General features: G+C 45.6%; 2 protein-coding genes across 4 annotated transcripts; both read right to left on the bottom strand.

Moving 5' to 3' along the window:
• Window positions 1-15,550: 15,550 nt before the first annotated feature.
• On the bottom strand, window positions 15,551-67,109 carry LOC146019646 (putative methyltransferase DDB_G0268948). Of its 3 annotated transcripts, XM_083152145.1 has the most exons (12): window positions 66,929-67,109; window positions 66,608-66,669; window positions 65,999-66,066; window positions 62,834-62,895; window positions 62,231-62,298; window positions 58,475-58,540; window positions 29,093-29,213; window positions 28,310-28,470; window positions 26,351-26,564; window positions 21,645-21,745; window positions 21,067-21,204; window positions 15,551-15,674 (listed from the first exon to the last, which is right to left on the bottom strand). In XM_083152145.1, the coding sequence occupies exons 6-12, from the start codon at window positions 58,504-58,506 to the stop codon at window positions 15,587-15,589; spliced, it is 855 nt and encodes a 284-aa protein (XP_083008271.1). In that variant the 5' UTR covers window positions 58,507-58,540; window positions 62,231-62,298; window positions 62,834-62,895; window positions 65,999-66,066; window positions 66,608-66,669; window positions 66,929-67,109; the 3' UTR covers window positions 15,551-15,586. The 3 variants fall into 3 exon arrangements, with proteins under 3 accessions (XP_083008271.1, XP_083008273.1, XP_083008274.1); XM_083152147.1 differs by lacking the exons at window positions 65,999-66,066; window positions 66,608-66,669; window positions 66,929-67,109 and adding an exon at window positions 63,155-63,314; XM_083152148.1 differs by lacking the exons at window positions 62,231-62,298; window positions 62,834-62,895; window positions 65,999-66,066; window positions 66,608-66,669; window positions 66,929-67,109 and adding an exon at window positions 58,917-58,969.
• A 33,336-nt stretch (window positions 67,110-100,445) lies between these two features.
• Window positions 100,446-111,265, bottom strand: LOC146021306 (putative methyltransferase DDB_G0268948). The gene is made up of 6 exons (XM_083155100.1): window positions 111,155-111,265; window positions 110,370-110,530; window positions 108,339-108,552; window positions 104,181-104,281; window positions 103,164-103,301; window positions 100,446-100,533 (listed from the first exon to the last, which is right to left on the bottom strand). The coding sequence occupies exons 1-6, from the start codon at window positions 111,263-111,265 to the stop codon at window positions 100,446-100,448; spliced, it is 813 nt and encodes a 270-aa protein (XP_083011226.1).
• Window positions 111,266-121,896: the final 10,631 nt, after the last annotated feature.

The raw sequence follows: 121,896 nt of genomic DNA, 5'->3' as shown, positions 1-121,896 counted from the left end.
TGCAAATACACGTTTCAATATGTCCAGTTAGTTATTTTTTAACCATCTACACCCTTAGTGAAAGTGTGTTTTACAACTTTACAAAGCAGGATACACAATTCATAGGAGTCGACATGTGTCAATTTTTTCACTGCAACACAAACATACAAGTCTAATGTATTTTTTAAACACATCTATCACGTCTAACACCAACAATGTGTTTTTGGGTCACCATTTCTACTTGCAATGTTTGTTAAATGTCGTATGCTCATGGACACTATTTTGCCCACAATCTCACTAATATTTACCTTGGACATAAATGTCACGATCGGGGAGACACGCTGAGTCTCCGAGCGAAAAAGGCTGAGATCCATCCCATGCACGTTAGCGTACGCTCATATGTACGCAAGGTGTCGGTGGGAGAGGGCTGAGATCCGTCCGTGCACGGTGGCGTACGTTTAAATGTACGCCACTCCCCTTTGTCGGTGTCTGTGACCGTCCGTGTGCGGCTGTTCTGTGGGCGGACTCACGATCACCGTGAGAGTTAGGAAAAATTCTCGGTATGCTTGTCCGTACGCACGTTTCACGGATCCGATCAGAATAAGGCCCTCAGTCACCAGGCAACTTAACACGATTGCCTGTGACTGCCAATGTGAGCTTAAGCTGCTACTTTACTCCTAATGCCTCGCTATACAGCAATTCACTGCCATAGCTCTGCATATGATCAATGTTCTTCATTTTATAGTGTCAGATTTACATTCTATTAGACCACTATTAGATCTGGGTCTGGATCATACTTGCCTACTTTTGAAAACTAGTTTCAGGGAGATTATAGTTGGTAGCAGAATTTTGCACAGCACCCCATTGAGGGGGCGTGTCATGCTCCACTTAAAGGGCGTGTCTAGTTCCATATATGGAGAGATTGTGAAAAGAGATTGTGAACGTGGCACCTAGAAGCGTGGGTGTGTACTGCTACATCTGAGAGGAATCTTTTATAATGACTTATATCCAAATGTAGATGATCCCCAAAGCAGTTAGTAAGAGATACTATACTTGGTAAAGTGCTGGAAAATGGCGCTGATGATTCAATGTAAATGTATCTGTCTCTCATTCCTTTATTCCACAAAAAATGTAACAATGTAATGTGGTTTAGGTGAAATGAGGGAGATTGCTAGACTAATGAGGGAGAGAGGGAGATTGCTGCTATTTCAGGGAGTCTCCTGCAGAATGCAGGAGTGTAGGTAACTATGATGTAACAGTGCAATGTGGACTAGGTGACATGAGGGAGATTGCTAGACTAATGAGGGAGAGAGGGAGATTGCTGATATGTCAGGGAGTCTCCTGCAGAATGCAGGAGGGGAGGTAACTATGATGTAACAGTGTAATGTGGGCTAGGTGACATGGGGAGATTGCTGCTATGTCAGGGAGTCTACTGCATAATGCAGGAGGGGAGGTAAATATGATACAACAGTGTAATGTGGGCTAGGTGACATGAGGGAGATTGCTAGACTAATGAGGAAGAGAGGGAGATTGCTGCTATGTCAGGGAGTCTCCTGCAGAATGCAGGAGGAGAGGTAACTATAATGTAACAGTGTAATGTGGGCTAGGTGACATGAGGGAGATTGCTAGACTAACGAGGGAGAGAGGGAGATTGCGGCTATTTCAGGAAGTCTCCTGCAGAATGCAGGAGGGTAGGCAACTATGGTCTGGATCTGTGTTATGGTGCATACACATGATGAGATTTACTTTCTATTCGACTTCTATTCAATCTGTGTCTGGATCTGGATTTGTGTCTGGATCTGCATAGTCTATCCTGCCAAGACTATTTTTCTATTAGATTTCTATTAAATTTTGCTTCTATAAGCAAAATCGAATAGAAAAATAGTGCATATTTCACCGTGTGTACCCTCAGATCCAGACCCAGATCTAATAGTGGTCTAATAGAAAGTAAATCTCACCGTACACCTTTACACCTTGTGTTTCCATTTACAGCGCTAACTGTACATGCACAAATGACATATACCCTCAGTCATATTGAGTGCAGATTACCCTGTATTATTTGTTGTTTTTAACTGTGCAAATCTGTACATACCTGACCTTCCCCAACTGTGAATGCATGACCTAATTCTAACTCTCTACCTGTACATGCCTGACCTTTCCCTAACTCCCCAACTGTACATACCTAACCTTTCCCTAACTCCCCAACTGTGCATGCATGACCTACTTCTAACTCTCCAACTGTACATGCCTGACATTTCCATAACTCCCCAACTGTACATGCCTGACCTTTCCCTAACTCCCCAACCGTGCATGCATGACCTACTTCTAACTCTTCAACTGTACATGCATGACATTTCCATAACTCCCCAAATGTACATGCCTGACCTTTCCCTAACTCCCCAACTGTACATGGCTGACCTTTCCAAAACTCCCCAACTGTACAGGCCTGACCTTTCCCTAACTCCCCAACTGTACATGGCTGACCTTTCCCTAACTCCCCAACTGTACATGGCTGACCTTTCCCTAACTCCCCAACTGTACATGGCTGACCTTTCCCTAACTCCCCAACTGTACATGCCTGACCCCTTTCCCTAACTCCCCAACTGTACATGCCTGACCTGTCCTTAACTCCCCAACTGAACATATCTGACCTTTCCCCAACTGTGCATGCATTACCTAATTCTAACTCTCCAACTGTACATGCCTGACCTTTCCCTAACTCCCCAACTGTACATGCCTGACCTTTCCGTAACTCCCCAACTGTACATACCTGACCTTTCCCTAACTTCCCAACTGTGCATGCATTACCTAATTCTAACTCCCCAATTGTACATGCCTGACCTTTCCCTAACTCCCCAACTGCACATACCTGACCTTTCCCTAACTCCCCAACTGTGCATGCATGACCTAATTCTAACTCTCCAACTGTACATGCCTGACATTTCCATAATGCCCCAACTGTACATGCCTGACCTTTCCCTAACTCCCCAACTGTACATGCCTGACCTTTGCCTAACTCCCCAACTGTACATGCCTGACCCCTTTCCCTAACTCCCTAACTGTACATGCCTGACCTTTCCTTAACTCCCCAACTGAACATATCTGACGTTTCCCTAACTCCCCAACTGTGCATGCATTACCTAATTCTAACTCTCCAATTGTACATGCCTGACCTTTCCCTAACTCCCCAACTGTGCATGCATTACCTAATTCTAACTCCCCAACTGTACATGCCTGACCTTTCCCTAACTCCCCAACTGTGCATGCATTACCTAATTCTAACTCCCCAACTGTACATGCCTGACCTTTCCCTAACTCCACAACTGTACATGCCTGACCTTTCCCTAACTCCCCAACTGTACATACCTGACCTTTCCCTAACTCCCCAACTGTGCATGCATTACCTAATTCTAACTCTCCAGCTGTACATGCCTGACCTTTCCCTAACTCCCCAACTGTGCATGCATGACCTAATTCTAACTCTCCAATTGTACATGCCTGACCTTTCCCTAACTCCCCAACTGTGCATGCATTACCTAATTCTAACTATCCAATTGTACATGCCTGACCTTTCCCTAACTCCCCAACTGTACATACCTGACCTTTCCCTAACTCCCCAACTGTGCATGCATTACCTAATTCTAACTCTCCAACTGTACATGCCTGACCTTTCCCTAACTCCCAAACTGTGCATGCATTACCTAATTCTAACTCTCCAACTGTACATGCCTGAGCTTTCCCTAACTCCCCAACTGTACATACCTGACCTTTCCCGAACTCCCCAACTGTGCATGCATGACCTAATTCTAACTCTCCAACTGTACATGCCTGACATTTCCATAACTCCCCAACTGTACATGCCTGACTTTTCCCTAACTCCCAAACTATACATGCCTGACCTTTGCCTAACTCCCCAACTGTATATGCCTGACCTTTCCCTAACTCCCCAACTGTACATGCCTGACCCCTTTCCCTAACTCCCTAATTGTACATGCCTGACCTTTCCTTAACTCCCCAACTGAACATATCTGACCTTTCCCTAACTCCCCAACTGTGCATGCATTACCGAATTCTAACTCTCCAATTGTACATGCCTGACCTTTCCCTAACTCCACAACTGTACATACCTGACCTTTCCCTAACTCCCCAACTGTGCATGCATGACCTAATTCTAACTCTCCAATTGTATATGACTGACCTTTCCCTAACTCCACAACTGTACATGCCTGACCTGTCCCTAACTCCCCAACTGTACATACCTGACCTTTCCCTAACTCCCCAACTGTGCATGCATTACATAATTCTAACTCTCCAGCTGTACATGCCTGACCTTTCCCTAACTCCCCAACTGTGCATGCATGACCTAATTCTAACTCTCCAATTGTACATGCCTGACCTTTCCCTAACTCCCCAACTGTGCATGCATTACCTAATTCTAACTCTCCAATTGTACATGCCTGACCTTTCCCTAACTCCCCAACTGTACATACCTGACCTTTCCCTAACTCCCCAACTGTGCATGCTTTACCTAATTCTAACTCTCCAACTGTACATGCCTGACCTTTCCCTAACTCCCAAACTGTGCATGCATTACCTAATTCTAACTCTCCAACTGTACATGCCTGACCTTTCCCTAACTCTCCAACTGTACATGCCTGAGCTTTCCCTAACTCCCCAACTGTACATACCTGACCTTTCCCGAACTCCCCAACTGTGCATGCATGACCTAATTCTAACTCTCCAACTGTACATGCCTGACATTTCCATAACTCCCCAACTGTACATGCCTGACTTTTCCCTAACTCCCCAACTATACATGCCTGACCTTTGCCTAACTCCCCAACTGTATATGCCTGACCTTTCCCTAACTCCCAAACTGTGCATGCATTACCTAATTCTAACTCTCCAACTTTACATGCCTGACCTTTCCCTAACTCTCCAACTGTACATGCCTGAGCTTTCCCTAACTCCCCAACTGTACATACCTGACCTTTCCCGAACTCCCCAACTGTGCATGCATGACCTAATTCTAACTCTCCAACTGTACATGCCTGACATTTCCATAACTCCCCAACTGTACATGCCTGACTTTTCCCTAACTCCCCAACTATACATGCCTGACCTTTGCCTAACTCCCCAACTGTATATGCCTGACCTTTCCCTAACTCCCCAACTGTACATGCCTGACCCCTTTCCCTAACTCCCTAATTGTACATGCCTGACCTTTCCTTAACTCCCCAACTGAACATATCTGACCTTTCCCTAACTCCCCAACTGTGCATGCATTACCTAATTCTAACTCTCCAATTGTACATGCCTGACCTTTCCCTAACTCCACAAATGTACATACCTGACCTTTCCCTAACTCCCCAACTGTGCATGCATGACCTAATTCTAACTCTCCAATTGTACATGACTGACCTTTCCCTAACTCCAGAACTGTACATGCCTGACCTTTCCCTAACTCCCCAACTGTACATACCTGACCTTTCCCTAACTCCCCAACTGTGCATGCATTACATAATTCTAACTCTCCAGCTGTACATGCCTGACCTTTCCCTAACTCCCCATCTGTGCATGCATGACCTAATTTTAACTCTCCAATTGTACATGCCTGACCTTTCCCTAACTCCCCAACTGTGCATGCATTACCTAATTCTAACTCTCCAATTGTACATGCCTGACCTTTCCCTAACTCCCCAACTGTACATACCTGACCTTTCCCTAACTCCCCAACTGTGCATGCATTACCTAATTCTAACTCTCCAACTGTACATGCCTGACCTTTCCCTAACTCCCAAACTGTGCATGCATTACCTAATTCTAACTCTCCAACTGTACATGCCTGACCTTTCCCTAACTCTCCAACTGTACATGCCTGAGCTTTCCCTAACTCCCCAACTGTACATACCTGACCTTTCCCGAACTCCCCAACTGTGCATGCATGACCTAATTCTAACTCTCCAACTGTACATGCCTGACATTTCCATAACTCCCCAACTGTACATGCCTGACTTTTCCCTAACTCCCCAACTATACATGCCTGACCTTTGCCTAACTCCCCAACTGTATATGCCTGACCTTTCCCTAACTCCCCAACTGTACATGCCTGACCCCTTTCCCTAACTCCCTAATTGTACATGCCTGACCTTTCCTTAACTCCCCAACTGAACATATCTGACCTTTCCCTAACTCCCCAACTGTGCATGCATTACCTAATTCTAACTCTCCAATTGTACATGCCTGACCTTTCCCTAACTCCCCAACTGTGCATGTATTACCTAATTCTAACTCCCCAACTGTACATGCCTGACCTTTCCCTAACTCCCCAATTGTACATGGAAAAAAGACTGACCTAGGTCAATCTATTAGAGCGCTTATGTATGAGTCTATTCCTTTAAAGAGCAGCCGATTCAGGGGATGGTCAGTTCCCCAAGTGAGAATATAGAACAACAAAAAACAGAGAGGAGAATCGGCGCTCAGAAAAATATTGTTTCAAGTGCCAGCATCAATTCAATAAAAATTATTTAATCAATAAATAAATTCATACACATATATACAATTGACATAAAGAGAATAATAAATATATAAATGTAAAAACAATAAATGGCAATGGACCTATTGGGAGAGCTGAGGTATTTTTATAGTCACCCGTGTGGTGTTGATAGGACCTGCACTGATCCAAGAACTTGTGTCCATAAAAGTCCAGAAAGCGTCCGTGTGATTTAAGGCCGTATGATGTTATGTCCTGGTAGCTGCCTAGGAGGTGTGCTTGTTGGCAAAAGATGGTATCTGATAGCCAGCCCGGGATGTCCTTCCAGTTGAATTTGGCAATCAGGATTTATTAGGCTCTGCACGGTAGTAAAGAAACGGTCTTTAGGACACTATCAGATGTAAATAGAGCAGGTGGTCAGCACTTCATTAGGGGACTTGGTGATAGTCTCTCTCCAGTAGAGTCCAGCAAAACACCAACGCGTTTCGCTGTGTTGGCTCACAGCTTTATCAAGGTGTCTTGATAAAGCTGTGAGCCAACACAGCGAAACGCGTTGGTAGTTCCTTTACTACCATGCAGAGCCTAATAAATCCTGATTGCCAAATTCAACTGGAAGGACATCCCGGGCTGGCTATCATATACCATCTTTTGCCAACGGGCACACCTCCAAGGCAGCTACCAGGACATAACATCATATGGCCTTAAATCACACGGACGCTTTCTGGACTTTTATGGACACAAGTTCTTGGATCAGTGCAGGTCCTATCAACACCACACGGGTGACTATAAAAATACCTCAGCTCTCCCAATAGGTGCATTGCCATTTAGTGTTTTTACATTTATATATTTATTATTTTCTTTATGTCTATTGTATATATGTGTATGAATTTATTTATTTATTGATTAAATAATTTTTATTGAATTGATGCTGGCACTTGAAACAATATTTTTCTGAGCGCCGATTCTCCCCTCTGTTTTTTGTTGTTCCCCAATTGTACATGCCTGACCTTTCCCTAACTCCCCAATTGTACATGCCTGACCTTTCCCTAACTCCCCAACAGTACATGCCTGACCTTTCCCTAACTCCCCAACTGTACATGCCTGACGTTTTCCTAACTCCCCAACTGTACATGCCTGAGCTTTCCCTAACTCCCCAACTGTAAATACCTGACCTTTCCCTAACTCCCCAACTGTGCATGCATGACCTAATTCTAACTCTCCAACTGCACATGCCTGACATTTCCATAACTCCCCAACTGTACATGCCTGACCTTTCCCTAACTCCCCAACTGTACATGCCTGACCTTTGCCTAACTCCCCAACTGTATATGCCTGACCTTTCCCTAACTCCCCAACTGTACATGCCTGACCCCTTTCCCTAACTGTACATGCCTGACCTTTCCTTAACTCCCCAACTGAACATATCTGACCTTTCCCTAACTCCCCAACTGTGCATGCATTACCTAATTCTAACTCTCCAATTGCACATGCCTGACCTTTCCCTAACTCCCCAACTGTGCATGCATTACCTAATTCTAACTCTCCAATTGTACATGCCTGAGCTTTCCCTAACTCCCCAACTGTAAATACCTGACCTTTCCCTAACTCCCCAACTGTGCATGCATGACCTAATTCTAACTCTCCAACTGTACATGCATGACCTTTCCATAACTCCCCAACTGTACATGCCTGACCTTTCCCTAACTCCCCAACTGTACATGCCTGACCTTTGCCTAACTCCCCAACTGTATATGCCTGACCTTTCCCTAACTCCCCAACTGTACATGCCTGACCTTTCCCTAACTTCCCAACTGTACATGCCTGACCTTTTCCTAACTCCCCAACTGTACATATCTGACCTTTCCCTAACTCCCCAACTGTGCATGCCTGACCCCTTTCCCTAACTCCCTAATTGTACATGCCTGACCTTTCCTTAACTCCCCAACTGAACATATCTGACCTTTCCCTTACTCCCCAACTGTGCATGCATTACCTAATTCTAACTCTCCAATTGTACATGCCTGACCTTTCCCTAACTCCCCAACTGTGCATGCATTACCTAATTCTAACTCTCCAATTGTACATGCCTGACCTTTCCCTAACTCCCCAACTGTACATGCATTACCTAATTCTAACTCCCCAACTGTACATGCCTGACCTTTCCCTAACTTCCCAACTGTACATGCCTGACCTTTCCCTAACTCCCCAATTGTACATGCCTGACCTTTCCCTAACTCCCCAACTGTACATGCCTGACCTTTCCCTAACTCCCCAACTGTACATGCCTGACCTTTCCCTAACTCCCCAATTGTACATGCCTGACCTTTCCCTAACTCCCCAACTGTACATGCCTGACCTTTCCCTAACTCCCCAACTGTACATGCCTGACCTTTCCCTAACTCCCCAACTGTGCATGCCTGACCTAATTCTTATGACTTTTTCTATAGACCCATTTAGTGTTGTTTGTTGTACAGTATCATAGTTTTTTTTCAAGATACATAAAAGTTTTATTCTAGATATGTACAGGAACACAGGTGTGCCCCACAAAGGAGTCGTTTTGTTGCGTATTTCAAGAGTAATTAAACAGCACATAAAGAGTTTCTACTGTACAGTGTTGAACTATACAGTTGGGGATGTTGCAGTAGAACAATGCAGATGTTACATACCTGATACTAATCTTCCTTCTGCTCCTGTTACTGATCTGTGAGCTTGTGTAGGATCAGGGTGTGCTTACAACTTGATGACGGTTACCCCGTGATCATCAGGTGAGTGTATGTACACAGCTTTAAGGCAAAGGGCCAGATATAATAGAGTGTGAGAATCATAATGAGCCAGATGCACTAAGCTTGAAAAGTGATAAAATGGAGAGTGATAAACCGCCAGTCAATAAGTGTCCTGCCACAGGCTGTGTTTGAAAAATGACAGGTAGGAGCTGATTGGTTGGTGGTTTATCCCTCTCTATTTTATCACTTACAGTGACGTGCGGTGAGGTTAGTGTCAGGTGAGGCATGTGCTATTTGGGACAGTGGCAGTGAGAAAGCGAGGACAGTGACAATGAGGAGAGTAACAGTGGGGGATGGGGGAGAGTGACAGTGGGGGGTGGGGTATGGGGGAGAGTGACAGTGGGGGATGTGGGGAGTGACAGTGGGGGATGAGGGAGAGTGACAGTGGGGGATGGGGAAGAGTGATAGCGGGGAGGGTGACAGCGGGGGAAGGGGAGAGTGATATCGCGCAACCCCCCCCTGAAAAGAGCTGACACTGACAGCTCATCTGACCACGGGCAGCTGGAGAGGGGGAGTTCGGCGCCGGGCTGCGGGCGGCCAAGTCCGCGGCATGGTGAGCACTACCCGCCGCTACCACCCCCAGAATGATTACAGCTGCAGCCCCGGCGGTGGCTGGCAGTGGCAACGGCAGTAGCGGTACTCACTGCCTTTGCCCGCTACTCCTGCCAGCGCCGCTGCTGCGGCTGCCCCTACTCCCACTGCTATTCCAGTCCGCCCCCTGCTTAAATTTAATTTGACATCAGTGTGAGTGTGTGGGGATAGGGGAGCCCACACTGACACTACGCAGCGGGTACAGGCTGTCAGTGAATGACAGCCTGCTCCGCTGTCCTATCACATCTGTCTCAGTGACAGGGGCGTGCGTCCCTGTCACTGAGGCAGAGGAGTAGATGCCGCTTCCCCCTTCAATCTCAATGGGCTTCTCAGTCTATTTCCCCCATGCGGGTTATCCCCGCCCCCCGCTGCCCGACAGTCTTCAATTGTCAGCCTAGCCTCCCACAGTGTCCCACCTCATAACTATAAAAAAATAAATAAATGAAATAAGATATTTATAACACAGCATATGTGTTATAAGTATCATCTTTGTATATATTTTTTAAATCAGTTATGACAGGGGAGGCTCTGCCTCTGATAATGTTGCCCATAGCAATCAAGCAGATTATGTATATCACTTTCTAGAATGACAGACAGTCTCATTGGTTGCTATGAGCGACATGACATATTTTTATTTTAAGAAGCTTTAGTAAATGTACCCCTTCCTTTCAGTGGCGGACATTGTTACACTCTGCCCACACCCCACTACATTTCCCATAAGGAGTTTAAATATTATATACATTGCATTGTAGAATTTTGTTGCATATTTATGGACCATACTTTTATTTTATACACTCATACAGAGACGTAACTCTGGGAGACAATGGAGTCATCTGTTGCCGGGCTCCTGCTCCCAAGGGGCACCTCCACTGTCCTGCAAGTTTGAATCACTCAATTGAAAGTTATTGATAACGGTTCTGTGGCTGACTCTCCCTCCGAGTCCTAGCAGGCCATAGATGTCACACTATCTTTATTTAAAACATAATCTGATTAGCATGGTGTGTGTGTGTGTGTGTGTGTGTGTGTGTGTGTGTGTGTGTGTGGAGGGGACACTAATATTTATCTTGCCTCTGGGCAACTGGGATGAACTTACACCACTGCACTCATACCATATATGGTCCATGCCTCCCAAATGTCCTGATTTTTGCAAGACAGTCCAATTATTTTAGGACTTTCCCGTGTCCCACTCATTGTGGGCAGTGTCCCGCGGTGGGGGCAGGGGGGGGGGGCAGTTGGGATTACCCAGTGCCTGTGATTTGCTCATGGGCACAGCATCTATTTAAGAGGTCATAAATTACAGGTTTAGACTCTACCGCACATGCGCAGAACTCCAAAAAAAGGGTTCCGCTGCTATTTTCTCTATGATTCCGGCAACGCTGCTGCCATAATCGCGGGTCTCCAGCGGGGTGTGAGTATTAACCAGTTGAGTGTCAACGCTGCTGTGCAAGATGTGCAAAATATCCCCTAAAAATGCCAGCCTTCGCTCACAGAGGCTGTTTTTTTGGAAGGCGCAATATTTAACTATACTTCAATTTCCTTCAGATTATTTGCCGATAATAACTAAGTAACATTATTCATATTCCTCGAATACGGCGCTGGCATTTTCAGCAGATATTTTGCACATCTCTCACAGCAACGTTGGCACTCAAATGGGTGCAGTGTGTGCGGTGTGGGCCCAACTGGGACTCAGGGACCCATGTGCACCCATTATAAATATGCCTCGGAACACTGCTCTGTCAGATAACTACCCTAACTTACAGTGACATGACCGCTTGGAGCCCGAAGATGATGTTGGAGCTGCTGCAGCCATTGGTAGCAGATAAATCACCGCTACAGTAGCTCACCAAAGATGATATGTTGACATTCTTTTGTGTTGACATTTTATCAGTGTCACAATTATGAACGTTGACCTGCTGCATATCGACTTTATGACCATGATTATGAATGTTGACATACGTTAACACCGTAATTTACTTCTAATACACAAGACAGCCTCTCAGACAGTCCCTTAATGCTGCTTTCCCACTGCAGAAACGGCTAAAGACCCGGTATTGTTAAATGGGACTTTAAAACGTGTCTAGCCTGAAACCCCTTTCCCACTGCATGTTGTAAACGGTATATTACTGGTTAATTACCGTTTTTGTACCATTCACATTGAACCTGTTTTGAAAAGTACAAAAACGGTAATTCACCAGTAATATACCACGTGTCCCCTGGTAATATACCACGTCCCCCCCCCTGGTACCTGGCAGCTGGTACCCCCGCTCCCCACCTCCCCTGGTACCTGCCAGCTGGTACCCCCGCTCCCCCCCTCCCCTGATACCTGCCAGCTGGTACCCCCGCTCCCCCCCCCTGCCCTAGTACCTGCCCTAGTACCTGGTACCCCCCTCCACCCCTGCCCTGGTACCCTGCTCCCCCCCCTCCCTTGGTACCTGGCAGCAATCCATCTGGGCAGTGGGGCAGTGCAGTAGGCAGCGGCATGCCAGGGCTCCTAGTCGGCAGGTCCCCCACTGATGCATGAAAGCATCATGCAGGAGCATGATTCAGAAGGAGGCTGCAGCTGGTGCAAAGACAGCGGGGGCACTGGGGATCCGGGCAGGAAGCGGGTCCTTTAGGAGATTGTCATTTCATCGCAGGGGGTCCCTGCCGCGAATGGGAAATAGCGGTTCTGAAAATGATATATGTGCATATCTAATGAACCGCTAATTAAATATGCACATATTTAATGGACGGTATTTAATGGACGGCTCTGCTATTTCCCATTCGCGGCAGGGACCCCCATAGATGAAATGACAATCGAATGACAATCTCCTAATGGACCCGCTTCCTCCGCTTCCTCTTCCTGAGCACGGACTTGCCCGCTTCCCCAGTGCCCCCGCTGTCTGTGCACCAGCTGCAGCCTCCTCCTGCATCAAACTCCTGCATTTTGCTTTCATGCATCAGTCTGGGACCTGCGGAGTCGGACTAGGAGCCCTGGAATGCCCGCTGCCTACTCTGCCTACCATGCTGCCCCGCTGCCTGGATGGATCGCTGCCAGGTACCAGGGGGGGGGGGGGAGGGTTTGCAGGGGTACCTGGGGAGGGGGGGGTACCATATGCAAGGTACGGCGGAGGGTGGTACCAGCTGCCGGGTACCAGGGGGGCCAGGACAGGTACCAGGGGAGGGGGAAGACTAGTGTTGGATCTTAAATACCGTTTCAGAGCCATTCCCACTGCATAAAAAACGGCTCGGAAACGTGTAGGACTCTTTAACTGTAGGTTATCTTTAACCGGTAAATCAACTCTGGCACTTTCCCACTGCAGCCTTAAACATTTTAAAATGGGGGAAAAAAACGGCAATGTACCGTTTAACAAGTGCGGTGTGAAAGGGTATTACATTCTACAGTCCAACAAGCAGCAACCAAAATACAGTTGTGCTCAGTGGCGTAAGTTTGTCCCAGTTGCCCGGAGGCAAGATGAATATTGGTGCCAACCCCCCCCCCCACCACCACAAACACACAGAAAACTTTATTAAAAATATATATAGTCTGTTATGAAATATAGATTATATACTGTATGTATATACAGAAAGTGAAGGAGAACACATATATATTTCAGAAGCGATTTTGATGGCTTTTAATTAATGGATTTAAACTGGCAGTGGTGGAGAGGTGCCCCCTTGAGTGCAGGAGCCCGGCGGCAGATGACTCCATTGCCTCCCAGAGTTCTACCTCTGGTTGTGCTCATAAGTTTACAAACCCTAGTAGAATTTGTGATTTTCTGGCCATTTGTCAGAGAATATGAATGATGACTCACAAACTTTTCTGTCACTCATGGTTAGTGGTTGAGTGAAGCCATTTATTGTCAAACAACTGTGTTTACTCTTTTTAAATTAAAATGACAACATAAACTACTCACATGACCCTGATCAAAAGTTTACATACCCCAGTTATTGCCCCCTTTAACATCAATGACAGCTTGATGTCTTTTGTGGTAGTTGTGGATGAGGCTCTTTATTTTCTCAGATGGTAAAGCTGCCCATTCTTCTTGGCAAAAAGCCTCCAGTTCCTGTAAATTCTTGGGCTGTCTTGCATGAACTGCATGTTTGAGATCTCCCCAGAGTGGCTCAATGATATTGAGGTCAGGAGACTGAGATGGCCACTCCAGAACCTTCACTTTATTCTGCTGTAGTCGACTTGGTCTTGTGTTTTGGATCATTGTCATGTTAGATTGTCCAAGTACGTCCCATGCATAGCTTCCGGGCTGATGAGTGCAAATTTTTCTCCAGTATTTTTTGATAACATGCTACATTCATCTTGCAATCAAGATGGGGATGTGTGCCTTTGTAGCTCACACATCCCCAAAACATCACTGATCCACCTCCGTGTTTCACAGTAGGAATGGTGTACCTTTCATCATAGGCCTTGTTGACTCCTCTCCAAATGTAACGTTCATGGTCGTGGCCAATAATTTACATTTTGGTCTCATCACTCCAAATGACTTGGTTCCAGAAGTTTTGAGGCTTGTCTCTGTGCTGTTTGGAGTATTATAAGCGGGATGCTTTGTGGCATTTGCGTAGTAATGGCTTTCTTCTGGCAACTCGACCATGCAGCCCATTTTCTTCAAATGCCTCCTTATTGTGGATCTTGAAACAACCACACCACTTTTTTTCAGAGAGTCCTGTATTTCAGCTGAAGTTATTTGTGGATTTTTCATTGCATCCCGAACAATTTTCCTGACAGTTGTGGCTGAAATTTTTGTTGGACTACCTGACCGTTATTTGGTTTCCACAGAATCCCTAATTTTCCACTTCTTAATTAGAGTTTGTACACTGCTGATTGGCATTCTCAATTGCTTGGATATCTTATTATATCCCTTTCCTGTTTTATATTGTTCAATTACCTTTTCCCGCAGATCCTTTCACAACTGTTTTGCTTTCCCCATGACTCAGAATCCTGACACGTCAGTGCAGCACTGGATGAAAGATGCAAGGGTCTGTCAGGAGACCAGAAACTCACTGACCTTTTATACACACTGATTACAAGAAAACAGATCACAGGTGAGGATTTTACCTTTAGTAGCCATTCAAACCCGTTTGTGTCAACTTGTGTGCATGTTATCAGGCCAAAATCTCCAGGGTATGTAAACTTTTGATCAGGGTCATTTGGGTAGTTTCTGTTGTCATTATGATTTCAAAAGAGTAAACACAGTTGTTTGACAATAAATGGCTTCACCCAACCACTGACCATGAGTGAAAGAAAAGTTTGTGAGTTATCATTCATATTCTCTGACAAATGGCCAGAAAATCACAAATTTTGCTAGCGTATGTAAACTTAGGAGCACAACTGTATTTTATTTTATGGGGCCCCCGTCATAGCAAGGACTTCAGCCACCAATGTGACTGTCCCCATACGTAGATAGAAACTGAGATTTCCATTAAATGTTAGATTTATGTAATGTAATGTTCAATGTGGTCTGTATTTCAGCACTGATATGCAGACGAGATCTGTGCTAGATGCACCACAGCAGATAGTAACACCCAAGACAGGAAAGAGGAATTGAATGGGTTTTGAAAGATGAAGTGTTCTAGAATGAACACTATAATGGGCATCTGGGTAGTCATGTGGCCTCCAATGTAAGGCGACTACCACTTGTTATACAAATGATCTATATAAACCATTAATAACAGAAGACACTCAATAAGCATCTGTATTTATTCTCCCTCCTAGTGATACAATGAGAATGCCAGATATCGGAGCAGGTTATGATTTGCACGCCAGGATACAGAAGTAATTCATGTGGAACTCCAGGATCTCATCACCAGACCGTTCCCCCATGGCCTCAGTCATCCTGTGCGAGAGAAATATCTATGTTCAAATACCAACTTTTTTGCAATTGCCAGACAATTCTGTACAGTATATTGCAGAATAAAAGTGACACATTGCTGATCAAGCAGTGAGACATGTCAGAATCTTATAATTAAAATGATACTACTTATTGAAACAACTAAAATAAAGAATAAAAGGTACTTATGTAATATCTGGGCTCCTGTTTTTCTTATGAGACCGCGTCCCCTCGCGGGGCTCGCTGCGCTCGCCACGCTTCGGGCACGGTGGCTCGCTGCGCTCGCCACACTATATTAAATCAACTCCATGCGTAGTTGGATAGTAGGGGTATGAAAAATGGGGTGCATTTAACATGGGAGCCCAGATAATACATAAGTACCGAATAAAATAAAAAAGAATAAATGCACCACATATAGTCAGTGGCGCTAAGATGTGTGTGTGAGCGTGTGTGGTGGGGGGATACGACTCTTTACTCAGGACCAGGTCTGATGGAGAGTCCTGTGGCCTGGTTAACCCAGTGGTGTGCGGTAGGGTGAGGCAGGTGAGGCACAGCCTTTCCGGTCATAGTAACATATATGTCAAAAATACAAAATAATATATATATATATAAAAAATAGTATTTTTATTATTCTAATAATTTTTAAAGTCAAAACTCTGGACAGAAAAGTCTATGGCAGGTGAGGCAGTGCCTCACCTGGCTACCTTTTCTGCACATCTCTTATCAAAACTCAGCAAATCTCCAGCATTATATACAGCTGCACCTGTGTATAATGCCGGCATGTACCTCAAGGCTCATATTTTGTATGCAAATCTGACTCTGGTACTTGCCAGGGACTCCTCAGTCATTTACCTCACCGTACGTCCCTGGGTTAACCCCTCCACTGTTGCAGAGAGTCAGGCACATAGAGAGAGAGAGAGAGAGAGAGAGGTGGCTCCCCAACCCAGCACATGCTGCTTATTGCTTTGTGCTGAGCATGGGAGAGAGGCAGCTGCAGACGCAGAATATCCTCTCTCTCTGCCTAAGCGGATCTCGGATCCCAACCGCACCCTGCTGCCTGCTGGTTTAGGCGCCTCTAAAATCTATTTTTTTAACAGGGTTTGACCAAGCCCCTCCCGTTGACCTCTCCCCCTCATTTTGCCAGGGTCCAGAAGATCTGTCGGTGCCCCCTATGTGAGCAATGAGAACTACGTTCCCTAATGAATATATACCATATATCGTAATAGCACAGGATATGCAGGAGGATGTCAGTTTAGGACAGCGATGGCTAACCTTGACACTCCAGATGTTGTTGAACTACACATCCCAGCATGCCCTGCTACAGTTTTGCTATTTGGCCATGCTAAAACTGATGCAGGGCATGGTGGGATGTGTAGTTCAACAACATCTGGAGTGTCAAGGTTAGCGATCACTGGTTTAGGAGGAAATTCAACTAGCCCATGCAGCTAATTACACATTTTGGGTTTAAAAAGTGGACAAACCCATTTATTATTATTTTTACCTGGATTCAATGAATTAGCATGTATTAACCCAATGTTTATGTGTGAGAAAATGGCTGTTTTATTGAATAGCTCTGGGAGTTAAACCTAGCGCTATTATCCGGTGGCTAATTGGCTTCCCCTCTTTGGGTAGGATTCTGATCGGCTCGCGGCTGCTGGATCTCTGCCCTCCCCATCACTGTATCCCCTCACAACCATGCGAGAGCATGGGTTATGAAAACACATCCCCTTCACATGTGCCTGGAGCCAGGAGAAATCATTCGATTGGTCGGACTCACAAATATATCAGTGGAGACTGATGTTTGCGGACTCCGGGACGAAGACAGGGCGAGCGTCCCACTCACATTTGCATGGGGACGCCCATAAAATGCTGGGCTTTCCAATGCCTTGTCACCACCGCCATCCCCGCCCATCTCACCCCTGTCTGTCCTATCCCCTGTGTGAGCGCCATGCTAACTGTGCAGGTCGGCGAAGGTGCCCACACAGAAGCCCTGCACATGTGCATATGAGAAACTGTGCATGCACAGAGGCTTATCATCGGTCTGCCGTGCAAACACGCAGGGGAACGACAGAACTAGAATGAGCCTTTTAGTGTAATAATTAGTGTCATAAGTACTGCATGTACAACAAACACTTTGCTCGTGATACGAAAACTCTTTGAGTCCTTGATAAAAATTACACTGGTACCATTGATTCAAACACAAGTGATAAGCCAAGAGAATAAAGTTTGGTCATACAGAGAATTTATCAAAATCCCCAAATCTTCCTAATTACTGTGAGCTGTCAGAAATGGGGCGGTACCTGTGCTTGGATTGGAGGTTGTGGTTCTAGCTGGTCTGGAGAAGCTGGGAAGCTTATTTAGGTTTCTATGGGTAAAGACCATGGAGTGACAGTAGATACTGGACTTGGCTGATACTGGTTACATGTACCAATGGATCAGCCTGAAACTTGTACTGGTGTAGGGAACTGGGTTGGAACCGATATGGTTTGCCAGGAACAGCTGAGCACAGGGAATGTTCTTATTAAAAGGAAAAGCAGTCCGATGACCTTTTCCAAAATGCTAGTGCCCATGTACCTGAGACTGTTGGGCATGATGGAAAAAGCATCAGGATCATTGATTCAGGAGGACCTCTGGGATAGCTAGAAGTAACAGTGCAGAGCCTTGGACCATGACAGTACCCTTCCTTTTATTGGTGACCCTTAGACATTTTGGGGGGTTTTGAGGAAACTTGGCACAGTACGAGTGGATCAATTGTAGAGCAAGTACTTCTGGTCCATAGCCCTTCCAGTCAATTTAATACGGAAGGTATCCATGATGAAATTGGGAGTCCATAAATTCTTTAAGTTTGTATTCAACTCCCCATTTTTGGACATTGGGAGCCATAGAAAGATGACTGGAAGAGGTTCAAAATTAACAGTATTAATAGAGACATGTCGAAACCACAAAAAGTTGTAATTTTAACTTTTAACAAGTCTTGTTCCACTGGAAATGCACCACTGTAGTAGGGAACACATTTTATTTAAGGAGCCCTAAATCCAATGGAGTAACTACACATTTTGCACCGCGGACATAATCTTTGAATAAATTAAAGAGTCTTTTGGATCATAGAGTGATCAGCAAGATGCCCACTCTGGAGTCTTTTGAATAGAGCAATGGACACAATGATTTTTGCGTGGAGGTGGAGTAGGAGCCAAATTAACCATTGAAAATGAAGGATGATAAATGATGGGAACAAGAGAGGGCACCTAAAAACAGCCTGTTTGAGATGTTGAAAGGCTAATTCTAGCTTCCCCTGACCCCTTACAGGTACGAGCAGTAATATGTGTGGCTAGAGTTGTAAAGTATTTATAATAGTCATTTTTCTTTAATTCCAAAAAATCATTAAACTGATTTAAAGGAAATAATTAAGGATTACCAGACATTCTCCGAGTCCATCTGTAGACCTGAGGCAGAAATTATATTTCCCAGAAAGAGAATTGGGGCTATTGTAAAAGTAAATTTTATAATTTGCAGAATAGGTAATTGGAGTGAAGATGGTAGAGGACCCCTTTGATGAATAGATGATGAGACTTTAAATTGTTAGAAAAGATTAGAATATCGATCTTATATACAACCAGAAACTTGTAGAGAAGATCACAAAAATTTGACAAAATGTTGAAATACTGCAACTGCATTACATAGCTCAAAAAGCATAACCAGGTAAATTGGGTGGTGCGGCCACTGCCCAGGGTAAGAACCTTGACTGCCGTTGCAGCGGTTTGCAACCTGCAGCCATTTTCACTACTGCAGTGCTGGCCAGTGTGTACTTTGGACATCCTTGCCAAGCACCCTAAACTGCAAAGCTGCTCCAGAGATGGTGTAACTGCCCAACCCCCATGACAGTCACATATTTCCTCTATGATGAGTGGGGGGTGAGTGCATGGGGCAAAATGGCACCCAGATATGGGGTTGAGCATAACAAGATATTTTTAGTGCATAACATGTGTTGAATACCATCTTCCACTCATCTCCTGTCTGTATTCAGATCAGATTATATGCGTCTCTCAAATCAAATTTAGGAAAAATTGCTGTCCCTCAGTATTTAGTGGTATTGGGTTGTTCCCTCATTTAACAGTTGATACAGGGAGGTTCATCAAAAATCCTTTGGGAGATTAAAATAAAAGTGTATACTTTTGTATATTCAGGCGCTTATAGATTATAATTATAGTTAATATAGTCAGTGGCGTAACTATAGCCCCGCATCCCCCGTTATGGCGGGGAGGAGCTGAGTAACTATGGGCGCCGGTCTGCGGGGCTATGTTATTATGCTTCTGTGTGTGGCCGGGACATGTGGGCAGCGCCGCCCCCCTCCCACTAGCCCTCCCATCCGCCTGCCCGCGTAAAGTTAAACACCCCCCTTACCCCTCCTCATGCCGCCGCTGCCGCATTCCCGCAGCGCAGATCTCCTCCTGGCTCTGGACCGTCTCCACCTGACCTGCAGTGCTAATGAAAGCCGCTCCTCACAAAATGGCTGCCCCCATACAGCAGACAGTTTTTTAGGGATGCTAGAGGAGGCGGTGGCCTCTCCTCTCCGCTCCTCACAAAATGGCTGCCCCCATACAGCAGACAGTTTTTTAGGGATGCTAGAGGAGGCGGTGGCCTCTCCTCTCCGCTCCTCACAAAATGGCTGCCCCCATACAGCAGACAGTTTTTTAGGGATGCTAGAGGAGGCGGTGGCCCCCTCTAGCATCCTTAAAAACTGTCTGCTATAATATAATAGTAATAATGGATACTGCTATAATATAATATATTATATGCTATATGGATATATGCTATATGGATACTGCTATAATATATATATGCTATATGGATACTGCTATAATATATATGCTATATGGATACTGCTATAATATAATAATGGATACTGTAATATATTTCATCTAAACGCAGCACACCAACCGCTCGCAGATTTCACCCACACGCATGCGAATGGACGTTTTGCATAAACACCCATTCACAGCTTGCGTGGGGGGCAAAAATCATTAGAGGGTGCGCGCCCATCAAATGATTTCTCCAGCCCTCGCAGATCTAAGTCAGTCTCTGTTGACTTACTGTAGATCTGCGGTGCCCCTGTACGTGAAGAGGGCGGGCAGCTGACATCCGGACGCGTAGTGTCGAGAAACAGCCGTCAACTCGACAATCCTCTGGCGTTTTCGACAAAACAGATCCATCTTGATTTAACGTCAGATCTGTTTTGACGAAATCCGCCTTCGATGCTGTTGGAAACGGCAGCATTGAATAGGCGGCAGGCGCTAATTCCCCTGTTGGAAATAGCGACCGACATTGAATGGCCCCCTGTATCTCTGAAATGTGCTTCCTTGGATGTTCAGCATGATGTACACCAGCCCTGATTACTCACCTTTTCTTCACAGTGTGTAAGAAAGCAATGGCTCCGGCCCGGTCCTCATTTAGAAACCGGTGGTACATACACATGGCCTTAATAAATCCAAATACTTCTTCCAGGGATATGTGATACACTTCTGTAATGTCAGTAAACCTATAAAAATGAAATACACAATACAGAAACCACCAATATAAATCTGTGAGGTCACAAAAGGTATCATGAGTTTGTTTATACCACTGTATATTTATACATGAAATCTAATGACAGTTGCCATATACTGTGAATTACTGCCCCGTGGGGGTATTTCAGATGCGGTCTGGGGCATCAACAGATTGACGGGCCCCGGTAAATTAAAGAGGGGCGTGGCTACTGGACAGGGTGTGTCCTCTGGAGGGGGCGTGGCCACATTCCTGTTGGGAAAACAGTAAACAAGAGAGAGATGACAGGCTGCTGCTGCAGTTGTCTCTATCCCCGGCTCAAAGTTGTCCTGCTATTAATATATATAAATAATTAATTAAGACTAAGCAACTTACATGAAGTCTGTGAGGCATGCTAATTGCAAATATTGTTGATATTTAAGATTTCACTTGTACCTTTGCTTATCAGCAAATGGCAGGGCCTCAAACATTTCCTGATACATGGATTTCACAATGTCAGCGTTCTTTCCTACTAATGTCATAAGGTGATCGAAAGCCTGTGGAAACAAAATGTCAATAACGTGATTAGCAAGCTTTTACAGAAGACTCGATAATATAATATAATAAAGGTACAGTGCTTATGTCAAGGATGAACTAGACTATAATGTGTGCATATCATTTCAGATGAAGATACTGTGTCTGACAGTGTGCATCACATACCAATGGAGGTCGAGTCTGTTTTGTTGAAAAATGGATGCGTTTTCACCAATCTACATCCTTTCCAATATTTTAGATGTTGTGTTATTGTCGGAAGAAACAAAAACCGGCCCAGGATTCCAACTGTCGGGACATTTTGAAATTCGAAATCCCGTACTGAATACCCCCATAGTGTTAAATGTAAAACAATGAATTGGGTGCATTCAAATATGGGTGTGGTATGACTGCTCGACGATCGGAATCCTGACAGTTAGTATACCGACATCGGATTTATGACTGCCAGTGCTCCAACAGGGGGACGAGCGCAAAGAAGCCCCTTGCCATGCTGCGGGCTCGGTGGCTCGCTTCACTCACCATAGGTTCTATTCTCCCCTGTCAGTCTGGATCCCACCGTCAAAGCACTGTCAGTCGGGATTCTGATGTCGGTATACTGAGTGTTGGGATCCCGATTGTTGGGCAGTCATCTGGCACCCTTCAAATTTTAAATATCTTCTACCTCTGAGGAAGTTGGTGTTGTCAATGAAACATGTCAGACCACTAACACTTGCCAAAAGGGCCCTCTCCATCATTGTCCTTTTGTCACCAACCACCTACCCCCCTAACGTGGGTCATACCACAACTCATGCAAGTTTGAGCAGGTGCACCTTGTAGACCTGCACTCTTCGGAACTAATTCAGGATTGCTTGTAGTGATCCGAATAAGGCCCCAGCCAGGGGTTAAAGTGAGTTCCACCACCTCTCATGGTGAGATGGAACATTTTAACCTCCACATTGGCCCAGCACAATAATTCGCATAGAAAAGCATTTGGTACTTGTTTCCTAGCACGGTGCCCCCGATGTCCATCGTAGGGCATCTGATCGCATCGCATGCCATATAGCTGCATACGATGCATGCGATGCAATACATTTTTTAATTGTACAATCACCCTGATGGGTGCTTACAATGTTAAATGCACCCCCACGCCACCCCCACTATCAAAGCAAACCCGAAGCGCAAACCCGAAGCATGACGAGCGCAGCGAGCCCGCGAGGGGCGGTGGTACGCGTCCTCCGACCTTTTCCTACCCCCACTATCCACGTCGGCGTGGAGTTGATTTTAGATAGTGTGTCGAATGCAGCGAGCCACCGATCCCGAAGCGTGGCGAGCGGACGCATATTACTTTACATGTATTCCGCGTCCCCTCATCGGGCACGCTGTGCTCGCCACTCTTCGGGCTCGGTGGCTCGCTGCGCTCGCCACACTATCTAAAATCAACTCCACGCCGACGTGGATAGTGGGGGTATGAAAAGGACGGAGGATGCGTACCACCGCTCCTCGCGGGCTCGCTACGCTTCAGGTTGGCGTTGATCCTGGGGGTGGTGTTAACAATGGGGGGCCATTTAAAATTGTAAGGACCCATCAGGGTGCTTGTACAATCAAAAATCGTACACCATCCGATCGTATGCCATTGTATAGCATAGGATGCGATGCAATATTTTATTGTACAATATCGCGTCGCATCGCATACCATCATATACCATATTAAGTGTTATGGTATACGATCCGATGGGCGCCGTGCTAGGAAACAAGTACCAAGCATTCTAGTTTGCAGGGGGGTGCCAAAAACCCTACCACTGCCTCTGTCTCTGCCTAATGGTGGATGGGGGGGAGCATTGCGGGAGCCAATGATCACTGAACAGATGCTGCACCCATGTGCACAGTATCTAACAGTGTGGGGAGTTGAGTCAGGGGGGTTGGCAAGCTACTCAAACAATGCTTGGAACACACCCTAAATAACATTCTATTTTTCCTTCTTCTGCATATTGCTCCCCAAAAATCGTCACAAAGTGAAGTAGTCAGATATACACAGCGATGTGTCAGCAATGTGTGCTAAATGATCTGTCAGGGCCAGTGTTCTCTGACCGGCGATTAACCCCTTGAGTGGTGGGTTTTGCTGGGGCAGGACAAACCTACCAGGGCAGGTATGTCCTGCCCCAGCAAAGTCCACCACAGGAATTCGGAAGTCCCCTTCCCTCTGCTCTGGCGTTAGTACGCCGGAGCTTCCCTGCTGCCGCTGTCCCCGCTGCCTTAGCCGCCTGTCACATTCAGCAGTGACGTCGGCTGCAGGCTGGGTGATTTTCGCGGTGGCTCGGGAGGACTCGGGTGCCTGAGAGCTCCTGAATCACTCCGAGCCGGGCCGACCATACCCAAGCCTGCCGCCGACGTCACTGTAAAATGAGTGATGGCTGGCTGGCGGGTCAAGGGAGCTCCGGCATACCGATCGCCGGAGCAAAGGTGATGGGGGGGGGACTGCAAGGTTGTGACGGGGGGGTGGGATCTAGAGGTGCTGTGCCAGTGGTGCACACCTGGACAACACTGGCACACAGGGGCGGATCCAGGATAAAATTACAGGGGGGGGCACCATGATAAAAAAGGTTTAGGTGGGGGAGGGGCGGTGTTAGTGGTTCCAGTGTACATGCTAAGAGACCAGCAGAGAGAGGGTGGGAATGGGATTAAAAATAGGCCCTGTCATTTAAAGTATGCAGGCCCACCATGGCGACAAAAGTGAAGGATGTAGTTGTGCGCGCCGAAGGCGCGCTCTGGAAAAGGGTGTGTGGCCACTCAACAGGGGGCATGTCCTTGAGTGTAGTGTACAACACCATATACAACTTATACACATTATGCAACAAAATACTAGACCCTTACACATGATGCCAAATGGAATGAGCCAAAATTGACATAATGCCACATGGATTGTGTCAAAATTCACATAATGCCACACGGATTGAGCCAAAATTGACATAATAACACATGGATTGAGCCAAAATTCACATAATGCCAAATGGATTGAGCCAAAATTCACATAATGCCACATGGATTGTGTCAAAATTCACATAATGCCACACGGATTGAGCCAAAATTGACATAATAACACATGGATTGAGCCAAAATTCACATAATGCCAAATGGATTGAGCCAAAATTCACATAATGCCACATGGATTGAGCCAAAATTCACATAATGCCACACGGATTGAGCCAAAATTCACATAATGCCACATGGATTGAGACAAAATTCACATAATGCCACATGAATTGAGCCAAAATTCACATAATGCCACACGGATTGAGCCAGAATTCACATAATGCCACACAGATTAAGCCAAAATTCACAATACACTTCATAAACAGGGACATTGTCCACCAAAGGCGCGCATTAAACATTTACACCATAATGTCCATTACACGTTAAGTCACACGCCAATATGTCCATTATGTATTATGCCAAACACCATAATGCCTATTAAAAATTATGCTACATAAGTGCTTCTTATCTACATGCTCATTGCCAAGGTTTCCATGCTCATTGCCAGAGGTTACATGCTCGTTGCCATGTGGGATTACATGCTCATTGCCAAGGGGGAATACATGCTCGCGGTACATGGGGGACAGCCGCCGCCAGGCAGAAGTGATAGCCACTGACAGTGGCAGAGCCTGGCTGTATTCAGAGCACTGCAGGTCCCGGCTATTTGAAATAATACCCCTTTTACACCAGAAAATGCATTCCCAGGTTGGCCCCTTTTACACAAGCCTACTCCCTGCATTTTCTGGTGTGAGGGAGAGAGAAAACCACCCCTCCCCCCTTTAACCAGTTATCTCATTTAACCGGTTATATCTTCGGAACCAACTAACCCATTTACATGAGACAAGTATCATATTGAAGAACTTTTGAGTGGGCTTTGAATGATTTTGGTCCAGTGAAACTGGAACGTTTGGGTCCAGAGTAATCTGCCCTCAAAGAACATGACCAGCCATTACATTACATTTCAAAAATAAAAAAATCAGTTTACACACAATATCTCTGGAACCGATTGACCGATATGGACCAGCCTGGTATCATTTTGAAGGCCCAGCGATTTGGAATTGAATAAGATCAACCACAAGCTTCTGTGATGCCAGGGGGGGAACTGGCAGCCGTCGGAACCGGGTGGGGGTCGGAATTGATGGGTCCCATATGATGGGTCGGAATTGATTTCCCCTATGGGGAAAAAACGTTACAGCTTTACCAGGCGATATCTCCGGTTCCCGGGGGGGCTAGAGACACGGGGCTGGGCTCGTTGGAAAGCCCTGGTCCTCAGCTACAAAATTAAATGACAGGGGGGGGCAGGTTCCCGGGTGCACCCCCCTAAATCCGCCACTGCTGTCACGCACCTATTGTATATTAGTGGTATGCCCGGAAATTTTCCGGTACAGCCCGCTGCGGCAGCACAGCTGAGCCCGGAAAATTTTCGGGCATACCACTCAAGGGGTTAACAAGATTTATTCAGCACCGCTAACGCTATGGTCCCTACACACAGAGTGATGTAGGGGCACTTTTTAAGCAATGTAGAGAGATCGCTTAGAAAATTCCCGGAAATTGCCCCATGTGTAGACCTCTATATTCATGCTTACAAAATCTATTCTTACCTCATTATATATGTTTGTCAATATCTCTGAACAATTCTTATATTTGATGGCAAACTTTGGATACAGACAATGCAAGGACAGGCAGCCTCTGTTCTTTAGCACACGAGTTACTTCTAGAACAAATTCATCCATGGGGAACCAATGAGTAGCAGCATCTGCATTAATCAGATCCACAGATTCATCTTCCAATGGCATCTTATCAACTGAGGAGACCCTGCAAATAGAACCGTTTATGGACAATCTGAGAGCATTGGGCCTAATTCCTATGTGGTTGGACAGCGCTGTATGGTAAAATAGCAGGAGGTGTCTATTAGAAGAAGATGTCGCGTTCCGCAGTAGTGATCTGACCTGCATCCCACCATCGGGAAGCTTAAGGCACCCAGCTGCTCAAGAGGCCAGGAAATCCTTATTCTATGATGGAGATCTCTGACCTCTTCCCTCCCCCAAAATAGCAGTTACATGCTTCCATTCTCACAAACAGAGGCCGTTGCCACCCCATCGCTGCCCCACTTGAATTGCAGCAGACTGCCAATCCCTGACAGTCTGCTGCCGTCATGCTTCTGATGTCATAGGACCCATTTTTGCATATGCTGAATTGTGCAACAACTACCGTGCATGGATTGCCGCCATTACCAAAGATATTTTCTGGTTTGAGGTTATGCACATTGTATCATAGTAGAGTACAATTATCTAAAAATATAGAATTACTTGCATAGATGTTCATGACCAAGGCATCATCATCACATGTAAAGGTCCAAACACTAGCATAAGCAAGGGGGGTCATAAGAGGGGAGGGGGGTGTTGAGCAATGTCTCAACATTGGCTAGAGCTTATTTCCATCTAAGCCTTGAATTTTTGGTAATGGGAGGAAAGTCGGCTCTCAACTAAGACTTCAGTCTTAGGTGATGGGCTGTCGGTGAGCCCTATCAAAGTCTTGAGTTGTTGGTGATGGGATCGCATTTGACCCATATCTAAGCCTTGAGTTGTTGTTGATGGGCTGCTAGATGGCAAGCCTTGAGTTCTAGGTGATGGGCTGCTAGTTAGCCCTATCTAAGCCTTGAGTTGTTGTTGATGGGCTGCTAGATGGCAAGCCTTGAGTTCTTGGTGATGGGCTGCCAGTTAGCCCTATCTAAGCCTGGAGTTGTTGATGATGGGCTGCTAGATGGCAAGCCTTGAGTTCTAGGTTATGGTCTGCCAGTTAGCCCTATCTAAGCCTCGAGTTGTTGATGGGCTGCTAGACTGCAAGCCTTGAGTTCTAGATGATGGGCTGCCAGTTAGCCCTATCTAAGCCTTGAGTTGTTGTTGATGGGCTGCTAGATGGCAAGCCTTGAGTTCTAGGTTATGTTCTGCCAGTTAGACCTATCTAAGCCTTGAGTTGTTGATGGGCTGCTAGACTGCAATCCTTGAGTTCTAGGTGATGGGCTGCCAGTTAGCCCTATCTAAGCCTTGAGTTGTTGATGGACTGCTAGACTGCAAGCCTTGAGTTCTAGGTGATGGGCTGCCAGTTAACCCTATCTAAGCCTTGAGTTGATGATGGGCTGCTAGACTGCAAGCCTTGAGTTCTAGGTGATGGGCTGCTAGTTAGCCCTATTTAAGCCTTGAGTTGTTCATGGGCTGCTAGACTGCAAGCTTTGAGTTGTTGATGATGGGCTTGTAGTTTGCTTCTATCTAGAGTAGGAATTAAATTATTGGTGATACCCAGGGAGTAGGCCCCTTTTACACTTTGAGTGGTTTATGATGGGCTTGCACTTGACCCCTATCGACATTTTTTACTGTTTGGGGAAAATGGCAATTTTTTTCATAACCATACAGTGCTGTTTTATTCCTTTAATAAATAATTAAAGCTGAACATTTTCCTGCTTATATGTGTCCATGTCTTTGTTGTAGATAACGTCTTGCCTTTATTCCCGTGGTGTAGAAATGTAGGCTGGTACTAGCAGACAGAAAGTATATACTCACTGATAAGTGACGTTCTTATGCGGTGTGAATCTTCTTGCTTCATTAATCTGACTCTCACTTATGTCTATTCCGATCACTTTGCAGAAATGTTCAGCCAAAGGCCGTGTTGATCTTCCCGTACCACAGCCGGCGTCTACCACCAGATCAAAGGGTCGTTCCTTCTGCAAAGAAAATGAACTATCCTTGCATTTATCTATTTAAAAATGTATCTATTCAACCATTTATCTAGTTACTTAGCCCTATCATCGAGTTTCATACTCACCGGGCTGGTCAATCGAGGAGGGGAATGAACGGGGTTTGTGCAAGTGCAGACCCCGAACTTTGGGGAAAGGGCTGAATCGGACCGATACACTTATGACTTCTCCATTAACCCCTTCGATGGTGGGGTTTTTTTAGTGCTCCCCCCATGGCGAGTTTTTTAGGGGGGGGGGGGGCGCTCCGTAAAAAAACCCCACCACTATCTCTTCCAAGACCAGGCAGCCCAGCTGAGCACTATATCAGCTGCTGCCCAGCCCTGCCCCCCGGCAACCTGGCTGTGTGTGGCGTGACGTTACAAGGTCACGTCACACACAGCCTGGGGAGGAGGTGGGGCCAGACAGCCAGATCCGGCCAGCGTCTGAAGCTGAGTTCAGCAATCAGCTCAGCGGCGTTTCCCGGTGCTAAGCATTGGACGGCAATCCCGAGAATTTTTCCGGGTTTGCCAGTCTGGGCACTAAAGCATAGCCCGGAAAAGTCTCGGGAGTGCCAGGGAAGGGGTTAAACATATATGACATTAGAACTTACCTTCTTTTCCAAGAAGCTTATACTAAGGTCTGTAACTTTTTTGGATATCGGAAACATCATTTCCTGATAGACTTTCGAGAATTCTTTATCTCGGAATATTTCAAGTTCCATCTGTAAAGAACTAAACATTGATAGTTGTCAACCAATTGTAATCCCCAAATGATGATATTTCCATTTTTTTAAAAAAACATGGTACTGTTTACCTAGAACGGCGCCCACGATCTATATCGCGGGTATCTTGCCGCAAATCGCAGGCATCGCATGCATCTTATGTGTTTGTAATGTTAAATTACCTTCCAATCAACCAGATCAACCCAATGGACCCGATCTCTACATTCCATCTCTACATTCTTCTGCACTGAAGCACCGTAGCGGTGGCCGACTGCTGCCGCTGGCAGCTGCCACCACACACATTGTGAGTGACAGCTGACCTGGGCCGCTCTCCTACTCATCCATTGTACCCAGTGCCCATCTGCTCTCCCACCCGTGCCCTCCACTACACATGGGCAAATGCTGGCAAAAAAATAAAAAGCGTGTGTGTTTGTGTTAGAGATGGGTCATTCACGTACGTAGCGGATCTTTTGGATGGATCCCATAAAAGAGTGAGCGAGCCGCCGAGCCCAAAAAGGTGATCCTTCGGTCCCAAAAAGGTGATCCGTCATTTCTTTACTTTCAGTTTCGTTTTTCATTCCAATGCATTTGCCTGAGCTTAGCACTGCCACCTGTGGCAGCTGAGATGTACTCCAGAGACTGAGTACAGTGCTGCGACTGCAAGTGAAAGAAAGAATAACAAGGCTGCTGCGGCTAGGGATGGCCATCGATGCAGACGCCATCGTTGGTTGCCATTGATGGTGATTATGCACCCAGCCATCGATCAGTATTTTTACTCTGCCTTTAGTGACAGTTCTTATTTGTTCAGCTCACTGTTTTAAAAAAAAAAAAAAGTTTAAAAAAATGGCAATAAATGATTGTAAAACAAGTTATGTTTTGTTATTATCAAATTACCCCTTTTTTGAAAGTGAGCCAATGAGCCCTCTAAAAGATCCGAATCCTTTCACGGATTGATCACTTGATCCAAGCCCTTCTTAGTGACCCGTTTTGCCCATCTCTTGTTTGTGTGTTTGTCCCCGGGCCTTCACAGCACTGAGGTCATGGCTTCTATTCCCACCATGGCCCTAACTGTGCGGAGTTTGTATACTCTCCCCGTACTTGCGTGGGTTTCCTCCGGGTACTCCGATTTCCTCCCTCATTTCCAAAAATATACAGGTAGGCTAATTGGCTCCAAACAAAAATAACCCTAGAATGTCCGTGTGTGTGTGTGCATGTACATGTGGTAGGGAATATAGATTGTAAGCTCCACTGGGGCAGGGACTGATGTGAATGTTCAAATATTCTCTGTAAAGCGCTGCGGAATATGTCTGCGCTATATAAGAAACTGTTAATAAATAAATAGAAAATAGCCTCCCTCTAAAGAGATGAGCAGTTTATAGATGAGTTTCCCAGGAAGTGAGCGCTAAAAGCTACTTTTGCACGATTTATTTTATATATAAAAAAAAACTATGTACAGCTCTGATTTGTAAAGATATATCCATTTCTTACTGTCTCTGTACTTCACGAGCTGTATGAACAATGAGAGCCTCGGCATCTTTTTCTGGTTTTGGTTTTCGAGATGTATCTCCCTCCAGTTTTAGATCTGTATTTGGTTTTGCCAAAACCACCCTTGTTGATTTTGGATCTGTATTGTTTTATCAAAAAATCATAAACACAGCTAAAGTCACCAGATTTTGGCCTGTTTTTTATGTGCCTACTGTAGAATTTACCTCAATAGAATAAATTTCCACTGATTTTCAGTTGATTTGGACGACCTCAATACAATCACTGCACCGTTGTGGTTGTCAAGTGGAGATTCAAGACTATCCCAAAAAGAACATGGCAGAATATTGTGCAGCCTCAGATTTTTTTAATATTGCGGTAAATTCCACAGAGGCCGAGGTTTAGTCTTGGCGGATGTAGTGCGTTAAGAAAATGTGGTTCAAGGACAATTAGAGGACAGAAATGCATATACAGATGTGTCCAAATACAGTACATCTTGGCTTTTTTTCTCAATTTGTCACAACATGTAAAACACGGCTTAGCTGTTTTTCCAAATGTAGCAAGTAGATAGAGTCTAAAAATTTTCTGAAGCAGTAGAACTTAGACTTAGAACTAGATTAGAGAAGCAAATTTTTAGAAAAATCACAAAGCGTGTTTTCCATATTGTGCCATACATGGTGCAGTAAAACCAAGATGTACGTGGACACATCTGTAGAAAACATAAGAAAGATCTAATGGAAAACTTTTTAAAGGATTTAAGAGCTATGATAGATATGTATGCATCCAATGGCACACTGAGCACCATTGGTATCAACCTTTTTTAATGAATGATACTCCACAGCTATTTTTATGTTACCTTTGCAGCATAAAGGGATGGTATATCCCCCAGGATGGCCCATAGTTTTTGGTATTGATCCAATCCTGACAAATGTATCACAATTGATAGATTTCCACATTCAGTTGATAGATTTCGAAAAAGAAATTGCATTTCAAAGAGGCCAGTGATATGTTAAACAAATTGAAAAACATTGAGTGGGGGTAAAAATGTATTCTAGTTAATGTGGGCATGAGTTTGCTGCACAATATATAGTGGCTAAATACACACAAGGATTTGAGGCATTTTCTGAATACCTAATAAAGTCAGTCACAGATCAGATTATCAGTTATAAAAGTTCCTTATGGTTGGAAATTTATTTAATTCTACAAAATATTATTTTATATTTTATTCAAACAGGCATGGCCATGGGAACCAGGTTTGCCCCTAGTGTTGCTACTATTTTTCTAGTCAAAAGGGAGGATGATTTTATATTGCATAACAAGAAACTATTTCAAGCAAACCTGGAGTCATGGTCACAGTACATACTGAAGGTGACATTTTGACTTTTTTATTTGGGGATGAACAGTAATGAAATATAAAAATGTGAATATTGAATTAACACTTGATATATCGATATTATACTATTAAGATAGAAAACAGCTACTGATTTAAGTATTAAGGGAAAAAAAATATTTGATAAAAAAAGGCTAGAATCCCATATTCCACCCACAATGGCAAATGATGGCTCTGACCATTACCCCGTTTTTCTAGTAGTGGTTATACTACTGATATCTTAGGTATTGTACCAGAATAATTCCCACCAAAGAACCCAGGATCAGTTCTAGACCAGCCACCATTCTCATTCTTACTGTACTTCAAGAGCCAATCCTATCCCCAACTTTTCTTAATTTTTAGCAGTATGCAATGCTCCTCAACATGCTACTCTTCTTCAATGGCATGGCGTTGATAAAACGCCATGCTACTCGTCTTCAATGGCGTGTTGATAAAAGACTGCAACTGGCAACCTGCAATGACGGGAAGTGTATACCAGCCTCTGCTATTGTTTTTTTAGGAAGGCTGGTCAGGTTTAACAAAATTCCCCAATTTTACAGCGACACCTCTACTACTACTACTCAATCGCATACAGTTTATTTTAAATTATGTAGTCATTATAAGACAATAACTTTGTTGTATTTCATAATGTTGACACAATACGGATAGCTATGATATGACATTCTTAAAACATTGACAAAAAACATATTGGCGTTCTCAAAAAGTCAATACAGTATGTTCATAATGTTGACAAGTGAAATGCCGATAGTCAGAATGTTGATTTTAGGGTTAGGCTTCAGGATGGGAGGATGCAGGGCTGGAGGTGGGGGATTTAGTTTAAGGCAGTGGTTCCCAAACTTTTTGGACTCACGGCACCCAATAGTATCAGAATTGTTTTCGTCGCGCCCCTAGTCCAAAAGCTTCTTATTGAGTTATTTAGAAAAATATATGAAATTAAATAAATTATGTTTATATGTTACCTTTATAACCAGTTATGTGGTGAGGGGAAGAATTCTGTTTGTCCATACAATTTATGATGGATGCCACTAGCTTTGGTTTTTCCCATTATTTCTCCCATGAATAACTTCAATTGGTGCAGGTCCTCCAACCAAGGGCACCCTGCAAGTGGTCCGAGGCACCCCACCCAGAGGTTCTTTGTTCATGGATAGATTCAGAGGAAATCACAGCTTCAAAAATGCCGTTCCATTTCTGCTGCCCTGCCCATGTGTTTGCATATAGTACAGGACAGTCCCCTGGCTGTGAGAGGTACAAATGTCATTATAGGATCCTGATAATGAAAAAAATTGGTAGCCCATACTGTATGTTTCAAATACAGTAGCTTACACTTTGCAGTCATATCCCATTCAAAGGCAAACTCATAATAACTTTTTCTGTTGATGTGTTTGTGTTGTAACATAGAATTTTTTAGATATCTAATAAAGTTATATTTTACTACACGTATACAAGTGCGGCCCAAAAAGAAGTGGTCTTCCTCTGTTGTTGGGGTAACACTGAGGGGGAAATTTACTAAGATGGGAGTTATATTACACATGGGATGTTGCTATGGGCAACTAATCAGAATATACTTCTTATTAATTTAGCACAGTGGCGTAACAATGGAGGGTGCAGGGGATGCGGTTGCTATGGGGCCCGGCGGGTGGGGGGGGGCCAAGACCAAGCTAGCAATCCCCTGCACCCTTTTAATTTTCTTAAATAGCGCTGTTGTCCCTGTGTCCATGCCCCCAGGGACAGTCTTCTTTGTATAATGGAATGAAGGGGCTGGCAGCAGAATTAAAACGCAGCGCTGGAGGAAGTGGTCCACACTCTAGTGACGAGCCAGCGTCGGTGCGAAATAAAAACAGCGCCTGACCTGTCTATTCAGGCTGCCGGCGCAGATTACATGAGAACAAGCGCGGTGGGATGCAAGTGGAGACCCATGGTGTGCAGAGGAGACCGGCGCAGCAGTGCGGGGACCTGGTGTTGTGCAAGTTCAGACCCAGCACAGTAGTGCGGAGACCAGGTGGTGCGGGGACCCGTCTGTGTGGACCGGCGACCTGGCAGTTTCCGGAGGTACACGGCGGCACCTTTACTAGGGAGGGGGCTGTTGAGGAAGTATACAGCGGCAGGACTATGTAAACCACAGCGGCACCTTTGCTAAAAGGGGGGGTGAAGTGGAAGGTGCATAGCGCCATCTACACTGTCTCTCCACAACACTCTTTCTGGCAGCCCCCCTCTATATTGCACAGTCTCTCTCTCTCTGGTGCCCTCTATATTTAGCCCTGTCTCACCACAACACCCTGCAACCCCCCCCCCCCTCTCGCGGACACCCACCTCTTCCCCCGTCCCTCGCAGACACTCTTTCCCCCCTGTCTCTCACTGACACTCACCCCTACTCACGCTCTGTTATTCTCTCTTTCTTTCTTTTTACAAAAAGCCCTCTCCCCCTTTCTCTCTCCCCAACACCCTTTGTCTCTTACTCTATTACTCTTTCTTCTGCACCCCCTTCCCAAATATGGACATTATAGTGACATTGAGGGGGGGGGGGGGGGCCTTCCAAGATTTTGCTATGGGGCCCACATCCTTCTTGTTACGCCCCTGATTTAGCACCTTCTAGAAGATAACAGATATTATCTGATTGGTTGCCCTTGGCAACATCCCATCTGAATTAGAACTCCCATCTTAGTAAATTTCCCCAAGAGACTAGTCTGATTTCAGGGGAAATCAAACTGCAAATGAGTAATTAGTTCCATATCGAGTTCAAATATACATTTGGTGATGATATAGTAGACCAGGGGTGGCCAAACCTGTCCTGTAGGATCTACCAACAGCTAATGTATATCAGGCAACCTGTGGATCTATAGTAGGAATAAATGCAGCAGGTTTGAAAATGTGACAGTAGTGACTACAGCTGTGCACCAGCTAGGTGATCTGGGGAATGTGACAGTTAGTAATGACTACAGCTGTGCACCAGCTAGGTGATCTGGGGAATGTGACAGTTAGTAATGACTTAACTTGTGCACCAGATAGGGTATCTGGGGAATGTGACAGTTCGTAATGACTACAGCTGTGCCTCAGCTAGGTGATCTGGGGAATGTGACAGTTAGTAATGACTGCACCTGTGCACCAGCTAGGTGATCTGGGGAATGTGACAGTTAGTAGTGACTACAGCTGTGCCTCAGCTAGGTGATCTGGGGAATGTGACAGTTATGACTACAGCTGTGCACCAGCTAGGTGGTCTGGGAAATGTGACACTTAGTAATGACTACAGCTGTGCACCAGCTAGGTGATCTGGGGAATGTGACAGTTAGTAATGACTGCACCTGTGCACCAGCTAGGTGATCTGGGAAATGGGACAGGTAGTAATGACTACAGCTGTGCACCAGCTAGGTGATCTGGAAAATCGGACAGTTAGTAATGACTACAGCTGTGCACCAGCTAGGTGATCTGGGAAATGTGACAGTTAGTAATGACTACAGCTGTGCACCAGCTAGGTGATCTGGGAAATGTGACCGTTAGTAATGACTACAGCTGTGCACCAGCTAGGTGATCTGGGAAATGTAACAGTTAGTAATGACTACAGCTGTGTAACAGCTAGGTGATCTGGGGAATGTGACAGGTAGTAATGACTACAGCTGTGCACCAGCTAGGTGATCTGGGGAATGTGACAGTTAGTAATGACTACAGCTGTACATCAGCTAGGTGGTCTGGGAAATGTGACAGGTAGTAATGACTACAGCTGTGCACCAGCTAGGTGATCTGGGGAATGTGACAGTTAGTAATGACTACACCTGTGCACCAGCTAGATGATCTGGGGAATGTGACAGTTAGTAATGACTACAGCTGTGCACCAGCTAGGTGGTTTGGAAAACGTGGACCGTTGGTAGATCTTGAGGACTGGTTTGGCCACCCCGGTAGTAGAACAATGCAAATGTTACATACCTGCTACTAGTCTCCGTTCTGCCCTTGTGACTGCTCAGTGTGTTTACACAACTTGATGAAAGTTATCCCCTGTAGTCAGTATTCAGTTATGTACACAGCTATAAAGGCAGGATGTTTGACATAACTGGTTTGACTATACAAGCCCAGCCTCTTCATCAGCATACTGCCAGAACAGGAGCCCTGGGGGTTCCCACTGCCTTATGAGTAGGGTTGGCAGTGGCACCTGACCCGGATTTCCAGGATTGTCCAGGATTTGGTAACTCTCCAGGAGGCTTTTGCAGTCACCCGGATCCCGTACAGGCAGGGGAGTGATGTTCAGCGCAGGCGCATTTCTGCACATATGTAAATGCTGGGTGCGTTCGCACCTAGCAGTGTGGGTGGGGGCATGGGGGGCAGCGAAGGGTCACGCCCATAGGAAAATCTTTCATTACTTCTTAGTGGTGAGTGCCCTGTGAATTTGCTTGCTGGACTATACATTATCTATAGATACAGATGGAGCACCTGTTGCACGCCGCCGTCCGGGTATCCCTGCACCCGGACGGACGGCGAGTGCAGCATCATCTGACGCGGCGGGGGACGTTGCCGGGCAGCGTCCCAAGCCTCACTCTGAGGCTAAGCGTCGGGGCGTTGCTAGGCAACGTCCCCGAGCTTCCGCCCGGCGGCCAGGGACGCGCGCGCCTGACGTCAGTTTAAATAAATAGCCGGCGTCTGCTGGGCACAGACGCCGGTTATAGCTTTATGCATAAGACCTGGCTGCATCGGGGTCGGAGCGGGCTTAACTCGCTCCTTCGAACGCGGCGGCCACAGGTGAAGCCTAGCTCCGCAGGGGTTTGCCATCTGCCTCGGGGACTCAACAGAGAGAGTGTAGGACCCGCTGTGGCCGTCCTAACCGGCGGTCCCGGCTGTGGGCTCACGCCTTATCATCTCACCGTCTGGAACCCGTATAGTCCCTGGTGCCCAGGCCAGGGCAGCGTAACATTATAACCGGCCCAATAAAGACAGGTCTCCCCTGTCAAATACCAGGAGGGGTAGTTATTTGGGTCGTTTGGTATTATGAGTACCCCGTCTCAGACGTTTTCTGATCAGCTTCAAGGGCTTACTAAGATGGTCCGGGAATTGTCCTTGAAGGTAGCGTCCCAAGAGCAGAGGACGCGACCTCCAGACTCAGGGGGTTCAGATCCCAAAATGAACTTGCCTGATTGGTTCTCTGGAGACCGCAAAACCTTTTTTAATTTTCGTGAGAGTTGCAAGTTGTATTTTTGGCTCAAAACACGCTCCTTCTCATCCGAGGCCCAGCGTATTGGACTAGTTATCTCTTTGCTCCAGGGTGACCCCCAGACCTGGGCCTTTGGATTGCCTTCGGACAGCCCAGCCCTGGCCTCCGTAGACAGTTTCTTCAGTTCTCTCGGGTTGTATGATGATCCCGACCATGAAGCCTCAGCAGAGACCCATCTTAGAGCCCTTAGGCAAAGGAAAGACCCAGCTGAGGTTTATTGTACCGAGTTCCGCCGATGGGCGAATGATTGCGGGTGGAACGACCCTGCATTACGCAGTCAGTTTCGTTGCGGTCTTTCCGATGAGATCAAGGATTGTCTCATTCAATACCCGGCACCTAAAACATTGGACAAGTTAATGGAACTAGCCATTAAAATTGACCGTCGCCTCCGTGAGCGGAGGTCGGAACGGGGCTCGCTCACTCGGGTGGTTCCCTATGTTCCGATGACCCCTGAGGAAAGTGAGGAGCCCATGCAACTTGGGGCAGCTCGCATTTCCCCCGGAAGAAAGGGCTCGTCGATTGAGCTCAGGTCTGTGTTTATACTGTGGCTGTAAGGGTCACATCTTAAGAAATTGCCCCAATAGGCCAGTAAAAGGCCGGGCCAAGTGAACGAAGAGAGGGTTCACTTTGGCCTCCAGCTCTTTTCCTCTCTAGATTCATTACTAATCCCGGGGCATATTTCTTTTCAAGGGGGTAATTTTTCGGGGTCAGTATTTATTGACAGCGGCGCGGCTGGTAATTTCCTGGACTCTTCCCTCGCCCAGAGTTTGGGGATTCCGCAACTCCAGCTTCCTATCCCCATTACCTTACGGGGCTTAGATGGTGGGGTTCTGTCCAATGGGGCCGTTACATTTCAGACTCCACCCATACAATTGACCATTGGCCTATTTCACCAGGAGGAGATCACCTTCTTGTTAACCTCATGTCCTTCGGTACCCATCGTATTGGGTTTCCCCTGGTTGAGAAAACACAATCCCATCATTGATTGGCGTCTTGGGGAGATTACCCAGTGGAACACCAATTGTCAGCAGAAGTGCCTTCATATCTCGCTCCCTCTGAAATCCACCTCGTTAGCGGGGATTCCCATTCCCTACTGGGATTACTCAGACGTGTTTTCAAAGGGTAAGGCCGACAGTTTACCTCCACATCGGCCATACGACTGTGCCATCCAATTGGTCCCCAACGCGCCATTGCCCAAGAGTAGACTTTATGCATTATCTCTCCCGGAGACAAAGGCCATGGATGAGTACATCCAAGAAAGTTTGTCCAAGGGGTTTATTCGGCCCTCTAAATCTCCGCTCAGCGCCGGCTTCTTCTTTGTGGAAAAGAAGGATGGTTCTTTGAGGCCGTGCATAGATTTCCGTGCCCTTAATAAAATTACGGTGAAAAACACCTATCCCCTTCCTTTAATTACGGTGCTGTTTGATCAACTACGTTCCGCTACCAATTTTTCTAAAATTGACCTTAGGGGGGCTTATAACCTCATAAGAATCCTGGAAGGGGACGAGTGGAAAACAGCATTCAGTACTCAGATGGGGCACTATGAGTACCTGGTAATGCCGTTCGGGCTATCCAATGCCCCAGCCGTTTTTCAGGATTTTATTAACAATGTCCTTCGGGAATTCTTGGGCAAGTTCGTGGTTGTCTATTTAGATGATATTTTAATTTTTTCCCAAGACTTGGACTCGCATAGGACACAAGTTCGTCAGGTTCTGCAGAAATTGCGCGAGAATCAGTTATTCGCTAAATTAGAGAAATGCGAATTTGAGGTGACCCAGGTGTCTTTCTTGGGATATATAATTTCTTCGCAAGGGTTCCAAATGGACCCCAAGAAATTACAAGCCATTTTAGATTGGGTGCGACCCACCAATTTAAAAGCAGTCCAGCGATTTCTTGGGTTCGCCAATTATTATAGGCGATTCATTCATGCCTTTTCTTCAATTGTGGCACCCTTGGTGGCTTTGACCAAGAAAGGTGCGGATCCTTCAGCATGGACTCCTCAGGTAGAACAGGCTTTCAAGACCTTGAAGCAAGCCTTCAACTCGGCTCCAGTTCTTAGACATCCCAACCCTGAGCTGCCATTTGTGGTGGAAGTCGACGCCTCCGAAGTTGGGGCCGGGGCGGTTCTCTCTCAGAGAGATCCGGAGTCTTCACAATTCCACCCCTGTGCCTACATGTCCAGAAAATTTTCTCAAGCTGAGTCCAATTATGATGTGGGCAACAGGGAGTTACTCGCCATTAAATGGGCCTTTGATGAATGGCGACAGTGGCTTGAAGGAGCTGTTCATCAGATTCTTGTCTTAACCGATCATAAGAATCTACAATACATTGAATCAGCCAAAAGACTGAACGCTCGCCAAGCCCGGTGGGCACTCTTCTTTATGAGATTTAACTTCATTATTTCTTATGTGCCTGGATCGAAAAACATTAGGGCAGATGCCCTTTCCAGATGTTTTGTTCCTCAACAAGAGGGTGGGATCAAGTCTGGGTCCATCATTCCTTCGTCCTGTATCCATGCCGGAGTTAGCCAGACCTTGGAGGGTCTTCTCCGGCAAGCTCAAGGGCAAGCTCCAGCCCAAACTCCGGAGAATAAACTGTTTGTTCCTTCATCATTGAGACGCAGAGTGTTGGCAGAATGCCATGATACTAAGATATCTGGTCACCCAGGAGTATATAAAACCCTTGCTTTATTATCCCGAGTGGTCTGGTGGCCAGGGATGGCCAGGGACAGCAAGGACTTTGTCTTGTCTTGTCCGGAGTGTGCCCAACATAAAGTTCCACGTTCTCGACCATTGGGAGAGTTGTTGCCTTTGTCTGTTCCTGGCAGGCCTTGGTCCCATCTGGCCATGGATTTTATTGTGGGTCTTCCAGTCTCATCACACTGTCAAGTCATTTGGGTCGTCATCGATAGATTTTCTAAGATGGCGCATTTCGTGGCTTTAAGGCAGTTACCCTCGGCTAAAGAACTGGCCACGCTATTCCTTCAACACATTTTTCATCTGCACGGATTTCCCAGTGATATTGTGTCCGACCGGGGTCCACAGTTTGTGGCTCAGTTTTGGAGAATGTTCTGTGCTGCCTTGAAGGTTAAGATCAGCCTTACTTCCACATTCCATCCACAGGCCAATGGACAAACAGAACGTCTTAATCAGTCTCTTAAACAGTATCTTAGGGTCTTTGTTTCCAAACTTCAAAATGACTGGGTTAGTTTCCTGCCGTTAGCCGAATTTGCGTACAATAACGCACATCATTCGGCCTCTAAGACGTCGCCCTTTTTTGCAGTCTACGGATTCCATCCACGGGCTAATTCTCTGGGACCAAATGCCTCTGGCTCTTCTTCGACAGCTGCCTCTCGCCTCAAAGTTATATGGAGGAAAGTCCACTTGGCCCTTAAAGAAGCTGCTTTCAGAGAGAAGGTATTCTCTGACAAATCCAGACGGCCTTGCTCTTTCAAAGTTGGTGACTGGGTGTGGCTATCCACCCGTAATATAAAGCTTCACCAACCATCAGCAAGGTTAGGGCCTCGGTTCATTGGGCCTTTTCGGATTGTCAGGAGGGTGAATCCGGTAGCATTCCGTCTTGCTTTACCTAAGTCCCTCAGGATTTCGAGTACCTTTCATGCTTCGCTTCTTAAGCCAGTGGTGTTCTCACAGAGATTTCCTCGCAGACTGAGGAATGGCTCCGCCCCAGTGATGGTGCAGGGGCAACAGGAGTTCCGTGTGGAAAAGATCCTCGATTCTCGGCTTGTGAGAGGTTCCTTGCAGTTTCTGGTACACTGGGGAGGATTTGGTCCCGAAGAGAGGTCCTGGGTCTCCGATGGAGATTTGCACTCGCCCAACCTTAGGAGGGCCTTTTTTCGTCAATTCCCAGATAAACCTGGTGGGAAAGGGTTGTTAACCCTTCCTCAAGGGGGGGGGGGGTACTGTTGCACGCCGCCGTCCGGGTATCCCTGCACCCGGACGGACGGCGAGTGCAGCATCATCTGACGCTGCGGACGCAGCGTCATCTGACGCGGCGGGGGACGTTGCCGGGCAGCGTCCCAAGCCTCACTCTGAGGCTAAGCGTCGGGGCGTTGCTAGGCAACGTCCCCGAGCTTCAGCCCGGCGGCCAGGGACGCGCGCACCTGACGTCAGTCAGGCGGCGCGAAATTTAAATAAATAGCCGGCGTCTGCTGGGCACAGACGCCGGTTATAGCTTTATGCATTTCTTGCTGTCAGCTGTGCTCTCCGGTCCCCTGGGTTCTCAGTCCCAGTATCCTTGGCAGTGGTTCTCCCCTGCAGCCTTCCTGGTCTCCCAGCCTGTCAGTCTGTGTCTGCTCGTGGATCCTTCTGTTCCTGCATTTCCCTGGACTCCTCTGCTGAATTCCATCCTCAGCCTGTGAGCCTGCGGTGGACCCACTGTCTCCATCTCCCGTGGGTCACGTAAGTGCTCCAGTGGAGCCCTGGTCTTTTCTCTTCTTTTTGTTCCCTGGCCCTCCGTGACTAAGCCCCTCCGTGGGATTATCCTTGGTTTTCCTCGTTGCCTCCTTGTCCCCGTCTTTTGGTAATTGTTCCCTTGCCCCCGTCCGTCATCAGTGTTCTGTTTAGGCAGGAGTGTCACCGTTCATCCAGATCCCTGCTTTGGGAGTCACGGTCCCTTTGGTGTATGCTTGGGGACTCCCTTCCATCCGCTGGTGTCTGCGACTAGGTCGCACTCCCCGTCTTGGCCTGGTGCCGGCAGTTAGGGGCCTGTTTCCAGTTAGGTCCATTAGTCAGCGTATCCTCTTGAGTTTCCCCGTGGCGATCGCTTACCCCTTGTCACCACATAAGACCTGGCTGCATCGGGGTCGGAGCGGGCTTAACTCGCTCCTTCGAACGCGGCGGCCACAGGTGAAGCCTAGCTCCGCAGGGGTTTGCCATCTGCCTCGGGGACTCAACAGAGAGAGTGTAGGACCCGCTGTGGCCGTCCTAACCGGCGGTCCCGGCTGTGGGCTCACGCCTTATCATCTCACCGTCTGGAACCCGTATAGTCCCTGGTGCCCAGGCCAGGGCAGCGTAACAGCACCTGTCAGCCAGCCTGCAGGATCGCCAGGTATCCTGAGCTGGCGCAGGCTGGGGAACAGGAGCTCCATCTGACAATGACGTGCGAGCATCTCGCACGCTCTTGCGTCCCCGTTAGCAAGGCTTCAGGGAGACATGCAGAGAGTGGGGGCAGCTAGTGGGGGCTGCGGGGAGGTGCAGGAGACCGGCAGTGGAGGCTACGACGGTCGCAGCAGCGGGTGCGCACTTCTCGTGTGCCCCCTTCTGTCAGCTGACACGGCTGAATCGCCAGCAGCAGCTGCATTGAAAGCTGCTCCATCTTTATAGATAGATATATTTATTTATTTACAGTGTCTTATATAGCGCAGCAGATTCCGTTACAGCGTCTTATATAGCGCAGCAGATTCCGTTACAGCATCTTATATAGCGCAGCAGATTCCGTTACAGTGTCTTATATAGCGCAGCAGATTCCGTTACAGCGTCTTATATAGCGCAGCAGATTCCGTTACAGCGTCTTATATAGCGCAGCAGATTCCGTTACAGCGTCTTATATAGCGCAGCAGATTCCGTTACAGCGTCTTATATAGTGCAGCAGGTTCCGTTACAGCGTCTTATATAGCGCAGCAGATTCCGTTACAGTGTCTTATATAGCGCAGCAGATTCCGTTACAGGTTCTTATATAGCGCAGCAGATTCCGTTACAGTGTCTTATATAGCGCAGCAGATTCCGTTACAGCGTCTTATATAGCGCAGCAGATTCCGTTACAGCGTCTTATATAGCGCAGCAGATTCCGTTACAGCGTCTTATATAGTGCAGCAGGTTCCGTTACAGCGTCTTATATAGCGCAGCAGATTCCGTTACAGTGTCTTATATAGCGCAGCAGATTCCGTTACAGGTTCTTACATAGCGCAGCAGATTCCGTTACAGTGTCTTATATAGCGCAGCAGATTCCGTTACAGTGTCTTATATAGTGCAGAAGATTCCATTACAGTGTCTTATATAGCGCAGCAGATTCCATTACAGTGTCTTATATAGCGCAGCAGATTCCGTTACAGGTTTTTATATAGCGCAGCAGATTCCGTTAGTGTCTTATATAGCGCAGCAGATTACGTTACAGTGTCTTATATAGCGCAGCAGAATCCGTTACAGTGTCTTATATAGCGCAGCAGATTCCGTTACAGTGTTTTATATAGCGCAGCAGATTCCGTTACAGCATCTTATATAGCGCAGCAGATTCCGTTACAGGTTTTTATATAGCGCAGCAGATTCCGTTAGTGTCTTATATAGCGCAGCAGATTACGTTACAGTGTCTTATATAGCGCAGCAGAATCCGTTACAGTGTCTTATATAGCGCAGCAGATTCCGTTACAGTGTTTTATATAGCGCAGCAGATTCCGTTACAGCATCTTATATAGCGCAGCAGATTCCGTTACAGTGTCTTATATAGCGCAGCAGATTCCGTTACAGTGTCTTATATAGCGCAGCAGATTCCGTTACAGTGTCTTATATAGCGCAGCAGATTCCGTTACAGTGTGTTATATAGCGCAGCAGATTCCGTTACAGGGTCTTATATAGCGCAGCAGATTCCGGTAGAGCGTCTTTTATAGTGCAGCAGATTCCGTTACAGTGTCTTATATTACATAGTTACATAGTTACATAGTAGGTAAGGCTGAAAAAAGACTTGCGTCCATCTAGTTCAACCTGGTATAGATATCCATTGCTGATTTGGTAGGTTCTGGTATTTTACAGACAAATTATATTTCTTATTTGTACCCATGGATGTTTTTCTCCAGTAAATGTTTGTCCAACTTTGCCTTGAACGCATTTAATGAGCCAGCCATTACCACCTCTCTGGGAAGAGAGTTCCAGAGTTTGACTGTTCTGACCGTAAAGAAATTCTTTCTACTAGCTGAATGAAATCTTTTTTCTTCTAATCTATACTCATGCCCTCGCGTCCTAGATTCCTTTCTAGTAGAAAATAGGGTGTGCGACAGTTCCTTATATTGGCCCTTGATATACTTGTACATGTTGAGCATGTCCCCCCTTAAACGTCTCTTTTCTAATGTAAATAGTCCCAAATTGCTTAATCTCTCCCCGTAGCTCAAATTCTCCATTCCCCTAATAAGCTTTGTTGCTCGCCTTTGGACTTTTTCTAATTCTATGATGTCCTTTTTATAGTGTGGGGCCCAGAACTGTACTCCATACTCTAGGTGAGGTCTCACCAATGCTTTATATAGTGGCATAATTACCCTTGAGTCCCTAGTTTCCATTCCCCTCTTAATACATGCCAGAATTTTGTTGGCCTTTTTTGTAGCTACATTACAATGGGCACTACATCCTAGATTGCTGTCTATTTGGACTCCTAGATCCTTTTCAAGTATGGAATTCCCCAGTTCCTCTCCGCTAAGGTTGTAACTTGCACACTGGTTGTGTCTCCCAAGGTGCATAACCTTACATTTATCTACATTGAACCTCATCTTCCATTTTTTAGCCCACTCATCTAGAATTGCAAGATCATTTTGAAGCATGGTGACATCTTCTGGTGATTTGATGACTTTGCTAAGTTTTGTATCGTCCGCAAAGATGGATACATTGCTGAGTAACCCTATCCCAATATCGTTAATAAAAATGTTAAACAAAATGGGCCCCAAAACCGAGCCCTGGGGCACTCCACTTAGTACCGGTATCATATCTGATACGGCACCATTCACAACCACTCTTTGTTCTCTATTACATAGCCAATTCCCTACCCATCTGCAGATATTTTCACCCAATCCTAGGTTCTCCATTTTATTAATCAATCTCTTGTGTGGGACAGTATCAAATGCTTTAGCGAAATCTAGGAAAATCACATCTACAGCATTTCCATTATCGAGGTTTTTGCTAACCTCTTCATAGAACCCTAGTAGATTAGTTTGGCATGAACGATTTTTCACGAACCCATGTTGGTTAGTACTGAGTAGACGGTGATTATCTAAATATTCCTGGATACCATCCCTTAAAAATCCTTCAAATAGTTTACCCACAATTGATGTTAAACTAACGGGTCTGTAATTAGCGGGATCTTCCTTTTTTCCTTTTTTGAATATTGGCACTACCTCTGCTATTCTCCAATCTTTTGGTACTATACCTAACGATAGTGACTTGCTAAAAATATAATGTAGGGGGGTAGCTAGTTCATCCCTTAATTCCATTAATACCCTCGGATGAATCCCATCTGGCCCTGGTGACTTATTTGTTTTGAGTTTGCTTAGCCTCAGTATTATTTCCTTCGGCGTGAAATCCACAATGAGATCTGGCTTATTTGTCCCGTTTGTGGTAAATGTTCGTTCCACAGTCTGCTCTCCCTTAGTAAATACTGATGAGAAGAACTCATTTAACAGTTTTGCTTTTCCCTTGTCCTCAGTAACACTTTTTCCACTAGTATCAGTTAGTGGGCCTATGTTTTCCTTAATTAAACGTTTACTATTTATGTATTTAAAAAACTTCTTTGGGTTGGTTTTGCTTTCAGTGGCTATGCACTCTTCATATAATATTTTAGCTGCTTTGATTACCCCTTTACAAGTTTTGTTTGATTCTTTGTATTTTGCGAACGCCTCCTCATTCAAGTTATTTTGATAGAATTTAAAGGCTCTGGTTTTATTGTTGATAGCTGACCTTACTTCTTTGTCCAACCATGGTGGCTTTTTTTTGTTGAATTTACCTTTAATTACTTTAGGAATGTATTCAATAGTTAGTGAATCAAGCACCTTTTTTAGAGTATCCCACATTTCCTCTGCATTTTTTCCCTCCATAACCGTTTCCCACCCAATTCCTGTAAGGGCTTCCCTGAATAATTCAAAGTTCGCTTTTCTGAAGTTTAGTATTTTTGCAGATCCTTTTTGATGTAATTTACTGAAGTTGATTTCCAGTGAAACCATATTGTGATCACTATTCCCTAATTGTTCAATTACTTTTGTGTTTGAAACTAAGTCTGTGTTATTTGTTAATACTAAGTCCAAGAGCACCTCATCACGAGTTGGAGTTTCTACCGTTTGTGTAATAAACTGGTCTTTAAGTAAGCTTAAGAACCCATTGCTTCTTGCTGATTTACCTGTTTCGTTTTCCCAATCAATGTCGGGTAAATTAAAATCCCCCATAATTAATACCTGACCCTGATTTGATGCTTGTTTGATTTGGTTTAAAAGAAGAGACTCTTCCCTTTCATTTATATTTGGTGGTCTATAGCATACCCCTATTATAAATTTGTTTTTTGGTTTCTTATTATTGTCGGTTATCTCTGCCCACACTGTCTCTGAGTTGTCGTCCTCCAGGTCTGTGCTCATATTTTTCTCACATGATGTTAAGTTATTATTTACATATAGGCACACACCCCGCCCCTTCTATTTTCCCTGTCTTTCCTGTAGAGTGTATATCCCTCCATGTTTAATGCCCAGTCATGCGACTCATTACACCATGTTTCTGTAATACCAATGATGTCGTAGTCATCCCTACTGATCACCGTTTCAAGCTCCCCGATTTTACTCACTAAGCTTCTTGCATTAGCCAGTAAGCATTTTAATTTATGTTTATTTTTAGATATGGCTCTAATATTGTGATTAGTTTCACCCCAGGACCCATTTGAATTCTTTACTGGCTTCCTCTTTCCCCTCTCCCCTTCAATAGACTCTCTACAGGCCTCCCCACCATGCACACTGCCTGCCCTCTCCATAGTTCCGGGAATTCTTCCTCTGTCATTCCCTCCTTCCCGTATACTAAGATCATCTGTACCTAAGAACTGTAATGGGGTAACGTGACTGTTACAACATAACATTTTATTACATGACATTCCTGATGCACCCTGAGAGTTACCCCCGATTATACCCTTGTTATGTTCCAGGGCTTTGTCTATGTCTCCGTCCCCCCCCATATTGTGCAGCAGATTCCATTACAGTGTCTTATACTCTATAGCGCAGCAGATTCCATTACAGTGTCTTATATAGCGCAGCAGATTCCGTTACAGGTTTTTCTATAGCGCAGCAGATTCCGTTAGTGTCTTATATAGTGCAGCAGAATCCGTTACAGTGTCTTATATAGCGCAGCAGATTCCGTTACAGCGTCTTATATAGCGCAGCAGATTCCGTTACAGTGTCTTATACAGCGCAGCAGATTCCGTTACAGTGTCTTATATAGCGCAGCAGATTACGTTACAGTGTCTTATATAGCACAGCAGATTCCGTTACAGGGTCGTATATAGCGCAGCAGATTCCGTTACAGCGTCTTATATAGCGCAGCAGATTCCGTTACAGCGTCTTATATAGCGCAGTAGATTTTGTTACAGCGTCTTATATAGCTCAGCAGATTCCGTTACAGTGTCTTATATAGCGCAGCAGATTCAGTTACAGTGTCTTATATGGTGAAGCAGATTCCGTTACAGTGTCTTATATAGCGCAGCAGATTCCATTACAGTGTCTTATATAGCGCAGCAGATTCAGTTACAGTGTCTTATATGGTGAAGCAGATTCCGTTACAGTGTCTTATATAGCGCAGCAGATTCCGTTACAGTGTCTTAAATAGCGCAGCAGATTCTGGTACAGTGTCTTATATAGCGCAGCAGATTCCGTTAAAGCGTCTTATATAGCGCAGCAGATTCCGTTACAGGTTCTTATATAGCGCAGCAGATTCCGTTACAGTGTCTTATATAGCGCAGCAGATTCCGTTAAAGCGTCTTATATAGCGCAGCAGATTCCGTTACAGGTTCTTATATAGCGCAGCAGATTCCGTTACAGTGTCTTATATAGCGCAGCAGATTCCGTTACAGTGTCTTATATAGCGCAGCAGATTCCGTTACAGTGTCTTATATAGCGCAGCAGATTCCGTTGTGCTTTACAATAGTAGACAGTGATAAAACAAACTGGGTAACAACAGACAGACTTGGAGGTAGGAGGGCCCTGCTGCAAGCTTACAATCTATAGGGACATAGGGGGGGAAACACAAGGACAGGCACCAGTAATAGCATAGCTTGTAGGTCCAGAAGAAAAGCTATATAATACATAAGTGCCTCAGAGGTTTATGGGTGCGGTATATAAATATGATAGGCTTGCCTAAAGAGGTGAGTTTTCAGGGAACATTTGAAAGTTTGGAGGCTAGCGGAGAGTCTTATTGTGCGTGGAAGGGCATTCCATAGGATGGGAGCAGCCCGATGAATGTTCTGTAATAGTGAATGGGAGCTAGTGATCCGTGCAGAAGAGAGACACAGATCTTGTGTAGAGCGTAGCGGTCGAGATGGGAGATATTTTATGATAAGTAAAGAGATATATGCTGGTGCAGTATGGTTAATAGCTTTATATGCCAGTAAAAGGAGGTTATTCTGATCGGAGCGGCCAAACGTGCGTACGTTCCCTATTAACGTACGCTATCCGTACGCGGCCGTTGGGGTTAAGTCCACCCACAAATCAGCCGCATACGTACGGGCAGAAACAACGTCGAAGGGGAGTGGCGTACAATTGAGCGTACGCCAACGTACACGGAAGGACCAGCCCTTACACTCCGACAACTGGCGTACAATTGAGCGTACGCCACCGTTTACGGACGTCTCTCGTCCGTCTTCCCACCGACTTCTTGCGGCTATCTGAGCGTACGCCAGCTTGCACGGACGGGTCCCTATTGTTTTCAATAGAAAACTCAGCTTATGTCACCGCTCGTGAGAGTGAGCGTACGTCCGTGCACGCTGGCATACCCTTCACATATATGGACCTGCAAATCTTGCCTTTCAACTATAATTATGAAAATTAATTAATTGATTGAATTAATTAATGTGCAAAATAGTGGGCATGGGCTTAAAACATTGCTGAAACATCCTTTGTAGGTGTTAGATGTGGTTTATGTTATTGTATCATAAATACAAAACCTATGTTTGTATTAGAGTGAACACGTTGACACATGTCGACTTGTGTAGATTGAGTGTGCTACTGTGTAAAGTCTATGAAAGCACGTAGTGAATGTGTCTAACTGTTTAACAAATACCTACCTTAGCATATATAAGCAGGTCTTAAAAAGATTCTTACCTTAAATTAAACAAACCTTTAAATGTAGAGAAGTATAGAAAGATAAGCTTCCAATGTGTTTGAGTGCTGTGTGTGGCTTGCAGGTAGTGAAATCATGGTTTGGACTTAATAGACTGCAGCATTGCTTATTACATTCAGGTGTATGTGTTTGAGTAGTAATCAGCGTTAATTAGCCAACTCAGGCGCACGCTGGCATGCGGTATCTGTAGGGGTGGTTTGAGATGGCGGTTGGCGGCCGCCTGTTTTGTGTCCGAAATGAACGGTGCTTTAGTCGATCGTGCGGTAGTAGCACCGCTCATTTTTGGTGCACACCCCCGTGTACGCCCATATTTACGCCCATTTTCCCTCATTATTTCGGCCGCTCCCCTCATCACGCCCCTATGCCGCCCCCAATGCCCGTACACTCGCGTATAGGTTTTTTCGCACGTAGAGACCCGTCCGTAAGCGTTGTGGAGTGTTCGCGCCTGCGCATTAGCGAATGTACGCATGCGCAGATCATAAAAAATCCCGGGACGTACGCGTACGGCCCGGCCGCACCAACCAGAATAAGGCCCAAAGTGTTTTATATTGAATACGGTAAGATACAGGCAACCAATGGAGGGACTGGCAGAGTGGATCAGCAGATGATGAGCGTCTTGCAAGGAAGATCAGCCTAGCAGCAGCATTTAAAATGGATTGCAGTGGTGAGAGTCTGTTCTTGGGAAGACCAGTTAGGAGACTATTGCAATAATCAATGCGGGATATAATGAGTGCATGGATATGAGATTTAGTAGTGTCTTGTGTGAGATACGGTCGTATTTTGGATATGTTTTTTAGATGCAAGTAACATGATTTGGAGACAGATTGAATCTGGGGAAGAAAGGACAGTTCAGAGTCGAGGATGACCCCATAGCAACGAGCTTGTGGGGTAGGGTAGATTGTCGATGGAGATATCAGGATGGTAACTGTTCTTAGTTGGCGTGAATATAAGTAATTCCATTATAGATATACATATATATATATAGATACACAGATGTAGCGCCACTCATCCAGCGCCGGGGCTCGCCAGACCACCCCCGCTGGTGAGCGGACACTACATCTTACTGGGACGCGCGAGTGTCCCACACGCACGCGCGTCCCAGTTTCCCGTCGCTGGTGGACGTGCAGGGTTAGGGAGGGGGAGCTGGGAGGTGGGGGAACATTGTGGGGACCAGTGGCGAGGCGGCGGGGGGAGCGCCGTTGTAAGGGTATGCACGAGCGTCTCGTGTGCACGTGCATCCCCTTCCCAAGGTTGGCGGGGGCTGGCGCGTGACAAATCCACCGCCAGCTTCTGCAAAGATGACACCCGCTCCATCTGTAGATACAGATGTATTTTTACGAATCGTATTAATTACGAACATGACGGGTGACATTCTATGGGATGTGATAAATGCGCATTTTAGCGCACCACATCGCCGCTATTCGCCCTTTTTAAAATCGCATTTTTTAGTAATAATTTGCATATTTAATGTGATGCGCTTTGGAGGCTGAAAAGTGCGAAGTGGTGTGAGTTGCGGCGAAGTGGTGCGATTTTAAGTAACAAAAAAGTGCGAATTCTTCCGCCGGTCATGTGCGAGTTTTGGACCAACCGGAGTGCGATTTACAAAACTGTCTCCGCATGACTAAGAACCCCCCAACCTATTGGCCCACCTCTGTCCCCTCCATTATGCATCACACCCCCTATATAAAGGAGCATTGGCGCCATTTCACTCTTTGATAGGAAGTAAGGAGCATGGAGAGGAGCAGTGGCAGTGTGAGTAGAGGAAGAGGTGTTGGTGGCAGAGTGAGGAGTGACAGAGGGAGCAGTGGCAGAGTGAGGAGTGTCAGAGGAAGCAGTGGCAGAGGGAGCAGTGGCAGAGGGAGCAGTGGCAGAGGGACCAGTGGCAGCAGCCAGCCAAGTGGGAGAGCCAGCAGTGTGGCAGGCAGCATGGCCACAGGAAGGCCAGCTCCAGACCAGGCCCTGGGCGTCCAGCCCCAGCAGGAGGAGGTGGAGGATCCGCTGGCATCCCCATCCTATAGCCAAGACCTTGACCATACCCCACAGCAGCTGCAGGAGGGCCACATGTCAGAGGTGGAGGAAGATGGAGGTGAGGAGGAGGAAGACACTGGCATGGAGGAGGAGGGGTACATGGCTGGAGTAGAAAATGAGGAGGAGGAGGTGGAAGCTGGCCGCACAAAAAGTGGCCGAAAGGTCAGATTCTCCTATGAGGAAAATGCTGCACTTGTGCGGGCTATCATGCCTGTGTTTGACCGTTTACTTGGCAAATCTCACCACAAGACCACTGCACAGCGCAAAAGGGCTATGTAGAAGGACATCACCCAGGCGGTGAACGCTGTCAGTCAGCACAAGCGCCTGGTCCGCAATGTAAAGAAGAGATTCAACGACATCAAAAGGCAGTTGAAAAGTAAAATGGCCATGGAGTTGGAGGAGGCCACCAAGACTGGCGGAGGAAGCCCCACCACTGTGTGCTACACATCGTATGAGGTGAAGTTGAAGCGCATCATACCCCCTGAGGTCCTGCCTGGCATGCACGTGGCGGATACCGATAGGCCGTAAACGCCATCCAGAGCTGGTAAGTGTGACCACATGCAAACTTAAACATACATGGCAATGCGTTCTAACTGTAATGTTCACTTGAATTGTTATGCTAAGTAAAGTGCTGCTGTGGAACTACATAGCCCTGCAAGGTCATGCACAAGAAATTGCCTGCTCCTACTTTCAAATTGCTCATAATGCTGGGCCTTGTAGTTCCACAACTGCTCATATTGATCAACACTGTAACATTCTTTCTAGCAGCCTAACATGTATGTGGCCAAAAACACAGAGGTGTACTGGTGGTTTACCTGCCATGACTACATACTACAGATTATCCAATAGTTGTCATGTGTCCACTAATTTAATAATAAATTAACAAAATAATATTGTGAAAAAAAAAAAATTGTGGTGAATAAATAATGTAGTCCTTATCCAAAGGAAGTATTGTCCATTATTGTCATTTCAATGCATGGTTTTTGAAAATGCTTCTCCATTGTAAGGTCCATAATGGCTGCCCATCTTTCCTTGCACAGATTGTCCATTCCGAAGTGCTGCGGCATCCGAAAAAAGAAGGCCCGTTGCTGCAGAATCTGTGGAAGCAGGTAAATGAACAAAAAACACGCCATTACACATACAGTACACACACCCATGTCACATCAACAATATCTCACACTACATTCATCTCCTGCTGCTACATTGCAACGGAAATGAATGTAATCTGAGCTAGGCATGTGACTTATTATTAATGTCAATGTTACATGCTTTATCGGGGTACATGTGTAAGTACATAACACCCCTAGGTATGTGCGTCCAGCATCTCAAGCCCTTTCTAAAACAGTATAGACGACAGTCTGGCCTATATATGCATCAGTACTTACCTCTTCATCTGTATCCACAGGTACTATACAACTAGGGACAGACCAAACCGAATCTTCAATAATGGTGTTAGACGAAATGGACATCATTCTTGAACCGGTCGAGACCTTTGCGGCAGAGGAAGAAATACAGACCTCATCACAGAGTGATCTTCCCCCAAGTGGGGTGTCTCCCAACCCACCCCCACCCACAAACACACCCCATACAGCAGCTTCTGCTTCCCAAGTAGCAAACTCCTTGGTCAATTTCAAGGACAAACAGATAGAATTCATGGCCTCCCAAAGCCTGCAAATAGGTAACATCCAGGGGTACATGCGTGACACGTTTCTTTAATTACGCAAAATTGCACGTAGTGTACGGGTAGGTGTAGGCACTCATGTGCGCATTGCTAACAGCATTGACACCCGTTTTGCAGATTTAACTTCGGCTGTAAGGGAACAGAATAGCCATATTGGCAGCCTTGCGCAAAGTATAGCTGCACTAAGCCAATCATGCACAGCGCAGACCAATGCCTTAATAGGTATGCAGGCCCAACTACAGCAGCTGGAAGCCAATGTCGGAGGTGGCGCAGCATCAACCCTCAGCAGTGTATCCAGCACCCCAATAAGTGGCTCCCCCACTTCCCCACCCCGTCTGAGTATTAGGACCCACGGTGGGCTTGGTGCAGGTTCTAGAAGTGGTGTAGGGTTGCCTGATGCTGGGAGAAGGTAGCTCATATGTTTGAACGTTTTGTAATATCCAATACATCTTGTAACATGCCCCCACAGTTGTTATGTTTCACCTGCAAAAATGCAGATTGCGTCAGACAAAGTAGCCTGAAGTAAAAATGTCTAACCGCATACCATTGTGTTTGTGTCTTATTTTTAAACCAATTATTGTGTGAATTATAACATTTTGTAAAGGTATATGACAATTGGATTGCACTAAAGTAGTGTGGGGTAACTCCTGGCCCGTCAAAAGTTGTGGAACTACATATTCCAGCAAGCTCTGACACTCATGGTTTGGACTATAATGGTTATAGTGTGTCAGGGCATGCTGGCACGTGTAGTTCCACAACACCAGTGAGCCATGTTTTACTGCAAACTTCACTCATACATGTATCAAATGTACTTACAAGCTTGATACCAGCAAGGGATAGGTCAGCACCACCAGCTGCATCCGTTGGGCTCTGTGTATTAGGCTAAATGTGGGTGGAAACAGATGGTATTGGTCACAAATTTGTTTATGAGTACACTTACAGCACAGGTACATTTTGTAGTACAGGGCACATGTGCTTACCAGAAAAGTAACGGCTGATGATATGCGTGCGCACCAGATTCCCCCTCTGCGTACCCCTCACTACCCGAGGTGTGGTAGGTTGGGCTTCCTGCACGACTACTGCATGTTCCTCCTCCACATAGGCAGGTTGGGACAGGGCTATGTTGTGCAGCATGCAGCAAGCCTGGATGATCATCACTACTTTGGCAGGGTGGTAAAGCAGTGTACCCGATGACCTGTCCAAACACCGGAATCGACTCTTCAAAACGCCAAATGTGCGCTCCACCACATTGCGGGTTGCAATGTGGGCTTCATTATACCGGTGCTGTGCAGGGCCCTCTGGGGAGCGCAAAGGTGTCATGAGCCAGGAAACACAACCATATCCTGAGTCACCTAAAACACAGATAGGAAGTGATTGCCTTATATGGTAAGGTATGTGTTTCTTTCAAACAGGACACACTGTTAGAAGAGCAATATGCTTGTGAAACAGGAAACACACATTAGAGCAGATACAAATAAGGACAGACAGGGTAATTTGAAAAAGGTACTTACCTAGTAGCCAGCCCTCTGGCATTTGGTGGTGGGTAAATCTGTTCCAGAGGGCTGAGTGTCTCAGAATATAGGCGTCATGGCAGTTCCCAGGAAAGCCTGCGACAACACTCAGGATTTTCAAGTGAGCATTGGATACAACCTGCACGTTCAGGGAGTGCCGCCCACGCCTATTGACGTAGAGGTGGCCCCGCACGTGTGGTGCCCTAATCCCAATGTGTGTGCAGTCTATAGCTCCCAGCACGTGAGGGAATGCTGAGAGTCTATAGAAAGCCAACTTGTGGTCCTGCCACTCCAGCTCAGAACTGGGGAATCTGATGTATGTGCGCCACAACTTCTTTAAAGCAAGTAACACTTGAGTAAAATGCTTAGAGAAAGTGGCCTGTGATACCCCCAAGGCCCATGAGGTCACAGACTGAGTGGAGCCTGTGGCCAAATAGTAGAGGGCACACATTAATTTGTGCAGCCCAGACACTGCATAGTTGCCTCCCCCAAAAGGGTCCAAATCATCTCTCACCTGCTCATATAAGTCCAACAGGTTAATGCGGTTCAGCCTAAACATCCCCACAACCTGTTGATCCGAGAGGGAGTCCAGGTACAGCCGAGCACGATACATACGTGGGGTACGCAGTAGTCGGGGGGCTACCTGGATCTGGCGCGCAGCTTCCTCCCTCCTGCGCAGCTCCTCCAAATGGGCCACATCACAGATAAGCAACTTCAAACCACTCTGCAAAATCTCCATGTCTCAAACCCTCACAGGTGTCCTTAATGATGTTGGGGTTTATGTAGGGGTGTTTGTGAGTGAAAATGAGGGCACCTGTGGTGAAATTAACCATGTGTGCACTTGACCAAAATGAGTTCTGGGCCAAATCGCCAAACAGAACCTGGTCTGAAATAAGTGCGATTATTAGACACCTAAAAAGTACGATTTGAGAAAACGCAATGCATTAAATAAGCGATTTGTATACTTTTCTGTACGAAAACATCTGGATGCGATATAAATGCGAATTAATCTCGCACTTTTGGTCCGCATGCCTTAACGCACATAATATGCGATTTCAGTCCCTTAACGCATCCTATTAAATAGGCGATTTGACGGAAAAATGCGATAGCGCCATTTTGTTTACTAATTAACGCAAAAAAAACTCAAATCTCATCCCGTAGAATGTCACCCATAGTGTACGAATTACTATGAACGGCAACGACATTGGAAATTAAAAATGACCCAAATACTACTGCTTAGTAAATTATACATACTACTATGTAGCCATGTGATGTCATAAAAATACGAATACAAATGACAACGAACGAAATATGAATTCTTAATAAATTTACCCCTAAGTAGCAAATAAAGACTTTTTTAAGGGAAAAGAGCTACTAAATAGAACGAGGGATGCATGGGCTCAAGTGCATTTAAGAGCCTAGGAATTTGTAGGTGACAAATGAAGTTATTGAAGAAGCAAGGTGCTGTGGGAAAAGTCCCAGGCAGCAGGGTCATGGGGCATTGGGCCAATCAGGTAGCTTGTGGCAGGCAGCTTATAGAGGGGTATTTAAGGTGTAGCTTGAGGGGTAGCACTTCCTCTTGGAGTTCGGATCCCCACCCTCCCTCCCCTTTCTTCTTTCCACTCTTGTGCTACCTTGCCTATGGGCTGTCCAAACAATTGATTACATAATTGTAATATTAAATCGTCGAGAAGGCGCTCTCGACCAGCAGTCGGGTGAGGTGTCAGGCGGTCACCCTGCGGTATTGCCCTCCTTTGCCAGGACGGTGGGCGAGTCCCGGATTGGGCGGGGACGGTGGACACTTCCTGGAAGTGTCCATGCCATTCCTTAGAAGGGGCGGTAAGCCGTCACGGTGCAGGCTGTACCTCACGTAAGGGGTGTTTTGTTAGATTGGAGCGTTGCAGTCGCTACCATTGGCATACACCTCTGACTGGTGCTGGTCTCAAGTGCTTTTCTTGGCCATCCCTTTTGATAGACAAATAAGGGTTATACCACCTCAATAAATATCGTGACCAGTTCAAACGTATGCCATGGTTGTCTGAGTCGTTATTTTTAGTTAAGGTGTCCTGTGTGATTTATTTCTAGGCACTTAAGGTTAAGTTAAGGTATAGGCCAACCAACATAATTATTTAGGCGCCTTATAATCTACCAGCCATTTAGCTAATCTCTCAACCAGAGATCATATAAGGCCTTGTATAAGCAGACCATACTGTGTGGAAAAACACCTTTTAAAGGCAATATTAAATCCAAGTTCAATGCCAAAAGGACGTTATTGCAATTTACAGTCAAGTTATACAGCGCAGCCCATTAAGATTTACAAGTACTTCTCGGCACCTGTCTTCAGTTTATTCGATCTAGTAGTTTTATTAAATGACAGTTTCACTTCTGGGAGACTAATATAGTTATACCCCCTTCACATTGCACCTAATTACTGGGTTCATGCCAGTTTCTTGACGATTTGACCCGGAAATTGATGCAGTGTGAAAGGGATTACCGGGTTCCGCAAACCGGTAGCAACACGGCAATATTAACCAGCAAAAAGAAAGGGTTCTTACCGGTTCGTTGCCGTGTTGCTTTGCGGTGTGAACAGGTTCATCGGGTCGAGCGACCTGTTTCCCGTTCACACCAATGGAGTAGGCAGTGCTTAGAGCAGCACCGGTTCTAAGCGCTCCTCCTCCCCTGCCCCCGATGACGCTCCGCCGTTCTGACAGGTCGCACTGACGTCAGCAAACTGGCAAAATATTGCCGGTTCACTGAAGTAATCTGAGCAGACCAAAATGCAGGGTAGCACCAGGACTGAACCGTTTCAAAATCCCAGTGCGACCCTGCATTTTGTGGTCTGAAATGGGTACTGTATAAGAGACATCATTGCCAAGTGAAATCACCTTTTGTTAAGTGTAAAGGTGCATACACACTTTACATTTTTTGGTACTTATGTAGTATCTGGGCTGCCGATTTTTTGATTGTATGCCTTAAGTTAAGGCATACAATCAGATGCGATGCGATGCGATATCGCATCGCATCGCATCCGATATCGGATGCGATATCGGATGCGATGACCCGATTTTTCCATAGGAATCAATGTTAAAATGATTCCTATGGAAAAATGGGTCCTTTTCATACCCCTACTATCCAAGTGGGCATGGAGTTGGATATAAACCTGTGGCGAGCGTAGCGAGCCACCGAGCCCGAAGCGTGGCGAGCGAAGCGAGCCCCGCGAGGGGACGGTATTCGTCCCCTCGCGGGGCTCGCTTCGCTCGCCACGCTTCGGGCTCGGTGGCTCGCTACGCTCGCCACAGGTTTATATCCAACTCCATGCCCACTTGGATAGTAGGGGTATGAAAAGGACCCATTTTTCCCATTGAATTCCATGTTAAAATGGACTCAGTCCATTTTAACATTGATTCCTATGGAAAAATCGGGTCATCGCATCGCATCGCATCGAATCGCATGGTCGCATGCGATGCGATGCGATCTCCCGATCCGACCCGATTTAGAAATCGGCAGCCCAGATACTACATAAGTACCCATTTTTTTTACCAATTTCGTTGAAAGACATTGATGACCAATTGAACCCAGTGTCCTGGACGAAAGATGTTGATGAAAGATATTGACGAAAGACGAAAGATGTCGATGAAAGTTTATAGGCTTTTTTTGAAAGATATGCAAATTGAGCACAGTTGACGAACAACCTTAATGAATAACTGGCGGATATGCCCATCATCATTCGTCATTCATCGTATACACACTGAAAGATATTTTGACCAATATTGTTCAGAAGGGCCAAAATAAATGAAATTGGTCCAAAAAATTGGTCAAAAAAATTGCACAGTGTGTACCTTTGCAGCTGTGGAATACAAATACCTTGTTATTTTAAGTAACTTTTAACTCAAGGATATTACCTTAAAAGACTGTGAGGAACTTTAAAACTCATCTCAATAAGGGAAAGTCCTTACAACAGTTTCTGCCTGCAGGACAAATTAAAAAATGCTTAAATATTTTTGTTTCGGCAACGTTAAGACAAAACACAAACAGAGTCTAGTCAGAAGAGGGCTAATATCATTGTGCAAGAATAAGTGATTATGGTAATATATTTAATTATTACACTGAATTGTTTTCTTGATTATAATTGTAAATTATATGAGTTGCATGTGATTCTGCAGTAAAATATTTACCTTAAAGAATAAAAGTTAGGATGTTATTATAAACTGGTTATTTTTAGGGAAGATGGTACGGAATGAACCAGCCAATGACAGTTCCAGTAAAATAAAATTAATTTATGTAATGGTTTACTTATTTGAATATTATAAATCTTTTTTTTGTGTATTTATTGAATCTATTTACTTGTAAATAAACTGTTAAACTTGAATGTGTTGTAAAGTTTTTCCAATACTCATTATATTCACCCTGTGAACACAAGAAGAGAACCTGTAAAGAAACAAAAAGAAAGAAGTACTAACTGCACACTTGCTTTGATTTTCACCTCTCCGGGAGATGGGCGGAGAGGCAACACGTCAGGGGGGGCGGGAATAATGCCGACATCACTTGGCTCCGCCCCATGCCATAAAACTATTGATTTGTGGAAAGAGAGCAAGGCTTAAATGATGCGAAATGCATCTACTGCGTCACTTTAGCCCCGCCCCTCTCCGCGGACCCGTAATTTGCGGTAATTGAACCAGTGGGGAAGGGGGTGCGGGGGCTCTGGTCAGCAAGAGGAAGACTTGCCCACCTTCCCGGGGGGGGCCTGATTTTCAGGAGCCTCCTGGCCATTCCATGATGGTAGGCAAGCCTGACTAACTGTACCTGAGTGTTACCTGGATATTACCTGATCGAGAACAAACAACACTTATCCTGAGTTTTACATAAGGGCCTGATTTAGAGTGGATCATACAGCTGCAAATTTTCTAGGTACTTGTGGAGTATCACGGCTCCCACGATGGCCATCGCACATGAAAAAATCGCATCGCATCGAATGCGATTTGATCGCATGCGATCGCACTCGCGATTTTTAACATAAAAGCATCCAAATGCATTGAAATTAGTATGAAACATGTTCAATGGTCCCCAAATGGCATTTTTGAGGCTGTACCACCCCCACTATCAACGCGAACCCGAAGCGTGGCGAGTACTAGAACATCTAGCAAAGGAAGGCAGAAAGCTTAGGAAAAGGTCATGTGAAATAAAAATCTTTCACACTTTAAAAAAAAGGTTAGTGCCCAAAACAAAAGAAGACAAATGCTGAGTGTTCACAAATCACTGAGGAGAGTCTAGGGTGGTCCATGTTAGCTATGTGTGAGTCTGAAATTTGTAACACTGTCTGTGTGAGAGATGCCTCCTTCACCTCCATCCACCATTTTTGCACATGTGAGAATTACTGTAGTAGTACAAGTAAAGATGTTGATGACATATTAGGCATGAAAGAGGTTAGTATGGAAGTGGAACAAATGAGGGGATATTTGCTTACTATCTCACTCTCATGAGGATGAGGTTGTCGGTGATATTATTTGTGTAGGTCAGCCACCAGTGGCAGCAGTTCTTGCATGTGACATAAAGAATTCCATAGTGATGACTGGGCGTAAGCCCTAAAAAGCCACCTCTTTGGGCGTGGGATTATTTTTTACACAAATCCTGAAAATGGTGAGAAGGCTTCTGCTCCATATGAGAGGCCAAAGGTAGAAGAGGTAGGTACGTTAACCATCTAAACACCTCCTCCCAGGGCCGGCTCTATCACTAGGCAGCTTTAGGCAGCTGCCTGGGGCGCTGGGATCTAGGGGGGCGCCACCAAGTCAGCCTATCAAAAAATCAAGGATGTCTGTGAGGATCCTTGTTGTACTTAATGAGGATTTATTCACAAGGAATACTCAGGCGCTCCTGGACAATGGCTGTGTTTCTAGTGTAGCAGCTGCACAGTAACGTGGGGGTAGTCAGTCCCCACTAGACAAAAAGAACAAATTATTTCGGGCTATCTATTCTATCCCCATCCGTCTAACCCTGTGGCACGGGACCAGAATTGTTTGTTTTAACTATTTTATTTATTGTTTTTCTATTGAATATAAATGTACATTTATTGTGGTCTTGTATTGTAAAAGCCAAACCTTTTTAACAAATATAAAGTTTATACTGCCTTCATATTGGTTTTTGGCATTTCATTTTTAAGCGCTGCTCTCATGCTCTGTGCGTGACCCCCTTGTTCTTGTTGTACTTAATGCAGGTGATTGCTGTGGAACCTCTACGACCTCACCTCCATACTTCCACTTGAGGCATACTTCCCTGTTTTGCTGCCTTCTCTTCCTGTACTCTGTTGTGGGTGGCAAAGGGGAGGGTGCCGGGGGCCTCCAGAGAAAGCAGGGGTCTTTCCCACCTACCTGAGGGGCTGGGAGGACCACTCAATTTTGGGAGTATCCCTGCTATTCCAGAATGTTAGGCAAGTATGTATTAAGGGGTTGGAAAATGGTTATTGGTGGCAGTAGGGGGGGGGGGGGGCGGCGGCAGTAGGTTGAAGTTTTGCCTAGGGTGCTGGGAAGCCTTACACCGGCCCTGCCTCCTCCACGTTATATAATTTGTGGCAAGTTAAAGAAATGTATTTCACACAATTATAATAATTTGTTGTAAATAACAACCTCATCATCAACCTCCTCGTTAGTGATCGGCGGTAGTCCTTCAATCGTGAATAGAAGTGAATTATAAGTGTGGATAAGAGACCTAGATCTTGTGAAGAGCAATAGTTGAGTTGGGAGATATTTTGAGATAAGTGAAGATATTTGTGTCATCTATGGAGCACCCAGAGTTCACATTTAATTTATAATAAAAAAAACCCACACAGGTAACACAGCCATACTTTGCCTGTGCAGAGAGGATGTCACACACTACAGGAGCATTGGAGAATCTAGGGGGTGGTCCGGGGGTGCATCAGACCACCCATTAGACCGCCGCACACAATTTAAACTTAAAATTTTAGTTTACAGTCCTTGTTATACATTTTCTTCTGAAGCCTCTCAGGACTTCAGCATTCCCAATAGTGCACTGCGCGGGTCCACTGGTGATGTCACCGCACACCGGCACAGTGCAGGACTGAGAACGCTGATTCGGACAGGAAGCAAAGGCGGGAGCTGTAAGCAGCTGCATAGCAGGCCGTTTGGCAAGTGTGTGTAACACCCCAATAAGGGTTAATGTTTATACATAAACTAAAATGTTATATGGTTGTGATACAGTAAATGTAGCAGATATCAAAAGTAATATTAGTAGTTAATTAATTATTTAGGAAAAGTATTAATGTGTTAATACCCCTTATTAATAGAATATTGTGGACTGAACACTGTTTACCCCTTTCCTGAACTGACAATGGACTTGTCCTCCTAGCCCATTAGGGTGGACTATACCATATACCCTGCTTTAAAGGGGAGAACTGTGAGGAATATTCCAGAAAGGAAAATATACTCTGACAGTCAGCAGAGCCCCTGCTCATCAGGAAACCCCAGAGGAGGAACTATAGAGATGCTCAGGGGAAAGAGCCGTAGGTGTGTTGTGGATAGGGGTTGAGGAAAGCTGAAGTGCAGCAGAAAGGACACTGTGTAACAGTGGTGGAGAGAAAGTTAAGGCAGCAGAGCTGCGCAGCTGGAAAGTGTGTGATGCGTTGCTGTAATTAGGAGAATACTTACCAAAAGGGCTCCGGTGATTTCCCGAGGTCCCCTTGAGCAGCGGTGACAGAGGCGGTGACTGATCCAAGCTGTGATCGATAAAGAAGAGGGTGTGGTGAGTGATTGTCCAGCCCCAAGGCAGCACAGTACAGTCTCCTGCATATCCCACAGATCAGCCCAGAGATAGTCCAGCCGGAGACAGCCTACAGGATGGCCCACAGATAGCTGTAACGCCCCTGCAATAACCTCATAGCCAGCCTAACACCTCTCCCGGCTAAAGAAAGCATTGTGTGTAACATTCACCTCATCCAGGCAGCAATAAGCAGTACCTACACTGGCATTTGGGGAGAGACTCTAGTAGTTAATACTGCACACAATACCCAAGTCGTCCTTAGCTACAAGTTAGGAGGAAGGGAGTAGTGACTGCTGAATCAGCCCCAAAGCTGCATATTACAGAAGTAGACTGACACTTATAGAGACACTTGTGGCAATTATACTGCTAAGGAAAATTGCTTATATCATTCTACTCAGGATATTCCAAAAATATTGCTAGCTTCTGTCATCTATTATCAGATTATTTGGCGTTCAAGTTAAAAGTCAGCAGCATTATTACGCAAGACTTACCTTATGTATTCTCTTGACTTTGGATTACAAATACACAGAGAGTTGACCTTGCAGCGTGGGACCTAAAAAAGAAAGAATATTCGTTATAAATAAGCCCTTAAAGAACAGGTGACTGCGGTCATAATAGGGTTAACCCAAGACTATTGTAGACATAAACAATTATTGCGCAATGATAATCTAGTTCTGGTAAAACGCTATAACCTGTTTTGATATTGTAACGGTTTGTTATACATTGCAGGTGAATGGATAGTTGCTTATTTGCTTGTTTCAGAATAGTACAACTTATGCTCTAAATAATATTGTTATACATCAATATCTCACCAATGTTACGTGGGAAGAATCTCTGATGTTTGTATTTATATATTGATATTTTGTGCATCAGTTCCTTTAAGAAAAACGGAGTTCCAGCTTAATAAAATTACTCTATTATTTTTCCTCGTGAGTTATTGTGGTGAGCTGTTGATAATTGCTGTTGCAAGATAACCTGTAAGGATAAAGATACTTATCTGAGAGAGTATCACATTTGGCGTCCGCGAACAGGATAGGAACAAGATGTTAGATATCCAGACTCCTGTGTTAACTTTGAGACGGAGATTGTTACCCATGTCACCCAGGCAAATAACAATGGCATCACCAATCACAATGCCTTACTACCCTGGAGCCCCATGGCTGCCAACTTATTCTGGGAAAGCATGTACTCCAGGTAACAGTATATTTAAGGACTTCAAGTCAAAACTGCTGTCACTATTTTGCATAGGTTCCCTTAATGAGCCACAGAAGGTGGAAATATTGATCGGACAGTTAAGAGGCCTAGCCCTTCGGGAAGTAAACTCTTGGTCTACTGAACAGAAGAAGAACGTAGAAGACATATTTAAAAAATTGTCCACTATTTTTGATTTGCAAACTTTATCTAAACTTAAAATTAACTTCTATGGAAGAAAGCAACAGCCCCATGAATCCTTAAGAGAATTTGCTCTCAGTTTGCAGGAATCACTCAAAGAACTACAGAACTTTGACCCCCGTGAAAAACAACAAGAGGATGAAACATTGACCAGTCAATTTATAGAAGGAGCTCTCGGGGATGCAGTGCGTACTACATTATGCATGGTGAGATCACAGAATCCAACTTGCCCTTTCCCTGAATTTAAGGAGACTGTTATCAAAATTCTGGGACTGAATACATCTTCTGAAACTACCTCCTCCTTATCAGTGGAAAATTCTGAGGCCAGAAGTCCCTCTAAAATCAGCTATAATGAAAGAAAAAAAAACATGGCACCCAAAGAGGCAGTCATACAGCATGCTCAGTTATCCTCCTGCCCTGACCAAAGTGAAGTATTAAAAAGCAAGATTGAAGAATCTATCCAGGGTTTTACAGAACTGTGCAGGGAGGTAGAAAACCCAAGGAAAGAGCAATTGCTTCCTCAAGAACAACAGAAAGGTTATATCGAAAAGAGAGACAGGAATTTGAGAATAAAACGGACCTACCAGTGTGACGCACAGGGATTGCCAGTATGTCAATGCCGTAGACAAAAGGAACATGTTCAGTTCAACTGCAGGCAACATGAGAATTTAAACTCAAACCCTGAGGCAGAGGATCAGTGCTCAGGAAGCACAGCAAGAATTGATCAACCTGTGGATGACAGACAAGATATAGGTCCAGAAACAGTATTGCAAAACCAGGCTAAAAATGTTGGTGTACCTAATGCAGGCAGTGTTCTGCCAGCCAGCACAAGGAACATTTTGGGTCGAGTATTATGGTTTAATGTCCAACGGGGTTATGGCTTTATAAACCGTATTGACACCAAGGAAGATGTATTTGTGCACTATACTGCCATTAAGAAGAACAACCCCAGGAACTTCTTCTGCAGTTTGGAAGAAGGAGAGTTGGTGGAGTTCAATGTGGTGATTGGAGAGAAGGGCACCAAAGCTACTAATGTAACTGGTCCTAATGGTGTTTCAGTGCAAGGCAGCAAATATGCAGCAGGTCGCAGTCCATATGCCAATGTCCCAGTGCAGAGAAAATCAGTTGGGAGGACAGTTGAACAAAATGTAGAGCAACAGAGTGAAGTGGTGCAGCAGAACCTACAGGATACTAAAAAACCACAATCTCTTCCAGAGCCAGAATACCAGATTAAACCTAGAATGGATGACACACATGCCGGTAAAGTTCACTACAACCAGCCAGATTTTAAAACTGTTGAATATAAGGAAGACATTGAAAGAGTTGCCCACTCAACCACAGCAGAGAGGTTGGGTTCCCATGAACTTAATTGCCTTGGTTCTTTTATGCTAAAGTCTGAATCTATTTTATGTGAAGAACCATATATTTCAGTTAAAGAGCCCTTAACTTCTGTTCCATCAGAGTACAAACTTCCAAATAGTAAATATATTGAGATAAGTTCCAGTGAAACAGCATTAATTATGCACCAGATTTTGAGAAAATTTGGAATGAGAAACAGAAGTGCCCCATTTATACAGTATAGGCATTAGATTGAACATAAAAGTCAGAATAAGTACTGCTTTTGTCAATATTAATTGTAAAAAGTGTGGGGTTTTTTTTTGAGTGCGTGTGTGTGTGTCCACAAATATTAGACTGTTCTTTATTGGATGTTGTCTGTTGTGTGAGGACACACAACGTTCCAGCGGGGAAGTAATGTAACACCCCAATAAGGGTTAATGTTTATACATAAACTAAAATGTTATATGGTTGTGATACAGTAAATGTAGCAGATATCAAAAGTAATATTAGTAGTTAATTAATTATTTAGGAAAAGTATTAATGTGTTAATACCCCTTATTAATAGAATATTGTGGACTGAACACTGTTTACCCCTTTCCTGAACTGACAATGGACTTGTCCTCCTAGCCCATTAGGGTGGACTATACCATATACCCTGCTTTAAAGGGGAGAACTGTGAGGAATATTCCAGAAAGGAAAATATACTCTGACAGTTGGCAGAGCCCCTGCTCATCAGGAAACCCCAGAGGAGGAACTATAGAGATGCTCAGGGGAAAGAGCCGTAGGTGTGTTGTGGATAGGGGTTGAGGAAAGCTGAAGTGCAGCAGAAAAGACACTGTGTAGCAGTTGTGGAGAGAAAGTTAAGGCAGCAGAGCTGCGCAGCTGGAAAGTGTGTGATGCGTTGCTGTAATTAGGAGAATACTTACCAAAAGGGCTCAGGTGATTTCCCGAGGTCCCCTTGAGCAGCGGTGACAGAGGCGGTGACTGATCCAAGCTGTGATCGATAAAGAAGAGGGTGTGGTGAGTGATTGTCCAGCCCCAAGGCAGCACAGTACAGTGTCCTGCATATCCCACAGATCAGCCCAGAGATAGTCCAGCCGGAGACAGCCTACAGGATGGCCCACAGATAGCTGTAACGCCCCTGCAATAACCTCATAGCCAGCCTAACACCTCTCCCGGCTAAAGAAAGCATTGTGTGTAACATTCACCTCATCCAGGCAGCAATAAGCAGTACCTACACTGCCATTTGGGGAGAGACTCTAGTAGTTAATACTGCACACAATACCCAAGTTGTCCTTAGCTACAAGTTAGGAGGAAGGGAGTAGTGACTGCTGAATCAGCCCCAAAGCTGCATATTACAGAAGTGGACTGACACTTATAGAGACACTTGTGGCAATTATACTGCTAAGGAAAAGGAAAATTGCTTATATCATTCTACTCAGGATATTCCAAAAAGATTGCTAGCTTCTGTCATCTATTATCAGATTATTTGGCGTTCAAGTTAAAAGTCAGCAGCATTATTACGCAAGACTTACCTTATGTATTCTCTTGACTTTGGATTACAAATACACAGAGAGTTGACCTTGCAGCGTGGGACCTAAAAAAGAAAGAATATTTGTTATAAATAAGCGCTTAAAGAACAGGTGACTGCAGTCATAATAGGGTTAACCCAAGACTATTGTAGACATAAACAATTATTGCGCAATGATAATCTAGTTCTGGTAAAACGCTATAACCTGTTTTGATATTGTAACGGTTTGTTATACATTGCAGGTGAATGGATAGTTGCTTATTTGCTTGTTTCAGAATAGTACAACTTATGCTCTAAATAATATTGTTATACATCAATATCTCACCAATGTTACGTGGGAAGAATCTCTGATGTTTGTATTTATATATTGATATTTTGTGCATAATAGTATCCTTGATTTCCATCAGTTCCTTTAAGAAAAACGGAGTTCCAGCTTAATAAAATTACTCTATTATTTTTCCTCGTGAGTTATTGTGGTGAGCTGTTGATAATTGCTGTTGCAAGATAACCTGTAAGGATAAAGATACTTATCTGAGAGAGTATCACATGTGACATCAGCATGGAGTGGCTGCAGTGTGGTGTAGCAAAGTGGGCACGGCGGGCAGGGCGGCTGGACTGGATTGTGTCGGCAGAGTGGCTGAAGTGAACCAGCATTTCAAAAAAAGTGAGGAAGAGGTTTTTTTCTAAGGTGCCTTTTTGCATTTATGGTGGCATGGGATAGGGTGGGTGTTGGGGGAGAAGGGGAGAACAGGGACTCTTGGTCATTTTATGGCCCCCATATTTTTAAAAAAGGTTACTCTGCTGTTATTTGGGGGGTAGGGGAGGGGGGGCAGGCAGCAGGGGGGGTGTCGTGTTGGGGGTGTGATTTTGCCAGTCTCGCGCACCAAAATTTCTGCCGGCAGCCCTGCACTGTGCCGCGGAATGGAAACAGAGTTCCTATCTGTGGCGGGGGGCCCTTGGGTACTGAACCCCAGTGACCCCCAGCCCCACTTAATCCAGCCCTGGGTAGGACGAAAACCAAGAAAAGGCTGTGTCCTGAAGCCCCAGGGATTGTAGTGTTTGTATGAGAAGAGGGTGACTTGCTGCAAAACAGAAGGTTGATATGATTTTGCAAAGCGCCCCATTGAGGAGGTGTGTCATGCTCCTCCCAAAGGGCGTGTCTAGTTCCATATATGGAAAGATTGTGAAAAGAGATTATAAAAGTGGCACCTAGAAGCGTGGGTGTGCACTGCTACATCTGAGAGGAATGTTTTAAAATTACTTATATACAAATGTATATAAGCCACAAAGCAGTTAGTGAGAGTTACTATACTTGGTAAAGTGCTGGAAAATGGTGCTGATGATTCCATGTAAATGAATCTTTTTTTTTCATTCCTTTTCCCCAAAAAAATGTAACAGTGTAATGTGGGCTAGGTGACATGAGGGAGATTGCTAGACTAATGAGGGAGAGAGAGAGATTGCTTCTAGTTCAGGGAGTCTCCTGCGGAATGCCGGAGGGTAGGCAGCTATGAGTTTCCTAGACGTGCCATGTTTGCAGGTAAATCTTCTGCTCCTCAGCTCAGTGCAGCAAAAATGAAGTAATGTCAATGAGAAGGGAAAATATTTCCTTCCCAGCCGCCTCCGGCACTACATAGTTTTGACTAAACTGTCACAATGCAGAAATATAGCACAAAATACATGCACTGTATGCACTAGCAAAACATCAGCAAACAAATAAGCTCCAGGGCTGTCACCAGCCACAGAATAAGGTATTGGGTGACTTTCTGCACTGAGCAGTTCCCACATTCATCATATCATACTGTACTTACCATTCACTGTGTGCATTACAGTGCCTGACATTTTAACCCATTATTAAGTTAACATACCTCCCAACTTTCAGGGAGACAATGGAGGGACAGAGCGCCGAAAATTTTGGGGTGTGTGTGTGTGTGTATGTGTGTGTGGGGCCTAATTTAGTGGGCATGGCCTATACTCGCGGCTCTCCCGCGAGGCCACGTGTAACACCCTGCTCAGTGGGTGAGATGTAATGCACTCACTGGTGTAGTGTCGTACCTGGTTTCCAGATGATGGGTGGGCTCAACAACTTCTTTTTCCTCAGCAGGAGCCTGTGGCAGAAGGATGAACACCCCAAGCAACACACCCATGCCGTAACTAGCACACGAAGTGACAGTGACAACAATATTTATTAACCAAGGAATTAACTGGTCACCGCTGCAAATGTTACTACCAATTTCAGATATTCTGTATCAATGCAATACTCAGGTTAAATCACATCTTGTAATAGCTAGCAGGTATAATGTCTCACTAGAATATGAAATAATATCAGATAATTGCAATAGTCACATATCATAAAATAATGTCAAAGATAATCATCAATCACAGCACAAATATAAGAATAAACTTTTCAGTCTATCAATCCCTTGAGTAAACTGCTCACAAGGTGGAGATATATTGCGAAGTATGAATGAACCTGTAATATATTGTTCCATGCGTGAATGTCCTACAGAGGGCGCTGTAAAGTCTGGTTGTACAGTGCCCAGTATTTATAATCCAACAGGTATATTAGAACAGGCACTTGTAGTGGTGGTGCTATGGAGCAGTTATTTGCAATGTACAGCATAGGCTTCCAATAGAGGGTACTGTATATAAACAAAACCTACTAGAACAGTCTCTGTCCCTCTCTGGGCTGCTTGCAGTAAGGTGTCCTTTTCCTGCAGCCTTCTGTGCTCACAGGCCTTTGTAGTGGGAGGTGAGTAAGTGTCTCTTTCAGGCCACACTGTGAGAAATTAAACTTGGTTCATTTGCAGCTGTGTGGCCTGGGATGAGCTATCTGTGGCTTCTGCACGTACAGGGACAAGAAGGGGCCAGTGCTGCCTGATATGCACTGCCTGGGCACCAGGGGTACTGTGGGGTGCCTTCAGGTGGATACAGGAGCAGTCTCTCAGGACAAATTCTGAAGGGGTTCATGGACAAGGGCTGTGTGTTATCAGGGTACCTGTACTAACTGCTACAGTTGCTGGCTCCTGCCAGTCACTTATCACTTGTGGCTCCTTCTCCCACAGGCACACACTCTCTGCAGCTGCTGTCTCTGTCCTCCACAGCATGCCAAGCTGTGTCCTCTTCACATGTGGTCCTGTCCTCACTTGCCACACTGCTTCTCACTCTGCTGCAGCCATGTCATGCTGCTGCTCTCCTCACTCTCTCTGACCTCTGCCCAATAGCAGCACAGCTCTGTTTCCCTCTCTTTCAGGGATTCTGACAACTCCTTTGGGTCCTAGTGCTCTACAGACTCTTTTGGCTGCTCCTGTTACCAGACAACCAGGAAGGGCAGTTAGCTCCTGCAACCCCAGTTTAAACACACAAACAGGGGTACTTCAGAAGTGGGGCACCACACACGTCCCCATTTTGACGCTATGGGGGCATGACCCAGAGGCTCTGTGAGCCTCTAGCCATGCCCCGCCCCAGGAGCATACACCTCAACTGTCCTAAATTATACTGTCACAGACCCCCTAATTGGTGACTGTCCTGCTGTCCTATCTGTAGGACCCGGTGTCCCCCAAGCGGGGGCCGGGGGGGGCACAGATGGGGGAACCGGTGATCACTGCTGCTCTGCAGATCATTGAATAGATGTCATGCTCAGTGTGAGGAGGGGAGCTAGGGCTACTGGGGAGTGCTGGGCACATAGGTACCGATTTTATGTTTTTTCTGGTGGGTGCTCAAGCCAAAAATATAGGGGAGTGGCTTCATGGGGACGGGGCATGGCCACAAAATAATACCAATTTATATTACGCAGCACAGTTGTCTCCAATACTCAAATTATGGCACCGCTCTCACTACTGCTGCTGCTGCTGGAGCAAGCCTGTGTTCTGGCTGGGGGTCTAGGGAGGCACCAGGCGGCTAACCCTGCCTGCAGCTGCTCCACCCGGTGTGGGCTCGGTATGCGGACGCCGGAATACACTCCTTCCGCTCTATGGGTGCTCATCAATTTATGTGGGTGCTCGGGCCCTTGAGCACCCACAGAATCGGCGCCTATGGCTGGGCATGCCCCCAAAATGAGCAAAATGGGGGTGTTGAGGCACTCCATCCCACCCCCTCCACCAGAGCGCCCCCTGTCTGTGACCCCATACCTTTTTCGGAGTCCCTGCGCCTCTAGTGCAGCAGGTCCTGATGCCCATGACTCAAAGGTTGGGAGGCAGGAGGCAGTGTGTGTATTCCATTGGTTTACAGAGACTGACATTCTGATGATGTTTGGGGGTGGGAAGTGGGTGGCAATCACCTCCGGAGGCGTATTGGCGCTGTTCCTGGCCTCTGCAATGTTCAGCATGTGTTTCGCCATAGGAGCCACAAGTTGCCAAATGATAAAAGAGTGATTAAATGCTGCATTCTAGCATGGATCCAACTGGAAGCCCCCATGTTTGTATTAGCCGCCTCCTGCTGCATCACCACTGCTGCTAATAAGGAACTAGCAGTGATACTAATCCAATCCAGCCCTAATAATAATAATAATACTAACACTAATAGCATGATCTGTAGTGTCTTATGTTCTAGAAAGTAGTTCTTCATTTTGACACTTCTACGAATTGGATCTTCAAAATAAATATACTGTATAATGTAACCTTACTCTCCAGATATGGAAGTTTTATAGAGAGCGCTGAGGTCATGGGGTTTTGATTCCCACCATGGTCCTAACTGTGCGGAGTTTGTATATTCTCTCCGTACTTATGTGGATTTCCTCTGGGTACTTTGGTTTCATTAAAAAAAAAATGAATGAACACACACGTATTGGCAAAAGCTGATTTACGGCCGGTAATTGACATTGAATAGCTACAAATTTGGGTATTTGTAGATATTCAATTTTAGTAAATTTCTCCCCCTTGTGTCAGTTCCATTCATACACTCAGCCACTGATGTCTCTTTAATTGTCTATTTTTGAGAAAATACACTCCCTCTTGTGTTCATTTCTAGAAACTGACAGTACTGAGTTTGCTATACATTTCTTAAAAAAACCCAGAAAGTTAGATGTTCATCCTGCAAATCTAGCAATAGTTAGTTAGACGTTATCCTTTACTATCTATTGATAACATATCCTGAGCCCTATAGAAATACTTTTATCCTATTCAGTAATAATCTGTCCAAATACACTGGCTACTTTGTACAATATAATTAATAGTGTATTCACTGACATGAGTAAATTGATCCTTTGCTGTGTGATGCACTTACCTGTAACCATAGTTACCTACCCTCCTGCATTCTGCAGGAGACTCCCTGACATAGCAGCAATCTCCCTCTCTCCCTCATTAGTCTAGCAATCTCCCTCATGTCACCTAGCCCACATTACACTGTTACATCATAGTTACCTCCCCTCCTGAATTCTGCAGGAGACTCCCTGACATAGCAGCAATCTCCCTCTCTCCCTCATTAGTCTAGCAATCTCCCTCATGTCCCCTAGCCCACATTACACTGTTATATTTTGGGGGAAAAAGGAATGAGAGATAGATACATTTACATTGAATCATCAGCACCATTTCCCGGCACTTTAGCAAGTATAGTATCTCTTACTAACTGTTTTTGGATCATCTACATTTGCATATAAGTTATTTTAAAATATTCCTCTCAGATGTAGAAGTACACCCCCACGCTTCAAGGTGCCATGTTCACAATCTCTCCATATATGGAACTAGACTCGCCCTTTGGGAGCATGACACGCCCCCTCAGTGGGGCGCTGTGTAAAATTCTACCACCAACTATAATCTCCCTGAAACTAGTTTTCAAAAGTGGGCAAGTATGCCTGCAACCCCTTTCTAAAATCTCCCAATTTACAATTGTCTTCATGCTTCAGCGTGTTAGCCGCTGCCATCCTGTTCTTCCTCCTGTGGCTGGGAGGCCAGGGACGGGCGTCGGGCGTAGCGCTTCAGGGAAGGCTCGGGGACGTTGCCAGGCAACGCCCCGAGCTTTCGTCCCATCATTGTCAGTGGTCGGGCATCGGGACGTTGCTTGGCAACATCCCCGAGCTTCCGCCCGGCAGCTCCCTGTATGACGGCTGACGGCATCAGCCGGGGGGCGGCAATTTTGAATAAATAGCCGGCGTCTGCTGGGAACATACACCGGTTATAGCGTCCTGACCCTGCTTGGCATTAGTCTGTGATGTGTTCCTGGTTCCGGAGTTCCTGTCAGAGTCTTCAGCCGTTCGGTGTTGTCTCGTGCTGTTGCAGTGGAGAAATCTCATCTGTGACTCTAACTTCTCCTCAGATAAGTCAGGGGTTCTCCCTGCAGTCCTCTCTTATATTTGCACTTGGTGATTCATTGTGCCCTACGGGCGCTCTTCACACCGGCATAAGGGGCTGTGCCCCCTTAATTTCTGAACTTTTGTATTGTGAGAAATATGGTTATAATTGTATGAAATATGGCCTGTATTGCAACTTGAGCAACACAGCGTCAGAGACTCTCCAGTGGTGGAAGTTACGGTTCAGGAGAGCAGGAAGCTGGGTAGTGATAGGGGTGTGTGGGCATAGGGGGGACTAAAGAGGAGGGTGAGGGACACTGTGCAGCTTCTGCCAGTGGGTGAGGGTACAGCGTGGCAGTGCAGGAGTACAGGACGGTGGCCCTGAGTCAGTGTCTCCTCCTACTGGGTGGGAGTTAGGGTGCATGAGAGCAGGAGGCTGGGCTATGAGGCATGATAGGAGTATGTGGGCAACACAGCGTCAGCGACTCCCCAGTGATGGAAGTTACGGTTCAGGAGAGCAGGAAGCTGGGTAGTGATAGGGGTGTGTGGGTATGAGGGGGACTAAAGCTTTTGCGCTGGTGCAGAGGAGGGTGGGGGACACTGTGCAGCTCTAGCCAGTGGGTGAGCATCCAGCATGCCAGTGCAGGAGTACAGGACGGTGCCCCAGAGTCAGTGTCTCCTCCTACTGGGTGGGAGTTAGGGTGCATGAGAGCAGGAGGCCGGGCGGTAAAGCATGATAGGGAATGTGGGCAACACAGGGTGAGCGGGTCCCCACTGGTGGAAGTTACGGGGCAGGAGAACAGGAGGCAGGGCAGTGATAGGGGTGTGTGGGCATGAGGGGTAGTAAAGGTTTTTGGTTGTTGCAGAATAGGGATGGCCCTTGGTGCAGACGCCATCAATGGTTGGCATTGATGGCGATTTTGCACCCTGCCATCGATAGTAGTAAAATATTACTTGGATAACCATCGATTGTTGTAGCTATCGATGGTCATCCATTATATCTGACTGAATAGGCCGTGGGTCAATCAGAACTTTCAGACCCCACTCCCTCTGTGCCTGGCTTGTGCAGGAGCTATGTGCAGTTGTCTGGGAGAAGGCTACAGTGCACAGAGGTATTCATAAATAACTTGCCATATACAGCAGCAGCTCTCCTGGGCACATAACCCCCGACCTCTAACAGCGAGCCCAATAAAGCATAAAACAAGGGCTGGAGAGGTGTACAGATAAGAAGAGAGGAGGGAGGGAGGCAGTACCTTAACCATTTCAGGGCAGGATGCACTTCAAGTGCATAGAGATCACATTGCAGTCGGCAGCATCAGACGGACTGCCCTGGCGGAGGAAGGAGGCACATTGGCTGTGATGCTGCAGTCTCATCCTTCATTCATTGATGATCTCCCTGCCTCTGCATAGACTACAGGGAGCAGAAGCAGCCATCCCCTCCCAGTAATGCACTGCGGGTGACGGGCATCTATTATCAGGGTGGTGGGTACATACAGGGTACGATAGAGGGGGGGGGGGGCTTGCTCCGGCTGGCTCGTCATCACAGCCGACTGAGCCTGCTCGAGCAGCAGCTTCAGACATGGGTATTGGAAGAAGACCATCGACGGCGGCAGGGTGAGCACTGCAGGGCAGGCAGGTGCCGGGCCGGGCTGAGACGCCTGAGAGACTAGTGAGTCCCGGAGACCCGGACTCCCGGCTCATTTGTGGAGGGGGGCGGCGCCCTGCGCCCCATTGGAGCCCGGAGGCTGCCCGGACACAGGTGAGGGAGGGCATCGCGGATCGGCGGGGGGCGGCAGGGACGCGAAGGGAAGCCCATAGGCTTCCATGGGGTTACGCCATCTAGAACTTGTGTAACCCCCCGCAGTGAAGCCCCGGCGGTGGGACTTTGCTGCATATGAAAATGCGGTAAAAACCCAGAAAACGGGGTTTTTACATTATTTTCAGTTTGGTGAATCTCGCCCTTAGTATGAATGCAAACACATTCTAGCATTATGGTGAAGGCTTTCAACAATTGGGAATAGTTGGGAAAATACATAGACTACACATCACACACGTACACATTGTGTACACACCCACACACATCACACACACAGTACACCATATATACGCTCACACAGCACACTGAAAACACATATACTGTATACATAGCACACCACACTCACTTACACATTGGACAGATACACACAACACACATATACATAAAACACCACAAGCAGTACAACACACACCCATATACACTACAACACACCCAAAAACAGTACAACACACACAAACACACTTATACTCCTTTTACACCAAAAAAAACAAATCCAACATGGCATTTGGAACACGGATCCAAGCCAAGTCGGATCCGGAGGCTGTGTGTGACCCCCGTCTAACCTCCATACTGACCACAGGATGCTGCGGTCTGGAGGTTGGGCTTCCCCCCATTGATGTAAACAGGAGCCGGGTCAGATGAATGTGACATGTTGCAGGTGGGATGAATGTGACATGTAGTGTGACATATAGGTGCATGTCCCTGCGTCACCCCACCATCTCTGTCCCTGCGTCACCCGCCATCTCTGTCCCTGCGTCACCCGCCATATCTGTCCCTGCATCACCCCACCATCTCTGTTCCTGTACCACCCTACCGTCTCTGTCCATGCTATGAATGCTGATTAAATTGTAACCAGAAGGACAATAAGTGAAATGCGCAGTTTACGTACTCTTTCCGTAACTTGCGTACCCTTTAAACCTAGCTACTTGCGAACAAAGCGTAGCGCAACGTAGCGGACCTTTTCCGTATAGTAGTAGTAGTACGTTTATTTATAAGACGCCGCAAAGTGTCCGCAGCGCCGTACATAGCAAACAAAAAAAACAAATTACAAGGTAACGTACAGGGTGTGTTGAAAAATACAGTATAAATAGGGGTATAGCTGGTAGAACTAAAATCAGCATCAGTTCAGAAGTAGGTGTGGAAATTGTAGAGGAGACTGAAGATGAAGTAGAGGAAGGGAAGAACAGGACAGGAGCACAGGTGAGGTAATGAGGTAGGGTGAGTACATGAGGAAGGAGGACCCTACTTATGAGAGTTAACATACTAAAAATAGGTGGGTGGACGAACGAAATACAATAGGATAAGTAGGAGCGGAGGGGAACGGAGGCAGGATAGGAGGATCAAAAGAGGTTAGGAGGAGGGATAGGCTAGTCGAAAAAAGTGGGTTTTGAGGGAGCGCTTGAAGGAGGTAAGGGAATCAGATAGCCTGATGGGTGGCGGAAGGTTGTTCCAGTGCAGGGGGGCAGCGCGAGAGAAGTCTTGGACACGGGAGTGGGAGGAGGTGATTAGGTGAGAGGTCAGTCGGCGGTCAGCGTGTACAAAGTATATTGTACACGCTGGACCAATACCAGTAATTGAGTATCCCTTCGCAGTACTTAGTACCTAAACTGCGAATACCCTTAAAGGACTATGTCCATAGTAAGCCTTTATCGCCAGATGCGAATGAGAGTCGAGACAAGGATATAACTCAAAGTGAGGAGATTGAATCTCCTAATAATGTATTAGTCCCTAGCGGACAACAGGGGGTTACAGAAAGAAGAAATACAGTTTAACACGTGATACAATTCGCTTAACAATACTAAATACAAATCAAACACTACTAGGCGAAAGAAAACAGGTACAGAATACAATCAGCCAATAAACAATAAAAGAAAGCACAAGGAATGCAACCGTTTACCGTCTCATCAAATATGCGCAGCGCAGTCCGTCGGAGCTCGCTATGTTCAAATAGAACTTTAGCCCGGTCAATGGTGAAGGGATAGATGCAGTGCCGAAGTGACCGTGCCAGCTCAGGGATAGCTATATTTATAGGTTCCAAGAAAGGGGGTCAAAGGCCGTTACAATTGGTCAAGGGTTCAAATGTCCAGTCCTCAGTGATTGGAGCAAACTATTACACTTGATTTGGACTGATGCAGGGGGAGTGTACTTTGGTGTCCTTTGTGTGTTGGCATCGTCGTCGGGGTCGTAAAAAGCAACAAGAACCGGTTATAACTTGATTCCTTTGTCTCACACAGTCCTAACAGAAATAGTACATGGAATATGGATTTTGTCCGTAATTATCGGACCTTATGAGTTGCGAAATTTTCGCTATGACCGGAGTGCTGCGCATGAAAAACGGAACATAACGATACTAAACATTATACAGACATAATTGTGCATTGCTGATTAACCTATGTGTGGTGCACTAAACCTTTAATTAACTATATTTTATTTTGTGTAAGTATGGTATTATGAATTTATGTGTATTAGTATGGCTGCGCTTATGGTCCACTTCGCTACACAGACTCGGGTATAATACTTTATTTGCGCAACTCTGTGAACCAAAATGGCGGCCATACTATCCTAAAATGGCGTGTGTGCAACTCGACTTTAACAGTCCACCCTTTGACAGTGAATACAAAACTGTCACAGTACAAAATATTTCCTAAAAACACAACAGAAATTCATAATCCTAACAAAACAGTTTGGGATCTTTGAATTTTACATAGAAGGGGAGTAAACCATCTGCGCTAGGCCAATCCAGGTTTATGGATAAACGAGGGGCCACATTTATCGAACAATCTACTTAGAGTGACGAAGGATAATATACAGTTTTTTGGGATAAAAATAAAAACAAGGGATGTTACAATATATAAAAATTTTCAGATATAGTATCTTTTAGTGGGTGATGGTTTCAATTCTAGGGTCATATACCAAACCCTTGTCTTCCTCTGCATCCCTCGTTCTTACACTCATGATTTCAGTACGTTTGGTTTTTCCCCGGGTCACCATTTTAACACATTTAAACAATAACATAAAGATTATGATGGCACCACCGATGCAAAGGAGTAGTTTTCCGATACTAGCTATGATTCCTTGCGCCCATTCTCCTAGCCCGGAGAACCAATGCATTGGGTTCAACCAGGAGGTCCATTCGCTGACCTTATCACCTACTTCTGCCAGGCTGATATTGTGTTCCCTTCTAAATTCCCATTTAAGCTGAAGAACCTCATCCATCCGATGATCGATGATTTCTTCTGGGTCTTCAGTATTGTTGGTAATGTAAGTACAACACTTTACCCCAAACTATGTAGAGAGGGTGACACAATATCCTCCTGACATGTCAAATAGTTCAACACCATCCAATGTTAAACTAGCTCTCTTTTATATGCTTGTAACTCCCTCTCAGTGTATCTAAAGGTGTCATCATAAATCTCAGTAATATTGTCTACCAAACTTGCTAGTGCTTGGATATACTTAAAATTAATGACTCCCCTGGTGGAATGGGTAATGTCTAACGCAATAAGGAGTTGAATACCAAATGATTTGTGTATCAATTCAGAGGCTAGGGGTTCCTTCTTGATTGTTAAATCCCTTTTGTGGATTTGGTCATAATGGGTATGAGTGTAAGGAGGAGGTATACCTTTGTGTATGCTTACCATTTCATCATGGGTAAGGGTCATTACTTCGGGTAACACTCTACCTAAATAACAAATTCCAACGTAGTTCATGGAGAGCCATTTGTACGCCCTTCTACCACAAATATTATAAACATCATCAGGGAGAAAATAAGGGACAGAATATTTCATAATTTTATCACACACTATCTATAAGAACATTCCCGTCCCCTGCTCCCTGACCTTTTCTTCACAAGTTTCTGGTTGTAAGGTCATATTACAATAACCGGCAGATATTCTGCCAGCCATCATTTTATTTTTCTTTACAGTGTAAACATATTTGTAGTGTCTTCCACTGGTGCGGATCTTTAATAACAATTCCTTATCAATAGGCTCTCCATCTGGACGCTGGGAGTAAGTTATCGTCTGGTTGTACCATGTCACTTCCCAAGTACCAATCTGCCTGGAACTAGAGAAGTTCATACACACCAGGGACTTATCCACCTGGTATGGATGTAATCTAAGACTAGGGGACCTGGTATACAGGAATTTCTTATCCAGTGGCCTCCCCTTATTTAAGACGCTTATCTCAGGTATATTTAAAGGATATGGGACTAGGCCTACACTACTCCTTTTATGTAATACTTGTGAACACACCCAGCATTCTGTTTGGTTTAAGACCTTACCCACTAATGAGTGGTAATCACTCAAGGGATGTCGGCTCGTAGTTGCCTTACCCATCGACTGACATCGCTGGATGCATTCTTCTTTCATCTTTGGTTGACAATATCTACAAACACAGTATTCACCAGACAATAACTCATCACATTGCCCTTGAACTATGTTCCCCTCATACCTCTTACCATCTCCTTACTTAGGGATTCTACTTCACCCTGATCTGGGTCGATTAGTACACTGTCAGAACTCCGCTCCGTTCGCTCTAGGGTGTGGCAGCCACCGAGTATCTTTGGGTGAAGAAGGGGAAATAAAAGGAAAACAAGGGAATAGAAATAGAACCATGAACCTGTTGCTTGTAGTCCTTCCATCCTCTTTACCAGGGGTCTTTTATTGCTCTGTCCTTTAACTTTGCTCGTACAGGTTGCTCAACCTTGGCTGCATTTCAATCTTCCCGGAACAATGCCTCTAGCGATATTTCCTCTCTTTCGCTCTCTACACAAGGGCATTCCGGGTTACTGGCTTTCTTGCAGTGGGACAAATGTATCCAAGTCTCTCTCTCTATGCGACTTTAATTGAGGTAGTGCTGGTCAACAAAACTTGGTATGGTCCTTCCCAACGGTCTATCAAACAACCTGAGCATAAAAAATTGTGGATCATAACAAAGTCTCCTGGTTTAAGATTATGACAGTTCTCAACAGGCATGTCAGGTGTCAACAAGTTCAGTTCCTTTTTCTGTTTCCTCAGCTGTTTGTTTAGCTTTAGGATATATTGCACAGTCAGTTCATTGTTACATTTTAGATCATCCTGTGGGTCTATCATGACGTGTGGCTGCCGGCCAAACAATATCTCGAAGGGGGACAAGTAAAGCAAAGCTCTGGGAGTGGTCCTAATGCTATACAGCACAATGGGCAGTGCCTCTGGCCATAACAACCCTGTTTCGGCCATAACTTTACCCAATTTTTTCTTAAAAGTACCATTCATTCTCTCAACTTTGGCGCTCGCTTGGGGTCGATATGGAGTATGAAGTTTACTATTAATTCCCAGGAGTTTACACATGGTTTGGAAGACCTCTCCTGTGAAATGAGTGCCTCTGTCAATCTCAATAACTTTTGGGATACCATATCTGCAGACAAACTCTTGACATATTTTCTTAGCTGTAAAGGTAGCAGTGTTGGAGGCATCGGGGAAAGCCTCCACCCAGCTGGAAAACATGTCAACACATACTAACACATATTTCAAATTTCTACAGGGTGGTAACTGTATGAAGTCGATTTGTATTACCTGGAAAGGTCCTTCTGTAGGAGGGATGTGGGATGGCTCTGTTGGGATGGCTTTTCCAATGTTCTTCCTCAAACAGGTGAGGCATGACATTGCCACTCTACCTGCTTGAGAAGCGAACCCTGGTGCACACCAGTAGGCCTTTACCAGCTTGCACATACCTTCCTTCCCAAGATGTGTCAGCCCATGGTCCGCCTCGGCTAGACTAGGAAGGTATGCCCTGGGGGCCACTGGTTTCCCGTGTCCATCTCTCCAAAGTCCGGTGGACTCTTGGCCACATCCCTTCAACTTCCATACTGCTCTTTCCTGTGGGGAACACAAATTCTGCATGTCTATCAGTTTTGATGTGGATACCATGTTTAGTGTACAAAGGTTTGTGAGGGAAGTAGAAATATTTACAGGGCATGCGGCCCTTTTCGCTGCCTCATCAGCGCGGCTGTTACCAAGGGACACCGGGTCCTTCTCTGATGTGTGTGCTTTGCACTTGATAACAGCCACTCTGTCTGGAAGCTGGATAGCTCCTAGAAGTCTTCTGATATATGTTGCATGTGCCACTGGTGTGCCAGCCGCCGTCATGAAATTTCTGAGGCGCCATTGAGCCCCAAAATCATGCACCACTCCAAAAGCATATATGGAGTCGGTATATATTTTGACTGATTTCCCCTTGGCCAGTTCACATGCTCTGGTCAATGTAACCAGTTCCGCTACCTGTGCCGAGTGAGGTGGTCCCAGGGGTTCAGCTTCCACAATACCTTCTTCATCTACTACCGTGTAGCCTGTGCACAGCTCTCCCGTCTCCGTTTGTCTATGACAGCTACCATCAGTGAATAAGGTTATGTCTACCTCACTTAATGGGCTGTCGCTTATGTCAGGACGTGCTGTAAATGTCTGATTCAGGTAGGTCATGCAATCATGTTTGTCCTCACTTTCACTAAACTCTGCCTTACCATTTTCAGCAACATTCCCATCAACCCCCACCCTTTGTGCCTTGGAAGGCACATGAGGTAGGAATGTGGCTGGGTTCAGTGTGTTGCATCTCTTTATGGTAATATTTACTGGGGCCATCAGCGCTAGTTCCCACTTAGTGAACCGCGCTGAGGACACATGTCGAGTTTGGGCAGAGTTTAGGAGGGCAGAGACAGCATGGGGAGCATGAACAGTTAAATCGTGTCCTAACACCACATCCTCACTCTTGCTTACTAGTTGTGCTATTGCAGCTACGCTTCGTAAGCAAGTTGGGATTGAGCGTGCTACTGTGTCCAATTGGCCACTGTAGTACGCTACTGGTCGGTTGGCATCACCATGTTTTTGGACAAGTACTCCTGCCGCACACCCAGCTGATTCTGTTCCATACAGTTCAAAGGGTTTCCCGTAATCTGGCATTCCCAGTGCTGGAGCTTTTGTTAGGCTCACCTTTAACTCCTTGAAAGCCAGTTCAGATTCCTCAGTATGAGAGACCCGATCTGGCTTAGTTGAGGAAACCATTTCTTGTAGTGGTAATGCCAGAATAGAGAATCCTGGGATCCAATTGCGACAGTATCCACACGTGCCTAGGAACGTACGGATGTGGTGCTGGGTCTGCGGCAGTACCATGTTTTGAATCGCTTGGATTCGGTCGTCAGTGAGGTGTCTCAACCCTTGGGTAAGACAGTGGCCCAGATACTTAACCCTGGTCTGGCATAATTGTAATTTATCCTTTGATACTTTATGTCCTGTCTCTGAGAGATGCATCAGCAGCTGTCGAGTGTCATCCACTGATGACTCCAGTGACTCAGAACACAACAACAAGTCATCGACATATTGTATTAGTATCGAACCACTCATGGGTTGAAAGGATTGTAAACAATCATGCAAGGCCTGGGAGAAGATGCTAGGGCTGTCTATGAATCCCTGAGGGAGTCGGGTCCAGGTATACTGTACTCCTCTGTAAGTAAAAGCAATAAACAATAAAAGAAAGCACAAGGAATGCAACCGTTTACCGTCTCATCAAATATGCGCAGCGCAGTCCGTCGGAGCTCGCTATGTTCAAATAGAACTTTAGCCCGGTCAATGGTGAAGGGATAGATGCAGTGCCGAAGTGACCGTGCCAGCTCAGGGATAGCTATATTTATAGGTTCCAAGAAGGGGGGTCAAAGGCCGTTACAATTGGTCAAGGGTTCAAATGTCCAGTCCTCAGTGATTGGAGCAAACTATTACACTTAATTTGGACTGATGCAGGGGGAGTGTACTTTGGTGTCCTTTGTGTGTTGGCATCGTCGTCGGTGTCGTAAAAAGCAACAAGAACCGGTTATAACTTGATTCCTTTGTCTCACACAGTCCTAACAGAAATAGTACATGGAATATGGATTTTGTCCGTAATTATCGGACCTTATGAGTTGCGAAGTTTTCGCTATGACTGGAGTGCTGCGCATGAGAAACGGAACATAACGATACTAAACATTATACAGACATAATTGTGCATTGCTGAGTAACCTATGTGTGGTGCACTAAACCTTTAATTAACTATATTTTATTTTGTGTAAGTATGGTATTATGAATTTATGTGTATTAGTATGGCTGCGCTTATGGTCCACTTCACTACACAGACTCGGGTATAATACTTTATTTGCGCAACTCTGTGAACCAAAATGGTGGCCATACTATCGTAAAATGGTGTGTGTGCAACTCGACTTTAACAGTCCACCCTTTGACAGTAAATACAAAACTGTCACAGTACAAAATATTTCCTAAAAACACAACAGAAATTCATAATCCTAACAAAACAGTTTGGGATCTTCGAATTTTACATAGAAAGGGAGTAAACCATCTGCGCTAGGCCAATCCAGGATTATGGATAAACGAGGGGCCACATTTATCGAACAATCTACTCAGAGTGACGAAGGATAATATACAGTTTTTGGGATAAAAATAAAAACAAGGGATGTTACAATATATACAATTTTTCAGATATGGTATCTTTTAGTGGGTGATGGTTTCAATTCTAGGGTCATATACCAAACCCTTGTCTTCCTCTGCATCCCTCGTTCTTACACTCATGATTTCAGTACATTTGGTTTTTCCCCGGGTCACCATTTTAACACATTTAAACAATAACATAAAGATTATGATGGCACCACCGATGCAAAGGAGTAGTTTTCCGATACTAGCTATGATTCCTTGCGCCCATTCTCCTAGCCCGGAGAACCAATGCATTGGGTTCAACCAGGAGGTCCATTCGCTGACCTTATCACCTACTTCTGCCAGGCTGATATTGTGTTCCCTTCTAAATTCCCATTTAAGCTGAAGAATCTCATCCATCCGATGATCGATGATTTCTTCTGGGTCTTCAGTATTGTTGGTAATGTAAGTACAACAATTTACCCCAAACTATGTAGAGAGGGTGACACAATATCCTCCTGACATGTCAAATAGTTCAACACCATCCAATGTTGAACTAGCTCTCTTTTATATGCTTGTAACTCCCTCCCAGTGTATCTAAAGGTGTCATCATAAATCTCAGTAATATTGTCTACCCAACTTGCTAGTGCTTGGATATACTTAAAATTAATGACTCCCCTGGTGGAATGGGTAATGTCTAACGCAATGAGGAGCTGAATACCAAATGATTTGTGTATCAATTCAGAGGCTAGGGGTTCCTTCTTGATTGTTAAATCCCTTTTGTGGATTTGGTCATAATGGGTATGAGTGTAAGGAGGAGGTATACCTTTGTGTATGCTTACCATTTCATCATTGGTAAGGGTCATTACTTCGGGTAACACTCTACCTAAATAACAAATTCCAACGTAGTTCATGGAGAGCCATTTATACGCTCTTCTACCACAAATATAATAAACATCATCAGGGAGAAAATAAGGGACAGAATATTTAATAATTTTATCACACACTGTCCATAAGAACATTCCTGTCCCCTGCTCCCTGACCTTTTCTTCACAAGTTTCTGGTTGTAAGGTCATATTACAATAACCGGCAGATATTCTGCCAGCCATCATTTTATTTTTCTTTACAGTGCAAACATATTTGTAGTGTCTTCCACTGGTGCGGATCTTTAATAACAATTCCTTATCAATAGGCTCTCCATCTGGACGCTGGGAGTAAGTTATCGTCTGGTTGTACCATGTCACTTCCCAAGTACCAATCTGCCTGGAACTAGAGAAGTTCATACACACCAGGGACTTATCCACCTGGTATGGATGTAATCTAAGACTAGGGGACCTGGTATACAGGTATTTTTTATCCAGTGGCCTCCCCTTATTTAAGACGCTTATCTCAGGTATATTTAAAGGATATGGGACTAGGCCTACACTACTCCTTTTATGTAATACTTGTGAACACACCCAGCATTCTGTTTGGTTTAAGACCTTACCCACTAATGAGTGGTAATCACTCAAGGGATGTCGGCTCGTAGTTGCCTTACCCATCGACTGACATCGCTGGATGCATTCTTCTTTCATCTTTGGTTGACAATATCTACAAACACTGTATTCACCAGACAATAACTCATCACATTGCCCCTAAACTATGTTCCCCTCATACCTCTTACCATCTCCTTAACTAGGGATTCTACTTCACCCTGATCTGGGTCGATTAGTACACTGTCAGAACTCCGCTCCGATCGCTCTAGGGTGTGGCAGCCACCGAGTATCTTTGGGTGAAGAAGGGGAAATAAAAGGAAAACAAGGGAATAGAAATAGAACCATGAACCTGTTGCTTGTAGTCCTTCCATCCTCTTTACCAGGGGTCTTTTATTGCTCTGTCCTTTAACTTTGCTCGTACAGGTTGCTCGACCTTGGCTGCCTTTCAATCCTCCCGGAACAATGCCTCTAGCGATATTTCCTCTCTTTCGCTCTCTACACAAGGGGATTCCGGGTTACTGGCTTTCTTGCAGTGGGACGAATGTATCCAAGTCTCTCTCTCTCTGCGACTTTTATTGAGGTAGTGCTGGTCAACAAAACTTGGTATGGTCCTTCCCAACGGTCTATCAAACAACCTGAGCATAAAAAATTGTGGATCATAACAAAGTCTCCTAGTTTAAGATTATGACAGTTCTCAACAGGCCTGTCAGGTGTCAACAAGTTCAGTTCCTTTTGCTGTTTCCTCAGCTGTTTGTTTAGCTTTAGGATATATTGCACAGTCAAGTTCATTGTTACATTTTAGATCATCCTGTGGGACTATCATGACGTGTGGCTGCCGGCCAAACAATATCTCGAAGGGGGACAAGTTAAGCAGAGCTCTGGGAGTTGTCCTAATGCTATACAGCACAATGGACAGTGCCTCTGGCCATAACAACCCTGTTTCGGCCATAACTTTACCCAATTTGTTCTTAATAGTACCATTCATTCTCTCAACTTTGGCGCTCGCTTGGGGTCGATATGGAGTATGAAGTTTACTATTAATTCCCAGGAGTTTACACATGGTTTGGAAGACCTCTCCTGTGAAATGAGTGCCTCTGTCAATCTCGATAACTTTTGAGATACCATATCTGCAGACAAACTCTTGACATATTTTCTTAGCTGTAAAAGTAGCAGTGTTGGAGGCAGCGGGGAAAGCCTCCACCCAGCTGGAAAACATGTCAACACATACTAACACATATTTCAAATTTCTACAGGGTGGTAACTGTATGAAGTCGATTTGTATTACCTGGAAAGGGCCTTCTGTAGGAGGGATGTGGGATGGCTCTGTTGGGATGGCTTTTCCAATGTTCTTCCTCAAACAGGTGAGGCATGACATTGCCACTCTACCTGCTTGAGAAGCGAACCCTGGTGCACACCAGTAGGCCTTTACCAGCTTGCACATACCTTCCTTCCCAAGATGTGTCAGCCCATGGGCCGCCTCGGCTAGACTAGGAAGGTATGCCCTGGGGGCCACTGGTTTCCCGTGTCCATCTCTCCAAAGTCCGGTGGACTCTTGGCCACATCCCTTCGACTTCCATACTGCTCTTTCCTGTGGGGAACACAAATTCTGCATGTCTATCAGTTTTGATGTGGATACCATGTTTAGTGTACAAAGGTTTGTGAGGGAAGTAGAAATATTTACAGGGCATGCGGCCCTTTTCGCTGCCTCATCAGCGCGGCTGTTACCAAGGGACACCGGGTCCTTCTCTGATGTGTGTGCTTTGCACTTGATAACAGCCACTCTGTCTGGAAGCTGGATAGCTCCCAGAAGTCTTCTGATATATGTTGCATGTGCCACTGGTGTGACAGCCGCCGTCATGAAATTTCTGAGGTGCCATTGAGCCCCAAAATCATGCACCACTCCAAAAGCATATATGGAGTCGGTATATATTTTGACTGATTTCCCCTTGGCCAGTTCACATGCTCTGGTCAATGTCACCAGTTCCGCTACCTGTGCCGAGTGAGGTGGTCCCAGGGGTTCAGCTTCCACAATACCTTCTTCATCTACTACCGTGTAGCCTGTGCAAAGCTCTCCCGTCTCCGTTTGTCTATGACAGCTACCATCAGTGAATAAGGTTATGTCTACCTCACTTAATGGGCTGTCGCTTATGTCAGGACGTGCTGTAAATGTCTGATTCAGGTAGGTCATGCAATCATGTTTGTCCTCACTTTCACTAAACTCTGCCTTACCATTTTCAGCAACATTCCCATCAACCCCCACCCTTTGTGCCTTGGAGGGCACATGAGGTAGGAATGTGGCTGGGTTCAGTGTGTTGCATCTCTTTATGGTAATATTTACTGGGGCCATCAGCGCTAGTTCCCACTTAGTGAACCGCGCTGAGGACACATGTCGAGTTTGGGCAGAGTTTAGGAGGGCAGAGACAGCATGGGGAGCATGAACAGTTAAATCGTGTCCTAACACCACATCATCACTCTTGCTTACTAGTTGTGCTATTGCAGCTACGCTTCGTAAGCAAGTTGGGATTGAGCGTGCTACTGTGTCCAATTGGCCACTGTAGTACGCTACTGGTCGGTTGGCATTACCATGTTTTTGGACAAGTACTCCTGCCGCACACCCAGCTGATTCTGTTCCATACAGTTCAAAGGGTTTCCCGTAATCTGGCATTCCCAGTGCTGGAGCTTTTGTTAGGCTCACCTTTAACTCCTTGAAAGCCAGTTCAGATTCCTCAGTATGAGAGACCCGATCTGGCTTAGTTGAGGAAACCATTTCTTGTAGTGGTAATGCCAGAATAGAGAATCCTGGGGTCCAATTGCGACAGTATCCACACGTGCCTATGGATCTGGTGCTGGGTCTGCGGCAGTACCATGTTTTGAATCGCTTGGATTCGGTCGTCAGTGAGGTGTCTCAACCCTTGGGTAAGACAGTGGCCCAGATACTTAACCCTGGTCTGGCATAATTGTAATTTATCCTTTGATACTTTATGTCCTGTCTCTGAGAGGTGCATCAGCAGCTGCCGAGTGTCATCCACTGATGACTCCAGTGACTCAGAACACAACAATAAGTCATCAACATATTGTATTAGTATCGAACCACTCAAAGGTTGAAAGGATTGTAAACAATCATGCAAGGCCTTGGAGAAGATGCTAGGGCTGTCTATGAATCCCTGAGGGAGTCGGGTCCAGGTATACTGTACTCCTCTGTAAGTAAAAGCAAAAAGGTATTGGCTGTCAGGGTGTAAAGGGACAGAAAAGAAGTGTGTACAGTGTACTGTGTACTGTGACGTGTGTACAGTGAGGTGGGATTTGCATCAGGATGACAGCTGGGTTTGGCACTACGGGGAATTGGCTCTCAACTACTTTGTTTACCCCTCTTAGATCCTGCACTAGTCTGTAGCCCCTCCCCCCACTCTTTTTCACAGGAAAAATGGGACTATTGGCCGTGCTAGAGGTTCGAACTAGAATTTATTGTTGGAGCAATCGTTGGATCACAGGGTACACACCTAGTTCGACTTCTGGTTTTAAAGGTTATTGCGGTATTTTTGGGGCTATCCTGCCTTCTTTTAAATGAATCTCTACTGGAGCTACGTTTGCCATCAACCCAGCATCCTGTCCATCTTTAGTCCAAAGGGAAAACGGTATTTGTGTTGTAATTTCAGCTACCCTAGATGGATTTGAATCTACAACAGTTGAATGCACCATTAGCCTCTGAGGAGTGTCCAGCAAATCTTGCACTTCCTGTGCAAGATTTCTAGGAGTATCCAGAAATACCCCATCGGGGGTGCAATAGATGACACATCCCATCTTACATAGTAAGTCTCTACCCAGGAGGTTAGTCGGAGCTGCTGCAGCCAACAGGAAAGAATGTTTGGTATGCAGAGGCCCGATTGTAACCTCTGCTGGTTTCGTCAGTGGGTAATGTTGCACTTTTCCTGTTACCCCAATTGCTGCTACTGATTGATCAGTGAGTATTAAGAACAGATCTGGCCGCCCCTGTATCAACCAAAAAGGTTTTCCTTACTCCAGCTATAGCAACCTTTACCTGAGGTTCCTCTCTAAGGTGTTGTGTTAATCTAACTGGCTGTAGGATACAGGTATGACCTGTTTCCTATTGTCGCACCTGTGTTGCTCTTAGCACTGAGTCAGCCATCCAATGGGGAGGAGGCATGTTGCGTGACCTGTCTTTCTCCTCCCATTGTCTAGGGGTTGGGTATCTCCGTGTCTCACCCTGGTGAGGCTCCCAGTCTTGTCTATGTGCATTGTATCTCCTGGGGTTTCCTGACCTGCAGTTTTTGGAGTAATGTCCTTCCTTATTGCAGTTGTAGCATACTATTGGCCTTCTACCTGCGTCTCTGGTGCTCTGGTGGTGTGCGGCCTTGTTAGGGACATTACTGAGAGCTTGGATGCTAACCATCATTAATTTTTCGGTTTGCAGGTCTCAGTGTTTCTTTATGTTCCGGTCGTGTTCGACAGCAGATTCCCGTAGGGCATCTACTGTCATTCCATGCCAATTGGGGAAAGATGTCTGAACTCTAACTCTCAGGTTTTCTCTAAGCCCTTCCACTAGCACAGTTGCGGTTGCATTCCTATGGCTGATTGTATCTGCAATAGCTGGGCATCCCTTTCCCCTTTGTTCCTGACCTTCCTTCTACCACAAGTTAAGAATTTCAATGTGCTTCACTCTTTTCTTACGTGAGGAGAGCAAACATATTTCATCTTTGACCGCTGATAAGATTTCTGGATCAAAACTACCAACACTGGGAAATTCTAGCTTGCTGCCCTGTGTCATCTTCTTCCATTTATCTTGGTAAACAACTGCTGGTTCACCGTGCTTCCTGCACATTATGAATGCCGCCGATCCTTGTGGTCGGCGTAATTCTTCCCTATGTAGCATGACCCCCTGGTGTGAGCTACGGTTCCCCATTATGGGAATGATAGGTTCACTCCAAGAGAGGCTGGTGGGTAATTTATCAGTGAGCAGTACCCAAAACACTCCTTCTCAATAGCCTGAAACATTTCCGCACTCAAGCATGACACTCAGTCTACGAGGTATCCTGTACTCAATCACCACAGTCTTTCGGCTAGAAACAAATCACTAGTCGACTTGCAGGGTGCGGCCGAATTTTGCAGAACACAAAAAAACTTGTTTTTCCTGAATCCTTCAAAACTGGTTTTCTAAAGAGGCTAATCAGATCACTGGGTTCCATTTTAGCTTCTTGTACCCTTCCGGTGGATCCAAATAGGCAGGTCCATGAAAGGGGCAGTTCCTATGGGCACGTCGTCACGCACACCTATATGTCCTATTTTAACACACAAATACTATCCTTCTATCTGGACTGCGCTATGGGTCACACCGTCATGCTCCAGTTCACCCAATGATTTTCACACTGGATGCTATTTACACCTGGGCCTTACACTTAAAACTTACAATATTTCTGTACAGAAAACTTTCCCTGGTTGGTAGTTTCTCACCAGATACTTATTGCGAGTATAAACCGCTTAAATGGCTATAGGAATCTATTAAAATAATGCTTAAGTTGCTTGTTTTTGAAAAATGAACCAAAAATTATTTACTTTTATTAATTACCACTTTAACCACAGTATGTTAATATACCGTTTAAATAGAGCTTGTGATTAATACTAGCCACCTCTGGGCTCCTATGTGTGCTGCATGTGCAGTGCCCGCGAACAGCCACGTGTGCTTGTTAAAACCTGTTCACAGGCCGCCGATGAATCGGCCACCCACGTGTTCTACAGTGTATTTGTAAGGTCGCGATTGGGTTCCGCTAAACACAGCAATTTCGCAGAAATGCGAAAATAATCCCAAAACAAATATGTAAGTTACGTACAAAGATGCAAAATAAATCTCGTACTAAATCCGTAAAGTACGTACAAAGATGCGAAAATATACTTAACGTAACCACGTGTGTGCGTACCTTACGTAATACACTGCAGACGCTTTACGTTACTGTAAAAGGCCTAGAACTTATCGCCACGTGGCAGAGTCCCTGGCCCTGCAGTAAGTTACAATAAAAGATTATAGTTTTGCACAGAAGGGATCCTCTATGTACTATAATAAACACAGGCCTTTGCCTCAACGTGTGCGAAACTTTATCGCACGTGGCACATATACTATAATAAACAAGCAATTCAAGACACTTTACCCCATTAAACTACTTGTGGCAGGCAGAAGTACAGCTTACTAAACACTTTATATACTTTAAACACGTAACATAATTTCGCTCTGGATTTCACTTATTATGCCTCGGGTTCATACGCTAGCACCTCTCAAACCCTGTACCACCGCGGACTTGGCCTCTCCAGCAATGGTTAAATGATCACTTCCACCCTTTTGCTGGTATAGGCTCAAGTCGTGCGCTTGGTACAGTGTTTTAGAGAATGTAACGCTCGGACGAAGCCCCAATTATGAATGCTGATTAAAATGTAACCAGAAGGACAATAAGTGAAATGCGCAGTTTACGTACTCTTTCCGTAACTTGCGTACCCTTTAAACCTAGCTACGTGCGAACAAAGCGTAGGGCAACGTAGTGGACCTTTTCCGTATATTGCACACGCTGGACCAATACCAGTAATTGAGTATCCCTTCGCAGTACTTAGTACCTAAACTGCAAATACCCTTAAAGGACTATTTCCATAGTAAACCTTTATCGCCAGATGCGAATGAGAGTCGAGACAAGGATATAACTCAAAGTGAGGAGATTGAATCTCCTAATAATGTATTAGTCCCTAGCGGACAACAGGGGGTTACAGAAAGAAGAAATACAGTTTAACACGTGATACAATTCGCTTAACAATACTAAATACAAATCAAACACTACTAGGGGAAAGAAAACAGGTACAGAATACATTTGTAAGTAAATGTGTACAAGACACATATATTTTGTTATAGTCCCTCCTGCGAGCCAGACAAATATGGTGAAAAGCAACGTTCCTGTCTTACAGGGAACGATCCTCTTCTCCACCGTATAAAATCATTTACAATAACCAGGCAGGTTAAAATCACTGTCCCGTCACCAAAGCCTTATAACTTTGAACAGAGGTACCATACGCACCTCAATAAGGGAATGGCGTCTCCTCTTCTTTGAATAGGGATATTCTTGTTCACACTGATTCAGTTAGGATATTCATATATTCCAGAAAGCACTCCAGGTGTCAGAAATACATATGGAAACACAATGGAACCGCATATGGCATAATACTGTATTTTAATGCGGAGCTGGTGGAGAACTAGTTGGAATAAGTTCTCAAATGCGCTTAGAAAGAAAGTCCCGGAAACTTTCACATTAGGCACAAGCCAAAGGTCTTGGCAAAAGGTTTCCCCAGATAGGCGTCCACAGGTAGGTACAGATTACAATCAGCCAATAAACAATAAAAGAAAGCACAAGGAATGCAACTGTTTACAGTTTCATCAAATATGCGCAGCGCAGTCCGGACGGAGCTCGCTATGTTCAAATAGAACTTTAGCCCGGTCAATGGTGAAGGGCTAGATGCAGTGCCGAAGTGACCGCGCCAGCTCAGGGATAGCTATATTTATAGGGTCCAAGAAGGGGGGTCAAAGGCCATTACAATTGGTCAAGGGTTCAAATGTCCAGTCCTCAGTGATTGGAGCAAAGTATTAAACTTGATTTGGATTGGTGCAGGGGGAGTGTACTTTGGTGTCCTTTGTGTGTTGGGATCGTCGTCGGGGTCGTAAAAAGCAACAAGAACCGGTTATAACTTGATTCCTTTGTCTCACACAGTCCTAACAGAAATAGTACATAGAATATGGATTTTGTCCGTAATTATAAGACCTTATGAGTTGCGAAGTTTTCACTACGACCGGAGTGCTGTGCATGAGAAACGGAACATAGCGATACTAAACATTATACAGACATAATTGTGCATTGCTGATTAACCTATGTGTGGTGCACTTAACCTTTAATTAACTATATTTTATCTTGTGTAAGTATGGTATTATGAATTTATGTGTATTAGTATGGCTGCGCTTATGGTCCACTTCGCTACACAGACTCGGGTATAATACTTTATTTGCGCAACTCTGCGAACCAAAATGGCGGCAATACTATCCTAAAATGGCGTGTGTGCAACTCGACTTTAACAATGTGTCACCCCGCCATGTGGCATACTGAGAATTTTGGCTCAATCCTGGTGGCATAATGTGAATTTTTGCTCAATCCGTGTGGCATAAAGGTAATTTTGGCACTTTCTGTGTGTTATAATGTGAATTTTGACTCAATCCGGGAGGCATGATGTGAATTTGGGCTTATTTCAGGTAGCATGATGTGAATTTTGCCTCAATCCATGTTGCATAACATGAATTTTGGCTCAATTTGTGTAGCATAATGTGAATTTTGGCTCTTTTCGGGTGGTATAATGTGAATTTTTTTGCTCATTCTGTGTCGCATAAGGGAAATTTTGGTTCTTTCCGCATGGCATAATAATTAAGGGGCAAGTGTAAGAGGATCTACTACTGTTTAGCATAATGTGTACAAGGGGCATACAGCATGGTACACTACACTCAAGGACATGCCCCCTTTTGAGTGGCGGCACCCTCTTTTTCTGGAGTATGCACATAACTTAAGCCTTTAATTCCCCATACCTTACCATACCCCCACTTCCAAATTTCCACTTCGACCATTGCACATACATATATATATCTCCTATATATTTGGCTACATCTGTCACTCAAAGTGGGTGTCTGTGTCTATAACGCTCTGTTCCTGGACTTTCCTCTTAATGTGTGATTGCCTTCATCTGTGCTGAACACCTTTCTGAGAAATTAACCTGTTTAAAACAGGTGATGGCAATCATACATTAAGGGGAAGTCTAGAAACAGAGCATTGTGTCCCTCCTGGAGAGGGTCATGTTGGGAGGTATGTGACAGAGAACCAGCCCAGTGAGCCCACAGACAGTGCCAGACACCCACTGCCTTCCCATGTTGCCCAGCACTGCTACTCCACAGCCACCAGGTGAGCGCCCCCCTCCCGCGATTTGCGGCAAAACCTCCCCCCCCTCCCGCGATTTGCGGCAAAAATACCCGCTCCCCCGCGACCCCCCCTACCGCGATTCGCAGCAAAAACACCCCCGCGACCCCCCCTCCCGCGATTCGCTGCAAAAAGAACCCCCCCACGACCCCTCCCGCAATTCGCGGCATAACCACCACCCCGCGACCCCCCCTCCCGCGAATCGCTGTAAACCCTCCCCCCTGACCCCCCCCGATTCGCGGAAAAAACACCCCCCCGCGACCTCCCTCCCGCGATTCGCGGCAAAAAGGACCCCCCCGCGACCCCCCCTTGCAGATTGGCGGCACCCCCCCTGCGACCCCCCTCCCGCGATTCGCGGCACCCCCCCCCCCACAATTCGCAGCAGCCCCAGGATTAAATGGCACATGCAAAACACTGACATGGCTATGGTCGACAATGAAAAAGGTTGACATGAGTTTCTGAAGATTTATTTTTAATTTTTTCATATTCATTGTCATGTGTCGACATGGACACCAATGAAGTGGCACACTTATGTCAACATTTACATGTGTTGACCTTTCTGTGTTGATTTTTTCTTGTGGCGATTCGCGTCACACCCCCCGCAAACCCCCCTCCCGCGATTCGCGGCACCCCCCGTGACCCCCCACCTCCCGCAAATCGCGGCAACCCCCCAACGGAACCCCTGTGAACCCCGCCCTCCCGCGATTCGCGGCACCCACCCCCGCGACCCCCCCTCCCGCAATTCGCGGCACCCCCCCGGTGATTCGCGGGAGCTCCAGAATTAAATTGCACATGGAAAACACTGACATGGCTATGGTCGACAATGAAACAGGTTGACATGAGTTTTTGAAGTTTTTTTGTCATTTTTTGAATATTTTCATATTCATTCTCATGTGTCGACATGGACACCAATGAAGTGGCACACTTATGTCAACATTTACATGTGTTGACCTTTCTGTGTTGATTTTTTTCTTGTGGCGATTCGCGTCACACCCCCCGCAACCCCCCCTCCGGCGATTCGCGGCACCCTGGCACCCCCCCGCGACCCCCCCCTCCCGCAATTCGCGGCAACCCCCCACCGGAACCCCCATGAACCCCGCTCTCCCGCGATTCGCGGCAGCCCCAGGATTAAATGGCACATGCAAAACACTGGCACGGCTATGGTCGACAATGAAAAAGGTTGACATGAGTTTTTGAAGATTTATTTCATTTTTTGAATGTTTTCATATTCATTGTCATGTGTCAACATGGACACCAATGAAGTGGCACAGTTATGTCAACATTTACATGTGTTGACCTTTCTGTGTTGAGTTTTTCTTGTGGCGATTCGCGTCACACCCCCCCGCAAACCCCCCTCCCGCGATTCGCGGCACCCCCGTGACCCCCCACCTCCCGCAATTCGCGGCAACCCCCCACCGGAACCCCTGTGAACCCCGCCCTCCCGCGATTCGCGGCACCCAACCCTGCGACCCCCCCCCTCCCGCAATTCGCGGCCCCCCCCGTGATTCGCGGCAGCTCCAGAATTAAATTGCACATGGAAAACACTGACATGGCTATGGTCGACAATGAAAAAGGTTGACATGAGTTTTTGAAGTTTTTTTGTCATTTTTTTAATATTTTCATATTCATTCTCATGTGTCGACATGGACACCAATGAAGTGGCACACTTATGTCAACATTTACATGTGTTGACCTTTCTGTGTTGATTTTTTTCTTGTGGCGATTCGCGTCACACCCCCCGCAACCCCCCCTCCGGCGATTCCCGGCACCCCCCGCGACCCCCCCCCTCCCGCAATTCGTGGAAACCCCCCACCGGAACCCCCATGAACCCCGCTCTCCCGCGATTCGCGGCAGCCCCAGGATTAAATGGCACATGCAAAACACTGGCACGGCTATGGTCGACAATGAAAAAGGTTGACATGAGTTTTTGAAGATTTATTTCATTTTTTGAATGTTTTCATATTCATTGTCATGTGTCAACATGGACACCAATGAAGTGGCACAGTTATGTAAACATTTACATGTGTTGACCTTTCTGTGTTGAGTTTTTCTTGTGGCGATTCGCGTCACACCCCCCGCAAACCCCCCTCCCGCGATTCGCGGCACCCCCCGTGACCCCCCACCTCCCGCAATTCGCGGCAACCCCCCACCGGAACCCCTGTGAACCCCGCCCTCCCGCGATTCGCGGCACCCAACCCTGCGACCCCCCCCCCTGCCGCAATTCGCGGCCCCCCCGTGATTCGCGGCAGCTCCAGAATTAAATTGCACATGGAAAAAACTGACATGGCTATGGTCGACAATGAAAAAGGTTGACATGAGTTTTTGAAGTTTTTTTTTTCATTTTTTGAATGTTTTCATATTCATTCTCATGTGTCGACATGGACACCAATGAAGTGCCCAACTTATGTCAACATTTACATGTGTTGACCTTTCTGTGTTGATTTTTTCTTGTGGCGATTCGCGTCACACCCCCCCACCCCCCCGCAACCCCCACTCCCGCGATTCACGGCACACACACACCCCCCCGCGATTCTCGGCACCCCACCCCGTGACCCCCCCTCCCGTGATTCACGGCACATCCCCCGCGACCCCCCCTACCATGATTCGCCGCAACCCCCGCCCCCGTAACCCCCCTCCCGCGATTTGCGGCAACCCACCCCGCGACCCCCCTCCCGCAATTCTCTGCAATCCCTCCCCTCCCGCGATTCGCAGCATCCACCCCCCCACAACCCCCCCCCTCCTGCAATTCGCGGCACCCCCCGCGACCCCCCCTCCTGCAATTCGCGGCACCCTCCGCGACCCCCCCTCCCGCGATTCGCGGACACCTAAGTTGTAATACAGGCATCTTTCATACAATTCTAACCATATTTCTCATATACAAACGTTCACAAATTAAGCGGGCGCAGCCCCTTACGACGGTGTGAAGAGCGCCCGTAGGGCGCGATGAATCACCTAGTATATATATATATATGTAGCGCACCTCACACACTTACACATTGGACAGATACACACAACACACACAGTACACACACCCACATACACTACAACACACACAGAAACAGTACAACGCACACAAACACGCAAAAATAAATGCAACATAGGTGTTAAATCTCAGGAGTGGATGTGGAATTCATCAACACACACAAGCTATGAAGTCAGGAGTGGTGCGTTTCACACAACAACACCGCACCTGATTTCATTGCTGGCATTGAGTATCAACGCAAACACATTCTAACATTATGGTGGAGGTTTTAATAAATTACAATCTTGAGCCATAAACGCAGGTAACGCAGCATAAGACAACATTTTACAACAATTTTGTAAATTTAAAAAAAAACAAGGTTGACCCGGGCAACGCCGGGTGGGTCAGCTAGTACTAAATATTTGGATATTACCATCCAATCCATATGCAATCTTACATGATTTTCTTTTCTGACTTTTTCTATAGACCCATTTAGTGTTTGTTGTACAGTATCATATTTTTTTCTTTTTTTAAGATACCTAATAAAAGTTTTATTCTAAGATATGTACAGGAACACAGGTGTGCCCCACAAAGGAATCGTTTTGTTACGGATTTCAAGTGTACTGTAATTAAACAGCAAATAAAGAGTTTCTACTGTACAGTGTTGAACTATACAGTTGGGGATGATGTAGTAGAACAATGCAGATGTTACATACCTGATACGGGTTGGGATCATTTGGTCTATTGCATTATGGTAGAAAGTCATTAGGTCGAATCCATTAGGTCGACATGCTAAAAGGTCGACATGATTCTAGGTCGACATGGGAAAAGGTCGACATGATTCTAGGTCGAAAGGTCATTAGTTCGACAGGTCATTAGTTCGACAAGGTCATTAGTTCGACATTGTCTATGTCGACATCCACAAGGTCGACATGGGGTTTTTCACTGTTTTTTTACCTGAATGTCAACACAGTCGACATGGACACAGTTTAAAGTGCACTGCATCCCCTCGCATCGCTCGCTGCGCTCGCGATGCGTCGGGCACGGTGCCTCGCTACGCTCGGCACACTATTTTATTCTCCCACCACGCCCTAGTGGATGGTAGGGCATGAAATACCGCCTGTCGGCACATGTTGGCTCAAAAAACAGTGAAAAACTCCATGTCGACCTTGTGAATGTCGACATAGAAAATGTCGAACTAATGACCTTGTCGAACTAATGACCTGTCGAACTAATAACCTTTCGAACTAGAATCATGTCGACCTTTTCCCATGTCGACCTAGAGTCATGTCGACCTTTTAGCATGTCGACCTAATGGATTCGACCTAATGACTGTCGACCATAATGCAGTAGACCAAATGACCGCATCCCCCTGATACTAATCTAAAATTTTTGTCTCATCACTCCAAATGACTGTTCCAGAAGTTTTGAGGCTTGTCTCTGTGCTGTTTGGAGTATTGTAAGCCGGATGCTTTGTGGCATTTGCGTAGTAATGGCTTTCTTCTGGCGACTCGACCATGCAGCCCATTTTTCTTCAAATGTCTCCTTATTGTGCATCTTGAAACAACCACACCACATTTTTTCAGAGAGTCCTGTATTTCAGCTGAAGTTATTTGTGGATTTTTCGTTGCATCCCGAACTATTTTCCTGGCAGTTGTGGCTGACATGTTTGTTGGTCTATCTGACTGTGATTTGGTTTCCACAGAATCCCTCATTTTCCACTTCTTAATTAGAGTTTTTACACTGCTGATTGGCATTCTCATTTGCTTGGATATCTTATTATATCCCTTTCCTGTTTTATACAGTTCAATTACCTTTTCCCGCAGATCCTTTGACAACTCGTTTGCTTTCCCCATGACTCAGAATCCAGACACGTCAGTGCAGCACTGGATGAAAGATGCAAGGGTCTTTCAGTAGACCAGAAACTTACTGACCTTTTATACACACTGATTACAAACAAACAGATCACAGGTGAGGATGTTACCTTTACTAGCCATTCAAACCTGTTTTGTGCCAACTTGTGTGCATGTTATCAGAATCTCCAGGGTATGTAAACTTTTGATCAGGGTCATTTGGGTAGTTTCTGTTTTCATTATGATTTCAAAAGAGTAAACACAGTTGTTTGACAATAAATGGCTTCACCCAACCACTAACCATGAGTGAAAGTTTGTGAGTTATCATTCATATTTTCTGACAAATGGCCAGAAAATCACACATTTTGGTAGGGTATGTAAACTTAGGAGCACAACTGTATTTTATTTTATGGGGCCCCCGTCATAACAAGGAATTCAGCAACCAATGTGACTGTCACCATCCGTAGATAGAAACTGAGATTTCCATTAAATATTAGATTTATGTAATGTAATGTTCAATGTGGTCTGTATTTCAGCACTGATATGCAGACGAGACCTGTGCTAGATGCACCACAGCAGATAGCAACACCCCAGACAGGAAAGAGGAATTGAATGGGTTTTGAAAGATGCAGTGTTCTAAAATGAACACTATAATGCTGCTTTCAGACCGCAAAACTGGCTTTGACCCTGTATTTCAAAACGTTTCCAAAAATGGGTCTGCCAGGTAAAACCCCTTTCACACCGCATCTCTTAAACGGTATATTACTGTTAAAGTGCAGTTTTTTTGACACTGGCAGACCCGTTTTCGGAAACTTTCCAAAAACAGGGTCAAAGCCAGTCTTCAGCGCGCGAGCGCCCCCCCCCGCGGGTTAACTATTCCAAAACCACCACCACCCCCGCGGGTTACCACCCCCAAAACCACCCCACCCACCCCTGCGCGTTAACACCCCCAAACCCCCTGCCCCCCGTGGGTTAACACCCCCCAAACCACCACCCCCACGAGTTAACACCCCCAAAACCACCCCCACCGCGGGTTAACACCCCCAAACCCCTCCCCCCCCAGGGCTAACAACCCCCCAATGCAGCCGGTACCTCCGTAATTGCAGATTCCAGCACTGCAGTATGGACGGGTGCACTCATGAAAAAAGTGTCTTTCAGAAAATGGCTGCCCCATAGGAAAAAAAACTGTCTTTCCTATGGGGGCAGCCATTTTCCGAAAGTCACTTTTCTTATAAGAAAAGTGACTTTCGGAAAATGGCTGCCCCCATAGGAAAGACAGTTTTTTAAAACAGGTTTTCCTATGGGGCAGCCATTTTCTGAAAGACACTTTTTGGTACTTATGTATTATCTAGGCTCCCATGTTAAATGCACCCCATTTTTTCATACCCTTACTACGCATGGAGTTGATTTTATATAGTGTGGTGAGCGCAGCAAGCCACCGTGCCCGAAGCGTGGCGAGCGGACGCGGTCTCATAAGAAAAATGGGAGCCCAGATATTACATAAGTACCCACTTTTTTTCATGAGTGCTTCCGACCATACTGCAGTGCCGGGATCCGCAATTACGGAGGTACGGGCTGCACAGGGGGGGTTTCTTAACACATTGCGGGGGGTGGGGGGAGTCGACCCACGAGTGTGGGGGGGGGGGGGGGGGGCGGCAGGGCGGCTCCAGTGCTGTGAATATTTAATGAGCGCTCATTAAATATTCACTGCGCTGAATTTAGGACCCAGCTCATTGGCTGGGTCCTAAATACCGTTTCAGACCCGATTTTGATGCCAAAATACCGGGTCTGAAACGGGTTTGAAATCGGCTTTTGTAAAACGGTAAAGTGGTCCTGCACCTTTCAGACCGCACAGATTACCGTTTTAAAACGGTTAAAAATCGGCAAAATACAGGTTTTTAAGTGCGGTCTGAAAGGGGCATTTTGGGCATCTGGGTAGTCATGTGGCCTCCAATATAAGGCGACTACTACTTGTTATACAAATGATCTATATAAACCATTAATAACAGAAGACACCCAATAAGCATCTGTATTTATTCTCCCTCCTAGTGATACAATGATAATGCCAGAAATCGGAGCAGGTTATGATTTGCACGCCAGGATACAGAAGTAATTCATGTGGAACTCCAGGATCTCATCACCAGACCGTTCCCCCATGGCTTCAGTCATCCTGTGCGAGAGAGATATCTATGTTCAAATACCAACTTTTTTGCAATTGTCAGACAATTCTGTACAGTATATTGCAGAATAAAAGTGACAATGCGCTGATCAAGCAGTGAGACATGTCAGAATCTTATAAAACAATTATACTACTTATTGAAACAACTAAAATCAGAATAAATGCACCACATACAGTCAGTGGCGCTAAGATGTGTGTGTGTGTGTGCGTGTGTGGTGGGGGGACACGACTCTTTACTCAGGACCAGGTCTGATGGAGAGTCCTGTGGCCTGGTTAACCCAGTGGCGTGCGGTGAGTGGCAGGTGAGGCACAGCCTTTCCGGTCATACTAACATATATGCCAGAGTTTTTAATTTCTAAAGTATGTCAAAAATACAAAGGAGATATATATATATATATATATATATATATATATATATATATATATATATATATATATATATAAATTGTATTTTTATTATTCTAATAATTTTTATAGTCAGAACTCTGGAGTGAAAAGTCTATGGCGGGTGAGGCAGTGCCTCACCTGGCTACCTTTTCTGCACATCTCTTATGAAAATTCATCAATTCTCCAGCAGTATATACAGCTGCACATGTCTATAATGCCGGCATGTACCCCAAGGCTCATATTTTGTGTGCAAATCTGGCTCTGGTACTTGCCAGGGACTCCTCAGCCATTTACCTCACCGTACGTCACTGGGTAACCTCTCCACTATTGCAGAGAGTCAGGCAGGCACATAAGGCCTTATTCTAGTTCACTTTTAGAGGTAAATTCCTTCTCAAATGGACAAAACCATGTGCGCTTCAGGTGGGGCAGATGTAACATGTGCAGAGAGAGTTAGATTTGGGTGGGGTTTTTCTTCAAAGTGAGATCTATATTGCATTGTAAAAATAAAGCAGTCAGTATTTTCCCTGCACAGAAACAAAATAACTCACCCAAATCTAATTCTCTCTGCACATTTTACATCTGTCCCACCTGCAGTGCACATGGTTTTGTCCATCTAAGAAGGATTTTGTCAGAAAGAGTGAACTAGAATAAGGCCGAGAGAGAGAGAGAGAGAGAGAGAGAGAGAGAGAGAGAGAGAGAGATAGAGGTGGCTCCCCAACCCAGCACATGCTGCTCATTGCTTTGTGCTGAGCATGGGAGAGAGGCAGCTGCAGACGCAGAATGTTCTCTCTCTCTGCCTAAGCGGATGTCGGATCCCAACCGCACCCTGCTGCCTGCTGGTTTAGGCACCTCTAAAATCTATTTATTTTTTTAAACAGGGTTCAGCCACGCCCCACCTTTGACCTCTCCCCCTCATTTTGCCAGGGTCCAGAAGATCTGTCGGTGCCCCCTATGTGAGCAATGCGAACTACATTCCCTAATGAATATACTGTATACCATATATCGTAATAGCACAGGATATGCAGGAGGATGTCAGTTTAGGACAGCAATGGCTAACCTTGACACTCCAGATGTTGTTGAACTACACATCCCAGCATGTCCTGCTACAGTATTGCTATTTGGCAATGTTAAAACTGATGCAGGGCATGCTGGGATGTGTAGTTCAACAACATCTGGAGTGTCAAGGTTAACCATCACTGGTTTAGGAGGAAATTCAATTAGCTCATGCAGTTAATTACACACGACTACTGGTTACATTAGCTAGGATAACTGTACGTATTTAAATCGAGAGAGAAATCCTGACATGAAAGGCACCCCCTTGGGTTTAAAAAGCGGACAAACCCATTTATTATTATTATTATTATTATTATTATTATTATTATTATTATTTTTTTTTTTTATTCAATGAATTAGCATGCATTAACCCCATGTTTATGTGTGAGAAAATGGCTGTTGTATTGAATAGCTCTGGGAGTTAAACCTATAGCTATTATCCTGTGGCTAATTAGCTTCCCCTCTTTGGGTATGATTCTGATCGGCTCACGGCTGCTGGATCTCTGCCCTCCCCACCGCTGTATCCCCTCACCACCATTCGAGAGGATGTGTTATGAAAACAGAGGGTGTGGTTCTAGCTGGTCTGGAGAAGCTAGGAAGTTTACTTAGGTTTCTATGGGTAAAGACCATGGAGTGACAGTAGATACTGGACTTGGCTGATACTGGTTAAATGTACTAATGGATCAGCCTGAAACTTGTACTTGTGTAGGGAACTGGGTTGGAACCGATATGGTTTGCCAGGAACAGCTGAGCACAGGGAATGTTCTTATTGAAGGAAAAGCATGCGAATGGACGTTTTGCATAAACACCCATTCAGCTTGCGTGCGGGGCAAAAATCATTAGATGGTGCGCGACCAAGTCTCTGCTGACTTACTGTAGATCTGCGGCGCCCCTGTGCGTGAAGAGGGCGGGCAGCTGACATCCGGACGCGTAATGTCGAGAAACAGCCGTCAACTCGACAATCCTCGGGCGTTTCCGACAAAACAGATCCATCTTGTTTTAACGTCAGATCTGTTTTGACGAAATCCGCCTTCGATGCTGTTGGAAACGGCAGCATTGAATAGGCGCCAGGCGCTAATTCCCCTGTTGGAAATAGCGCCCGACATTGAATGCCCCCCTGTATCTCTGAAATGTGCTTCCTTAGATGTTCAGCATGATGTACACCAGCCCTGATTACTCACCTTTTCTCCACAGTGTGTAAGAAAGCAATGGCTCCGGCCCGGTCCTCATTTAGAAATCGGCGGTACATACATATGGCCTTAATAAATCCAAAGACTTCTTCCAGGGATATGTGATACACTTCTGTAATGTCAGTAAACCTATAAAAATGAAATACACAATACAGAAACCACCAATATAAATCTGTGAGGTCACAAAAGGTATCATGAGTTTGTTTATACAGGTCGAGTATCCCGTATCCGAATATCCGTTATCCGAATTATTCCGAAATACGGACATTCCAGAAAGTGAAATTTTTTTTTTTGCTAAAAACTCACTGGGGATATATGTAACAGCATCACTGGGGACATGATATGTAACTGGCACTATATATGTGCAAGACAATGATTGCTTGGCATTCAAATTCAGTGCTGAGATAGTACACACATTTTGTTTCACGTTTTGAAACCTTGTTTTTTGAACAATTAAAATATGTTTGTGTGTATTTTATGTGGTAATAAAATATATTTGTGTGTATATTATGTGTTTATACAGCATAAATGCAAGATACTTCAAAATACATCATTGAAATATTAAAATATTCCGAAATACGGAATAATCCGTTATCCAAAATTCTCCTGGTCCCGAGCATTTTGGATACGGGATACTCAACCTGTACCACTGTATATTTATACATGAAATCTAATGACAGTTGCCATATACTGTGAATTACTGCCCCGTGGGGGTATTTCAGATGCGGTCTGGGGCATCAACAGATTGACGGGCCCCGGTAAATTAAAGAGGGGCGTGGCTACTGGACAGGGTGTGTCCTCTGGAGGGGGCGTGGCCACATCCCTGTTGGGAAAACAGTAAACAAGAGAGAGATGACAGGCTGCTGCTGCAGTTGTCTCTATCCCCGGCTCAAAGTTGTCCTGCTATTAATATATAAATAATTAATTAATTGAGACTAAGCAACTTACATGAAGTCTGTGAGGCATGCTAATTGCAAATATTGTTGATATTTAAGATTTCACTTGTACCTTTGCTTATCAGCAAATGGCAGGGCCTCAAATATTTCCTGATACATGGATATCACAATGTCAGCCTTCTTTCCTTCTAATGTGCAAAGGTGATCGAAAGCCTGTGGAAAAAAAATGTCAATAACGTGATTAGCAAGCTTTTACAGAAGACTCGATAATATAATATAATAAAGGTACAGTGCTTATGTCAAGGATGAACTAGGCTATAATGTGTGCATATAATTTCAGATGAAGATATTGGGCGGTATTCAATGTGCATTTTGGAGATGTGCAGCGAATCCTGTTTAGGATTCGCTGCACATTCGCCACTGCCCGCCACGTTCCGGAGCCTTGCCGGCTCCAGTATTCAACGAGTCAGGGGCTCGCTGCCCCTGACCAGCGAATTTTGACTCCTGCGGCAAATGCCGCAGGGAGCCTGAGGACGGCAGCAGGCAGGGAGATGGAAGTCTCCCTGCCTGCCCCAGAACGTTTGTGCGGGGGAGGTGGGCTCCCCGGGTGCCAGGCAGCACAGGCTGCCCCCCGGGGGTGCCAGCAGGGGACCGGGTGTATTCACTACACCCGATCATGCATATGTAATGATCGGGTGAAGTGAATATATGAATATCTAATGAGCGGCTCGGCACCGGCCCCCTGCTGGCTGGTCTGTGTAATAAAAAAATATATATATTTTTTTAAATTAAATATATATTCATGTGCTTACAGCACATGCATAAAAATAGCATGCCCCTCCTCAGAATAAAATTCCTGATTTTTGGACACCAAATGTAAAAAACAAAACACTTTATTTAAAAAGTTCACATTCCACTTCACCATAAAAAGATAGCGATTGCTACTCGGTGAATCATGGCGAAAAAACCTTGAAATGTATTCGCCATCTGGTCATTGAATAGGGTGATTCACCGTTTTAGACAAAAATTCGCCTTACAGCAAAAAATCGCCATAAAAACCTGGCGTATCAGCCTCATTGAATACCGCCCACTGTGTCTGACAGTGTGCATCACATACCAATGGAGGTCGAGTCTGTTTTGTTGAAAAATGGATGCGTTTTCACAAATCTACGTCCTTTCCAATACTTTAGATGTTGTGTTATTGTCGGAAGAAACAAAAACCGGCCCAGGATTCCAACTGTCGGGACATTTTGAAATTCAAAATCCCATACTGAATACCCCCATAGTGTTAAATGTAAAATAATGAATCGGGTGCATTCAAATATGGGTGTGGTATGACTGCTCGACGATCGGAATCTCGACAGTTAGTATACCAACATCGGATTTACGACTGCCGGTGCTCCAACAGGGGGACGAGTGCAAAGAAGCCCCTTGCCATGCTGCGGGCTCGGTGGCTCGCTTCACTCACCATAGGTTCTATTCTCCCCTGTCAGTCTGGATCCCACCCTGTCAGAGCACTGGCAGTCGGGATTCTGATGTCGGTATACTGAGTGTTGGGATCCTGATTGTTGGGCGGTCATCTGGCACCCTTCAAATTTTAAATATCTTCTACCTCTGAGGTGTCTGATTGGTGTTGTCAATAAAACATGTCAGACCACTAACACTTGCCAAGACGGCCCACTCTATCATTGTCCTTTTGTCACCAACCACCTACCCCCCTAACGTGGGTCATACCACAACTCATGCAAGTTTGAGCAGGTGCACCTTGCAGACCTGCACTCTTCGGAACTGAGTCAGGATCGCTTGTAGTGATCCGAATAAGGCCCCAACCATGGCAGTGAATGGCTTTGGTGAGTTACAAACTCGCTGGGCCGTTTGCTGCCAGGGGGCCGGATGGGGGCTAAAACGGGGCTCACCTATGGGAACGCCCGGCATTTTGTGGGCACCCCCATGAAAACGCTGGCCATTGCCTAGGGTGGTGCAGGCCACTGACGTCACAGGACATCTGCCTCCCACCTTGTCTTCATCCTAGCACTCGTAAATAAAACTGACTTTTACTTGCGAAGAGAGTAATCGGGGAACATTGAACGATTACTCCTGGATTTGTTCTCGTACACATCTCATACACATCTCCTCACATGGTACCAAGGGGATTTGGTGGTAGGGGGAACGGCGGGTATTGGTGGGCCTCCCCCCTTCCATTTCTGCACATCTCTGATCAAAGCACACCCAATTTACAGCATTATATACTGATGCACCTGTGTATAATGCCCACATCTGTTATTTGTAAGTCTGGGTTTTATATTAGCCAGCCCCTCCTCAGCCATTTACAGTAGCTCACTGGCACTGCATCTCATTAGGTCTAATATACCCTGAGGCTGGCATGGCACAACTGCCCTGCAGTAGCAAATACTGGGTTTACCATGCTACAGGTGCCCAGGCGAATATATCTCCAAACTGTCGTCATTACAGTGGTCAGTCGTGCGGGCCGCAGTGTCCCGTGGGCAGAGGGGAGCTTTGATCACTGAATAGATGCTGTTCGGTGTACCCCAGGGCTGGCGAGGTATTCAAGCAATGCTAAATAACATTATATTCTTCCTCCTTCTGCATCTTGCTCCCCAAAAATATTACCATCGGCACAAAGTTAAGTAGTCAGATATAAGGAACTTTTTCTCGTGTCGCTTTCAAAGAGTGGTGACAATTAATTGATGGGTTTTTAAAGTCTTTCAAGGTTCCTGTACCACAAAAAGTTCCAAAAAGTTGCTATTAGTCCTACAATTATTAGCCCTTTTGAGTGCCAATATCTAGGTTCCAAATATCCACTAAAAGTGCCAGCGTTGCTCACATTTGTTATATAAATCCCAATATAAAAAGCTGTGTAAAAAATTATTACATTACAGGTCATTATGATGAATATAAATGTTTGTTTGGCAATTTCCACACCTGCTGTATTTTGACAAATGCACTTGGCACTCATAGGGCTAATTGCAATTTATAGAACGAGACCCTGCACACATTGGCCCTTATTCTTATTGACTCGGTCCCCGGCTTGTTCACACCAGGGACGATGTTTTAGCACTGCACATGCACATATACAGAGCGGGCCCCTTCAGACACTTGCACAGTCTCCATTGCGCTCGCACACGGGGGGGGGGGGGGTTGGAGGTGGGCATGGGGTGTGAACTCCCTGCGCTTCCTGGGTGTTCCCATATGAACGCAGGTGGGCACCTACCTTCCAGGGGTGGCAGCCACCCAACCAGTTCTCGGAGCAGGATGCCTCAAGTCTGCAGAGACTGACTTAGAGTATTGAGTACTGTAGAAATCATTTGATGGTCGGTGACCATCGACTGATTTCCGGCTGGCACGCTAGCCTGTGAATGGATGTATATGCAAATCATCCATTCGCAGTATTCGCTGGGCAGTAGTGGTGTTGGTGGGGGGCAGATATTCGTACGTGTTGAACTACCACTGCTTAGCAAGCCAACCAGAACAACGTAGATAGCTCAGGATGACTCAGCGCACAGCGATGTGTCAGCAATGTGTGCTGAGTGATCTGTCAGGGCCAGTGTTCTCTGACCGGCAATTAACCCTTTGAGTGGTGGGTTTTGTCCTGCCCCAGCAAAGCCCACCACAGGAAGTTGGAAGCCCCCCTCCCTCACCTCTGCTCCGGCGTTAGTACGCTTGAGCTTCCCTGCTGCCGCTGTGCCCGCTGCATTAGCCTCCTGTCAAATTCAGCAGTGACGTCGGCGGCAGGCTGGGGGATGTTCGTGGCGGCTCAGGAGGACTCGGGTGCCTGAGAGCTCCCGAGTCCCTCCGAGCCGCGCTGACCATACCCGAGCCTGCCGCCGACTTCACTGTAAAATGAGTGATGGCTGGCTAGCGGGCGGGTCAGGAGAGCTCCGGCGCCGATCGCCGGAGCAAAGGTGATGGGGGGGGGGACTGCAAGGTTGTGACGGGGGGTGGGATCTAGAGGTGCTGCGCCAGTGGTGCACACCTGGACACCACTGGCGCGCACCTATTATATATTAGTGGTATGCCCGGAAATTTTCCCGGACAGCCCACTGCGGCAGCGCAGCTGAGCCCGGAAAATTTCCAGGCATACCACTCAAGGGGTTAACTAGATTTATTTAGCAACGCTAACACTATGGTCCCTACACACAGAGTGATGTAGGGGCACTTTTTAAGCAATGTAGAGAGATCGCTTAGAAAACGCCCTGAAATTGCCCCATGTGTAGACCCCAGTATTCATGCTTACAAAATCTATTCTTACCTCATTATATATGTTTGTCAATGTCTCTGAACAATTCTTATATTGGATGGCAAACTTTGGATACAGACAATGCAAGGACAGGCAGCCTCTGTTCTTTAGCACACGAGTTGCTTCTAGAATAAATGTGTCTATGCTGAACCAATGAGTAGCAGCATCTGCATTAATCAGATCCACAGATTCATCTTCCAATGGCATCTTATCAACTGAGGAGACTCTGTAAATAGAACCGTAAATGGACAATCTGAGAGCATTGGGCCTAATTCCGATGTGGTTTGACAGCGATGTATGGTGAAATAGCAGGAGGTGTCTATTACAAGAAAATGCCGCGTTCCGCAGTAGTGATCCAACCTGCGTCCCACCATCGGGAAGCTTAAGGCACCCAGCTGCTCAAGAGGCCAGGAAATCTTTATTCTATGATGGAGATCTCTGACCTCTTCCCTCCCCCAAAATAGCCGTTACATGCTTCCATTCTCACAAACAGAGGCAGTTGCCACCCCATCACTGCCCCACTTGAATTGCAGCAGACTGCCAATCTCTGACAGTCTGCTGCCGTCATGCTTCTGATGTCATAGGACCCATTTTTGCATATGCTGAATTGTGCAACAACTACCGTGCATTGATTGCCGCCATTACCAAAGATATTTTCTGGTTTGAGGTTATGCACATTGTATCATTGTAGAGTACAATTATCTAAAAATATCGAATTGCTTGTATAGATGTTCATGACCAAGGCATCATCAGCTCATCACATGTAAAGGTCCAAACACTAGCATAAGCAAGGGGGGTCACGAGAGGGGGGGGGGGAAGGGTGTTGAGCAATGTCTCAACATTGGCTAGAGGTTATTTCCATCTAAGCCTTGAATTTTTGGTAATGGGTGGAAAGTTGGCTCCCAACTAAGACTTCAGTCTTAGGTGATGGGATGTCGGTGATCCCTGTCTAAGTCTTGAGTTGTTGGTGATGGGATCACATTTGACCCCTATCCAAGCCTTGAGTTGTTGTTGATGGGCTGCTAGACGGCAAGCCTTGAGTTCTAGGTGATGGGCTGCCAGTTAGCCCTAGCTAAGCCTTGAGTTGTTGATGGGCTGCTAGACTGCAAGCCTTGAGTTCTAGGTGATGAGCTGTCAGTTAGCCCTATCTAAGCCTGGAGTTTTTGTTGATGGGCTGCTAGACTGCAAGCCTTGAGTTCTAGGTTATGGTCTGCCAGTTAGCCCTATCGAAGCCTTGAGTTGTTGATGGACTGCTAGACTGCAAGCCTTGAGTTCTAGGTGATGGGCTGCCAGTTAGCCCTATCTAAGCTTTGAGTTGTTGATGGGCTGCTAGACTGCAAGCCTTGAGTTCTAGGTGATGGGCTGCTAGTTAGCCCTATTTAAGCCTTGAGTTGTTGATGGGCTGCTAGACTGCAAGCCTTGAGTTCTAGGTGATGGGCTCCTAGTTAGCCCTATCTAAGCATTGAGTTGTTGATGGGCTGCTAGACTGCAAGCCTTGAGTTCTAGGTGATGGGCTGCTAGTTAGCCCTATTTAAGCCTTGAGTTGTTCATGGGCTGCTAGACTGCAAGCCTTGAGTTCTAGGTGATGGGCTCCTAGTTAGCCCTATATAAGCCCTGAGTTGTTGATGGGCTGTTAGACTGCAAGCCTTGAGTTCTAGGTGATGGGCTGCTAGTTAGCCCTATTTAAGCCTTGAGTTGTTCATGGGCTGCTAGACTGCAAGCCTTGAGTTGTTGATGATGGGCTTGTAGTTTGCTTCTATCTAGAGTAGGAGTTAAATTATTGGTGATACCCAGGCTGTAGACCCCTTTTACACTTTGAGTGGTTTATGATGGGCTTGCACTTGACCCCTATCAACATTTTTAACTGTTTGGGGAAAGTGGCGATTTTTTCATAGCCATACAGTGCTGTTTTATTCCTTTAATAAATAATTAAAGCTGAACATTTTCCTGCTTATAGTGTCTTTGTTGTAGATAACTTCTTGCCTTTATTCCCATGGTGTAGAAATGTAGGCTGGTACCAGCAGACAGAAAGTATATACTCACTGATAAGTGACATTCTCATGTCGTGTGAATCTTCTTGCTTCATTTATCTGACTCTCACTTATGTCTATTCCGATCACTTTGCAGAAATGTTTCGCCAAAGGCCGTGTTGATCTTCCAGTACCACAGCCGGCGTCTACCGCCAAATCAAAGGGTCGTCCCTTCTGCAAAGAAAAATGAACTACAGTATCCTTGCATTTATCTATTTAAAAAAATTATCTATTCAACCATTTATCTAGTTACTTAGACCTATCATCGAGTTTCATACTCACCGGGCTGGTCAATCGAGGAGGGGAAGGAACGGGGTTTGTGCAAGTGCAGACCCAGAACTTTGGGGAAGGGGCTGAATCGGACCGATACACTAATGACTTCTCCATTAACCCCTTCGGTGATGTTTTTTTTTAGTGCTCCCCGCTTGGCGAGTTTTTTAGGGGGGGGGGGCGCTCCCTAAAAAAACCCACCACTGTCTCTACCAAGGCCAGGCAGCACAGCTGAGCACTATATCAGCCGCTGTCCAGCCCTGCCCCCCAGCAACCTGGCTGTGTGCGGCGTGACGTTACAAGGTCACGCCACACACAGCCGGGGGAGGAGATGGAGCCAGGCAGCCAGAGCCGGGCAGCGGCTGAAGCTGAGTTCAGCAATCAGCTCAGCGGCGCTGCCCGGTGCTAAGCATCGGGTGGCAATCACGAGAATTTTCCGGGTTTGCCAGTCTGGGCACTAAAGCATAGCCCGGAAAAGTCTCAGGAGTGACAGGGAAGGGGTTAAACATATATGACATTAGAACTTACCTTCTTTTCCAAGTAGCATATACTAAGGTCTGTAACTTTTTTGGATATCGGAAACATCATTTCCTGATAGACTATCGAGTATTCTTTATCTTGGAACACTTCAATTTCCATCTGTAGAGAACTTAACATTGATAGTTGTCAACCAATTGTAATTCCCAAATGATGATATTTCCATTTTTGTAAAAAAACATTTCCAGAAAGATTAACATATCACATATAGGGGGTGATTCGGGAACAATCATTTTTACCACATATTTTTCGAGCCGATGTGAGCTGACAGGCGGTATTTCATGCCCTATCATACACTAGGGTGTGGCGGGAGAATAAAATAGTGCCTGAAGCATGGCGAGCACAGCGAGCCATGCGAGGGGTAGCAGTGCTACGTTTCAGTGCTCATGTCGACTGTGTCGTAATTCAGGACAACAAATTTGAAAAAACCCATGTCAACCTTTTGACTGCCGACCTTCCCCATATCAACCTAATGCTTGTCCCGACACATTGAAAAAATAAAAAAAACATTGGTTCCCCTTTGCCATCGATGTAGGGAAACCATCTGGCCATAAACCATCGATGATTTAAAATCATTGATGGTCAATGGCCATCTCTACATTCTTCTGCACTGAAGCACTGCAGCGGTGGCCGACTGCTGCCGCTGGCCGCTGCCACCACACACATTGTGAGTGACAGCTGACCCGGGCCGCTCTCCTACTCCTCCATTTTACCCAGTGCCCATCTGCTCTCCCACCCGCGCTCCCACTGCCGCGCCCTCCACAACACATGGGTAAATGCTGGCAAATTTACATGCTTGCTATCTCTCTCTCTCTGCTTATATTGAGCATAGCAGTCAGCTAGGCTGGCTCTCTTCTCTTGCAGCATAGTATTCAAGAGTTTCCAATTGCAATAATACCGGGGGAGAACAGGGAGACTGATACATTCCTGCCATTGTTAGTTACAAGTTACAGTATATGAGTTCACAGCATTTATAAATATGCCCAGTTAAATAACACGGCTAATTCTCTGCATGCCATAGTAACAGAAGATACAAATTGGCAATTTTACCCGAAAATGAGCCCCTCTTTTGTAACTGTAGACATTACCAGAACATCAAAACATAGTATACGATGGGTCATTTATTAGTCTCGTTATTTACTCACTTATAGAGACTGTTTCCAGCTAACCCTGAAGTACGTTTCCTTGCAGCACAGTACGACTTTTGGTACTCTTTACCTAGCACGGTGCCCACGATTTTGATCGTGGCCATCGCAGGTAAAAAAATCAGGTGCGACGCGATGCCCGCGATTTCCCATAGGGAACAATGTTAAATGTCTCAATTGACCCGATTTTCATGTTCAATGCCTCAATTGACCCGATTTTTTCATAGGAAACAATGTTAAATGGCCCACAGAGGCCAAATAGCCACCCTGAAGTGTGAAATGCCCCCCACAATTGTTAACGCCACCCCACGATCAACGTGAACCCGAAGCGTGGCGAGCGCAGCGAGCCCGCGAGGGGCGGCGGTACGCGTCCTACGACCTTTTCATACCCCCACTATTCACGTCGGCGTGGAGATGAGAATAGAATAGTGTGGCGAGCGCAGCGAGCCACCGAGCCCGAAGCGTGGCAAGCGGACGCGGATACCTTCACAGGTAAACGCGTCCCTTCGCGGGCTTCACAGGTATCCGCATCCGCTCGCCACGCTTCGGGCTCGGTGGCTCGCTGCGCTCGCCACACTATTCTATTCTCAACTCCACGCCGACGTGGATAGTGGGGGTATGAAAAGGTCGTAGGACGCGTACCGCCGCCCCTCGCGAGCTCGCTGCGCTCGCCACGCTTCGGGTTCACGTTGATCGTGGGGTGGCGTTAACAATTGTGGGGGCCATTTCACACTTCAGGGTGCCTATTTGGCCTCTGTGGGCCATTTAACATTGTTTCCTATGGAAAAATCGGGTCAATTGAGGCATTGAACAGGAAAATCGGGTCAATTGAGACATTTAACATTGTTCCCTATGGGAAATCGCGGCCATCGCGTCGGTCGCGTCGCACCCGATTTTTTAGTGCATTCAATGCCCGCGATGGACGCGATGGGCGCCGTGCTAAGTAAAGAGTACCCGACTTTTTTTAAATTTTGGCGTGGTCTGTGACTCATCTTTGGCAGGACTGCATGAGATCACGGAGATCACGCAGCGGTCCAGTACACTGAGGGTGAGGAGGGAAGGGAGTTGAGCAGTCACACAGTATACACAGCCAGTTGCTGCCTCCTGCTGATGGCCTGAAGGATCCCCCGGTTCCTCTTCTACATTCTGATCTTCCTTGCCAGTGGGCAGCTGCAGAGATTGCAGAAAGGAAGAGGCACAGTCCAAAATTCAACTAGGGGAGCCACGCCTTGGCTCTTGATCATTATTCTGACATAATCATTTATAAAGCAAACCAACCTTGCACATTTTGTTGTAGCTACTTTGGCCCTTATTCAGATCTGATCGCAGTACAAATTTGTTCTCAAAATGGACAAAACCACGCTGCACTGCAGGTGTGGCAGATGTAACATGTAAAGATTTGTGTGAGTTATTTTGTTTCTGTGCATATATTTATTACCAGTTATTGATATAGCGCACACATATTCCGCAGCGCTTTGCCAGAGAATATTTGAGCATTCCCTGCCCCAGTGGAGCTTACAATCTATGTTCCCTACCACATGTACACTCGCACACAGACAATTTAGTGTTCATTTTATTAGGAACCAATTAACCTACCTGTATATTTTTGGATTGTGGGAGGAAAGCGGAGTACCCGGAGGAAACCCACACAAGCACGGGGAGACTATACAAACTCCACACAGTAAGGCCATGGTGGGAATTGAACCCATGACCTCAGTGCTGTGAGGCTGTAATGCTAACAATTACTCCCATCTTATCTAGAGGCCCATACCTCCTTTACCTGTCATTTTCTACTTATACAATAATTCTGCATCTGCCTCTGTATATTCTATACAACACATTTGGGCTGATCGTAGGCTTTACATTTTGTCTTTAATTCACGAAAGCTCATTTGCATCACATATATTATTATTGCATATTACCATCCATGAGCGCAGGTCTCTGTGTATGCCTTTAGCTGTGTATCATAGAGGACAGCCTCATTTTAAAGAGATCAGATGATAATAGATGAGTTTCCCAGGAAGTGAGCGCTAACAATCCTACTTTTGCAGGATTTATTTTATATAAAAAAAATAAAGTACAGCTCTGATTTGTAAAGATTTATCTATTTCTTACTGTCTCCGTACTTCACGAGCTGTATGAACAATGAGAGCCTCAGCGTTAACTAGAGATGTATGCCGGCATCTTTTTCTGGTTTTGGTTTTCGATATGTATCTCCCTCCAGTTTTGGATCTGTATTTGGTTTTGGCAAAACCGCCCTTGTTGATTGTGGATCTGTATTAGAGATGTGCACCGGCCACTTTTCGGGTTTTGGGTTTTGGGTTCTGATTACCTTGAGGTTTTGGGTTCTAATGGGTTTTGGCAAAACACCTCCTAAGTGTTTTGTGTTTGGATTTTTTTGGGTTTTGGGTTCTGATTTTTTTGTTAAAAAAGCATAAAAACTAGAGATGAGCGGGTCCGGATTCCCGAGATCCGACAGATCCGAATATCGGGGATCCGGGCCAGATCCGAGCCGGCTCGGGAGTTCCCGCCTGAATTCCGGACCAATAACGAGGCCGAACGTCATCATCGCGCTGTCGGATTCTCGCGGGAGCGGGATCTTATAAAAGACGCACGCGCGCCCCGCCATCTTCACTCCAATCTTGGAAAGGGAAGAGCGTGGTTGGGAAGCTCCGTGTGCTCCGTGCTGTGCTCTGTGCCATGTGCTCCGTGACCTGACCTGTGCCCTCACTGCCCTGTGCTGTGCTCCGTGCCATGTGCTCCGTGCTGTGCTCCGTGACCTGCCCTCACTGGCCTGTGCTGTGCTCCGTGCCATGTGCTCCATGCTGTGCTCCGTGACCTGCCCTCACTGCCCTGTGTTGTAGACTTGTGACTGTTTATAGGCCTGAGCCCTGTAGTGTGATTTAACTAACTAGGTGCTGCAGTGCTCACACGCAGGGGCTGCAGTGTCCACTGTCCAGGGGCTGTCCTGTGGCCCGTGCCCTGTTGTGATTTATTTTGCCCTAAGCCCTGTGTTGTGATTTATTTTATTTAGCCCTGAACCCTGTGTTTTTTTTTGTGATTTAACTAACTAACTCAGTGCTGCAGTGCTCACACGCAGGGGCTGCAGTGCTGCTGAGTACACTGTGTACAGGGGCAGCATTAATACAAGGGGCTGTGTCCAGTGTGACGGCCTATATCTTATCCATTGTCCAGTGTCACGAGTCACTCACGACATATATCCTGTGTCCTGTCCTGTGTGACGACTGACGACATATCCTGTGTCCAGTGTGACCACATATATCCTGTGTCCAGTGTGACGACATATATCCTGTGTCCAGCGTGACATATATCCATTGTCCAGTGTGACGACATATATCCTGTGTCCAGTGTGACGACATATATCCAGTGTCCAGTGTGACGACATATATCCTGTGTCCAGTGTGACGACATATATCCTGTGTCCAGTGTGATGACATATATCCTTTGTCCAGTGTGACGACATATATCCAGTGGCCAGTGTGATGACAATATATCCTGTGTCCAGTGTCACAACATATATCCTGTGTCCAGTGTGACATGTAATGTGTGCCGGCATATATCCTGTGTCCAACGTGACCTATATCCATTGTCCAGTGTGACGACATATATCCTGTGTCCACTGTGATGACATATATCCTGTGTCCAGTGTGACGACATATATCCTGTGTCCAGTGTGACGACATATATCCTGTGTCCAGTGTGACGACATATATAGTGTGTCCAGTGTGACGACATATATCCAGTGGCCAGTGTGACATCTAACCATTGTGTGACATCATATATCCAGTGTCCAGCGTGACATATATCCATTGTCCAGTGTACAGGAGCTATGTCCAGGGGCAGTGTCCAGAGGCTGTGTCCAGTGTGACGGCTGTGTCCATTGTCCAGGGGCTGTGTCCAGTGTGACGGCTGTGTCCAGTGTACAGGAGCTGTGTCCAGAGGCTGTGTCCATTGTCCAGGGGCTGTGTCCAGTGTGACGGCTGTGTCCAGTGTACAGGAGCTGTGTCCAGAGGCTGTGTCCATTGTCCAGGGGCTGTGTCCAGGGTGACAGGCTGTGTCCAGTGTCCAGGGGCTGTGTCCAGGGGCTGTGTCCAGGGGCAGTGTCCAGTGTCCAAGGGGCTGTGTCCAGTGTGACAGGCTGTGTCCAGTGTAAAGTAAGAAAAATAAATAAAAGTAATAAATAAAATAAAAACACATTTTTGGAGGATGATGGAGGAGGAAATAGTGGGAGTGCTGAAGCTGCTACCACCAGTCATGACAAGGCCGATACCTCTTTGTATTTGCTGTTTGGAGCATTTCTCTTTTTTTGGGATAGTTTATTAAACTGCCACCCTGTCTGCCCCTGCAGTGCCGCTCTGCCAGGTTGGAAGTGTAAGGTCCACATGTATGTGATGCCGACTGCTGTCGCAAAGCTTAGTCATCCAGCTACCTCGGTATACCCTTTTGGCCCAACTACAGTAAATGAAAACAATTTTGTAAGTAGTGAAGTGATCAAAATTGACTTGAAATGAGTGGAAACTAATGTTATTGAGGTTAATAATACTTTAGGGGCAAAAACAGGCCCAAATTCTGTTATTTTAGCCATTTTTAGCATATTTTCATAAAAATCCAGATCCAAAACCAAAACCAAAACCCACAAGGGTGGTTTTGCCAAAACCAATCCAGATCCAAAACACGAAGGGAGATCCAGATCCAAAACCAAAACCAAAACCCGAAAAAGTGGCCGCCGCACATCTCTAATAAAAACAGCTAAAATCGCAGAATTTGGTGGGTTTTTTTTGCTCCTACGCTATATTAACCTCAATAACATTCATTTACACTCATTTCCAGTGTATTCTGAACACCTCACAATATTGTTTTTAGGGCAAAAGTTTGCACTGAGGTAGCTGGATAACTATGCTTAGCCACACAAGTGTGCGGCACAAACACGTGGCTCATGTAAGAGTGGCACTGCAGCGGCAGATACGGCAGTATTAGGCAGTGAGCCCCAGACCAGACGGCAGATATGCCAGTATTAGGCAGTGAGTCCCAAAACAGACGGTAGATACGGCAGTATAGGCAGTGAGCCCCAGACCACAAAGGTAGAGATATACGGCAGTATTTAATTATTTATTAGGCAGTGAGCCCCAGACCACAAAGGTAGAGATATACGGCAGTATTTAATTATTTATTAGGCAGTGAGCCCCAGACCACAAAGGTAGAGATATACGGCAGTATTTACTTATTTATTAGGCAGTGAGCCCCAGACCACAAAGGTAGATACGGCAGTATAATCAGTGAGCCCCAGACCACAAAGGTAGAGATATATGGCAGTATTTAATTATTTATTAGGCAGTGAGCCCCAGACCACAAAGGTAGAGATATACGGCAGTATTTAATTATTTATTAGGCAGTGAGCCCCAGACCACACAGGTAGATATACGGCAGTATTTATTAGGCAGTGAGCCCCAGACCAGACGGTAGATACGGCAGTATAGGCAGTGAGCCCCAGACCACAAAGGTAGAGATATACGGCAGTATTTACTATTTAATTATTTATTAGGCAGTGAGCCCCAGACCACAAAGGTAGAGATATACGGCAGTATTTAATTATTTATTAGGCAGTGAGCCCCAGACCACACAGGTAGATAATGATATACGGCAGTATTTTATTAGGCAGTGAGCCCCAGACCAGACGGTAGATATGGCAGTATTAGGCAGTGAGCCCCAGACCACACAGGTAACTAGATATACGGCAGTGTTATTTATTAGGCAGTGAGCCCCAGACCACAGACCACCAGACTGGCAGATTCAGTGCAGCCAGTGGACTATATATATAATAAATGGCACAGCACCAGAGGTATGCCCCAGCACAGAGGAGACAGTAGTACTACAGGCAGGTACACAGTTAGACTGTTCTCCTAAGCAGAGGAGAACAGAGTACACAGCAGCACTGAGGGAGACAGCCCCAACAAATAAAATAATTAATTACAGCACAGCACATCAGAGGTAGACCGCACAGAGGAGACAGTAGTACTACAAGTACACAGTTAGACTGTTCTCCTAAGCAGAGGAGAACAGAGTACACAGCAGCACTGAGGGAGACAGCCCCAGCAAATAAAATAATGAATTACAGCACAGCAGCACACCAGAGGTAGACCGCACAGAGGAGACAGTGGTACTACAAGTACACAGTTAGACTACTACACAGCAGCACTGAGAGACAGCACCAGCGATTGCAAAAGCTCAAGGTCAACCTCAAGTTTAAGCCCTAGCAGCAGCACCAACACACCCTCTCCCAACCCCAGTCTACTTGACTGGAGTGAAGTTGGCGGGCGCGGCAGCCGCTTATAAAGCCTCGCGAAATCCGACGCCGGGAGATGACGATCTAATCACGCGGACGGATCGAGTCAGGCGGGAATCTCCGAGCGCTGCTCGGAATCGGGCTCGGAATGATGACGTCCATGGGGGCTCGGATCTCTGAAATCCGAGTCTGCACATCTCTAATCTGTATTGTTTTATCAAAACATCATAAACACAGCTAAAGTCACCAGATTTGGGCCTTTTTTTTGTGCCTATGGTATAATTGACCCCAACAGCATTCATTTCCACTGATTTTCAGTTGATTTGGATCACCTCAATACAATCATTGCACCGTTGTGGTTGTCAAGTGGAGATTCGAGACTATCCCAAAAAGAACATGGCAGAATATTGTGCAGCCTCAGATTCCTGTGTCCAATTTATATATTGATTTCCAAAATTTCCTAGAGAAATTAAATGTATTTTTTTTCCCCCTAAAGCCAAGGGGAGTGGAATTATGGAAATAGAGGAAGGGTCTACCTCCACACTTAAACCAAAATTCACATTTTTCATTCTTATATGAAGCGAGCCACCGAGCCCGAAGCATGGTGAGCGCAGCAAGCCCCACAAGGGGACGCAGACACCTGTGAATCCCACGAGGGGACGCGTATACCTGTGGGAGCCGTGATACTCCACAAGTACCTTTTTATGTTACCTATGGAGCATAAAGGGATGGTATTTCCCCCAGGAAGGCCCATAGTTTTTGGTATTGATCCAATCCTGACAAATGTATCACAATTTATAGATTTCCACATTCAGTTGATTGCATTTCAAAGAGGCCAGTGATATTTTAAACAAATTGAAAAACATTGAATGGGGGTAAAAATGTATTCTAGTTAATGTGGACATGAGTTTGCTGTACAATATATAGTGGCTAAATACACACAAGGATTTGAGGCATTGTCTGAATACCTAATAAAGTCAGTCACAGATCAGATTATCAGTTATAAAAGTTCCTTATGGTTGGAAATGTATTTAATTCTACAATATATTATTTTATATTTTCTTTAAACAGGCATGGCCATGGGAACCAGGTTTGCCCCTAGTGTTGCTACTATTTTTCTAGTCAAAAGGGAGGATGATTTTATATCGCATAACAAGAAACTATATCAAGCAAACCTGGGGTCATGGTCACAGTACATACTGTAGGTGACATTTTGTCTTTTTTATTTGGGGATGAACAGTAATGAAATATAAAAATGTAAGTATTAAATTTACACTTGAAATTATACTTTTTAGATAGAAAACGGCTACTGATTTAAGTATTAAGGGAAAAAAATGTATTTGATAAAAAAAGACTAGAATCCCATATTCCACCCACAATGGCAAATGATGGCTCTGACCATTACCCCGTTTTTCTAGTAGTGGTTATACTACTGATATCTTAGGTATTGTACCAGAATAATTCCACCAAAGAACCCAGGATCAGTTCTAGACCAGCCACCATTCTTACTGTACTTCAAGAGCCAATCCTATACCCAACTTTCTTTTCTTTTATCCTATCCCCAACTTTTCTTAATTTTTAGCAGTATGCAATGCTCCTCAACATGCTACTCTTCTTCAATGGCATGGCGTTGATAAAACGCCACGCTACTCTAATTCAATGGCGTGTTGATAAAAGACTGCAACTGGCAACCTGCAATGACCGGAAGTGTATACCAGCCTCTGCTATTGTTTAAAAAAATATTTTTTTTAGGAAGGCTGGTCAGGTTTAACAAAATTCCCCAATTTTACAGCGACACCTCTACTACTACTCAATCTCATACAGTTTATTTTAAATTATGTAGTCATTATAAAACAATAACTTTGTTGTATTTCATAATGTTGACACAATACGGATAGCTATGATATGACATTCTTAAAACATTGGCAAAAAACATATTGGCGTTCTCAAAAAGTCAATACAGTATGTTCATAATGTTGACAAGTGAAATGCTGATAGTCAGAATGTTGATTTTAGGATTAGGCTTCAGGATGGGAGGATGCAGCGCTGGAGGTGAGGGATTTAGTTTAAGGCAGTGGTTCCCAAACTTTTTGGACTCACGGCACCCAATAGTATCAGATTTGTTTTCGTCGCGCCCCTAGTTCAAAAGTTTCTTATTGAGTTATTTAGAAAAATATATGAAATTAAATAAATTATGGGTACTTGTTTCCTAGCACGGCCACAACGATCATGATCGTGGGCATCGTGAGTAAAAATCGGGGGCGCGATTTCCCATAGGGAACAATGTTAAATGCCTCAATTTACCCACGATGCCCCCGATTTCCCATAGGAAACAATGTTAAATGGCTCAATTTACCCAAATCATCATAGGGAACAATGGTAAATGGGCCAGAAACCCCCAAAAACACCTCTGAACAGTGAAATATCCCCCCAAAAGTAGTTTACGCCACCCCATGATCAACGCGAACCTGAAGTGTGGCGAGCGCAGCGAGATATTGAATCAGATATTGAATTTGAATGCCAAGCAATCATTTTCTTGCACATATATAGTGCTAGTTACATATCATGTCACCAGTAGTGCTGTTACAAATGTCCCCAGTGAGTTTTAAGCAAAAAAATTATTTTTTTTCCACTTTCTGGAATGTATGGTTTTCGGAATAATTCGGATAACGGATACTCGGATACGGGATACTCAACCTGTAATACTTTAGGGGCAAAAACAGGCCCAAATTCTGTTATTTTAGCCATTTTTAGCATATTTTCATAAAAATCTAGATCCAAAACCAAAACCAAAACCCACAAGGGTGGTTTTGCCAAAACCAATCCAGATCCAAAACACGAAGGGAGATCCAGATCCAAAACCAAAACCAAAGCCCGAAAAAGTGGCCGCCGCACATCTCTAATAAAAACAGCTAAAATCGCAGAATTTGGTGGGGTTTTTTTGCTCCTACGCTATATTAACCTCAATAACATTCATTTACACTCATTTCCAGTGTATTCTGAACACCTCACACCTCACAATATTGTTTTTAGGGCAAAAGTTTGCACTGAGGTAGCTGGATAACTATGCTAAGCCACACAAGTGTGCGGCACAAACACGTGGCTCATGTAAGAGTGGCACTGCAGCGGCAGATACGGCAGTATTAGGCAGTGAGCCCCAGACCAGACGGCAGATACGCCAGTATTAGGCAGTGAGCCCCAAAACAGACAGTAGATACGGCAGTATAGGCAGTGAGCCCCAGACCACAAAGGTAGAGATATACGGCAGTATTTAATTATTTATT

The sequence above is a fragment of the Crinia signifera genome, chromosome 7 (genome assembly GCF_055691185.1).
Source record: "Crinia signifera chromosome 7, ASM5569118v1, whole genome shotgun sequence".
NCBI classification, from domain to species: Eukaryota; Metazoa; Chordata; class Amphibia; order Anura; family Myobatrachidae; genus Crinia; species Crinia signifera.
Note: the sequence above shows the minus strand (reverse complement) of the source record. Positions and strands in the feature narration are given on the sequence as shown.

Excerpts from the sequence above, each read along its gene's own strand:
- LOC146021306 (XM_083155100.1), bottom strand. The coding sequence starts at position 111,265 with ATGGAAATTGAAGTGTTCCAAGATAAAGAATACTCGATAGTCTATCAG. Across the intron at positions 110,531-111,154 it reads TATGCTACTTGGAAAAGAAG|AAGGGACGACCCTTTGATTT; the intron begins GTAAGTTCTAAT and ends TTTTCTTTGCAG. Across the intron at positions 108,553-110,369 it reads CATGAGAATGTCACTTATCA|AGTCTCCTCAGTTGATAAGA; the intron begins GTGAGTATATAC and ends TTCTATTTACAG.
- LOC146019646 (XM_083152145.1), bottom strand. The coding sequence starts at position 58,506 with ATGAGTTTTAAAGTTCCTCACAGTCTTTTAAG. Across the intron at positions 28,471-29,092 it reads TAAGCTTCTTGGAAAAGAAG|AAGGAACGACCCTTTGATCT; the intron begins GTAAGTTCTAAT and ends TTTTCTTTGCAG. Across the intron at positions 26,565-28,309 it reads CATAAGAACGTCACTTATCA|GGTCTCCTCAGTTGATAAGA; the intron begins GTGAGTATATAC and ends TTCTATTTGCAG.